Source organism: Marmota flaviventris, chromosome 11 (assembly GCF_047511675.1).
Source record: "Marmota flaviventris isolate mMarFla1 chromosome 11, mMarFla1.hap1, whole genome shotgun sequence".
Lineage (NCBI taxonomy): Eukaryota > Metazoa > Chordata > Mammalia > Rodentia > Sciuridae > Marmota > Marmota flaviventris.
This window is the reverse complement of record NC_092508.1, coordinates 94,661,377-94,787,846: the sequence shown is the minus strand read 5'-3', so window position 1 is coordinate 94,787,846 and position 126,470 is coordinate 94,661,377. Positions and strand designations below refer to the sequence as shown.

General features: G+C 39.8%; 1 protein-coding gene and 1 non-coding gene across 3 annotated transcripts; one reads left to right on the top strand and one right to left on the bottom strand.

The window, feature by feature from the left end:
- The first annotated feature begins 61,365 nt into the window (after window positions 1–61,365).
- On the top strand, window positions 61,366–61,434 carry Trnap-ggg (transfer RNA proline (anticodon GGG)). The gene has a single exon. It is a non-coding gene; the product is annotated as a tRNA-Pro (tRNA).
- A 20,775-nt stretch (window positions 61,435–82,209) lies between these two features.
- Plekhb2 (pleckstrin homology domain containing B2) lies at window positions 82,210–124,812 on the bottom strand. Of its 2 annotated transcripts, none has more exons than XM_027936838.2 (8): window positions 124,722–124,812; window positions 113,661–113,705; window positions 109,705–109,857; window positions 108,812–108,914; window positions 103,045–103,084; window positions 101,528–101,617; window positions 88,370–88,478; window positions 82,210–84,127 (listed from the first exon to the last, which is right to left on the bottom strand). In XM_027936838.2, the coding sequence occupies exons 2-8, from the start codon at window positions 113,695–113,697 to the stop codon at window positions 83,991–83,993; spliced, it is 669 nt and encodes a 222-aa protein (XP_027792639.1). In that variant the 5' UTR covers window positions 113,698–113,705; window positions 124,722–124,812; the 3' UTR covers window positions 82,210–83,990. The 2 variants fall into 2 exon arrangements, with proteins under 2 accessions (XP_027792639.1, XP_027792640.1); XM_027936839.2 differs by having other exon boundaries at window positions 88,370–88,475.
- Between the last annotated feature and the right edge of the window lie 1,658 nt (window positions 124,813–126,470).

Below are 126,470 nucleotides of genomic sequence, written 5' to 3'. Positions count from 1 at the left end.
AAGTGAAAGTATCTTAAAGCAGAAAAAAACATTACCTTGATCCCTGAATCCCTCCTGGTATCCTCTTCTAGTCACCAGCCCCCAGGCAGATCAATTACCCTGACGTCAAACACCACAGATATGTTTTCCAGCTCTTAACTTTAAATAAGATTATGTGGTATGTACTCTTTCTGCTTCTTTCAACATTTTGTGAGATTCATGTTGCATTATCATGCACTTGAGACATTTTCACTTCTGAATAGTATTTTATAAGAAATATATATATGTGTGTGTGTGTGTGTGCGCGCTACAATGTACTGTTCAATTCCACTATTGATATATATGAGTTGTGTTTGATTTTGTGCGATCACAAAGAGCTTTTGTGAACATTTTTTGAGGCACATTGGTATGAAATTCTGTTGAACAGATTGCCTAGATGAGGAATAGTCTTGAGTATTCCAGACCATATGCATCTCCATGCAAATTTTACAAGTTGCTTGTCTGTTTCAAAAAGAAAGGAAGGGCCAGGCTAGGTGGCACACACCTGTAATCCATTGACTCCTGAGGCTGAGACAGGAGAATCCTGAGTTCAAAGCCAGCCTCAGCAAAAAAGCAAGGCGCTAAGCAACTTGGTGAGACCCTACAAAACAGGGCTAGGGATGTGGCTCAGTGGCAGTGTGCCCCTGAATTCAATCCCCAGTACACCCCCAAAAAATAAAAATTAAAATAAAATAAAGGAGAAAGAGGGAAGGAGGGAGAAAGCAAGGAAGAAAAACCACTTGGAATACTAATTGTGATAACATTACATTTCAATTTGTATAGGTTTGATATCTTTAGAGTATTGAATCTCCCAATCAACGAAAATGGTGTATGTCCAATATCTTTACATTTTTAACTTCTTTCAAGAATTTTTTGAAATTTTCTATAAAAATATTTTGTGATTTTTATTTATTCCTAGATTATGATTGTTGTCAGTATTATAAATGGCATCATTTTTAATATCAATGTTTAATTATGTATTGCTGATTCATAAAAATAAAATTAATTTTTATCTTTATTTACATAATAACTATAGTTTATTTTGGATATACTACATACACATCATATCATCTACAAATAATTGTAGTCTTATTTATTCTCCTTCCATCCTAATTTCTTTTACTTTACTTTTTTCATTCCTCATTGAACTGGCTAGAATGTTCAGAACAACTTCAAGCTGAAGTGGTAACATGAAGCATTCCTTTTTTGTTGACAACATCAGGAGGAAAGTTTCAATATTCCACTACTAAGTATGATATTATTGTAATTATTTTTAAAGATATTAAGGAACTTCTTATTTATTTCTGGTTTGCTAAGGACTTTTATCAAGAATGAGTGTTATAGTTTAGATATGAGGTGTCCCCCCAAAAGCTCATGTGTGAGACAATGCAAGAAAGTTTAGAGGTGAAATGATTGAGTTATGAGAGTCCTAACTTAATCAATGCATTAATCTCTATATGAATTAACTGGGTGGTAACCAAAGGCAGATACGGTGTAGCTGGAAGAGGTGGGTCATTGGGTATGCGTCTTTGGGCTATATGTTTTGTCTCTGGGGTGTGTGTGTGTGTGTGTGTGTGTGTGTGTGTGTGTCTGCTTCTTGATTGTCATATTCTGGGCAGCTTTCCCCCTCTATATCTTTCCATCACGATGTGCTGAGAACCTTTGACACAAAGAATGAAGTTGGCCATCTATGGATTGAGACCTGTAAAACTGTGAGCACCAAACTTTTCCTCCTCTAAAATTGTTCTTGTCATGTCTTTTGCTCACAGTGGTGAAAAAGCTGACCAGAACTATGAGTAGTGAAATTTTATCAAATGATTTTTTTCCTGCATCTATTTGGATAATCATATAATTATTCTCCTTTATTCTGATAATGTGGTAAATTACATTGAGTTATGCCAGTCTCACAATCCTGCATTAAAATAACAAAATATTTTTATGATATCTTATCCTTTTTTGAAAATATTGTGTTTAAACCTTTTTGCAACTGTTTATGAGTCAAATTAATTTGACATTTTTTTTCTTTTAATGTTCTTCTCCAGTATTTTCTTTCTCTTTTTTTTTCTTCAGCATTTGCAATTTTTTGACTTTCTTGTAAAAAAAAAAAAAAAAAGTCATTTTAATTGGGATGATATGATAACTCATTGTGGTTTTGACTTGCATTTCTCTGATGACTAATGAATTTATGTACATTTGCATAAATTTATCAGCTATTTGAATTTCTTTTTTATTTATTTATTACGACGGCAGAATGCGATTTATTTCATAGTCTGATCTCATTATAATAATTTAGAGTATTCTCATTTTTTTCTAATCTCCTAAATCCCTTTGTGTAATACCTGTGCTATTTCACCTTAGAATATTATATATAATTCACCAGGTTGACCTTTTGAAACAAAAGTTTGCTTTGTAAGAAAGATTTTAAGTGAAAATCCAATTTTTAACAAATAAAGGAAATATATAATTTATATTTTTTCATGTCACTTTGGGAAGCTGTGTTTTGTCTCTTTGAAATTTATTTTATCTAAATTTTCATATTTATTGGCATAAAGTTGTTCATGACATTTTCTGTGATCTTTTCAATGGCTTTAGAATTTACAGTTATGTTCCATATTTTCATTCCTGATAGTGGTCCAACAAGTCATGTCCATTCCCTGGGTCAAGGCAACTGAGAAAGACAATTGGCCCATCTATATGCCAGAAATAGAGAGAGCAAGGCATCAGGGAACACAGATAGTGTTTGGCTCACTCCATTTCCAAGCCTCCCAGGAGGGTCAATAGCTCTCCCAGTTGAACCTTCTCACTGGCCCCAACCTGCCCACTGGCCTTCCAACCTGCTCAGAAACAAGCACCATGTGCTGGTTCACCCAACGCCCCATAGCCTCACCCTGGCTCAGATAGGAGCAGACTGCTGGACCTTAACACACAACAGCTTCAGAATAGACAGTTCTTAGGATGTGTTACAGCTTTCTTTATCTTGTTCCAAAAGGAGCGATTTTCCCTGGTAAAGTTTTGCACCGAGCAAGTCATTGTTAAACTTATTATAAGAAAATTACCTTTGGTAATGACCTAAACTTTTAAAAATCCATTTCCATTTCTGAAATGAGAACTCAATTTCTCCCACAATTTATTTGTTTCATGGCACAGATTGGAAATAGTATCAATTTTCTGCCAGCATATTAAAACATATTTTTATTAGTTGGTAATTGCAGTGAGATTTAGAATTCAGGAACAAAATGCTTCTGGAGAATTGAAAAATATATTTCTGATTTAGTTAATAAAAATTATAACTCTATAGTCACTGTAGTTTCTTATGTTCATATATCCTGGTATAGCAATGAACCATGGGAATTTTCTCAACCACTTCCCAACACTTCAATATGGAAAAGCTCAGGACATAGGTAACTTGAACAGCACACATTAGTTTTACCATAAGTGCACTAACTTTGGCATCCTTTCAAAGCAGATAGCATAGGATAACACTGGTTTATAGAAATTTAATTAGAACAGCTCAACCTGAAATATACATTGGAAAATTTAAAAGTGCCTAGACTTTGTAATTAGACAAAGCAGATCCAAACACCAGTAGCACAAACATGTGACTTTGGGGAATTTCAGTCTTACCAGGAATAAGTGGTTTTATCTATAGTTAGAAGACTAAAGTCTGACTTGCAAAATTGCTGTGAGAATTAACTGTGAAAAATGTAAGGTGAATGCCTAGCATAGTTTCTGGAACACATGTGGCATCCCATGGAGAAACTGGACAGCACTTTGACCAGGCGATGAAAATTAATATCACCACAGATGGATGCCATATGCCACAATGCCGTAGTAAGAGATGGGTTGCCCTGAGAAGGACACAACGTTGCTTCTCTAGCATTCTAGCCTTAGATGAGCAACCTAAATTTAGCCATAAAGAAACATCAACAAATCCAAAATAAGGAATATTCTTTTTAAAAACTAGGGGCAAGGGAGAGATTGTATTCTTCAAAAATGACAAAGTTGTAAAAGACAAGGAAAGGCTATGGAAATGTTCCAGACTAAAGGAGACCACCTGTGTGCAACATGTTAGAGTGACATCTTCTGGTAAAGTTTAATATTGCAGTTCAGTTCTACTACGCATTGTAAATGCCTGCACAAAAGGGAGGTTACTTCCTGGGCCAGGAAACATGGTTCCACAGAAGCATAGGAGGAGGGCAAGAAGTATGTATGGGGGCTCTGAGCTTCTTCACACCTTCAAACAGAGCAATTCCATCTTCAACGAGGCTTAGCCTAGAAGCTGTGCTAATGAGCCCTTGACAACTCACTGTCAAGTGCAAGTAGATGAGAAAACTATCAAGAGTGAGCAAAAAGTGTTGAAAAGCAAATATGTGGTGAATCATATCATTACTTGCTCGTTCTGAAGAATTTGTTGATTCTTCCAAAATGTTTGATAAATTAATGCTATAAGGGGATGCTTAAACCTCATATGAGTGAAAATTGGCATCAGGAGCTTTAGTAACATCCATTCACTCAGTACTAGCCATGGTGCCGTCTACACATAATATGACAGTGAGCATTTTGTAAATTCCCTTCACAAATAACACATCCTCAAAAGACTGCTGCATATGGATTATGTCACACAGATCTAGCAATAATATTGTCTTAATCTAATGCCTGAAAAAAAAATAAAAAGAAGCATATTTTCATCAAGAGATAATGGGAGAAATGGTGGAGTGGGGCACTTATAGAATCAACCCCTCCATAAGCTGTCAAAGAATAACAGAAACAACTTTTGTAAAATTCTGGAATCTAATTCAAAATGCTTAGCAATCAAGGGGTTTTTTTAATGAAGAAAAGGAAAACTGCGTTAAGGTAAGAGATCATAGTATCGATTTTGCTCATCCACAAGCAGCCACAGCCGTGGAGACAACAGGCTGTATTCCTGATGTGAGTTGTTAGTACCCAGAGCCTGACACAGACCTTGTTCTTAAACTGCTGTGGTTGCATGTATTCATTCATCTGGTGGTTCCCAGAAAGACTGGCATGGAGCTGACCTTTTTTTCTCCCTCCTCCCCAAGTTAAATCAGCTTTCTAGGAGTGATATCTACCAAAAGATTTAAAGACACCTAGAGTACGAACTATGGACAAGGTAAGTGGAAGACAGAACTCAAAAGCCAGAAAGAAGGAGGCTAAAAACAAAGATTATTAGAAGAACAAGAACTTAGGAAGGCTATTGTATATATAGTGGGGAAAATGGAAAATAATGCAGTGCCAGGGACAGGACACATTTGGGAGGGGAGGGGGTGACAACGAAGAGCACTTCAGGCTTACACATCTGGTAAATCTGTGAGCTCCATGCAAGTAGGAGGTGAAAGGTAAGGAACTTGGCTTAGCATGGAAGGAGTGCCCTAGCTCAGAGTCACACTGCAAAAGGAAAAATACTAAAATCTTCTTCCTTACTTGTTTTCTTTTCTTCGTTCTTCCTTGTTCTTCCTTTCACTCTAGAAATTTTAGCAAATCTCTGGAAGGTTACCATTGACCATGAAGACAGTGGAACAAAGACTTACGTGACACAAATGGCAAGTAATCTAATATTCAAAAAAAAATTTATTTGGAGAAATCACTAAACAAATGGATGGATCCAACTATCAAGAGGAAACAATAGCAAACCCAGGTAATGAACAGAATCTAATTTTCCATGTTGTAATTCAAAATGCCTAATTTTTAACAAAAACATAACCCTAAGATATGCAAAGAAACAGGAAAGTATAGCCCACTATTACTATTTTTAAAAATTGATATAAACTTTCCTGAGGAAACTCAAGCATTTGACTTACTAGACAAAGATTTAACTAAACTACCCCAAAATGTTCAAAAAGCTACAGAAAATTATGGAAAATGAACAGGAAAACCATGCATGAGAAAAATTAGATACATATAAAATAAGATATTCTATTTCAAATTTTAAAATCTGACTACCAAAAATCTAGAACTAAAATGAAAATTTCACCAGAAGGCTTAAATGGCAGATTTGAACAAATAAAACAACTCAATAAAATTGATCATAAGACAATTGAAATTATCTGATATGAAGAGAAGGAAAAAAGAATGAAGAAAAGTGAAGAGTCTAAAAGAAGCATGACCTGCCATTATGCAGGACAACATATGCATTTTGGAAGGCCCAGAAGGAGTAAAGGGAATAAAGAATGGTTAAAGAGATAATGGGTGAAAATATCCCAAATTTGATGAAAGATATGAATCTAAACATCCAAAAAGCTTAACAAACTCCAAGTAGGTTCAATTTAGAGATCCACGATGAAACACATTATAATGAAATTATTGAAGGACAAAGAGAATTGCATCAGCTAAAGAGAAACAAAATCCAGTGAATTCTTAATAAGGTTAATTGCTGATTAATCTTAGAACCCATGGAAACCAGCAGGCAGTAGATTGACAAATTTAAACTGCTAAAGAAGAAAGGTTGACAAACAAGAATGTAATATCCAGGGTAACTAATTTTTATTATGTATTTTTTATTTGTTCTTTTTTTAATATTTATTTATTTATTTTAGTTCTCGGCGGACACAACATCTTTGTTTGTATGTGGTGCTGAGGATCGAACCCAGGCCGCACGCATGACAGGAGAGCGCGCTACTGCTTGAGCCACATCCCCAGCCCCTATTTGTTCTTATTATACATGATAGTAGAATGTATTTTGACATTTTAGACATATATGGAATATAACTTCTTATGCTTCTGGTTGTACATAACATAATTACATGGGTCATATAATAACATATGCACATAGGATAGTAATGTCGGATTCATTCTACTACAGTATAACTAATTTTCAAAAACAAAGAAGTTAAAACATTCTCAGATAATCAACCAGAAGCTGGGGGAGGTATCTCAAGTTAGATCTGCCATACAACAAATTCTAAAGGTAATCCTTCAGGTTAAAATGGAAAGACACTAAACAGTAACTTGAACTCACACAAAAGAAGTAAGATTGAGGGGCTGGGATTCTGACTCAGTGGTAGTATCAGTATAACAGTAAGACATAGAAAAAAATAGAAAAATTATAGAATTAGGGGTTTTTTTATTCAATAAATGAAATTTAGAAAAGCACAGACTGCGGGGACAAGTGCATGGAGTACTGCATATGTGACACACATTAAGGGCGTCTGAGTGGCAGGCCACTCCCCTTGTGCTAGGCGCGTGAGCGACAGACCATTACCCCACAGGCACAGCCCTGGCCTTGTGTTGCAGTCCCAGCCCTTGCTCCATAGCCCTCCTCCTCGATTTATCACTGCAAGGACAATTGGCAAGAAATTGCATTGGTGGCTGCCTGTGATCTGCTTAGCTATTGCCTGAGTATATCGTGGTAACTGCGCAATAAAATCAGACCTGCTTCCTGCTTGGTCTCCAGAGGTCTTGAATAGCGACTCCACAGCCACACTCTCCTCTACCCTGTTCCGTGGACCTCTCGCTGGAGAAGAGACAGCCCACACAATAGACAAAAGAGCAATACAAAACATAAGACTTACATAACACCATAAAAATCTAAGAGAAATAAATAGAATATTCCAACCAAACACAGAAGAATCTACATTTTTCTCAAGAGCACAAGGAATATTCTCAGAATAGGTTACATTTTAGACCACAAAACAAGTCTCAATAAATTTTAAAAATTTAAATCATATGAAGTATCTTCTTCAACCATGATAGAATAAAGCTTAAAATCAACATTGCAGGGAAACTGCAAAATTTGTAAATTTCCAAATGTAAGCAACTAATGGTCAATGAAATTACAAAAAAACAAAATTAGAAAATATCTTTACATATTTTAAAAATACAACAACCCAGAACTTATGGTATGCATCAAAAGCAGTAATTAAGAGGAAAGGCATACCTATAAATGCCTACGATAAAAAAGAACCATCTCATATTAAGAACCTAACTCTATATCTTAAAAAACTAGGAAAAAAGAAGGGTAAGCTATACAAAAAACTATTAGAAGAAAGGAACTAATGAAGATTAGATCAGAGATTTATGAAATAAAAAATAGAAAAACAATACGGAGAATGTCAAAACCAAAACTTGGCTGTTTGAAATGGACAACAAACTTAGCAAACATTTAGCTAGACTGACAAAGAAAGAGAATATATACAAAACTAAAATCAAAAATAAAAGTGGGCCTATTACAGACGGCCTTATAAAAATGAAAGGGAATATGAAAATAATATGAATAATATACACCAACAAATTAGATAAACCAGACAAAATGGAAAAATTCTGGGAAACACAAATTACCAAAACTATCTTAGTCTGCTAGGGCTGGCATAGCAAATACTACTACATACTGAATGGCTTAAACAACCAAAATTTACTTCCTCACAATTCCGGAGGCTGGACGTCCAAGATCAAGATATAAGCCAGTTCAGTTTCTCTGAAGCCGCTCTTCCTGGTGTGAAGTGAATTAATCAATTAATTAATTAATCAATCAATCTATCTATTTATTTATTTTATTATCCTCCACTGGTCTTTTCTCGTGCACACCCTACCTCCTACAGTCACCACCCAGTTAATCCTTTCAACTGGATTAAGTCACTGATTAAGTTACAGCTCTCATAATATCATTTCACCTCTGAACATAATGTAATATCATTGTCTCATACATGTGCTTTGGGGGGACATCACATATTCAAAGCATAACAAGTGTATTTATGCCAACCCACTAAACACCTGGTATAGCCTACTATACACCTGGGCTAGGTGGTACATACTGTCTTACATGCAGCCTGTCATTGACTGAAACATTGTTATGCAGTGCATTACTGCATCAGATTTCATGTCTCTGTGGTTCATGTGTTTTCAATTAGTTTCTCTGATCTCACTGAACACTATACAAACAATTCATGTTGTCAAAAATCAATCTGTCTGAAAGTACTGAAGTCACATAAAACCAATGTTTCTCAGAAAGACTATAGTCTTTCCAAGAGAAAAATGGTCATGCTTCCTCAAAAGTCATTTTGTATCTATTAATATCACATCAGTCAGGTAACAGGGTGATCATGTAACATATCATCCAAAAGGGGACACTTTTGACAGTGAATGGTGACCTACTAATGACTCTAGAACAGCTGGCTTAAACTAAATCTGGCAAAGTGGGGCATCTGGTTAAACTGGTCATAGAGAAAGTGAAAAATCCAATCTGTCCCCCAGATGTTTTCCAGATGGACAGTCATTTGCCTTCTTGTGGAATAACACATTTCCTTTAAGAATAGTTTTCAAAGACATGTCTGTGACTTAAAATACTCAGTACCCAACATATTATTATTAGTTTGTACTATTAAGCTGAACAGAAAGTACACAGGCTGTGAAATTTAAATGACCAATGCCCTTCATCCAAAAGAGTCTTTTAATTTTGTATGCAGTTTTCACTTAGGAAGAACTGTATGTTTAATTGCATTTAGTTACAACTTAGGGCAAGTCATACCTATGTTTTTAGAAATAGTAACAAGTCACACTGCCTAAATCACTTTATTTTACCTCAAATAAATGTGGAATTCAAATTAACTGAAATATCAAAAATGGATAAATTCATGTCTATTTTTTACATTCTTAGGTCTATTTATTAGATAAATGAGACTTCACCAATTATTTCTTCAGACAACCTTGTTTTTCCAAACTATGAAATTTTTCTATTGTGATATTCCAATACGTTGCATGATGTTTAAATCAGGATAACCATATCTAGCTCCTTAAACATTTATCATTTAAGTAGGTCACACTGAGGACAGGGGAAGGGGGGAGTCCCTCCACAGAGGGCTGCGTCAGGAGCATCTAGAGTTCAGCCTGAGGATACTGCTGTGAGCCTGGCCTGTAGGGCTGTTAGGAGGAACCATGGTGATTGGGCTCACTCATCTCTGTGAGTTTTGCACAGAGATGATGGGAACAATCAATGGTCATTTGAGGGAATGACACACACTTAAGTCCCTCTTGTCTGAAATCCTACAGTGTCCTTAGTTCTATTGACCTGTGAGTTAAGAGACCTGGGAGTCCCAGGTGGTTCCCTAACTAGCTGTTTGGTCATGACACATTACTTAACCTCCCTGAGCCTACTTTCCTAGATTATAAGCCAAGGGAGTTGGTTAAAACATGCTTCTCAGACTTCAATGTGCAAATGAGATATCGTTAAAATGTAACTCCGCTTTCTAAAGTCTGGGGTAGGCTTAAGATTCTGCATTGCTAACAAGCTCCCAGGTGATACAGATGCTGTTGGTCAGCAAGACCACACTTTTGAATAGCAAGAGGTTGGATCACTTAGGAACCTTCACTGTATGAGTACTATGCAAACTGGTTTTAATAGTGTTTTCATAGTTCTTCATAGTTGTTCAAGGTTATTTTCTCTCTAGGTTAGATTAAGAAGTGTATAGCGCTGGGCTTAGTCTGTAGTGGGGACTCAGTAAACATTAATTTATCAACATGAAGTTTCTCCCTGGAAAAAAATGTGCTTAACTTAGAAATGCAGTCATTTTGATTGTTCAGTCTTACATTTCAAGCATGTAATGTAGTTTCAGCAAATCTAATAAAACTCAAAGAAAAATCCTCCCCCCTCCCCCCCCCCAAAAAAGAACCCATAAGTAGCATTGCTTATGCTTCATCTTCCCTATCTGAAGCTCAATGTCAATGCCAAGGCATCCGGGAGCTTGCCCTTGGGACTGGTAGGGAATCAGTCTGAACCTGGGAAAACTGCACAGAGCAAACTCCACCCATCATCTCCACGGACCAACCTTTATGCAAGCAAGGAATAAAATGCTAAAGTGTAAACCACACCATTAAGAAGTTGAGGTTTATCTGTAATAGCAGCTACTTTTTGTTTTATCTGATAGAAATTGAGCGAAAGTAGGTAGCGCTGAACTAGGGGGTGAAAAGCAACTGTGCTCCTTAAGTACCTGTGACAACCCAGGCGCATCCTGTCTGCATCTTTCCTACCTTATCTCATGCAATATTGCAACCTCCTTACTGGGAAGTGCATTCTGTCCCCATGGCACAACCAAGGAAAACATGGTCCAGAGAGGTTAAGTAATTTGCTTAAGACTTGGCAGCCAGCAAGTGTTAAAGTGGGATTTGAACCCAGGTCCATAGAAGTCCAAAGCTGAGCTGTTTCATAAAGACAGAACCCCTCCGCGGACACTCAGGTGACTGAAGCAATAGGATGGCAAGTTCAAGGCCAGCCAGAGCAACTTAGTGAGATCCTATCTCAAAATAAAAAATAAAAAGGGCTGGGAATATAGCTCAGTAGTAGAGCACCCCTGGGTTCAATTCCCAGTACTGAAAAATAAATAAATAAATAAAGGATATCCCAAGCCTCCCATTGAGCAACTGCATGCATCATGCTGCTTCTCACTCCTCAGACCAAAAGTATGTCTAAAGCCTGATGTAAAGTAGTAATTCCAGCAGGTTTTGGGGGGATGCTCCTGCCCCATACCTCAAACCTCCCTGACCTGAGTCAGGACAGGCTGACACTCTTCACATGAGTGGCAGCAGCTGCATCAGATCCATCACAGTCTATGTATCTCCACAGGATGGCCACTCTGCCCTCCTCACAGCTGTGAACAGGAAGTACTGGGCCTTCATGCCCCTCCAGGGTTGGTTTGTACATTCTCCAGATCCTCAGCCCTGGGACATATGATCCACACCAGCCCAGAGTTTGCATCCTCCTGCTACATTGCTGACTGCCCTTCCTGCCCTCCCCCTCTCCCCACCTGCACCTCCCAAGTAAATTCCTTGCACTGGAAACTTCATCTCAGAGTTTGTTTCTGAGGAAAAAACTAAGGCATGCCACCTGCTGAGGACTGCCCCTGGGCTTGCTCCAGATGCACACCTTCATTCCTCCTCTGTGTAGGTCCTCAGCTGCTCCAAACTGCTCAGAAACACTGCTCAGAAAGACTGTTCAAGAAACACTTCCTGAGATCCTGATGGTGGCCAGCCCTGGAAACAAGAGCGACTTGACCAGGACTCTCCGTGCATTATCACAATCTATAATCAACCTAGTGTGTTGTAGACTACCAGTACTTCTTTTTTATATATATATTTATTTTTTAGTTTTCGGCAGACACAACAATTTTGTTTGTATGTGGTGCTGAGAATTGAACCCAGGCCGCACGCATGCCAGGCGAGGGTGCTACCTCTTGAGCCACATCCTCAGCCCGACTACCAGTACTTCTTATTCCCAACTCTAACTTAGTTAGGGCTTTAGCTCAGTGACAGAGCAATTTCCTAGCGTGTACAAGACCCCAGGTTCAATTCCTAGCACCAAAAAAATAATAATAATTTATTTTAAATTCTAAAAGGAAACTAACTAAAAATCAATAAATGATTAATCAGCCTCTCCATATCCTCCCCTCTCCCCCATTCTCCTCTCATCTCCTGAGCAACTTTCTAAAATTGCACACGTGAATGAAATCATGCAGTGCTTATCATGCTGTGTCTGGCTTGCTTCACATCAGCTCCATTCCATCCTTGTTATAACAAAGGACAGGATTTCATCTTTTTATAGCTGAATAATATTCCATTGTACAAATGTACCATGTTTTCTTTATCCATTCATCTGTTGTTAGGTTGACTCCATATTTTGGCCATTGTGAATAATGCTGCAATAAACACAGGAGTGCAGGTGTCTCTTTGAATACATACACAGCAGTGGAATGGCTGGATCATATGGTGGTTCTATTTTTAATACCTTGAGGAACCTCCGTATTGTTTTTCATAATGGCTATATTAAAATGCATTCCCATCAACAGTGTGCCAGGTTCTCTTTCTCCACATCCTTGCCAACACTTGTCATATTTCATATTTTTTATAGAAGCCACTGTAACTAGAATGAGGTAATATCTCATTGTGGCTTTGATTTGTACTTCCCTGATGGTGAGTGAGGTTGAGCTTTCTCATGTACCTCGTGGCCACTTGTATATCTTCCTTTGAAAAATGTTTATTTAGATCTATTACACATTTTTTTTCATTGGAATTTTTCAGCTTTTTGAAATTGAGTTATTTGAGTTTCTTCTATATTTAGGATAACCTCTTGTCAGATATGTAATTTACAAATATTTTCTCCTATTCCCTATGTTGTCTCTTAACTTTACTGGTTGTTTCTTTTGCTCTACAGAAATCTTTTAGTTTCATGTAACCCATTTGTCTCTTTTTGCGTTTGTTTCTTATACTTTGGGATGTTGTTTTTTTTTTTTTTGCTTTTTTTTTTTTTTTTTTTGGTACTGGGAGTTGAACCCAGGGGTGCTTAATCACTGAGTCACATTCTCCACCCCCCCCCCTTTTTTTTAATTTAGTGTTTTGATACAGACTCTTGCTATGTTGCTTAGGGCTGTACTAAGTTACTGAGGCTGACCTTGAACTTGCAATTCTCCTGTATCAGTATCCCAAGCCACTGAGATTACAGGTGTGTGCCACAACCCTTGGCTACTCTAGGAGTTTTATCTAAAATAGTGTAGCTCATTCCAATATCCTGAAGCATTTTCTCTGTGTTTTCATCTATTAATTTTATAGTTTCAGATCTTCATTATAGGTCTTTTTCATGGCTTGGATCTTAAATGTCCCCCAAAAGTCTCTGTAAGAGGCTTGGTCACCAGTCTTTGGCACTACTGGGAGTTGACAAAACCTTCAGGAGGTGGGGCCTGAAGGAAGATGACATTGGGACCCTGACTCTTCCCCTCTCTCTTTGCTTCCTGGATACCACTGGGTGAGCAGTTTTGCCGCACTATACACCCCTTGCCATGATATGCAGTCTCACCACAGGCCCAAAGGCAACAGGCCAATCAACCAAGGATTGAATCTCGAAAACTGTGAGCCAAAATAATTCTTTCCTGCTTGTAAGTTTATTATCTTAGGTGTTTCGTCACAGTATTAGAAAGCTGACTCACACAGTCTTCAGTCCATTTGAATTGATTTTTATATACGGCAAGAGAAATAGGGACCCAATTTTGTTCTTCTGCCTGAGACATCCAGTTTCCCCCGGAAAAAATGGAAATGCTACTACAATTCTTATATCCCAACTGCTAAGAAAAGTGCAGGAACTGCCAGGCATGGTGGCTCACACCTGTAATCCCAGTGGCTCGGGAGGCTGAGGCAGGAGGATTGCGAGTCAGCAATTTAGCGAGGTCCTAAACAACTCAGTAAGACCCTGTCTTTACATAAAATATAAAAAGGGTCTGGGAATATAGCTCAGTGGTTAAGCACGCCTGGGTTAAATTCCCAGTACCAAAAAAATGCAGGAACTTCCCTATTACAGGCAGGTGGAAGGCTGCCTCTTCCCTTAGATGTGCAATCTGTGATTTTATTTCACCTTTCTCCTTTCTTACTTTACCTCTGTCACAGCAGTTGTAGTAACCATTTCTCTGGGTATCTGAGAGGGTTGAATATCAAATCCTGGTAGAAACATATTAGTCCTTGAAAAATGCTGGTCCTTCCCCCTTTCCCTTTCTCTGTACCGTGTCAGACTTCATCATGCTACTACTAGCTGAAATGTGAGCCCCCAAGACCAACTGTGGTTTGAAGGAGATATCCTCCCTGCAGCACCCTGCCCACATCACCCACTAAACTCATGAACAGGTTGATGCACACATTCTAGGAAACCTAGCACACCGGGCTATTTGTACTCTTCCACAGATGGGTGGGGTGCCCAAGCCTGGAAAGCTGACTGTGACCACCTGAACACCAAAATGATTGCTTACAAGGGTACCATCCTCAGCATCTAGCCCCATGCTGGGCTTAAGGAGGACTGGGGCAAGACAGAGCCCACTCAATGAGGACATCAAGAATGAACAGGACAAACACTCACAGCACACTTGCACAGACCCCAGGCTAAGTGGGTGGCATTTCTAGGTAGCTCCTTCTCCCTCCCCCTCCCCCTCCCCCTCCCCTTCCTGTTTCCCAATGAGATGATGAAGTGGAATCAGAGAGGCCTTTCCTGCAACCCCATTGGAGCATTTCCTAGCCCCCAGATATGTGATGCAGGATCACATTCACCTGCAGGCTATAGAAAACCCAGCCCATGGTGGTGTAAATATATGGGGAGGTAGTTATCTCAAAGGCAGCAAATCCCAAGGGAGGCAATCCTAGGCAGGTACACACCCACCATTTTCCTTCCCATTCCTCTGTCCACAGATGATGAAGGGGCTGATTCTCTACTTCTTGTTTGTCTAACAAGCAAAGAAGGGAAGAAACAGCCCTAGGTCATAAAAGTGAAAGTTTTGCCCAAAACCATCAACTTGTAACTCAGTAGCTTAACTGTATCCTGGCAACTTGCAGAAAAAAATGAAAGGCAGGGAAGGGAGGTTTTTAACTGAGCACGCGCCACCACCAAAAATGTCAGGATTCTGCTACAAAGAAAGAAGGGAGTTGAATATTTGGAGCCAAGTTAGGAATTTAACATTTTTAATAGTGTATCAGAGGAGACCAGGAAAATATCAGACACTACTCCAAATACCCCCAAGAATCGATTGCAGAGGCAGAGGGAAAAGAGATAAATGTGGGGTCTGTTTTATTCTATCAAGTACGACTAGTACCACAGAAGAGATCAACTACAACCATTATAAAGATTTTCCTGAAATAAAATTAAATCATCAGTCTGGAAAACCAGATCCCCAATCCAAGAGATATAACTGAACAGAAACATGAAAGTCTGCCCAATTTAGCCAGACATGGTGGTGCACGCCTATAATCCCAACAGCTCCGGAACCTGAGGCAGGAGCATTATGAAGTCAAAGCCAGCCTCAGCAATTTATCCAGGCCCCTAAGCAACTTAGTGAGACTCTATCTCTAAATAAAATATCTTTTTTTAAAAAGGGATGGGGATATGGCTCAGTGGTTAAGTGCCCCTGGGTTCATTCCTCTGTGCAAAAAAAAAAAAAAAGAAAGAAAGAAACCTACCCAATTTATATTCCTTATGTTTGTTCTTTAATTGTGATTCCCTTCCACAACCTTCAAAAACAGCTTACTCATTTGGATGTGTGTGGGTAGGGAAGGGGAATAACTCCCTTAAAAGGAGAATTTTTTTTCCCCACAATCTCTTTAATGGGAAAACTCTCCCTGAAGGCCTACTTTTCATTACTCACAACAGAGAGAGAAATTCCCCCGTGAAAGATGCCTCTAGGCCATCAGTCACTCAAGTGAATGAACCTACTACCCCATCACCATGTTATCCCCTCAGGAGACACAGGGGAGTTTCCCCCATTCACACTGCTTTTGAAAAATAAAAAGAAAATCACAAAGTTGAACCTGACTTTCTAAATAAACATTCCCTTTGAGAAAATGCAAATCAAAACTAAAGTGAGAGGCTGTGGTTGTGGCTCAGTAATAGAGCACTTGCCTGGCATGTGAAAGGCATTGGTTTCGGTGCTCAGCACCATGTTAAATAAATAAATAAATAAGTGTATTGTGTCCATCTACAACTAAAAGAAATATTTTTATTTATATATGACAGTGGAATGCATTATAATTCTTATTATATATATATATACACAATTTTTCATATCTCTGGTTGTAAACCAAGTATAGTTCACACCAATTTGTGTCTTCATACATGTACTTTGGATAATGATCATCACATTCCACCATCATTTATAACCCCATGTCCCCCCCCTTCCCCTCAATGAGCGTCTATTAGAAGAAAAAGTAGGCCCAAATCTCTATCATGTTTGATTAGGCCCCAACTTCCTTAATAAGACTCCTATAGCACAAGAATTAATATCAAGAATCAATAAGTGGAATGGATTAAAACTAAAAAGCTTCTTCTCAGCAAAAGAAACAATCAGTCAGTTGAATAGAGAGCCTAATAATTGGGAACAAATTCTTACCACATACATCAGATAGAACACTAATCTCTAAGGTATATAAAGAACTCAAAAATTTTAACACCAAAAAAAAAAACAAATAACCCAATCAATAAATGGGCCAAGGAACTAAACAGACACTTCTCAGAAGATATGCAATCAATCAACAAATATATGACAAAACGTTCAATATCTCTAGCAATTAGAGAAATGCAAATCAAAACTACTCTGAGATCTCCTCTCACTCCAGTCAGAATGGCAGCTATCAAGAATACAAACAACAATAAGTGTTAGCAAGGATGTGGGGAAAAAGGCACACTCATACATTGCTAGTGGGACTGAAAATTGGTGCAGCCAATATGGAAAGCAGTATGGAGAATTATTGGAAAACTGGGAATGGAATCACCCTTTGACCCAGCTATCCCTCGCCTCGGTCTAAACCCAAAGGACTTAAAAACAGCCTACTACAGGGAACAGTCATATCAATGTTTATAGCAGTACAATTCACAATAGCTAAACTGTGGAACCAACCTAGGTGCCCTTCAGTAGATGAATGGATAAAGAAAATGTGGCGTATATACACAATGGAATATTATTCAGCATTAAAAGAGAATAAAATAATGGCACTTACAGGTAAATGGATGGAGCTAGAGAATACAATGCTAAGTGAAAGTAGGCAAACCCAAAATCTAAAAGCTGAATGATTTCTCTGATTTAAGGATGCTGATTCATAATATGCTGCAAGGTGTGGAGGGGGAGGATTAAATGAACTCTAGATAGGGCAAAGGGGAAAGGGGGAGGGAGGGGAAGGAAAGAGGCATAGGGGTAGGAAAGTCAGTGGAATGCGATGGTTATCATTACCCTAAGTACATGTATGAAGACACAAAGGATGTGACTCTATTTTGTGTACAACCAGAGATTTGAAAAATTGTGCTCTATATGTGTAATATAAATTGCAATGCATTCTGTTGTCACATATAACAAATTAAAAGTTAAAACAAACTACAGTGAGATTTCATCTCACATCAGGTAGACGCAATAATAAGAATACAAATAACAATAAATGCTAGTGAAGATGAGGGGGAAACAGAACAGTTTTACATTGCTGGCTGGATTGCAATTTAATACAACCAATTTGGAAAGCAGAATGGAGATTCCTCAAAAGACTAGGAATGGAATCTCCATATGACCCAGCTATCCCACTCCCAGTATTTATCCTAAAAAACTAAAATCAGCATACTATAATAATATATGCTTACCCATATCTATATAAGCACCATAGCTAGTTATGGAAGCAGCCTAGGTGTCCCTCAATAGATAATGCAATAAATAAAATATGGTTTATACACACAATGGAATTTTACTCCACCATAAAGAAGACTGAAATCATATCATCTGCTGGTAAGTAGATGGAACATGAAAACATCATGTTAAGTGAAATAAACCAGATTCAGAAACTCAAGGGTCAAATGTATTTGCTCATATGTGGAAGAGGATAAAAAGTAATAAAAAAAGGAGATCTCATTAAAATAACAGGGAGACCAATAAAGTAGAGGAACAGGATCAAAACAGAGGGAGAAGAAGGAGATACGGGAACTACTGGAGAATGAAATCAACCAAATTATGCACTGTCCACGTACAAATACACTACAATGAATCATATATATATATATATATATATATATATATATATATATATATATATCATATATGCAAATTTCAGTAAGATAGTAATAATAATTCCTATTTAGTGGAAAAACTCTCCCTGAAGGCCCATTTTTCATTAATCACAACAGGGAGAGAAATTCCCCAGGGAGAACTGCCTCTAGGCCATCAGTCACTCAAGTGAATGAACCTACTACCCCATCACCAAGTGTATGAACCTAGCTGTATCCCATCACCATGTTCTCCCCTCAAGAGACATATGGGAGTTATGGGAGGAGGGAGATGAGTAGAGTAGACCAAGTAGATCAGGATGAGGCAGGACAGGAGAGAAATGGAAAGTACTGGGGAATGAGATTAGTCAAATTATGTTATATGCATGTATTAATATGACATAAGGAATCCCACTATTATGTATAATTATAATGCTCCAAGAAAAGCAATTCCCTTTGATACCTGCGGTCCCATGGTATGTGCCACTTACCCATCTGTGCAGGGGTCCTGAGCACACAGTAAATACCAGGTGCTTTTGTGTATTATTGCTAACCTGAACAACCACCTTGTAGATCAAGTCCTGCTGTCCCTATTGCAGATGAGAAAACAGTGGCTGGTAAGGATTAGCTTGTCCAAGGTAACCCAGACACCTGATAAGAGGTGACTGACTGCATTCCTTTGACTTCACCACACACTTCTCTACATATTAAATAGTCCCTCATATAAGTTTCTGGAAGAAAATAAGAAAAAAGTTCATCCACTGATGCTAATAAATTCCCAATGTAACACTTCATCTCCACCTCCTGTGTACCCAATTCCCAGTGACAGTTCCAATTTCAACTCCCCATGGGGTCTTATCACTGGTGAAACTAGTGACTTGAAAGTACAGCATCATAATCCCAAAGGTGTAACAGGAAGAAAACTGAACTTTTGTTAATTTTTAGTTATGAGAATTTAAGAAGAGGGAAGAAAAAGAACATGCTTAAGACAGATAGCTGTCAATTCCAGCACTGACCACACACGTGCACATCGCAGCCAGACAACTCACATAATATTTCAAAATTATCAGTGATAGATCATAAAGTGCTATCTATTGATCTGTCAATCTGTTATCGCCGTCATTACATTTTAAACCCCTCCTGTTTCATCTAAACATTAAATATTGTCAGCCTTTTTCCTGCCGTCTCTTTCAGCAAGTAAGTTTAATTCCAGTTGGAAAAAGAAAGGTTACACACATACACACACACACACACACATAAATGCGTGTGCACTGAAAATTTCTCCAAGAATATCATTAAGATTATCTCACCTTGCAAAAGGAGAATGAGAATCCTCAGAAAACTGAAAATGACTTTTAATGTTGGATTTATTTTTTATAGAAAGGGAGAAGTTAAAATCTCATACTAATAAGCAAAACTTCTGTTTATATTTGGTTTGTGTGTTACTAAACTTTATTTAATGAAGATAAAATCAATATAATTAGAAGTTTCCACCTCTGTTCTAGGCACACAGTGGGGCAGTAGATTAGTGAGGAACCAACCCCATGTCTGACCATAGCAGACCTGACCTGGTCTTAGAAGGACAGCTTAGTCCAGGCAAGCTTGGGCACAGATGCCCTCTGCTGGTTCCACAAAGCTGAGGGTTCAGCACATGAGGCCACTTCTCTCAGTGAAGCATGCTGCCCAGGCACCAGTGGTTGGACATTACAGGATAAATGTCTGGTGCTACATTGTCCCCAGGATGCCTAACAGATAGGTTTCTACTTCAAGGATTCAAACCCTAGAAGTCTTAATCCAATCAATCCTCAGGGAAAGCTCAGGAAATACTGGATTAAGACACACTGTTCATACATGACCAGTGTAACTCCATATCATGTACAACCACAAGAATGGGAAGTTATACTCCACATATGTATAATATGTCAAAATACACTCTACTGTCATGTATAGCTAAAAAGAACAAATACAAAATTTTAGAAATTTTTAAAAAATAAAAAATAAAAAGACACTGTTATACCCCAGGGCTGCAAAGTCCCGAGCATACTGTTTTCCAATCCCAAGAAAGAACTTGGAGAAACAAAGAGGTTTTTGGATTTTATTACTTTCTCACCCCTCAGTGGCAGGGAGGTGGGAAACAATGGAGGGTCATGCTGTGCCTACAAATTGGGGAGATATACAGCATAGGTCGCAAGCCCAGTGCACGGGAGGCTTTCTCCAAATGTTTTATGAGTGCATTACTTTACTTTGCAACCAAGGTAAACCTCTTTAGATCCTCTCCCAAGGACTGGATGTGAGGAAAGTGGCCAGCTCCCTATACTCATTTCCCTTGGTACCAGTTTTTATTAGAGACTTTCTTATCTCACTGCAAACTTTCCTAGACACTGATTAGTGTTTAATCCAGCACACACACACACACACACACACACACACACACACACGCATACACATATTCACATACCACAGACATGCACACAATCACACATTACTACAATATTCAGAGTTCTGCTCTTCCTCCTTCTACCATGGATGCTGTAGTTCACCACCTGGTGTGGTTACAATGTGTCCCCCAGAGTTCATGAGCTGGAAAAAAATCCAATGCAAGAATTGAAAGATGGGAACTTCAAGAGGTGGTTAAGAAGCCAAAGTCTCAAGAATGGGCTAATATTATTATTGCAGGAATATGTTCATTATCATGAGAATGGATGTTATAAAAGCAACTTTGGCCTTCTCTTGCTTTCTCTTGAATGCACTGTCTTGTCAGTCTGTCTCTCACCATGGGATGGTGCAAACAAAAGCCTTCAACAGATGCCTGTGCTATGATCCCCAAACTCCAGACCATGAATCCCATAAACTCCTATTCTTTCTCAATTCCAGTGTCAGATAGTTCATTATAAAAACAAGAAGAAGAAGGAAAAAGAAAAAAAAACAGCTAAATGCGGGGGCACATATCTGTAATCCCAGCAACTCGGGAGGCTGAGACAGGATTCCAAGTTTAAAAAACAGCCTCCAGAGAATTGCAGGTTCAAGACCAGCCTTGACAATTTAGCAAGACCCTGCCTCAAAATAAAAAAAATAAAAAGAGCTGGGGATGTCACTCAGTGGTAAAGTGTCCTTGGATTCAATCCCTGTGCAAAAAAAAAAAAGACCACTCTATGCTGACAACGGCTCCAAAGCATCTAAAAAGAAAGTTATCTACTGTCCTCTGCCCAGCGAAGATGATCCACATCCTCCTCCCAGGAGATGGGTCCCGAGGACCCCACCTTGCTGCCTATAGGCCTCTGATGCTCCGATTTGGCTAACTAAATGATTAAATACAAGACCTTTCTTATTTTCTCCTGCAATCAAAGAAACCACAGTGAATGCCTTGTGAGTTAGAGGGCTTTTTGCCTCCAAACTTCACTGGATTTCTGAGAAATCTTGTTTTTCTCACAGGGTTTGTGTTTTGTGACCCAGGCATTTCTAAGACTTTGCAAATATCTGTAGTTTACTGCTCTGTGTCTCTTATTCCCATGTGTATGAATTTCACCTTTAAGCATTCACTTCCCAGCAGCTGGGGCTGGGGCTCAGCGCTCACCTAGCATGTTCGAGGTGCTGGGTTCGATCTTCAGGACCACATAAAAAATTAATGAATGAATTAATTAAAGGTATTGTGTCCAACTACAATTATATATATATATATATATATATATATATATATATATATAATTTTTTAAAAAAATTCACTTTCTAAATGGAGTTTTATTCAGCCATAAAGAAAAGTGAAATTATGTCATTTACAGGAAAATGTAAAGACCATTATGTTAAGTGAAATAAATCAAACTCAAAAGGTCAAGAGTTGGATGTTTTCTCTCATATGTGGAAGCTAGAGAGGAAAGGGGGAAAGAAAGGTGGGAGGATTATCATGAAAAATCAAAGGGAGATCAATAGAGGAAAGGAACCAAGGGGTGGGTCAGGGTAAGTGCTGGGGAATATTATTAGCCAAATTCTACTGTTATATTGCACAAATACATAAAAAAAAAATCAGTCAGTATGTACAACTATAATGAACCAATAAAAAATGTAGAATAAAAAAAAAGAATTCACTTCCCTCACTAACCAACCCGAGCCCAGATTCCACCCTTTCTGAAAAGAGTCCCCAGCCCCAACCTTGGGGAGGGAGTTAATCCCAGAAGGGTGACACCAGTGACTGCTGTCTGGTCCGCTCACCTTGGCGGGGAGCTGAAAGCACTTTAGTCTATTAACAGTACCCACCTCTTGCATCTTTCATTCCACACCACATTCCTCAGGAACAGGGTCGCCCCTGAAGGCTAAGGGTCACCAGCTTTATAACTGAGTTTATAATGCATTGAAACTTGTTCTCATGGAAATAATGCACATAGAAAAGGGCAAGAATGCATGAAACGAGCCTGGCACAGTGGCACACACCTATAATCCCAGCCATTTGGTAGGCTGAGGCTGAAGGATCAAGGTTCGAGGCTTGCCTCAGCAATTTAGGGAGACACTTCTCAAAATAAAAAGGAGCTGGGGATGTAGCTCATTGGTGGAGCACCCCTGGGTTCAATCCATGATACCACAAAAAAATTACAAAGAAAAGTCTATAAAACATTTACAATCACCAAATAATAGTAAAAGGAACACTCAAGAATACCCGGGTAAAGACCCAGAGTTCTGCCAGCCAGCCAGAAGCCCAGGGTCTCTCCCTAAGCCCAGGCTCACCTCCAAAGGTGCCTACTATCTCAACTTTTGTGATAGTCAATTCCTGGGTTGGGTTTTCTTTTTTCCACCTACATATGCATCCCTAAACAATACACCATATTCATAACATCTAGAACCTTATTGATTGTGAAGTGTGCCATTATCTTATGTTCAAATAGGAAAAAAAAATGATGCAATTAAATTGACAAGCACTTCCTTGATGAGAATTTTCATCTTATGCTTATTAAAAAGAATACTTATGACTTGTGTGTGACTAGATTTTGTCATACATCAAAAAGAAAAATTAAGTAAAAAGTAATGGTTAAGGTAGTTTCAAAGCTTCTACTTGGATTTCACAATTCCTGCATTACTTTTTTTTTCCTCATTTTTTTTTAATTTTTTAATTTTAGATTTACATGACAGTAGAGTGTATTTTGAATATTATATATACATGGAGTATGACTTATTCTAATTTGGATCCCATTCTTGTGGTTGTACATGATGTGGTGTTTCACTGATCATGTATTCATCTATGAATGTAGGAAATGTTATGTCCAATTCATTCTACTGTCTTTCTTATTCCCATCTGCCCTCCCTTCCTTCCATTCCCCTTTGTCTAATCCAGTGAACATCTATTCTTCCCTCCCCTCCTCATTGTGTGCCAGCATCCACATATCAAAGAGAATATTCAGCCTTTGGTTTGGGGGAGGATTAGCAAGATAATCTCAGTCCCATCCATTTTTTGGCAAATGCCATAATTTCACTCTTTATAGCTGAGTAATATTCCATTGTGTGTGTGTGTGTGTGTGTGTGTGTGTGTGTGTGTGTATATATATATATATATATATATATATCACATTTTCTTAATCCATTCATCTATTGAAGGGCACCCTTTGCCTTGGGTCATCTGAGTGTGTTTCTCCCACATTGCATCATCCTCTATGAAAAAGAATGTTGGATATGGAGAACTTCTTTTAACAAGATTCCACCATTGTTTCTGGACTTTCTTACAAACTACTCATTCAACAAGTTTTGGTAACTGTCTTTGCTTCACAATGATATTCACAGTCATTACCATATTAGTCATGACCACTTGACCTTTTTAGCCAACAGATGACATCATCTTCAAACTTCTAGAACTTCATTCATCAAAACTCAGAGGAGCTGTTGGAACCCCTGCAGAATATCTGGCCAACTTCAATTGCACACAGTCAGGCCTTTTGGCAGTTTAGGCTGCTTAGGAATTTTTTTAATCTCGGTTTTCTTTTGTGAGGCATCAGTTTTAATTCATTTTCATATGTAACATGACTTGTGGGCCGGGTTCAGGCAGGGTTCAGTGGGGCAATTCTCCTGCTTCAAGTGCCATCATCTGAGGTGACTTGGCAGTAGTCAGAGCTGGCGAACACGCTGGTATGGAAGTTGTGTGAGGGTTCCAGGGTCCCAGAGAGAATGTTCCAGCAACCAACAACTCAAGAGACCTCGACCGAATTTTTAATCTTGGTTATTTCTAGAAGTTTTGTTAGTCTTTTTCCAAACATTTTATATAACTTAATGTACTTTCCAATTCCCTGAAAATATTCTTAAGCCTGTATTTTATTTATTGGACATAGCAGAGTTGTTCTATGTTCTATGTCTGATCATTTCAATATGTGGTATTTTGAGAGTCCATTGTTAATTTCTGGGGATAGTGCGGCTCATTTGCATTCATGGTCTCTTAGTTCATTTGTAACCGACAGTCTTTAACTATCTTGGACTGTCCTATTGCATTTGAGATATTTAAGTCTAACATAAATTTCCTCAGTACACCTAGGAAAATACCTAATGAATCCCACCATCATGCCCACCCACAAGAAAGGGGTCCTAATTAGAATAAGATGTCTTTCACCTCAGGATCAACAGGGGGAGTTGGCTATCTCCTCACTTGTCAGTACAAATTTCCAAACATTTTTTTCTCATCCTATATCAACATTTTTATTAATTCTTTTCAGTTATACATAACATTAGAATTCACTTTGACATGATTATAAAAGCATGGAATGTAATTTGCTCTAATTCATCCCCCAGTACCTCCCCTTTCTCTCCCCTCAACCCTCTCTTTGTTCCCTTTCCCCTATCTACTGGTCTTTCTTAATAGCTTTCTCCTACTCTACTTGATACCTTTCTTTTTTATTATTAATTTATTTATTTATTTTGCATTACAATTCTTAATACACTATTATACAATAATTTATCATATCTCTGATTATATATAAGGTATGTTGACACCAAATTCATATCTTCATACATGTATTTTGTATAATGATGAAGGTCTCCTTGCATAATCTTCTCTAATGCCATCCATTTCCCTGCAAATGCCATGATCTTATTCTTTTTTACTGCTGAGTAATGTTCCATTGTGTATAAATGCCACATTTTTTTTTATCCATTCATCCACTGAAGGACATCTAGGTTGGCTCAATTAGCACCTTGGAATATACATAAATGTGAGACTCACTGTGGTGAATTCATATACGTACACAGGAAAGTGATGTCAGATTCATTCCACTGTTCTTCCCTTATCCTGTGCTTCCTTCTTCCCTCTCCCTCAATCTTCTTTCTATACTCCACTGATCTTTCTTCTATTTTGATGGAATCTCTCCTCCTTTTCTTTTTTCTTTCTTTTTTTTTTAATTTTAGACTAACTTTGGCATATCAGAGAAAACATTCCACCTTTGACTTTTGGGTCTGGCTTATTTCACTTAGTCTCCAGTTCCATTCATTTATGAGCAAATGCCATAATTTCATTCTTTTTTATGGCTGAGTAAAACTCCATTGTGTGTGTGTGTGTGTGTGTGTGTGTGTGTGTGTCACATTTTCTTGATCCATTCATCTGTTGACAGGCACTTAAGTTGGTTCCACAGCTTGGCTATTATGAATTTGGTTGCTATAAGCATTGCTGAGTCCCTATTAGTATACTAGTTAGGTGCAGGGAAGGCTGAACTACATTCTCTGCAGGGCAAGCTGAACGAATGTTAGCTGCAGGATAATCCACGCCCTCAAACTCCCCTCTGTCTGGTCCTTTATCACCTGTTTGTGTCAAGTCTGAACACTCAACCCCACTCAAGGCTGAACACTCAACCCCCACCAGTCTGGTGCAATGGAAATCTACATCTAGCCCCTGCCCCGTCTGCCTGAAGGCAGAAGATGACACTACTGTATGATCCAATCACTGTATGACAACAAGGCAGCTTGCAGACCAGAGACCCCATTAGATTTGGGCTATAAAAAACTCCCTCCTGCCAGGCCCCTCTCTCTTGTGCTCTCTCTCTCTCTCTCTCTCTCTCTCTCTCTTGCTCTCTCTTTCTTCTCTTGCTTTCCCTCTCACTCTCCTCTCCTCTCCTCTCCTCTTCTCTTCTCTTCTCTTCTCTCTCTCTCTCTCTCTCCTCTCCCCCCCTTTCTTCTCTCTTTTCCCGCTCTTTCTTTCTCTCTCTTTTTCTCCTCTTTTGCACTGCTGCAATAAAGATCTCTTGATCGCTCCAAGTGTTGTGGTCACTTACCTTTCAATACTGATTTTAGATCTTTTGGATATATAACAAAGAGTGGGATAGCTGGTTCATATAACAGTTCCATTCCTTGTTTTTGAAGAATCTTCAGACTACTTTCCAGAGTGGTTGCAATCATTTGGAGTCTTACCAAGTATGTATTGGTGTTCATTTTTCTCCACATCCTCACCAACACATGAGCATTTGTATTCTTGATAATTGCCATTCTTACTGGAGTGAAATGAAATCTCAATGTAGTTTTGATTCACATTTCCCTGATTGCTAGAGATGGTGAATATATTTCCATATATTCATTAGTCATTTGTATTTCTTCTTTTGAGAAGTATCTATTTAGTTCTTATGACCATTTATTAATTGGGTTATTTGTGGGGTTTTTCTTAGTTCTTAATATATTCTGGATATTAATGCTCTATCTGTGGAGCAAGGAACAAAGATCTCCCATTCTGTAGGCTCTCTGTTCATGCTCCTGTTTCCTTTGCTATGCAGAAGATTTTTAATATGATGCCATCCCACTTATTGATTTTTGGTTTTATTTCTTGCACTTAAGGAATCTTGTTAAGGAAGTCCATGACTGTGCCAATATGTTGGAGTGTTAGGTTTACGTTTTCTTCTAGCAATCCAACCATTTTTCTTATTTTACACATAAAATTTAGAAATGTTTTATCTGGCATTCAGCTAAACAGTACCTTAAATCTCAGATGCTTTATCCCCTGAGCTACATTGTTATGAGATTTTTGTAACTGATTCACAACACCCCTTTGCATCTAAGTTCTATCATCATCAGAGTGGCATCAACATTTATTTACATACATTCACTTTAAATTCAATGTGACCAAGTACTAGGGATTGATATTAGCCAAAGTATATTGTTACATTGTGTGTGTGTGTGTATGAATATGTAACAACAAATCCCATCATTGTGTACAACTATAATGCACCAAATAGAAATATGTGGAAAGGGAAAAAAAATCAACATGACCAAAAATGAATCCTACACACCTGGCTGTCCCACATTTGACAAACGCACAACTACTCGACCACCTAGTCCAAAACACCAGGCATTTTTCTAGACTCCTCCTTCCTTCTCTTTTACTTTCCAATTAGCACCAAGTACTTCCTTAATATCTCTTCTATCTATCCTTTCCCCATCCCCACTGCCCTGCCTTATGCAGACTCCCTCAGCTCCCCACTGAGCTGGGAATCTGGCAACTGACTTAGGGCCCTGTAAATGGGTTCTCCACGCCTTCCTGCCAGGGTCTCCATGAAGCTGATGTGGACTCCAGAAATCTTTTTTTCTTTTTTTTTTTTTTTTAGTACCGGGGATTGAACTCAGGGACACTCAACCACTGAGCCACATCCCCAGCCCTATTTTATTTATAGACAGTGTATTTTATTTGTATTTGTATTTTATTTTATTTATAGACAGTGTCTCACTGAGTTGCTTAGTGCCTCACAGTTGCTGAGGCTGGTTTTGAACTCATGATCCTCCTGCCTCAGCCTCCTGAGCCACCAGGATCGGATCACAGCATGCGATGGAGCCCAGCTAGAAATCTTTTGAAGAAGTTTCAATGCTTTTATAAATCAGTACTTCTTCTCTCTCTCTCTCTCTCTCGATTTTTCTTTTTTTTTTTTTTTTTTTTTGTTTTGTTTTGTTTTGTTGTTGTTATTTTTAGAAAGCCTTTTTGGACTTTTCCCATAATATTTCAGACTCCAAACACAGATTTACTCTTAGTATACATATTTGCATTTATACCAGAGGCAAGTTGCAAATGCATGTAAGAATGATGAGCTCCAGTGGCTTGGTTGATTTTATGTTTGGGGAAACGTGAGCTGCTAGAATCTTGTGTTAGCTTCCCATCAATGGGACAAATGCCTGAGATAAGCAGCTTATAAGGAAGAAAGGTTCATTTTGGCTCATGGTTTCAGAGGTTTCAATCCCTGGCCAGTTGTCCCATTGCTTTGGGTCCTGTGGCAAGGCAGCACATCACAGTGGAAATACGTGGTGGAGCAGAGCTGTTCATCTCATGGTGGTTGGAGAGCAAAGAGAGAGAGGAAGGGTCTGGGTCCTGGTATCCTCTTTAAGAGCACACACCGAGTGACCTCCTATCAGGTCCCAGACCTTAAAGGTCTCACCACTTCCCAATAGTTCCACAGTCTGGGGACCAAGTCATTAAAATATAGGCCATTGGGGGATATTCCTGATCCATACTATAGCAAATCCCATGAGGACTGCACAAGATGCTTTCACATTTTCCTATGTGTCTGTCACATAAGACCCATCTGTGTAAAACAGGAAGTCAGCATTGGGAATTAAAGACAGTCAGAGGAATCAGACTGAGTCGAGCATCTTTGTCAAGAGCTATGAGATGGACCTGACAACAGACCAGGATTAGACAATTAGGATTAGAGAGTGAGGTTTCTAACACACACAAGTGTTGTGTTATGTTAACTTCTATAAAACAGCAACAGCAAGCTGTGCCTGTAAGTTAAATATCCCAAAGTCAAAGGTCAAGCTTTTGCAAGCCGAAGAATTGCTGTTGTCATGGTCCCTAAACAACCTGGCATCCCCAGAACAACACAATTCAATGGTGCATAAAGGAAACAAAAGTCCTATCATTGGTGGCTAATTATTGAGGAAGCACAGTGACCACTAATATTTCCCTTATTCTCCTGAGAGAAAAGGGGAGACAGTGTATCAAGTAGGAATTTCTAAAACAAGTAAGAAAACAATGGGTGCTTATGAGCTTGAATGTCATCTTTAGCTTCTCTTGATCTTGTAAAAAAAAAAAAAATGCATCTACTGATACTTTGTATAACATCTCAGTGAGCAGCTTAATCTTCTCACAATGGAAAGCGCCCATTGCTTGCAATATGCTACAGTTTAGATATGTTCTGAGCATGTCCCCCAAGTTTTATGTGCTGGAAGTTCATGAATATTGCTAATGTGGTAACACTGAGGTGGTGGGAACTTTAAAATATGGGCTTAGTGAGAGGTAATTAGATTGTAAGGGTACTATCCTTGTGATTTTTGAAGTTCTCCTGAGAGTGGATTGCTACAAAAAGAAAAAGCCTGGCTCCTGAATCTCTCTGAATTTCTGTCTCACCATGTAACGTCTCCCTCCCACACACGTTCCCATGGTGCCATCCACCATGTTGTGATACAGCAAAAGCAGCCCTTTCAAGAACTAAGCAGATGCTAATTCCATGCTATTTTTCTATCTATTTGTGGTACTGAGAATCCAACACATGGCCTCACACATGCTAGGCAAGTGTACCACTGAGCTACAGCCTTAACCTTGGTACCATGCTCTTGAATCTCCAGAATTGTGAGCTAAATAAACTTCTTTTCTTTATAAAGTTCCCAGCCCAGGTATCTTGTTATAGCAACATAAAATAGACTAGGACACCTACCCAACCTCAACAGAATGGAGTTCTTTCTTCACAGTGGGTTGCTTCATTTCTAAAATAGGCTTCTTAGGGAATATAACTATTTTACATCCATCAGCTAATGATAAACATTCCAAATAACAGCAGTATGACAGTATTAAAAATTACCCAGGGTGACTTTACGCCCTTGAAAACTTTTGTAAAGCTCTACAGTGACATAGCCACATCAATGTTTGGAGGAGCACAATTAACAATAACTAAGCTATGCAGCCAACCTAGTTGCCCTTTGACAGATCAATGGATAAAGAAAATGTGGTGTAGGGGCTGGTGGCTCAGGGGGAGAGTGCTCGCCTAGCACGTGCAAGACCCTGGGTTCAATCCTCAGCACCACATAAAAATAAATAACTAAAATAAAGGTATTGTGTCTGACTACAACTAAAAAATAAAATATTAAAGAAAAGAAAGAAAATGTGACATTGCACAATGTAGTATTATTCAGCCATAAATAAGAATGACTTTATGGGTGGATCTAGAGACTATTATGCTAAGTGAAATAAGCCAATCCCCAAAAAACCAAGGGTCAAATATTTTCTATGATATATGAAAACAAATCTACAATACAATAAGGGGAGAGTGCAGTAGACAAAGGAGAATGAAGGGAAGGGGGGTTGAGAAAAGGAAAGACAGTGGGATGGAAATGACATGACTTTCTTACATATATAAATGAATACACCACAGTGAATCTCACCAACATGTGCATCCACAGGAAATTACTTTTTAAAAAATAACTATGAATAAATAGCAGAAGGATCAGTAGAGTATAGGGAAGGGAGCAGGGTAGAGGAAAACAGGGAAAGAGGAGGTACTGGGGACTGAATTAGAACAAGATATATTCCATACTTTTATAATTATGTCAAAATGGATTCTACTGTCATGCATAACTTTAAAAAATCAGTAAAAAAGTTAGTAAAGCTAATGAATCGTCTTTATAAATATATAAGGAGGTAGTTATTAATGAAATAATTCATATGTTGAGTCATCATGGCCCCCTGAGGTGGGGAAAGAAATCTTCAAGTTCTTTGTAAATGCCTAGAGAATATAGTAGGTGAATCCCTGAACCCCTGAGAAGAGCCTTTGCAACATATATTGAAGCCTTTGTAGGTCAACACGAAGAGATACTAACCTCTACTAATGGTATATAAAAGAAAACTAACATGAGCCTATTTTTTAAAATATTTATTTTTTAGTTGTAATTGGACACAATACCTTTATTTTATTTATTTTTATGTGGTGCTGAGGATCGAACCCAGGGCCTCACACATGCTAGGCAAGTGCTCTACCGCTGAGCCACAACCTCAGCCCCCACATAAGGCTATTTCAAAAAATATTTAGCTCACACAGGACAGGGTTGGGAATTACAAGTAGTAGATGAATCATAAACATTTGTTTCTCTCAGCTCCTCTACAAATCTATGAGCAAGTTAAACTTCCTTGTCAAATTTTCTTTCTTTTTTACGGATAATAGAGAGCATTACAAGACCTTTCTTTATTCTGCTTTTCTTGTTCTCTAGTATTTGAGCTGAAGAGAACTTAGTTTTACACATGACAATGATTCTTCTTTGTTGTGAGCTACCATAATGGAATTGAATCCAGTATTAAACAAAGACTTTTAAACAAATGGGGCCTCTTACCTCATCAATGGTGGTCACAAATCATCCAACAATTCACCTTAGTGAGAGGCTTACTCACAAATTTCTGGAGCAAAAAAGAAATCAAGGGACCAAACATGGTGGCACACCTATAATCCCAGTGAATTGGGAGGATCACAAATCAGAGGATGCCTCAAAAATTTGGTGAGGCCTTAAGCAACTTGACAAGACGCTGTCTCAAAATAAAAGATAAAAATGCCTGGGCACATTCTACCATACAGTCAAAAAAAGAATTTAAGCCCAATACTCCTCAAATTATTCCACGAAATAGCAAAGGAGGAAAGCCTTCCAAACTCATTCTATGAAGCTAATACCACCCTGACACCAAAACCAAACAAAGACACATCAAGGAAAGAAATCTTCAGACCAATGTCCCTGATGAAAATACATGCAAAAATTCTTAATAAAATATTGGCAAATTGGATATAAAAACATATTTAAATGATAGTGCACCATGATCAAGCAGGGTTCATCCCAGGGATGCAAGGTTGGTTCAACATACAGAAATAAATAATGAACATAATTCAGCACATCAATAGACTTAAAGACAAGAATCATATAATTATCTCAATAGATACAGAAAAAACATTCATGTCAAAACACTATAAAAACTAGGGGTAATAGGAACATACCTCAATATTATAAAAGCCATCTATGCTAAACCCAAGGCCAACATCATCCTAAATGAAATAAAATAAAAACCATTCCCCCTAAAAACTGGAACAAGGGCTAGGGTTGTAGCTCAGTGGTAGAGCAGTAGTCTAGCATGTGTGAAGTTTTACCCTCAGCACCACATAAAAAAATAAATAAATAAAATAAAGTTATCATGTCCATCTACAGCTAAATTTTTTTTTAATAAATAAAAACTGGAAGAAGAAAGGGATACAATCTTTCACCACTTCTACTCAACATTGTCCTTGAAACCCCAGCCAGAGCAATTAAACAAAAGAAAGAAATTCAAGGGATACAAATAGGAAAAGAAGAACTCAAACTATCCCTATTCATCAATAACAAGATTCTATATTTAGGAGCCCTCAAAAACTCCACCAGAAATCTTCTAGAACTCATAAATGAATTCAAGCAAAGTAGCAGAGTATAAAATTTATACTCACCAATCAATTGTGTTCCTATACACCAATAATGAATCAGCTGAAGGAGAAATTAGGAAACTATCCAATTTACAATAGCCTCAAAATAAAATAAAATACTTGGGAATCAAGCTAACTATAGAGGTGAAAGGCATCTACAATGAAAACTACAGAACACTAAAGAAAGAAATTGAAGAAGAATTTAAAAGATGGAAATATAGGGCTGGGATTGTGGCTCAGCGGTACAGCGCTCGCCTGGCACGGGCAGGACCCAGGTTCGGTCCTCAGCACCACGTAAAAATAAAGGCATTTTGTTGTGTCCATCTACACCTAAAAAATAAATATTAAAATAAAAAGAAATATCTTCCATTAGTAGGATTAGACAGACTCTAGATGAGACATGATGTACTACTCTGTGTACAACCAGAGATATGAAAAATTGTGCTCTATATGTATAATATGAATTGTAATGCATTCTGCTGTCATATGTAACAAATTAGAATTTTAAATAAATAAATAAAAGAAAGAAGTCCTCATTAGAGCACTTGCCTAGCATGTGTGAGGCTGGGTTTGATACTCAGCACCACATATAAATATAAAAACATATATATTAAAAAAAAGAAAAAAAAATATCCCCCATGTGCTTGGATAGACAAAATTAATATTCTCAAAATAGCTATGCTACCAAAAGTGCTATACAGATTTTATGCAATTCCTATTAAGATTCTGATGACACTCTTCATAGAAATAGAAAAGGAGTTACAAAATTCACTTGGAAAAATAAAAGGCCCAAAACAGTCAAAGCAATTCTTAGAAAGAAAAATGAAGAAGGGGCATTGCAATACCAGACCTTAAATTATACTACAGAGCTATAATAACCAAAACAGCATGTATTGGCACAAAAACAGACGTGAAGACCAATGGAACAGAATAGAAAACATACTAGACAAAGTTAGTATGTTTTCTCATACTAGACAAAGGTGCCATAAACTTAAATTGAAGAAAAGATAGCCTCTTCAACAAATGGTGCTGGGAAAACTGGAAATCCACATGTAGCAAAATGAATTCAAGCCTATCTTTCACCATCAACAAAACTCAACCCAAAACGAATCAAGAACCTAGTCATTAGAACAGAGACCCTGTGCTTACTAAAAGAAAAACTGAGCCCAACTTTCCATCATGTCAGCTAAGGAACTGACTTCTTCAACAAAGACTCCTAAAGCACAAGAAGTAAAATCAAGAATCAATAAATGGGGTGGTATCAAACTAAAAAGCTTCTTCACAGCAAAGGAAACCATCAAGAACATGAACACAGAGCCTATAGGATCAGAGAATATCTTTGCCATCTGCACCTCAAATAGAGCGTTAATCTCCAGGATATACAAAGAACTCAACACCAAAATAATAAATAACCCAGTCAATAAATGGGTAAAGAAACTGAACAGGCACTTCACAGAAGAAATAGAAATGGTCAACAATATATATAAAAAGTTCCACAAGAAATCAAGACGCAAAGGAATATATATGTTCATATAGAATTAGCTAACTTTATTGTGTAGAAAAATGATTTTTTTAAAACCTTAATGCATTCAGGTAACCAGCAAGTGTCTACATTGTTATAGTAGATTCTTCAACTCTATTGATAGGGACTGAAAGCCACAGTTATTATCCATCTTAATAAACAGAGATCGTTTTGCCTATATTGATAGTTATATTGAGCTTACTTGATAGCCTGATTTTTTTCTTGTAGTTTCCTTATCAAGCTTACTCTGATGTTCTGTTCTTTATCATTTCTTACCAACAAATGCTCTGAAAATCAATCTACCACATACGGTTAATCACACATTCTTCAACTAACCCCAGTGAGTAAGTTCCGTTTCCATTACTGCCTCTCAACAAACAATATCAGTATGCACCCAGTTACTCTGGCCAAAAATCTCAGGCATTATCCAGTTTCTGTCTCCCCCACCCTATGTCCCCACATCTGATCCATCAGCAAGGACCAAGAACTCTCTCCCTAGGGGTCTTCCACTTGATCTTTACTGCGGTCTAAGACCACTCTCGCCTCTCACCACCACTGGAACCTCCTGTCTCTTCACCCGCCTTGTCTTCCTTACTTATAGTTCAGCCCTTTCTATCTCTAAATTATCAACTTTATAATAAGGATTATAAAATCATTGTACTCTAATAAATATGGCTTCTATCCATTTAACCTAGTGAAACACCATGTTATCTTTAAAGGGGAAATTTTGTTGCCTAAAAAGAAAAACTTTTCAAAGCACTGCCCTAGGCAACCAGCAGTAGTTTTGTTCATTGTTGTCCGTTCCTCAAAGACCCATACATGAAACACAGACATATTTTTAACTTTCAAAATTATTTAAAATACTTTTTTTAGGAAAAAAATAATTTAAATCAAGCTTTTGCAACATTCCTGCGATAACTCTACATAGACATTATCTGTAAGACCCAGCCTGAGAGCTGTTAGCTACAGAAAAAAAAATGATATTCCTTACAAGCTCCTTGCTGATCCACCTCTACCTACTTCCTAGGATTCACCTCTCCATCATATGTCTCATTCCCTAAAGCCAGAATAAAGCACTGGGTATTGTGCATCCAAAATCCCTTGTTCTGAGGATAGCAAATGACCTCAGAGAGGGATATCCTTGCCTCTTTTCAAACTCGGTGAGAGCATATGACAGACTCTGACCAATCAGATGTGAGCAGAAACTCCCCTTCCCCACTCCACAGATGAAGCCAAGTCAGGCATCTGCTGGGCAGAGGCTTAAGGAGGTAGTGGGGCAATTGCCTCAGCCCTGACCAACCAGATGAAGAAAATCTCATCCCTAGACAAGGCTTTTGGTTAAGTTGGCGAAGGCATTCCTCACCATGTGCAAAATGTTTCTCCAAAATGTAATTGTGTTATACTAGAACAACAAGAAGGGATGGTGATCAAATATGTTTGATAAATTGTGTATTACACAAAATGAAGCAGATTTCTTTCCCATGAGCTGTCTTGAATTCTTTCACTGGCTAATAGCAAGCCCATGTCCACAGAAATGCATCCACAAGGGCTGGAGCATCTCCCTGAGATGTCCTGAAAAATAGCTGCTTGGTGACATTTTCCTCAGAGCACACCACAAAGTGCATCCGTTCCAGAGTAACCCAGTTCCAGCATGTGAGAACTGGCCCCAAGGAGCTGTAAGACTGAAGAAAGAGGCAGACAGATTCAGAATGAACTGACTAGGGACTTACTGTCAGAAGTGTGGCTCTGGGAGTCAGCAGGACCAGAGGGATCCCCACGATTTGGGATTAGATGTATATATGGATTAGGACAAAATGACTTCATCCATAATGTACCTAGTTTATCTCAAGCTAATATCAAGCAGTCATCACATCCCTAGCACCAGGTCTGTTATAAAGCTCCACACACTACTCTGATGATTTTATCTATTTACAGTTTGCAGAAAAATCAGCTAGGGTTGCTCTGGAGCAATTGTGGCAGTTACAACTCAAGATGGCTGTGGTAATGTCAGGCTGAACTCATACAGCAGCCAAGTAACTCCTTCCTCCACCTGAAGCTCTGCTCTTTGAGCCCTGCTCTGAGAGCACCTAGCACCATGGACCACTTGGTTAGCAGCTACTCAGGGCTCAACTCTGTATAGCTTTATATTGCATACTCCAGGAAATCTTTTCTTGCCAAAGAAAAGGTTGCTGTCACTGCAGGGACCTTGGGATATGCCCCAGAGAGGTTCTCAGACAGCCCCAACCTCTGGTTCTCCAAGAGTCCCACCATTCAACCCAGACCCTGGCGCTATTACCTCCTATGAATGCTGGGAGAGGCTGAATGGACATTAACAATGATTGGAATCGTGTATGAAATGTAAAATCATGGTCAGACTGTTTGTTAAGCAAGTAATTAAGTATGCAGTGCTAGCTAGAAATAATTCCATCAAGAATAGCACAAGTTTGTAAAGCCACACACAGAATGAAGTAGCATTCACATGGACACCTCATTTCCTGGCAATGCACAGGGAAAGAGCCATATTGCAGAAAGGAACCAAACCCTCCGGACAGGAGGCTTTGGCTCTCAGAAATGTGACAACATTGTTTATTTTTAAGATAAGCTTGGGAAGTAAATTTTTTATATATAGTCACATGTACAATACATATACTATATATAGACACATACCTATGTAAGTATGTGTGTATAGATATATGGGTATGTGCATACTTGTAGTTTTAACTGATAAGCAAGAGACAAATATTTCCTAATGGTCTTGTTCAATGGCTCTAAATTACCTTGTATTTCCTTCATTGAGAAGGTGATTTAACTTTCTCTAGATGGTGAGGCACTATCTGAAAATTGGTTCAAACAACTTATTCATATGGACTTATTTTTTCAGCCTCTTATTAGTCATATTCTAAAAAGAATTTTTAAAAAATTTTAAAAAGTAAAATAAAATTTTTTTTAAAAAAAGAATTTAAAGTTTGCACCTGAAGCTTTTCCAAATTCTTTTCTATGTGGTTTTTAGATATTTGTTTGAAATTACTTGATAGGGTGATCCAAATGGAGATAACTTGCTCTTGTTGAGTACCTAGAGAAGTTGCAAGCGTCCCACTATTGAATTCCTTGAAAAGTTTCAACCTCTTGAGAGAAATTGAACTGGGCCCTGGCTGGTAATCAATTTTAAAAAGCACTAATAATTAAGAAAGTAAAATTGCACTTGTTTGCATATGCCTGTCTTCCAAATATCTATCAAAACTTCATGTTTTATTACCTTTTAAAGAAACTTGGGAATGGGAGCTGGAGAAGCTGACTCAGAAAGTAATTGGTATCCATCACTGTTGATGCATAATTAAAATCCAGTTAACAGCATTCCCATAGGAAGTGGGCCCTGGTCTCTAGAGGACAGAACATTGACCACTGGCCAGGAAGGCTAATACCCCTTCTATGGACCAATCCCAAAGGCTGGACACACCCAGCACTTTCCTGCCAACTGTGATTCCTGTATACTTCCCAGGGTAAGGATGAGCCATGAGTACCCCCAGTGTCACACCAGATGGGCACAAGTCAGAGTGCAGGCATGGTCTCATCTCCGTCACCACCCTCAAGGTGGCAGGGCAGGGACAACATAAGAGGTCTTTTCCTTCAAAGCCCTTAAGAAATTGTTTTCCTTCCTAATCCTTGGATTTCAGAAAGCAAGAGAGCCACACAGAGAAACCACTGTCACCACATGCCTGTTAGAAGAAACAGTGAAGGTTTTCTCTCCACTCCAGAATCCCAGGTTCCATCCAGACCTAGAGAGTCAGCCTCTGCACCTTCATGAGAACCCCAGGCATGAGGTACAGTCAGCCTAATACTACATGAGATGCCCTAACTTGCAAACAGCTCTCCAGATCTCTTGTCCTCTTCACATTCAGAAAAGTTATTTTCTGAAAATCCCACAGCATGCCTACAGAGTCCCTCTCCCAGGGTAACTGTGACCACATACATCCAACCTCCCGTCACCCTCAGATGACCTCTCCTTGGTGCACAACGTCGTAAGAGATGTTTTACGATCCAAAAAAAGATCGGATCTTCAACAACAAAGGCAAGAGGTTGACTTCAAAAGAAAACAGACCTGGCACGTTCAAAGCCCTGGGTTCAACTCCAAGCACAGCAAAAAGAACAGAGAGCAAGAACAGAGGATGTCAACAGCCTAAGTGTCTTCGTTTCAATGCCTTTGAAAACGTATTTCACAAAAGCAGAGGCAACATAAGTGAATCCTCTTTAGGAAATGAGGAATTGCACGGAGACTCAGCCGAGTTTCCACAGGAAGGGCTCTATCCAAACACAGGTTGGTTCCACGGAGAGGTGCTTTTTGGCATTCATTAGACATTTCATTTCAGAGGACTGAATTCTCAAAATTCCCAACTTCAGGATGGCCAGAAATTGAAGGGAAAATGTCTTTTTCAAAAGACCAATGTTCAGAAAGGATATTGATCAATAGAAAGAAAAGAAATGAGGCTTCAGAGAAGCTCTGTAACAACGGGCCACACTCTCGGTTGGCTGCTATCTTCACTTGAGAATAATCAGCTCATCCTTGGAAACCCCGCTGACGTCATTTCTCTGTACTATGAGTGGCAAGTCACTGCAGGCAGAGCATATGGGACCCAAAGGACTTAATTTCACGTTGATCAGCTCCCGTCCAATGTCACCTTCACTATCACCTCACCGTATCATTGGGTGTTCTTCCTTACCCTCATTTTACTTATTTTATTCTTCTTAACACATACTGATGGTGCATATCAGTGTGTGGGATTCGGTGTGATGTTTCCTTACGGGCACACAGCATACATTGATCATATTACATCATTTCATTTTTTAGAATGTCACTGGGCTTTTGGAATCATCAGACGGTACACAGTATTCACAGACTGAAAGAAAATTGCATGTCATGTGAAAACATTCTCCAGAAAAAAGTAAATCTGGTTGTGAGAGCATTCAGTTAGGAAGGGGTTAGGTTAGGTTAGGTTTAGTTAGGTTAGGGTTCTCCAAAAAATATATCCACAAAGAAAAAAATTATATGTGATTTTTAAAACTTTTTATTATAAAACAGCATACTGTTTTATAATAGAGAACCCCAGGGCATGGCGTGCACATTCAGTCTGGTACTATATGAGATGCCCTCACATGCATACTGTTTTATAATAAACTGTTTTTTATAAAATGAGTACACTCTGAATAAGAAGGGGAAAAAAAGTGCAGTATATAGAACAGATATAGCCTGGTAACTCAGTCTTTTGTTATCTTTATCAAGGACATAATTGCCTTTTTAGACTTTTATACAACTGGCTGCACCATAGGGATGTCTCCATCACCATTACTACGAACATACAAGTAATGAATTGCACTATATCCTTACAATGGCTGGGACATCACTGGGCAATAGGAATTTCTTAGCTGCATTATAATTTTAAGGAACCATCATTGCATATTCCATCCATTGTTAATAAAATGGTATGCAGCACAAAGACTGTCACTAATGTTCTTCACAGAGATAGAAAAAGGAGGGCTGGGGATATAGTTTAGTAGGTAGCGTGCTTGCCTTCCATCCACAAAACTCTGAGTTCAATCCCCAGTACCGCAAAAGAAAACAAAAAGGAGTAGAAAAAGCAGTCATGAAATTCATTTGGAAAAATAAAAGGCCCAAAATAGCCAAAGCAATCCTTAGTGAAGCAGGAGGCATCACAATACCAGACCTTAAATTATACTACAGAGCTATAATAACAAAAAATGCATGGTATTGGCACCATAACAGATATGAAGACCAATGGAACAGAATAGAAGACACAGAGACAAACCCACATGTATACAGTTATCTCATACTAGACAAAGGTGCCATAAACTTACATTGGAGAAAAGATGGCCTCCTTCAACAAATGGTGCTGGGAAAACTGGAAATCCAAATATAGTAGAATGAAATTTAATCCCTAGTTCTTATCCTGCAAAAAAATTCAACTTAAAGTGAATCAAGGACCTAGACATTAGAACAGAGACTCTGTGCTTACTAAAAGAAAAACTGGGCCCAACTCCATCATGTCAACTTAGGAACTGACTTCTTCAACAAAGACTCCTAAAGCGCAAGAAGTGAAATCAAGAATCAATAAATGGGATGGTATCAAATTAAAAAGCCTCTTCACAGCAAAGGAAATCATCAAGAACATGAACACAGAGCCAAAGGATGGGAGAAAATCTTTGCACCTCAAATAATCTCCAGGATATACAAAGAACTTAATAATAATTAACAAAATAACAATTAACCCGATTGATAAATGGGCAAAGAAACTGAACATGCACCCCACAGAAGAAGAAATACAAATGATCAACAAATATATTTTAAAATGTTCAACATCTCTATCAACTAGAGAAATGCAAATTAAAACTATACTGAAACTTCATCTCACTCCAGTCAGAATGGCAGTTATCAAGAATACAAGCAATAATAAGTGGAGATAATAAGTGGATGTGGAGAAAAAGGCACACTCATACATTGCTGGTGGGACTGCAAATTGGTGCAACCACTCTGGAAAGCAGTATGGAGATTCCTCAGAAAACTTGGAATGGAGCCACCATTTGACCCAGTTATCCCACTCCTTGGCAATACCTAAAGGACTTAAAATCAGCATGCTATAGTGATGCGGTCACATCAATGTTTATAGCAGCTCAATTCACAATAGCTAAGCTATGGAACCAACTTAGGTACTCTTCAACAGATGATTAGATAAAGAAAATGGGATACATATACACAATGAAATACTAATTACTCAGCCATAAAAAGGAATGAAATTATGGAATTTGCTGGTAAATGGATGGAACTGGGGACTATCATGGTAAGTGAGATAAGCCAACCCCCAAAAACCAAAGATCAAATATTCTTTCTGATATGGGGATGCTAACCCACAATACAGGGGGAGGGGATGGAAGAATAGAAGTTCACTGGATTAGACAAAGGGGAATGGGTAAGGAGAAGGGGAATGGGAATGGGAAAGACAGTAGAACAAAAATGGACATAAATTTCCTAAGTTCATATATGAATACATTACACGTGTAACTCCACATTATGTACAACCACAAAAATGGGAAATTATACTTCATGTATGTATATTATGTCAAAATATACTCTACATAGTCATAAATATCTAAGGAGGACAAATTTTTAAATACTATCATTGGTACACACAAATATGGAAGCTGACAAGTCCCACATTCTGCCATCAGCAAGCTGGAGACCCAAGAGGATTAGTGGCATAAGTTCTAACTCTTGAGAACCGAAAAACAAAGTCCCAGCTTGAAAACTATCAGACAGAAAGAGGGAATTCTTCCTTCTTCCACCTTTTTGTTCTATCCAGACATACAACTGATTGGATGAGGCCCATTCACATTAGGGAGTACAGTCTGCTTTACTCAGGCCACCCATTCAGTTGTTCATCTCATCCAGAAACGCCCTCAGAGACAGACCCAGAATCATGTTTGACCAAATATCTGGGTACCCAGGGGCCCACTCACACGGGCACAAAATGAACCACCCAGAGACTTGATTGTCTCTGCCACTCTAAACTCCAACTGTGACTTACAGGAGGTCTCCAAAATGTCCAGTTCCCCACACACAACTATGGCAGGAGGGATCCTAAATGTGGAATTGTAGGAAAACCACACAGGGATTTGATGGACTGACTGAGCCCGCATTCTGGAATGAAAACTACATATCCCATCAGGAGTGGGATAAACTTAAACCAGTAAGAAACGCCCCATGGAGACCTGGAAGCTTCCTTGTCCTTCCATTTCAGCAGGGAGCTGCATCAGACTCCAACCACAAATACCGCTAATTGTAAAAGGTGAGGGCTTGGATGATCTCCCATCACCAGGATCCCAGGGCTGGCTGAAGTGAAGCCTTCCACTCACCCCCTCTCCCATCCCTGTGTGTTCTTGGCTGTGGGGCCAATAAAGGACAGAAGAGGCTGGACACACAAGGAATTTTCAGGAAGCAGAAAATTCAGGTTACAGGGTCCAAATGGGGATATTACCTAAAAAAAATTCTCTAAACCTCAAGTCTAGAAATTCTTGGAACTTTATATCCTGGGGGCGGGGGGGGGGGGGGGGGTTGAGGTTTGTATTTTTGTAGGAGTCTACGTTATTTATTTTTCTCGAGTTTACAGAAAGTGCTTTTTGTCCCATTTTTTAGATTATTCAGAAATTTAACACCAAAGCATGAGTGACATCAAGTCTACAGCCAAAGTTAGTTTTTGCAAGACAGAGTAACTTAATCCTCACAAGAAATAGGAAGTCTTATCTCACATTGAGTTTTTTTTTTTGTAGAAATTTTTACTGAAATTTTATTCTGTTATAAAGCTCTCTGACAAGAAGAGGAACTTATATGTTCCAGATATGGTAGGGTTACTGCTTACTTATGGTAAGGGTCTTCCAGTGGAGGTCTGCTTCAGGGCTGCCGAATGTGACATTGTCTTCAGGTGGCTCTCCTCTAAGGCATTGAACCAGAGCCCTAGCCTTCAGCCTACAGCCGGAAGTTGCCCATAGTTCCCCTTGGCCTGAGTGGTTTGCAAGCTAGAACCTAAGTCAGCCTGAAGCACAAGGAGCCTTAGGGTGGGGCTGAGACTGGGGAGGGCCTGGAACCTGTGTGAGGAGGTACAGCCCAGCATGGATACTGCAGACGACCAACATTGAGGCCTGCTTTGTGCTTACGTAAAAAGGACCACAGAAGGCGGGAGAGCCAGGCCAGGGCTCTGTAGGGCTGATGAGCAGGAAATGGCCCTAACTGTAGGATCAGTCTGTCACTTAGGCTCACTAGTGTTCTATTTCCTAGTGGGAAAAATGAGGACTCAAAGTGTACTAACTAAGACGATGCAGGAATACTGCTGATTCATGATGAATAGACCATAAGTCATAGTTTCAGGATCCTTATTTACATTTCAATTTGCAACTACCAAAAGACACCGTCAGAGATCATTTTTGTTGTCCTGGTTCCTCAATTATTTCTCTACGTAGCGCTGGCTGAGGTCTGGGATCTCTTTGCCAACAAGCAAAATTTCCCATAGTCTATTGAGCAGGAGGTTGAAAATAGAAATCCCCAGATAGTGACCAATAAATGCCCAGCAGAAGAAGTAATCTGAGTTAATAAGAATAAGGGCCAAAGGCAGTTCTTAGGTAGCCCAGCCCTTCCCCACTCATAGCCTTACTCCTGTGCCAGAAGTGGGTATAGCAAAAGCTTATGTGCATGAACCATTAACTGGGTTGAGACAGAGAAAGGCACAGAGAAAGCAGGGCTCCTGAAATCCTGCGGAAGGATAAGGTGAGTGTATCTGATGACCAGCTTGTGCATGGGGCTGCCTGAGGGACCCTGCCCCTGCCTGGGGCCTTCTATCTCTGAAGATGGACTTGATCTGTCCCCATCCCTCATCCGTAGGGTCCATCAGATATGTATGATGTGTCCACAGCTCAGGGAGACCCTGCCTTTCCCTGAGTCCATCACTGGGAACTTAGCCCTGGGGCCTGATCTGCCTGCCAAGGCCTGTCTCTAGAAACCTAGCTGCTCATTACTGTGGAAGGCAAGTCCCCTGCCATGATTCACACTGAGAACCATGAGGAGGAGCATGTCCCTGACAGCCAGGCAGACTGGGATGAAGTCTACCTCTCCCTAACCAGCCCGTGTCCTGGGCCCCACACGACACCCAAGTCCTCTAAGCCTCAGCTTCTGATTGCAGAATAGAGAGTGTTAGTCTCCTCTGCACAGATTCAGGATGAGATTTACCTGAAATGCCATATCCGTGTGCTGTGATGGGTCCAGGCACCGCACAGGTGTTTGGCACCTGATACTTTCCTCCTCCTTCTCTCCTCTTGGCTCGGGCCAAGCCTGAGACAGTGATGCCCCAGGCTCTCTGGCCATGGTTGCTCCAACTCACCAAGCATCCTCCAATTGCCTGCTGTAGCCTTTGCCTGGAAGGCTGGACTTCTAGGCCAGGCTCCTGGACACCTGGGTACTCATCCTTCTACATCAGGCTGACCAAAAGATAAGCCCCCTTCAAAATCCAAATGGGGATTTCTAACAGGACAGGTTCAGAACACCAAGGGCAGCATTGGCTTCCACAAGCTTATTCCTGAGGAGGGAAAAAGCTCTTTGAGTTTCCAACAATCCAGTGGGAGCAAAGCAACTTTCCCCCCAGGCTTCACAGCTAGGCACATCTTGTGTCTGTTCAGCCATTTCCCAGCTAAGGCTTTCCCTCTGACTCAGCCCGCTTGTTGGCTGAATGAATAAACGAAGAGTAAATACTATTTCAGAGCCAATCTACAGAGTAAACATCTTGCAGTCAAAGTATCAGGAGTGCACTCTGTCTCTGGCCCTCCCAGTGCCATCAGAGCCCTTGGAGGCCAAGGTGGACCTGCACTCATCCTCCTTCAAAGGCCTAGGAGTGCAGTGTGAGCTCACCCTCTTCTTCCCTCGAGAATCAAAGCAGAAAAGCCACACTCTCCAGAGAAATGAAAAGCAAGGCACATCAGGAGACTGGCCCAAAGTCTGCTGCTGCTCGCTGGCCACCACACCAGGATGATTTAGTTCTGCCAGGCGGCAGCAGCAGAGTACCCTAACGGGGCCAACACAAAAATCAATAAACACCAGATCCATTACCGAGACATACGGAGGGAGGTACTTTCATGCCTGCTCTCTGTAAATCAGCATGTAACCTCATATCATTTTTCTAATTATAAATCTATAGCCATTGCAGAAAATTAGGAAAGAAGGGAAATGATGAAGAAGAAATAAAATATGTCCATTATTTTCCTGCACAGAGAAAACCACAGTTGAACAATTCCGTGTGTGTCCATCTGCACCAATTTTTTTTTTCCAGAGGTGGGATATTGTGGGGTTTGTATCTTTTTCTTTCTTTTTTTTTTTTTCAATACTTTGTTTTTTAGTTATAGATGGACACCATGCCTTTATTTTATGTCTTTATTTTTATGTGGTGCTGAAGATCGAACCCAGGGCCTTACACATGCCAGGCAAATGCTCTGCCGCTATACTACAACCCCAGCCCTGTATCTTGCTTTTTCAGTCAATTCTTCATATTGTCATCTTCTTCATTATATAGTCCCCAAAGCATGGCCCCTGGTAGCTATGAAATGTTACACCGAATGAATGTTTTTGCCAAGCTGTTGTTGCTTGGGGAATGGGGCTACTTTCCAGTTTCACCATTATAAATAACAGCATCGTGGAGAATCTTGATCCACCTCTCTAAAGTGTCCTCCGATCAGTGGAGCAGAGAGTGGCTCTTCCTTGTCGCTTCCTTGTCAGCGTGGGCACACACGCTGTATCGCCAACTTCTCTGGAGGTGAGACGGCTGGTCCTCAAAATGTCTCACACATGTTACTTGGAAACCCCATGTTTAAACCACTTCTATCAACCTAGATCTCTCATGCAAAAGAGTCCCCCTGTTGATCTGTTCATCAGCCCAGGAGAGACATGGAAACTTCTGATGTACTAAGTCTACTTGTTACTAACGCCACTCTAACTATTACAGGTACGTTGCTAAAACATGCTACCAAATTTTCACTCTGGCCCCTGTGTGTCAACAGATGGAGGCTGGATGTGGTGGCTCACACTTATAATCCCAGAAACTCAGGAAGCTGAGGCAGGAGGATTGCAAGTTCAAAGCTAGCCTGGGCAACTTAGTGAGACCCTGTATCAATTTTTTGTAAGTGTGGGGAGGAACCCCCTAGGGATGTGCCTCAATGGACAGCACACCTGGGTTCACTTTCCACCTCCCCCCCACAAAAAAAAAGACTGTGTCCAAGGCACTTCTGGACCACACTGGAGGGAGCTACAACCAGATTCTGTGGGAAGTGAAGAACAGCCCTCCAACAAGCTGTGACTTACCTCCACAACACCCCTGTACTACCCCATACTTGGCAAACCTCAGTGCAGACCCCACACACACACTGCATCGCCTTTGTCAGATTCTGAACCTCCCCGGTTCTGAGGATTCTCGAGCTTCTCAACGACCTTTCTCCACGCCCATATTTCACATCTATTCCCCCCTGCTCTCTATTGATATTTAGGCGTCATTTAGACAGTTGTCCACAGAAACAGAGGCTGGATCTAGCAGCTGCTTTTGGTCTGTGACTGGTTTCTGCAGAGTCAATATTCCAGTGATTGCATTAAACTTCAATATACTGACCCACTTTTGTCTTTTCATTCTAGTAACTTCCACCCCTTCCCAATGTCATCTGTGAAAGGGAGGCTTAAGCATCACTATGCTCCTCAGAGAAATTCTATATAACTCCACCTCCTCACAGCAAGGCAGGCAGAGGTTTCAGCCATGTTGTGAGGAAGACCCCAGCCCCAGCAGAGGCTTCATTCAACATCCCACCCCAACAAGCATAAAGGAGGAAACCTTTAAAATGAGTCCTGCAGAAACACCATGTATTAGCAAGGTTCTCCAGAGAAACAGAACCACCAGGATTATATATATAATAAAAAGAGAGATTTGTCATAAGGAATTGGCTCTTAAGATTGGGAGACTGGAAATTCCAAAATCTTCACAGCAGTTTGGCAAGCTAGAGACCAAGGGGAAACTCAAGTGAAGTCTGAAGGTGTTATGATTCGTATATGATGCGTCCCCCAAAAGCTCCTATGTTAATGCAGGAATATTCAAAGGTGAAATGATTGGATTGTGAGGTCTGTGACCTTGTCAGACCATTGTAGATTGAAGGGACTAACTGGATAGTAACTATCCAAGTGGACATGGCTGAAAGAGGCAGGTTACTGGAAGGGTTTAGCTTCCTTGCAGTCTCTTCTCCTTTATCTGTCTGCTTCCTGGCCATCGGGAATGGTACAGTGCTCCACTGATACAGCATTCTGTCATGATTTTCTGCCTCACCTTGGGTCCAGAGCTATGGAGTTGGCCCAACGTGGACTAAATCTCTGAAACTATGAACCCAAAATAAACCTTTCCTCCTCTAAGTTGTTGTTGTCAGATATTCTGGTCACAGTGACAAAAAGCTGTCTAACACAGAGGGTAATCTGGAAGCAGCATCACTTCCTCTTTGGAAAACCTGTCTTTTTCTCCTTAAGGCCTTCAGGTAATTAGATAAGTTCCCCCTGCATTATGAACAGTGATCTGATTTACCCAAAGTCTTCTGGTTTAGATATTAATCACATCTTTAAAAAATATCCTTCCACAGCAACATCTAGACTGGTATTTGACCACCTCGGCTGGGCATCAGAGCTTAGCTGAGATGACACATAAATTAACAGTCACAACTCAGTCTGACTGAAACCACATAGAGACCCTGAGTGGGGACCATCAAGCTGAGCCCATCAAGCTTCAGAATCAACAGAAATAATAATAAGCTGATTGCTGTCATTTTAAGGTACTACATTTGGGGAGGGGGGTTATTTTGCAGGCACAGCTAACCAGAACACAATCCAAACTTTATCCCCAGAACCTGCCTCCCCAGGAGTTTTTCTGCAGGTAAGATGTGCACTGAGTCTGCCTTTGAGCCATGCTCTTCTGGCTTACCCACCTGCGAGGCAGTGCGTCCCACATAAGTCAATTCTTGCTCACCCTTCCTGAAAATGCTGGGTCTTTTTCACATTTATGTTTCCAGCTGCTGCCCCACCCCCAGGTTGCCAATGGACATTTAGTGAATAAATAAACAAGATGCTAGTGTTTCACCAAGAGGCCCCAGGGAGCCAGAAGTGAGCCTGGGATTGCAGGGCTTTGCCACACTGCACTTCCCTCCCCAGGTCTGCCCAAGGAGCAGGTGGTATAGGGAATGAGCTTGGGCAGCATCATCCAGACCCCTTGAGACACCACACGTGTCCAGGGGCCACCAAGGGCTGACCCAGAGGGGACCCACAGGAAACAGTAGGAATTACCCAGGTTACTGAGACTTCCTCACTTCTCATTCATCCATTTGTCTGCCCAGTTGGAAGCTCCTGCAGGGTTCCAGAACCAAAATCCTGCCCTAAAATGTGCCCTTCCTGAGTTCTAGGTCTCTATCCTACTGTCTGTGTCTCCTCCAAGCACCAGCCTGGCCCAGGCACCAGGGATGCAATGATGGGCAGAGTCCATCAGGAAGGGCAGGCTGGCTGGAAAGATGGATGGTATACAAAGAATCATATCATCTCATGTCTGGGGTGGAGAGAGACAAAGGTGTCTGTCTATAGATGGGGCCTCCTTGGCAAGGTGACATTGGCAGAAAACAGTGTGAGAAGGTATAAAAGAATGTGACTGTCTGCAGAAACGAAGAAATAGCAAAGGCGCCAGAGGACAGGGGGTGTGTGCCCACAAACATGAGAGACAAAGAGGAGACCAGAATGGCTGAAGCAGCAAAAAGGGCACACATCTGTAATCCCAGAAACTCAGGAGGCTGAGGCAAGAGGATTACAAGCTCAAAGCCAGCCTCAGCAACTTAGCAAAGCCCTAAGCAACTAAGCAAGACCCTGTCTCAAAATAAATAAAAAGGGCTGGAGATGTGGCTCACTGGCAAAGTACCCCCCGTTTCAATGAAAAAAAAAAAAGGCAGGGGCATTGGGAGATGAGAAGGATCACATCCATTTGGGCCTTTGAGGAGACCCTGAGAGGGTGGGTCTGATTGCAAGGGCTTTCCCACAGGGCTGATTATTGGGCAGCTTTGAGGACATAGGGGAATGACAGCAGAACCAGGGTGATGGCGGGAAAGGGAGGAACAAGATCCATCCTGAAGACAAAGGTCTCTGCTTGAAGGCAGAGGGTTGTGCAGGAAAGAGTGAAAGGGCTGAGGACTTTCCTGGGAGGCCCCTGAGAAAGGATGAGCCAAAAAAGGAGCACTACCTCTTATCCCTGGTGCAGGTGCACTAGGGCCCACGCCTCCCTGGAGGGTGCAGTGGATGCTTGGTTTTCCCCAGCACATGTGTGCCCAAAGTGGTGCTGGTAGGAAGTACTCACAAATCATCACCACTGCTGCATGCTTCCAACAACCCCAGGTTAATATAGACCCATGTGGTGGCGGGGGAGGTATGTGCATGGGGTATGTATTCTCAAGTGCAACATCATGAACCCACACCACATCCCGGACAGAGGCAGGCCACCAAGGAAGATGTGACTAGGTTAATAATCAGCAATAATCACCCTCCTCCTAGTCATGAGGACCCATTCTCTCCAGGAAAGTGTGAGTGAGGGATGGCCCCTTGCAGACCCCCCAAATTAGTCTCTATCACCCAAGGAAAAATCCAAAATAGTACAGTGTACTTATTATGTGTCCTGAGCTTGTCTTTCATTTCACACCTAACAGGCCAGGGAGTCACTGGCATATGACTTTGATATACATTGTACTGTGACCTCCAGCCACATCAACTCAAAAAGGTCCTAAAACTCCTACTATGTGCATACAACACAATACAATATAGCATAATACAATATAGAATAGCACAATATAATGCAGTATAGTATAGCACAGTACAGCCCATCCCTGACTATCATGGTCCAACTTACAGTTTGTTAACTTTACAAAACTGCAAAAATGAGAAACCCTATGTCATTCAGGAGAAATTGTACTTCAAATTTTGAATTTTGATCTCTTCCTGGGATAACTATACCAGAACAATCCTTTCTGAAGATTCTGGACAGTGGCAACAAGTCACCTTCCCAGTCAACCCTAGGATCACAAGGAGAAACCACCAAAACTCGAAAGTGTGCTGCGGTGCTAAAGTAGACGTTCAGTAGATCAGGTACGCTCGATTTTCAGCTTGCAATGGTTTGATCAGGATATAACCCATTGCAAGTGAAGGAGCATCTATAGAGTACCATGAAATACAATACGGTATAATTCAGAACAACACAATACAGTACACAGCACAGTACACTATAAAACAGGATAGCACAGTATAATCAATTATGATACGGTACAATACACAGCACAATATAACATAATAGGGTACAGTACAATGTAATACAGTATAGAACAATACAGTACAGTACAAAAGAGTATGGTATGGTACAGCATGATACAATACATACAATATAGTACAATATAGAAAAATACAATCCAGTACAATATAGAATAATACAGTGTAATATCATTGTTTTAGTCAGTTTTTTCACTGCTGTGACTAAAAACCCAACCAGAACAACTATAGAGGAGAAAGACTCTAATTACGGGCTCATGATTTCAGAGGTTTCAATCCACAGACAGCTCCTAGGGGCTCAAAGTAAGGCTGAACATCATGACAGGAGAGTGTGGCAGAGGGAAGCAGCTCACATGATGATTATGAAGGAGAGAGAAAGAGAGAGAGAGAGAGAGAGAGAGAGATTCCGTTCTCCATATACAAAAGGTAAACCCAAAGCCATGGCCCCAGTGACCCACCTCCACCAGCCACATCCTACACACCTTAAATCTCTATTCAGTTAATCCCATCATGGGATTGATTCAATGGCTGGGTTAAGGTTTTCATAACACAATCATTTCTCCTCTAAACCTTCTTGCATTGTTTCACATATGAGCTTTAGGGGGACACCTCACATCCAAACCATAACTATGGCACAATACAATGAAATATAGTATACAGCACACAGTTGCACAATACAATACAATGCAATATAGTGCAACACAGCACTACAATATAATGCAATAATAATACATCATGGAGGAGAGAAACGACATGCATTCCGATTCTGTGATTCTAGGGAAGATCCTTAATCTCTCAGATCCTTAATCTCTCAGATCCTTAGTTTATTTGTGTGCAAAGTGAGGACACATCAAAGGTTTGTGTAGAAAATTAGGTGCAATGACATATGTAACGCTCCAGTCCCCAGCCCATTCACCACAAGCCTCACCCCATGTAGCCCAGAGGCGGGACTGGGCTCAGTGAGTGAGACCCTGGAGGCAGCCTGTGAGGATGTGAGGACACTGTGAGGAAGAAATCACAGCAGGGTCCACCCACCAACAGCATCAGCAACTGGGGCTGGGCGGGGGAGGTGGGGGGACAGCGCACCCTGCTGGCCATCATTGTCTAGGAGGCATGACGGCTTCCTTCAACCCTTTAGCAACCCCAACTGCAGAGCACACCAGGGGACAGCCACCTGCCACAACTGGGCATTGACACCACCTGACCCTCTTCTCCCCACAGCTCTGCAACCCCACCCAAGGATCTTCCTCTCTGCCAGCTGCAGTGAGCCCCTCCCTCAAACTAAGTCCCTGCACCTCACCTACCTGGGCGACACTCCATCCCTCACGTCCACAGTTGTCTGTGGGAGCCGTTTGCCATGGTGGAAAGAAGTTTTCAGAGGCAAGCCTCCATCCTTCAACAATATTTATGAGGTTGTCACAAGGTGATACAGAAATATTCACAAATATAAAGGGGCCTGCCTCCTGATACCTATATTTTACAGTAAGCTCTGGATGCAGACAGTTTGGGCTGCATAGAAAAATGATCCTGACATGATTATTAAACTCATTAAACAACTTTTTCCACATTTATCCACAGATGGGGTCTCAAAGGTCCTCCAATAAAAGATTCTCTATGATGTTCAAATTCCACCCATGGACTGTCCCTCTTTGTTCCAGGCAACCCACCCCAGGTAGAGCAGCAGGAAAGGAAAGGGAAAGGGAAGACAAAAGAGAGGACAGGGACTCGGGCTTGGACCAACCCAGAATCGTGACATCCTGCACTGCAGGCTCTTACCTTCAGGGCAGGTAAGAGTTGGCTAGGACAAATAATTCATGCCACGTCCAGGCTTCAGTGAAGTCCACAGTGCTCCTGGGTACTTTTGACTTTCCAAATGAAATCTTAAAAGGAAGCACCTTGCTTAAAAGAAGTAATCGTGGCACAAGTCTGAATGAAGTCAAGGAGTGAGGCAGGGCCCAGCCCTGACCACTTTCCCCATTCCAACCTGCCAGTGTGGGGACCTCTCAGACAGAAACTGCTTGTTCTGCAAAGGAGACCTTCTCACTCTGGAGCCCAAGCCCACTGTCAGCAAAGCGCTGCTGAGCTGGAATGTGTTGTTGTTGTTTGGGGCTCTGTGGATCCTTCAGCCTAAGGCCCATCCCAGAAAGCAGGTTCATCTCTCTTACAGTGTGTTGGGGTAGCCTTACCAGGGGACCCATAGACCAAGTGATCAAATTTTACTCCTTGGACACTGGTTGACATCAAGACCCACAAGGCCCTTGGACCCCCAGGGGCCAAACATCTGCTCAGCTCAGGTCCACCAAGCCCACTGGGCCTCTATCTTACCAGCACCATGGGACAGACTGGGGGTCCCCTGACTTACCCAAAGAGGCATGTTTGGCCGAAAAATTTTTAAAGACAGAAATGCGATCTTCCTCTTACAGTATTCCATAATCTCCAAAATTTAGCTTTTTTGCTTTCTGTCTCCCACCCCTCATTATGACAACCCTCCCCATGACAAACAGGGACAGTTGGCCAAGGGGACAATAGAAGTAGGGCTGTCATGGAGCAAGGAAGGCTCAGCAGGCACCACTCACCACCACAGACTTCACCTGAGCTCTGGGGTGCTCCCTACTTGGCCTGATTTCAGTGGTGGCAGACAGACAGGTGAAAACTAACCTCTTCCAAAGATGTAGGAGAAAGAGAATTGAGCAGAAGCCGGAGCCCACGGCCTGGCCAGGAGTATGTGCATATGCCTCAGATGAGGGAATGTGAAAGCATCAGTTGTCAGAGGCCTGGCCCTGCAGGGTCACTCACTTAGGACATTCACCCAGACACCCCACTGAAACAACTCCTCAGACACCAGTGAATCCTATCCCACATTTTTACTCTTTCCTTTGGCTAGAAGGAAGCTCCAGCTCCAAAGGGCAGGACCTACAAGTGAGGTTTGTGTGTGGGTGGATCCCCCACTGCCCACGCTAGGTGTATCTTGCACTCTTTTTGCCCATATTTTGTCTGTGTATCACATTCTGTGGGGTTAGAAGCACTTCTGTGTAAGGAGCTTGAATATTTCTGTTGCATTAAGTGATCCAAACCTTGTGGCTAAGCAAGGGGTGGAAGTTCACAGTGGGAAGAGAAGAGAACTCTGGCTGGTGCCCCGATCCTGTCACAGCTGCTATCTGGGGACATGCCCACATGTGTACTGAGGGGCCTTAGATGGAAACTTGGAAATTCTCTTTGACTACACTGGGTGAGGGGGGTCACTGCAGCTCTGGCCTAAGAAAGTTTTGAAGGGTAGCTAGGAGGAAAGGGACGGGCCAGGACTAGCCCAAACAAGGAAGGCCATATGGGAATCCTGAAGGAAATGGGCCAGCATCCCAGGCAGCAGTGGAGTCCCTGTGAAAGTGTTTGAGCAGATGGTTCTCCTGAAGTGGGATTTGACCTCCCTCTGTAGGTGAGATGGCCAAGAATGCCCAGTTGGGATGTGGCCTGTCCACACTTCACTGTGAGTCACAGTCCCCAGCCAGCAGCCAGCTCTTCTGTGCTAGTCAGCTTTTCATCACTGGGACCAAAATACCTGACAAGAACAACTAAGAAGAGGAAAAGTTTATTTGGGGCTCAGGGTTTCATAGCTCCAATCCACGGTTGGCGGATCATTGCTCTGAGCCTGAGATGAGGCAGAAACATCATGACAGAAGGGCATGGTGGGAAAAAGCCGCACAGTTCATGACCCCCCAAAAACAAAAAGTAAGAAAGGAACAAGATACAGTCCCCAGGGACATGTCTCCAGTGATTTGCTTCTTCCAGCCACATCTTGCCTGCCCACAGTTACCACCCAGTTAGTACCTTCAAATTATCCATCCAATGGATTAATCCACTGATGAGGTTGCAGTCCATAATCTAATCACGTATATTTCTGCATTGCCTAACACATGAGATTTGCGAGAAATATCAAAGATCCAAATTATAACATCTTTCTTCAACAGATGTCCGACATGGACATCCCGATCCCTCTAAGATCCAAGCCTGCCTGCCACCTACTAGACTTCCCCTCTCTGGGCACATTCAGTGTTCACCAGCCAGCCCCACAGGAAACAGAATTTCCCAGTTAGCTCAATTGAAGGACCAAACTCCTAACATGTGTGGTCCCTGGAGGACTGGCCACAGTGGGACCCTTACCATTCTTGGGGCTGAATGAGGAGGCAAAGAAGCAGGCAGAAATATATAAGAGAAAATAAGGAATCAATATCCCACACTCTGTCCTCCCACCCTCACCTCCTGCTGGTGGCTCCTGTCAACCTACCTGGAAGCCATCAGATAAGGGAGTCCAAGAGCTGGTGTGCAGAGGGTCCCCTCCAGACCCTGAGCAAGGCATGAAAGGGGAAGACAAAAACATGCAGCATCCCAACCAAGAGAACCCCTTAACAAGACCTAGAGACTACCATCTATTTATGATTCTCCACATGATTATTCCAGTTCATTTTTCTCAACAGTGTAGAGTCATTAACTCCTTATTACAGTAAGTTCAGTTGAGAAAGAGCAACAGGATGACCCACAGGGCAGCTCAGTAGCCCCACCCTGGCCAGGCCTGTCTACCTTGGAAGAGGGACAACATCATGGAGAAGAGTTCACCATCCCCAAGAGTATGCAGCCTGGCACCAGAACCCGGAGTGGTACACAGAGCATGGGACATACAGAGGTGACTAAAGGAGCAACACAAAAGGCTGTGCCAGGTGAGAAGATGGGAAGGCTCAGTAGTGGAATGTGGGCAGAGGCTTGGGGGGGGGGGGGGGCTCAGTGCAGGAGCCAGAGGCCCTACACTGCATGGCAAGAGGGCCTTGGAATCTCTCCAGGGTAAGGACACCCCCACCTCCTTGCCCAGAGCTCAGCCAAGTTTGACTCAATCAGTCCTTAAATAAAATCAGATTGATTTCCACAGGAAAGAATCAAAAGCAGATACAGGATCCAAATAAGACTATTTCCATACCATCAAAAACACAATAATAATTGCTGGTGAAGATGTGGGTAAAAATGAATACTTATACACTGTTGGCAAGATTATAAATTAATACAACTACTATGAAAATCAGTGTAGAGATTCTCAAAAGACTAAGCATGGACCCACCATATGACCCAGCTATGCCATTCTTCACTATTTTTACAAAAGAATTAAAGTCAGCATACTAGAGGGATACGTGCATAAGCCGTGTTTATAGCAGCACAATTCACAGTAGCCAAGTTATGAAACCAGCCTAGGCATCCATCAATCAATGAATAGATAAAGAAAATGTGATGTACTCTACTGTCATATGTAATAAAAAGAATAAATTTTTTAAAAATAATTCTAAACAAAGAAAAATGTGGTATATATAAACAATGGAGTTATACTTATCCATAAAGAACAGAATTATAGCTGGGCGCAGTGGCACATGCCTATAATCCCAGTGGCTGAACCAGGAGGATAGAGAGCTCAAAGCCAGCCTCAGCAATGGCGAGGCACTAAGCAACTCAGTGAGACCCTGTGTCTAAATAAAATACAAAATAGGGCTGGGGATGTGGCTCAATGGTCAAGTGCCCCTGAGTTCAATCCCCAGTACCAAAAAATAAAGAAGAAACTGATGTCATTTGTAGAAAAATGGATGGAACTTGAGAGCATTATGTTAAGCAAAATAAGTCAACCTCAAAAAGGATTGTATTTTTTTCTCATATGTGGAAGCTAGGAAAGAAAAAGGGAAAGAAAGATGGGAGGGATCTCATGAAAATAGAAGGGAGTCCAGAAGAGTCAAGGAAGAGGACCAAACGGGAAGAAGAGGAGAGAAAGGCGAGGTACTGGGAAATTAAAATGACCAAATTGTATTATGGGAATATATGAATATGTAACAACAAAGTTCACTATTATGTGTAATTGTAATTACACCAATAAGAAATGATCTTTAAAGTGGTCATTTCCAAACAATGCCCCTGTTAGAATTCAGGTGTGGCTTGAGTGACCTTCAAGGGTCATTTGTATTGAAGGCGTTTTCCCGAGAGTGACACTATCTGGATGTGGAGGAATGTTTAGGAGGTGGGAGGTCCTTATGTCACTGGGAGCATTCCTCAAAGAGAACTGTAGGACCTCAATCTTTCTCTCTTTCTCACCCTCTCTCTTTGTCTCTACCTCTGGCTTCAGATGAAATCATCTGCTTGCTCCCTCACACAACAGCGCATCCTCATGAGGAGGGGATGTAGCCAAGGGCTGGTCATGGAACCTATACTATGTCATTTGGACTTCCAGTTTCAAAAATTTTGAGTTAAATAAATCTTTTCTTTTTATTGAGTTAGCTGCCTTGGGTATCCTGTAGTAATGCAAAACTAGCTACTATAACTCCTTTCTCTGTGTGTTTGGTGCTGTGCTCAAAATCTGAGCAAGTGTTTGATTGCAGGGGCATATATGTGTCTCTGGGTTGACACATGTACACACAAATTCATGAATGTGTCTTGTACATTTTTATGGGTTCTCTCCTCCTGCTGAGAGGTTTTCTGCCTCCTTTTATTAACATTTGACCCCCACATCCTAGTAGTGTGTCAAAGCTGGCTGAAACAATGGTGCCAAACTACCAAAGTCCAGTCACAGAAGGGCACATACGACAGCCTCACCTGGACACTGTCTGCAGGGTGGAAGACAGAGAGGAAGATGGCCCCGTGAAGCCACTTAACCTTCCCCAGGTGGCCCTTGGTGAGCCACATACAGCCTCAGAGTGCAAAGTCATAGGCACAGGCACCAGCATGAGTCACAGGCACCAGCATGAGAGATTGAGTAATATGAGAACTGCAGATTCTATGGTCTCCCTGGTCACCACAAAATAGCCGATCCTGAACAGAGGCCACTCACAACAGTGGCCTAAGATCAAACCCTAGGCTGCCAACTCTCAATGTATGAACCTAGGCAAATGGCCTCTTATTGGATCCTCTCCTGAAAAGACAGTCAGACTAAGTAAGAGGGCCTAGAAAGAGTCCCCATCACAGAGCAGACTCAGACACACTGACCACCTGTGAGTTCAGGCCATAGACCTTGCATAGCCTGGACACCTCTGGAGGAGCACAGGTGTGGTATTCAGTGATTCACCTTTGTGGCCAACACAACAAGATCTAGAGGAGTCTAGATAGGATGGCTCAGTAGGACAGGACTTGTTTTGGGAATCAAACCTGGCTTTATATGGGCTACTGAAAGCCACATAATCTTGGACAAATATCCAAGTCTCTGTGCATTATTTCCCTCAACATAAAATATGGTGCCACAAACATGATTTTCCTAAAGTCTTTATCTTGAGAGGGCTCTTTCCAGGTTACTTGGACAAAAAGCTAGATGTGACTAGGTACCCCTAATCTCAGTGGAAGGGGATGAGCCAAGCTCAACTTCCTTTCAGACCAGGAGACTCTAGGGGCAGGTCAGCTGGTGTTCCCAGGCAGCTACTATAAACATACAATACCCCAAACCCAGACCAGCTTGTGCCAACATGTCTACTTAAGCCCTTAAGGAAGGAAGTCACAGAGTGGGGCTCCCTACAGCAGGACACAACAGCACCCTGGCCTTGCAGTGTGAGCAGAGCATGCTCAGCCAGGCACAGTGATGGAGAGGGCAGATCCTCACCAGCCAGAACTAGGGCTCAGTCTTTCAGTCAACAAACATATATGGGGCATTTATAACAGGCCAAGCCTATTCTAGGTTAGGTCTACCAGTAGGGAATGATATAGACAAAAACCTTAGTCCTCATGTAGCTTGTAACCTAATTAACAGATTTAGCATGCTAGATCATCATAAGTTCATAGCAGGGGAAATAAAGGAAGGGATAACTGATACAGGAAGGGGTACAGATGAGGAAATTAATCCACCAGGTCTCTCTACGGACTTACCTATGTGCAACTGTCCAGAACACAGTCCTTCCTAGCTTCAGACAAAAAGAACCGGGAAAAGCAAGACCTGACTTATTCTCCAGACAAACGCCAAAGAATGACTCTTTCTCCTGTGAATCCTCTAATTTGGTACCACATTGAGGCATTCTGATGCCCCAGTCATCTCCCTTCCTATTTGTAAATCAGCATCCTAAACGATGCCGCTTCAGTGAGCTGGTGACAAATGCACTTGAAATGCATTCTCCTGCACGCTCATAAAGTTGATTTAATATTTCAATTAATCTTGCCTCTTCCTCATCCACAATTTATGTGGCTGCTTTTTAAGCAAGTCTTCTTTGGAACTTAAATGAGCACAAGCGTAAACATTGGTTAATTTATCTGTTTTCCAGTAGATAATTTCATTTCCCTGAAGCTCCTCTCCATCCCTTTATGTGCTCCCCCAGCCAGCACATGGGGTGATGGTCTCTAATTGCATCACCAATGAGGGCATCCATCGTTTTTCATCTGGCCCATTTTGAGAGGCCATAAATTCAGAAGCCCAGGTAAAAGAAAAACAGGCATTCTCCGCATGGGAGAGAAGGCTGAGCCTGGGAAGATAGGAAATGGGACTGGAAGAGAACAAGAGAGTTTTCTGGGAAGATGTAAGTGCAGGCAGCCAGTAGCTCTGTCTATGTGACCAGGCACCCTCCAAAATAGAAGGTTGACGTTTAGCAATTAACATTGAACTAAGTTCAGCTCAAGGAATTGTTTTATGTCCTTCAGAGAAAGCATCTGGTGACTTGAGTAAAGGTGGCTTTAGGTAGGTTAATGAGGATAACCCACTGTATTAGTCTGTTTTCCATTGTTGTAACAAAATACCTGAGGTTGGATAATTTGTGAAGAAAAAAAGGATTTATTTAGCTCATAGTTCTATAGTGCAAGACTAGGTAGCCCCTCAATATGACCTCTGGGGAGCGTCCCCTTGATGCATGGCATCATGGCTGAGTGCATGAGAGAGAGAGAGAGAGAGAGAGAGAGAGAGAGAGGAGAGAGAGAGAACCTAACCTACCATGGAGCCAGAGAGGAATCCACAGTAAAGGCAAGAAAGACAAATTCTGGTCTACATCAATGTCAGCTGACTAGGGCTATAGAATAACCCACAGTGGCAGACAGACTCAGCATGTGTATCAGTCTAGCTTGGCACCAGCTCTGGTAGGTAAAAGAGTTCATCCTCATGCAATATCTGCTGCAATGGTTCTAAACTTAGGAGGCCCCCTAGCACTGCAGTGGCTGTAGCAGTCATGAGTTTAGGTATCACAACAGAAAACGTGCCTGGAATTTCTAGGCAGGCTTACAGTTGAAGGCCATTCCTAGATAAAGACAGACATCACAGTCAGGAATAACCATCTACTTCTTCAATTTTCAGACAACAATGAGTGACTGCAAGAATCAAGAATAATCAGAGAAATATAATTTAACCTAAGAGACAAAATAATGTGCTGTGAGACTGACTCCAAAGAAATGGAGATGTACGAACTGTATGAAAAGAACTCAAAATAACTGTTTTAGGGGCTGAGATTGTGGCTCAGTGGTAGAGTACTTGCCTGGCATGTGTGAGGCACTGGTTTTAAGCCTCAGCACCACATCAAAATAAATAAAAAATAAACACATTGTGTCCATCTACAACTAAAATTTTTAAAAAAACTGTTTTGGGAAGCTAGGAAAACTATCAATCTCCAATAAAATGCAGAGAAACAGTTCAAAAATATAGCATAGAAATTTGAGAGATTAAAGTAATTTAAAAAAAAAAAACAACAACAACAGAATCCTTCATCTAAGTTGGGCCTGGTAGTGCATACCTGTAATCCCAGCAACTCAGGAGACTGAGACAGGAGGATCACAAATTCAAAGTCAGCCTCAGCAATTTAGTGAGATCCTATGGAACATAGGGAGACCCTGACTCAAAATAAAAAATACAAGGGATGGGGATATAGCTCAGTTGTTAAATGCTCCTGAGTTCAGTCCCTGGAAACAAAAAGAAAAAAGAAAGAAATTCTGCAACTAAAAAATACAACTAACATAATAAAAATACAAGAGAAAGCACCAACATCAGAATTGATCAAGCAGAAGAATTTGTGAACTTGAAGACAGACTATTTGAAAATACATAGAGGTTAAAAAAAAGGAATGGAAAAGAATAAAGAAAGCTTATGGTATTTATGGGACAACAACAGAAGAGACAATGTATAAGTCATTGACTTTCAGGAGGGAGCAGTAGTAATAAAGGGGTAGACACATTAAAGAAGTAATAGCATAAAACTTTTCCAACCTGAAGAGGAAGGCCAAAGGTCTCCAATCACATGTAATATAAATAAGAATAGCCCATAACATTTTATAATCAAACTGTCCAACAGAGAGGATCCTGAAAGTAGTAAGAGAAAATAAACAAATCACCTATAAGGGAGTTTCAATATGCCTAGCAGCAGAACTCTCAAGGGAAATCTTATAGGCCAGGAGATACTGAGATGATAAATACAAAGTGTTGAAGGGAAAAAAAAAATTGTCAACCAAGAATACTGTACTCAGCAAAGCTGTCCTTCAGAAGTGAAGGACAGATAAACACTTTCTCAATCAAACAAAAGCTGAGGGAGTTCATCATCACCAGACCTATCTTAAAAGAAATGCTGAACGAAATCAGCATCATAAGAAATGTTTAAAGGGGCTGGGGTTTTGGCTCAGTGGTAGAGTGCTCACCTAGCATGTGCGAGGCCCTGGGTTCAATTCTCAGCACCACATAAAAATAAATAAATAAAGGTATTGTGTCCAACTACAGATAAAAAATAAACATTTTTTTAAAAAAAATTTTAAAAAGAAATTCTAAAGGGAGTTAGGATACTAAACCAATATAAAAACATCTGAAAGCTTAAAGTTTGCTAGTAAAATTAAGTACAAATTCAGAATAACTTTATAATGTAATTGTGACATGTAAAGCACTTATAGCTTAGTATGAAGGTTAAAGACAAACTAATAAAAATGATAATAACTACAATAATCTGTTGAGGAACATGCAATATAAAATTATGTAAACTGTGACATCAAAAATTCAGATTGGGGGTGGAGTTAAAAGAGATAGCGTGTGGACTGGGGATGTAGCTCAGTGGTAGGGTGCTTGCCTGGGATGCATGAGGCTCTGGGTTCAATTCCCAGCAGCACCAAAAAATTTAAATATGTATAGTCTGGTTTTCTTGCAATCAAAGTGAAATTGTTATAATTGTTAATATCTTATGGCTCTAAGATTTCTTAAGTCTCATGGTAATCACAAAGCAAATACTTACAAAATGTACACTGAAAAAAACCCAATATCAAAATATACCATTAGGGAAAAGTATTTAACCACAAAGAAAGACAATAAAAGAGGGGGAAAAGGAAGAAAAGATTTACCAAACAACAAGAAAACAGTTAATAAAACAGCAATAGTAAGTTTACCTGTCAATACTATCCTTGAATATAAATGGATTAAATTCCTTAATTAAAAGAGATAGAATGGCTAAATGGATTTTTTTTAAAGATACAAATATATGCTTACTACAAGAGACTTTTTTTCACCTATAAGTACACATATAATAAAAATGAAGGGATGGAAAAGATATTGCCTCCAAATGGAAACCAAAAGAGAGCAGAAATAGCTAGCCTCATATTAGATAAAACAGACTTTGAATCAAAAACCATAAAAAGAGACAAAAAAGGTCATTTTATACTAATAAAAAGGCCAACTCAGCAACAGAATATAACAATTGTAAATATTTAGAGAACAAACATCAGACCACTTAAATATATAAAATAAATGTCAATGGATCTAAAAGTAAAAGAGTTTCAGTAATAGATAATCCAGGCAGGCAATCAACAAAGACCTATCAGATTTAACTTCACTCTTAATAGCACATTCTATCTGGTAAGTACAGAATACAATCACATGTTAAGCCAAGAACAAGTGTTAACAAATTTGAGAAGACTAAAATCACATCATATATATTCTATGACCATAATGTATAAAACTAGAAGGCAACAACAGGAAACGCAACGCTAACTACACTGAGATTTCATCTTACTCCAGTTAGAATGGCAATCATCAAGAATACAAATAATAAATGCTGGGGAAGATATGGAGGGAAAAGGTAGACTCATATATTGTTGGTAGAACTGTAAATTAGTACTTCCACTTTGTAAAACAGTACAGAGATTTCTCAGAAGATAGAAATGAAACCATCATAAGACCCAGATACCCCACTAATTGGGATTTATCCAACTCAAATCAGCATACGATAGTAAAGCCTGCAATCCAATGTTTAAACAGTGCAATTCACAATAACTAGATTATGGAAAAACCTAGGAGCCCATCAATAGACAAATGGATGAAGAAAATGTGGGGTATATTCATAATGGAGTTTTACTCAGTTATAAAGAAGAATGAAATTATGTCATTTACTGGTAAATGGTTGTAACTGAAGAACATCATGCTAAGTGAAAAAAGCCACACTCAGAAACTCAAAGGTCAAAAGTTTTCTCTAATATGCAGAAGCTAGAGAGAAATAAGGAATTTTAAAAAATGATCTCACCAGGCATGTCACTTCCTACCTCCTGTAATCCAATAACTCTAGAGGCTGAGACAGGAGTAAATCACAAGTTCAAGGTCAGCCTTAGCAACTTAGTGAGACCCTGTCTCAAAATAAACAAATAAAAAGGGCCGACTCCACAGCTCCAGACCCTAGGTGAGGTGGAACATCATGGCAGAAGGGCCCGGTGGAGGGAAGCAGCTCAGGACATGGCAATCAGGAAGCAGAGAGAGAGCTCTGCTCACTAGGGACACACTATAAATCTCAAAAGAAAGTCCTGCATGGGCACACTTGAGGTTTGGGGAAACATTCCATATATAAACCAGAACAAAACTTAATAGGTTAACTGCAATCTTCAAGGTAATCACTAAGAATATACTAGTCACGTGTGGCAGCAACTAGAGGAGCTGATGCAGGAGAACTGCAAGTTCTAGGCCAGCCACAGCAATATAGTGAGATCCTATCTGAAAAAATAATAATAACCATAATACACTACAAAAAATAAATTTAAAAAATCAATATAAAAAGACAACAATGGAGAAACTGAAGAACAAAAAAACATATGTTAAACAAACAGAAAACAAATGACTAAACAGAAGTTAATTTTTTCTTATTGGTAATTATTATAAATGTAAGGATATTAAATTCTCCTATTAGAAGACAAAAATTAGGTATGGTGGTGTACACCTGTATTTCCAGTGGCTCTGGAGGCTGAGGCGGGAGGATGGAGAGAGTTCAAAGCCAGCCTCAGCACCTTAGCAAGACCCTATGCAACTCAGCAAGATCCTATATCTAAATAAAATGTTTTTAAAAAAAAGTCAACCTAACAAAAGAGGTGAAAGAACTATGCAACAAAAACTACAGAACACTAAAGAGAGAAATAGAAGAAGACCTTAGAAGATGGAAAGATATACCTTGTTCATGGATAGGCAGAACTAATATCATTAAAATGGCCATATTACCAAAAGTACTCTATAGGTTTAATGCAATGCCAATCAAAATCCCAACGGCATTTCTTGTAGAAATAGAAAAAGCAATCATGAAATTCATCTGGAAAAATAAAAGACCTAGAATAGCAAAAGCAATTCTAAGCAGGAAGAGTGAAACTGGCGGTATAGCGATACCAGATTTTAAACTATACTACAGAGCAATAGTAACAAAAACAGCATGGTACTGGTACCAAAACCAGTGGGTAGACCAATGGTACAGAATAAAGGACACAGAGACAAATCCACAAAATTACAACTACTTAAAATTAGATAAAGGTGCTAAAAACATGCAATGGAGGAAGGATAGCATCTTCAACAAATGGTGCTGGGAGAACTGGAAATCCATATGCAACAAAATGAAATTGAATCCCTTTCTCTCACCTTGCACAAAAGTTAACTCAAAATGGATCAAAGAGCTAGGAATCAAACCAGAAACTCTGCATCTAATAGAAGAAAAAGTTGGCCCTAATCTCCATCTTGTGAGGTCGGGCTCCAAATTCCTTAATACAACACCTATAGCACAAGAGTTAAAATCAAGAATCAACAAATGGGACATATTCAAACTAAAAAGTTTTTTCTCAGCAAGAGAAACAATAAGAGAGGTAAATAGGGAGCCTATATCCTGGGAACAAATATTTACCCCTCACACTTCAGACAGAGCTCTAATCTCCAGAGTATACAAAGAACTCAAAAAATTAAACAACAAGAAAACAAATAACCCAATCAACAAATGGGCCAAGGATCTAAACAGATACTTCTCAGAGGAGGATATAAATCAATCACAAATACACGAAAAAATGCTCACCATCTCTAGCTATCAGAGAAATGGAAATTAAAACCACTCTAAGATACCATCTCACTCCAGTAAGAATGGCAGCCATTATGAAGTCAAACAATAACAAGTGCTGGTGAGGATGTGGGGAAAAGGGTACACTTGTACATTGTTGGTGGGACTGCAAATTGGTGCAGCCAATTTGGAAAGCAGTATGGAGATTCCTTAGAAAGCTGGGAATGGAACCACCATTTGACCCAGCTATTCCCCTTCTCGGACTATACCCAAAAGACCTTAAAAGAGCACAATACAGGGACACAGCTACATCAATGTTCATAGCAGCACAATTCAAAATAGCTAGACTGTGGAACCAACCCAGATGCCCTTCAATAGATGAATGGATAAAAAAAATGTGGCATTTATACACAATGGAATATTTCTCAGCACTAAAAAAATAACAAAATCATGGTATTTGCAGGGAAATGGATGGCATTAGAGCAGATTATGCTAAGTGAAGTTAGCCAATCCCTAAAGAACAAATGCCGAATGTCTTCTTTGATATAAGGGGAGCGACTCAAAACAGAGCAGGGAGGAAGAGCATGAGAAGAAGATTACCATTAAATAGGGACGAGAGGTGCGTGGGAATGGGAGAGAGAAGGGGAATTGCACGGAAGATGGAAGGAGACTCTCATTGTTACGCAAAATTACATATAAGATGGTGTGAGGGGGAAGAAAAAAGAGAGAGAGAGAGAGAAATGTGTCACAGTAGATTGGGTAGAGAGAGGTGATGGGAGGGGAGGGGAGAGGAGAGGGGGATAGAAAAGGTAGCAGTATACAACAGACACCAGTGTGGCTGTATGTATAAACGTGGCTGTATAACCAATGTGATCCTGCAATCTGTACATGTGGAAAAATAAGAATTCATACCCCATTTGAATCAAATGTATGATATGTCGAGATCATTGTATTGTTTTGAGCAACTAATAAAAAAATTTAAAAGGGGGGGGGGGGGGGCTGGGGATATAACTCAGTGGTAAAGTGTTACTAGAGACAACTCCCGGTACCACAAAATAATAATAATAATACAGTGATATATGCATTCCAATGTTTATGGCAGCACAATTCACAATAGCCAAGTTAGGCAACCAGCCTAGGTGTCCCTCAATATATGATTGGATAAAGAAAATGTGACATACATACACAATGGACTTTTACTTAGCCAAAAGGAAGAATGAAATTATGCCATTTGCTGGTAAATAAATGGAACTGGAGAACACCAAGCTAAGTGAAATAATCCAGACACAGAAAGTCAAGGGCTGAATGCTTTTTCTTATAAGTGGATCTAGAAAGAAATAGGTAATTTTAAAAGGGGGAATCTCATGAAAGTAAAAGGGAGAACAGTGGAGTAGAGGAAGTCAACATAGTAAGGGAGGTGGGATGGGGAAGGGGAGGAAGAACAGAATGAAATAAACCAAGCTGTGTCATGTGCATGGACGAACATACCACAACGAATTCCACTTTTCTATACCACTATAATGTACCAATTTTAAAAATAAATTAAAAGTGCATAAAATTTAAAGATAAGTTTTAAAAGAAAACAAAACAAACCAACAGAAAGAGCTAGGTTGCTATATTGTCATTAGGCAAAATAGATTTTTTTTAAGTCAAAGAATTTACTAGAGAAAAAGTCATTATACATTGACTAAAGTTTCAATTCACCAAAAATATATAACAATTATAAACACCTAACAACAGAGCCTCAAATTGTGGGAACCCCAAACACACATTATTGAAAGGATAGTTCTACAATAATAGTTGGAGAGTTCGCTACGGCACTTTAAGTAATGGAAGGAACAATCAGACAGAAGATCAATATAGAAATACAGGATTTGAGCAACACAATTAGAACACTCCACCAACAATAACAGAATACACATTTTTCTCAGGTGCAGAACAGAACAGAAAAATAGACAATTAGTTTTAAAATACTGAAATCAAACAAAGTACCTTACAACTGATTATAGTGGAATCAAACTAAAATCAATTAGAGAAGGAAAATTGAAAATTTCACAAATATATGGAAATTAAACAATACATCCTTAAACAACTAATAAGTCAAGGAAAAACTCCTTCCAGAAATTAGAATGCTGATACTAATGAAAAGGAAAACACTCATACTAAAACATACAAAATGTAATAAAAGTGGAGCTAAGAAGAAAATGTATGGCTGTAAATGTCTACATTAAAAAAGAAAAAAGATAATAAATGAATAATCTAATTATATATTTTAAGGAACTAAAAAAAAGAAATGCAAGTTAAACACAAACACAAGGAAAGAAATAACACAGATAAGAGATAAATAAAACAAAATAAACGAAACCAAATTTTGGTTTTTTGAAAAGGTCAACAAAATTGATAAATCCTTAGCTATATCACTAAGGAAAAGAAAGCAGATTCTAAGTACTAAAATCAGAAAGTGTACAGAAATGGAGAGAATTATTAGAGAATGTGATAAATAAAGACCTACATGATCACAAACTGGATAACTTACAGAAAATGGATAAATTCCTAGACATGCACAAAACCAATGCAAGAGGAATTAGAAAACCAGTGTCACCCCATGAACAGTAAAAAGGTTGAAAGGCTAAAAAAATTTAAAATACATAAATATTATTTTTAAACTCCCAACAAAGAAAAGCCCAGGAGTAAATAGCTTCACTGATGAATTATACCAAATATTTAAATGGACGTTAACACAAAATCTTTCTCAAAATCTTCCCAAAATATCAAGAAGAGGGAATATTTACTAACTTGTTTTATGAGACCAGTGTTGTTCTGATACCAAACTCAGACAAAGACACCACATGAAATGAAATATAGATCAATGTCCCTTTTGAACATTGATGTAAAATCCTCAACAAAATAGTAGCCAATAATCCAGTATCACATTCAAAAAATGATACACTGCTACAGTTAGAATAATACAGTTTGTTTCCTCTAAAACTCTGGTTGAAATATGATTGCCTGGGCTGAGTTGTAGCTCAGTGGTAGAGATTTTACCTTCCATGCGTGAAGTCCTGGGTTCAGTCTCAAGCACCACATAAAAATAATTAAATAAAAACAAAGATATTGTGGGGCTGGGATTGTAGCTCAGTCAGTAATAGAAGGCACTTGCCTGGTATGTGTGAGGCCAGCCCTGGGTTCAATCCTCAGCACCACATAAAATAAATAAACAAAGTATTGTGTCCATCTACAACTAAAAAATATTTTTTAAAAAATAAATAAATAGGACAGGGGATTGTGGCTCAGTGATAGAGTGCTTGCCTAGCATGCACGAGACCCTGGGTTCGATCCTCAGCACCACATAAATGTAAAATAAAGATATTCTGTCCACCTAAAACTAATAAATAAATAAATAAAGATATTGTGTCCATCTACAACTAAAAAAAAGAAAGAAAGAAATATGATTGCCAATGTGGCAGTATTGTGAGGTAGGACCTAGTAGGAAGTAAATTTGGATCACAAAGACAGAGGTATTACAGGAATTTTGCCCCCTTTGGCACATCCTGCTTGCCCTTCCGCTTTCTGCCATAAGTTGAATTAGCTGAGCAAATTTTGGTGTCATGTTCTTGGATTTCTCTGTCTTGAGAACTGTGAGCCAAAATAATCCTTTATTCTTTATAAATCCAGTCTCAGGTATTCTATAAAGGCAAAGGAAAAGGGAGTAAGAGATACACTATGATCAAGTGGAATATATCCCCAGAAGCAAAAGTCGATCTCCAGTGTAATTCTCCATATTAACAGAATGAAGAAAAACACAAACACATGATCAGAATGAAAAAAAAACGGCATTTTAAGTAATCCAATTTCCTTTTGAAATAAAAATATTCAACAAATTAGGACCAGAAGAGAACTTTCTCAACATAATAAGTCCACATATGAAAATACTGAAAACCCTCACCCTACCATCAGGATTAAGAAATCAAATTCTGTTTTTACTACCCTTATTCAACATAGTTCTTCAAGTTCTACTAGCTAATGCAACTAGAAAAGAAAAAGAAATAAAACTGTGCAAACTGGAAAGGAAGAAGCAGAAGATCTCTGTTCAGAGTTGATGTGATCCTATATGTAGAAAACCCTAGAATTACGGAGAGAGAGAGAGAGAGAGAAATATTCAACAAAACCAGCAAAGTTACGGGATATAAAATCAATAGTGATTAATCAGTTATATTTCTTCACACTAACAATGAACAATGAGAGAAAGAAAGTAAGAAAACAATTTCATTTTTATAGTACCAAGGAATAAAACCACTAGGAATATATTTAACCAAGAAGGCAGAAAGCTTACACATAAAAAACTATGAAATATTGCTAAAAGAAAATAGAACCTAAATGAATGGAAATCCAACCCATGTGCATGGAAATTTTCATCTCATTAAGATGGCAATACTGCCCAAAGAAATCTGTAATGTAACCCCTATCAATATCTCATTTTTGTAGAATTAGAAAAAATCCATCCTAAAATTCATCTGGAATTTCAAAGGACCCTAAATAGAAAAACAATCTTGGGGAAAAAAAGTTGGAAAACCATTACATCCTGATTTTGAAACTTACTAAAAAACTATAGGAATCAAAAATAATGTGCTGTCAAAGGTATAAAAATATAGATCAATAGACTAAAATGGAAAGCCCAGTAGTAAACACTCACATTGATTAAAAGGTATCAAAACCATTCAATCTTCAATAGATGGCGCTGGGAAAACTAGATATCCATATGACAAAGAGTGAAATTGGACTTTTACCTTATAAAAATTAAGCCAAATGAATAAAAGACCTAAATTTAAGGCATTTTCTATAAAATTATTAGAGGACTATGGTATATCTGGAATAAGCAAATTAAATCAAGACAAAGTGGAATAGTGGTTACTAAGGGCTGGGGAGAGCAGGGATGGAGAGGCTAATGCTTAATGTGTACAGGGTTCTGTTTTAGATGAAGAAAAAGAAACAGACAATTGCAATAGCTGCACAACATTGTGAATGTAGGGCTGGGGCTGTGGCTCAGTGGTAGAGCCCTTGCCTAGCATGTGTGAGGCACTGGGTTTGATTCTCAGCACCACATAAAATTGAATAAATAAAATAAAGGTATAAAAATGGTAGTGAGATTAAAAAAAAAAACATTGTGAATGTTCCTAATGCCACTAAATTCTGTACTTTAAATGATTAAAATGGTAAATACAGTTATTTTTAACTCAATAGAGAAAAAAAAGAACCAAGGATAGCTAATAGGAAACATAAACAAGCCCTCAATTATACCTGTGGACTTGAAAATCCTACCCTCAGCAACTGATACATTAAAAACTATTAGCAAATCAGCAAGAAATAGAAAATCTGAGCACAAAATCAACCAACAGGATCACTCCACCCAACAAGACCAAACTGCACATTTTTTCCAAGCATCTATGAAACATCCTCCAAGATAGACATTATCCTGGGCCATAAAACAAATCTCAACAAATTTAAAAGTATAGTATACAAATCTTGCAGAGTATATTCTCTGACCGCAGTGGAATAAACTATAAATTCATAACAGGAAGAAAACAAAATCTCCAATCATGTGAAAATTAAACAATACACTTATAAATAATCCATGGGTGAAAGAAGATATCTCACAGGAAAAAAAAAAAAAAACTGAGTGAAAATAAAAATAGAACCTATCAAAACATGTGGCATGCAGTAAAAGCAGTGCCGAGAAAAGATTTTGTATCGCTGAATGCTTACATTAGAAAAGACAAAAGGTGTCAAATCAACAATCTAAGTCCTTACTCAAGAAACTAGAAAAAGGGAAGTGAAATAAATCCATAGCAAGCATAGAAGGAAAATAATAAAGTAGAAATTTTAAAAATTGAATAAAAACAATAAAACAATAAAGAAAAGCAATGAGCCAGGTGCAATGGTGTACACCTGAAATTCTAGTGACTCAGGAGGCTGAGGCAGGAGGATTGCAAGTTCGAGGCCAGCCTCAGCAATTTAGTGGGACAATGTCTCAAAACAAAAAAATAAAAATAAAAAGGTCTGGGGATGTAGCTCAATGGTGGAACACCTCTGGGTTCAATCTCAGTACTGCAAAAAGAAAAAAAAAAAGCAAGCAGGCAGGCAATGAAACAAAAAGCTGTTTGTTAAAAAAAAAAAAAAAAAAAAAAAAGCACTAAAATGAACAAAGCTCTTACAAAAATTAAGAGAGAAGAAACAAAATCTCTATATAAGGAATGAAGCCAAGCTATGAGCGCAGCTCCTATAGCCGTTGAACAAATAATAAAGGAATATCATGAACAATTTGACAACTTGGAAGAAATGGACCAATTTGCCTAAAACCACAAATGACAAAACTCAACCAAGATGAAATAGATAATCTGAAAAATCCTACAACCATTAAAAAACTTCAAACTTGGGCTGGGGATGTGGCTCAAGCGGTAGCGTGCTGGCCTGGCATGCGCGGGGCGCTGGGTTCGATCCTCAGCACCACATAAAAATAAAGATGTTGTGTCCACTGAAAACTAAAAAATAAATATTAAAAAATTCTCTCTCTCTCCCTCTCTCTCTCTCTCTCTCTCTTAAAAAAAAAAAAACTTCAAACTCTTAATGCATCAGTTCACTATCACTACTATAAGACACTGCCTCAAACCTAGTGCCTTAAAACAATGTAACAGCTGGTTGTGGTCAGTCTTCATGAGTTTTCCAGGGTGAAGATCAAGGTGTTGGTGGTGGGGCCTCCAGGTACAAGTTTAGGGCAGCGTTCAGCTCCTTGCCTTTCCAGCTCCTAGAGGTCACCTGTAATCGTTGGCTCTTGGTCCCTTCCTCCACTGCCAAAGTGCGTCAGTCCAACCTCTGCTTCCCGCACCCTACCTCCTCTTTGCCTTTCTTGCCTCTCTTTTAAAAAGACCCTTGTGATGGCATTGGACCTACCTGGATAATTCAGAATAATCTTAACATCCTTAACCGAAGAGCATTTGCAAAGTCCCTTTTACCATACAAGGTAACATTCACAGGTTCCATCTTTGCAGGGGCCACTTAGCATGGTTTTCATACTAATTGACACACAACCTAACCGTCTTTCCTGATTTATTGTTCTTGTTATTGTTGTTTTCACTTGGTTGTTAGGATCTTCATGATCTTTATCTACTTCCAGTCGTTCTGAAATTATTCTTTGTGCTATAATTTATTTAATTCAATTATTGGACAATTAAAATGTTCAACTAACTATGTATGGTGAGTATTTTGATTATGAGACCTTTTCCTGTTTAGGGTTTTTTTTTTTTTTTTAAGGATTCAGACCCAGAAGTCTGGTCAAGGAGTACACACATCTGATGGATTTCAATATACATTGTCAAATTATCCTCCAGAAAAATGGCATCTTTGTGACTTCTCACAGGCAAGTGCACCCTCAAAATTGGCCCAGTAAGCTCTCCAGATTCACATTCCCTCGGCAGGGCAATGCTGGCCTGACCAAATGGAAAGGAAGAGGCACATTCAGGTGGGAGGCTCCAGGCTGCATGATCCAAGAGCGGCATTGCCCAAAGGCTGTCCACAAAGTTCCTGACCAAGAGGCAGAGTGGTGGCCAAGAGGCAGAGTCCACAGACAGCCAAGAGCAAGCACACAGTGTGCTGGTTGGAGGGTGGGGCTTAATCAGGGGCAGGAGTGGGTAAGTGGAGAGGCTGGTGAGAAAAGAGGTAGAAAAAAATGGAACACGGCTGGAGCCAGATGGTGGGACTGGGGGTACCTGTGCATGATGAAGGGGAGTCCCTGAACACAAATTGCAGCAAGGGGGATGGGACAGTTACTGGAAGAGAAGGCACAGAGGGGCCTGACTGCTCATACAGGGAACTACCACTACTTAACAACAGCTGATGCTCTGATGCATTTCCTTCCCCCAGGTACCACCCCAAGTGTCTACCTACAGTTATCTATCATTTCCTAGTGAGCATATAGAGGCCTAGAACTCAAGGTTCTGTAGCCAGGGAGTGGGTAGACAACCCGGGTCCAGGGCCAAGCTCCCATCCCTAAGCTCCAGGCCTTTCAGCGGGAACAAGACCAGTGCCTCCTCTCCTCCAGCAGGAGCAGAAGTCTGGGCCTTTAGGTGCTTAGCTTTTCTAGGCACACTCCGGTGATAGGAAAATATTTGCTTTGGCTTCTTGGGACCTCCAAAGCCTGATGATCCAAGATTTCAGCAGCACCCACCCTATGCCAACGTGACCCAGAAAGAACAGGTCATGCCTCCCAACAATGTGCCCCATAGCAGCCCACAACGCCAAGCAGAGATCTGGATGCTGACAGGCTGATTGACCTTAGACAGTAGTGAGAGAATTCGACTGCAGAGTTGGCAGAGCTGTCTGCCAGGGGCTGACATATGGGGTGAGGAAGTGACATGCCCAAAAATGCCAGCCTAGTCTCCCATGCCCACTCCCAGCTCAGCTCAGCTCCAGAACCCCTGAGATACAGCTGCCCAAGCCCCACAGGAGATCCTCCAGGCAGAGCCTGGAAATTATAGCTGCCCCAACACCCCAGAGAGTTTGATCAGTAATCAGATCAGTAATTTATGGAAAACTTGAGTCTAGCCAGGGACTGGGTACCTGATGGCTGGCACAACTCCTTGACCAGGGTCCTTTCCTGTTATCTGATAACAGGGTTTCTGCTTCCCTCATAGCGTGTTCTGGGAAAATTGGTCAGTATTCACCTTGAGCAAGTCACTGCCATTTCCTCTCAGAAGGCTGGAGGGTTTAAAGGTAGTGATGCACTTTTGATCTGCATCACATTTCTTCCCAGCCCACGGATACCCAACAGGATGTTAGTTCCAGTGCCAGACACTGGGGGGCCTAATCTGAACTGGACCCCTGGAGAAGGGATGGCTGCAGGAGCCCCTACTGTGCTACCCTCCCTGGGTTGCCATGTCCTTACCCAAAAATATAAACTTAAGAGGAGCCCCAGAGCACACACTCTGTGCAGCATACCCTGCTGAGAGCATCTCACATGGGTTAATCATTACCCCTAACACACACCTGGGGCAGATGCTGTCATTGTCTCATTTCACAGATGAGGTTGCTGAGGTTCAGGGAAAAGGTAAACAGGGAGCCCTTCTGTCTCCGGATCTTTCCTCTCAGGACCTCACTGAGTGGGCATCACAGATCCTGGGTTGTACCATGTACTATGTGGGCATCAGAGACAGCCAGGGTGTAGCCACTCATGTAGACCAGGGCTGGACTCGAACTGGCAGTGGAAATGATAATGAGAATAACCAGTGGACAAGTGCATGTTTAGGAGGTCTTGGAGGGGGCAGTGGGAGAATGTGGCCAGTGGCTGCAGGGGTGGGCAAATCTCACTTTTGCAGGCCGGGGTCTACCTCAGGACCAGGGTGGCAGAAATTGACAGGGAAGGGAGACCCCAACTGTGATTACTGGGTGTGGGTGGAGGGTCCTGGAGGTGGATGTCAGGGAGACTGAAGCAAGGAGGATAGAGAAGCCTCAAGGGCCAGAATGAGAGCAATAACTTGGCAGGAGTCAGGAGGAATTGGGCATGAGCCTCACTGCCTTGCATGTCCTACAAGGTATTATAGGGTCACCCAGGTCCCTATCATGCCAGATGCACTTCTTTGGTGCCCAGATATCACCTTGGACAGTCAGAAAAAGGGAAATGCACCCATCCTGACAGAGGCTCCAGTTGACCTCCAGTAAGCCCCTTCTCCTCTCAGGACCTCATCCATCTGGTGCCCCTTTTCACCCAGAAATGCCAGCAGCAGACAGGCTGACTTCCTGGGATAAGGAGCAGGTGCACAGCCCAGGCTAATGACCCTAGAGCAGGAATGCTGTGAGGTGTCTCTGCAGCTCTGAAATCATCAGACCCAAGCCCTGGGCCAAGCACCTGCTTTTCTTATGGACCAAGTCCCAACACTCAGCCCTGGGAGACACAGCAGAGGCCAGGTGGGCCAGGGAGGGGTGTGACAGCAATGACTTTTCCTGAGGCTGTTCTGACACCCAGTGGCTGCTCTCAGAACAGGCTGCTGCACAAGAAATGTGCAGAGAAGGAGCAAGTGTAGGAAGGCAGAAGGAGGGAGGGAGCCCTCTCCAGGCTGGTGGTTCTCAAACTTGAACTTGTACTGGGATCCCCCTGAGAGCTGATTGGATAAAGCAAGTCCAAGTGTGGGGAAAGTCTGCATTTCTGACTAGTTCCAAGGCACTGTTGTGCAGCTTGTCTGGATCACTCAGAAACAAGCACCAGGAAAGCACCGGAAAGGTCAGAAAGAGATAGCCATGCTCCAGTTGGGTACCTAGGAAATGTACTGTCATCGTTATCCTGAAGCCAGGGAAGTGATGGAAATTTAGATTCAGTGCTGTCCCAAAGGCCCCTCTTACTGGTACCTGCCACAGAGACAGCTGAGCAGGGTGTATCCAGCCCTTGTCCTCCGCTGGGTGAGTGAGGCAGTCCTGAGGACTGGGACTGAGGGACCTCCACAGACAGGTAGCCACACAGCACATCTCTCCACAGGGACCCACAGCTCAACCTCCTACTGTGCTGGAAACATACACGGTGATCACTGGCCTCGGACCAGTATATGAGAGAATCAGCCAAGGTGTGAGAGGTCACTCAAGAGCAAGCCTAGCTCACTGTCCAGTGGGGATGACTGAATGATGTCACCCTGATGGCATAGCAACCCAGGACCAGGCTGAGCTGCCAGCTCTCCTGGGGCCTAGGGAGAGCCACCTCTGAACTGATTCCCAATTGCCAGGCAGATAGGCAATGAGAGCCATGCAAAACTAGGTACCTGCTGCCCTCCCACAATCCAGGTGACTGTCCCTGGCCTAGCATTCCAACAGGTGGGAAGAAAAGGGAGGCCCTGACCAGCCAGGCCTCAGGCACACTGTGCTCATCCAGTGTCACTCCTCTCTGGAGCTGGAGAGAAGTCTGGAAAGGCTTCCCAGAGGAAGGGACCCCTCAAAGAATGTCAGCAGGTGAGTGTGGAGGGAATTGTTCCTGGGGAGGGGAAGGCAGAAGTCTGCCCGCCAGAGCAGAGCTTGGGGTATTACAGGTCAGGGGTGGTGGGGAACTTGGGGAGTCTGGGATACATAGAACTACCTGGACGCTGGTGGCCCCACACGCTCCAGCCCAGACTCCCTTAGGACTTTTTGGCCTTAAATATCAGGAACATGTATTTCTGACCAGCTACTAAGGATAACAGTTTAAACCTCAATGTTTCCCATGCCATTGGCAAAGTGGTCAAACCATAACCTCAAAGCACCAAGAACATGAGAGAGAGCAAGGTAGCAAGGTAATCTCTGCCCCAGCCCAGTACCCACTGTCCTCTTCCCTGTGGATCTGGGAGGGCCCAGAGCCAGCAACCAAGCCAGATATGGGCCCAGGTCTTTCCCAGTGTCTGAGGCCTCACCCCCTCATTTGTTATTCTCGGAATTTACAGATACTGGGCACTTTCTATGTGTATCGCATCAGTACTAACTCAGTTAATCACCATCACAATCCTTCAAGGTGCTCTTATCATGACTGTTGCAAAGAGACGGCAAAGCAGAGAAGTCACACCATTCTTAAAGCCATGCCCCTGGTAAGCATCCAGTGGTGACTGAAGCCAGGCCCCAGGATTGACTCTGCAGGGTCTCAGGCAGACCTCTCTGCCCCAGGGCCTCACTATTCCCACATCTACAAGTTTAGAGGTAATGATTAAAGGGAGAGATTCTAAGTGAGGAGCAAAAATGGGGGCTTATATGAAGACCAGAAAGGGGTCTTGGTAATACAGCAATCTTGATATTCAATTTCTACACCTCCCTATAGGGGGGTTGGAGCAAAGGCCTCCCTATGGTGTATCTCCACATCTCAGGAGAGGCTTTCCCTAGCTGTGAGAAACAGGAAGCAGTCTCATCTGAGGGCTGTAGAGTGACCCCAACTTTCACAGTGTTTTATAAATAATGGAAGAGAAATTTAGGAAACCGAAACAAGGAAGGCTTAAGGTCTGTTGAGTACCCACAGCAAGCCAGGCATTGTGGTTGGCCTGATGTCATTTAATCAGCTTTGTGGTGTTGGCATCAACCTCGGTCACTTATGGAGAAGGGTTCAGAGGGTAAGCACCCACTCCAAGTGCCTTGTAAGTGGCAGTGAGATCTGGACCCTGTTATTTTGGTCAAGACCTGGGTCAAGCACCTGCACGAAGCTTCCTCCAAGTAGTCTCACTCACTGCTGTGCCCCATGACCTGGCACACGGCCTGAGAGCCTAGAAGCAGCTCCTCCTGGTCGGCTTTGCTCTATGTACAACAGATACTCCTTTCTGGTTCCTGTGACACAGAGCCCTGAGGGTCCATGGGGTCATCTGAGTCCACTGCTAGCCCAAGAGGGCAGCTATCACAAGAGGATCCTACAGTTTCTAAGTAACTGTTCAAACATAGCACACTGACCCCCATGTGCCACAGGCCAAGGAAAGGTACCATCAATGGGGGCAGGGACATCTGTTCCCATTGTAGATGAGGCAACAGTCATTCAGGAACAGTTGAGAATTTGTAACCCTCTCACGGGGGAGGAGTGGGAATAATCAGACTCAATAATGTGATAATGTTCAGTAAACTGTTGATTGAGTGAAGTTAATGTATTAAAGAACAAATTAATTAAAAGGATGAATTCTTTAAGTCCAAACCAATTGGTAAGTAGGGAAAGGAATAATTTAACAAAATATGTGACCACTGACATTTGTGTCATGAGAACCAGCAATCCACATGTAATTTGCACCCACGTTGTTAATTAATACATATTGTGCACATGAAGATTAGTATAATCACAATTTCCATTGAGAGTTGAGAACAGTTGATGATCATGGTCTACCATTTAGGGTGGTCTGTTGTGTGTATCAGCAGTTGAAGCCAGGGCTACTTCATCAGTGGGCTTAGACTACACCCCCAGGGCCTGTGCTCTGAATCAAGGCCACTGATTCTCTCCACTGGAAGGTGAGTGCCACTTTCAAACTGAGGATGGCTATGTCTTCATCTCCTTCCAGCAGCATACAGAGATCCACATAGAAGACTCCTAAATGACTAACAGAAGAAGCATCAGTGATCTACAGCAGGAGTCTTCTCTCCCTAGTAAATCCATAATTGACTGTAACTTGGACAAGAAATAGAGCTTTTTGGTGTTCAACTCCTGAGAGTTGGGGTAGCTTGTTAAAGCAGTTACCCTTGTGCATACAGGGAGATGTGACTCCCACTTTAGGTCTTGGTGTGATCCGAGTTGCAGACAGATGAAACTTTGGTTATCCACTAGTTCCACACTACATTTAAAAGCCCCCAAGCTGTGAGACCTGTTTTTTATACAAAATATTTTGTTTGAACATTGTTTAAAAAAAGCCACAGTCAAAAGGTAACTAGGGACTGGCACAGTGGCAGACACCTGTGATCCCAGCTACTTGGAAGACAGGCAAGAGGATCACCAAGTTCAAGACCAGTCATAGCAACTTGAGAGACACCCTCAGCAACTTAGCCAGTTTCTCAAAATAAAGACTGGGGATGTAACTCAGTGGTAAAGTGCTTCTGGGCTCAATCTGAGTAATCTCCCATCCCCAAAAAAAGTTTTTGATATACTGACAAGGAAATTCTCAATGTATTAAGTGTAACAGTTTTAAGACGGTGTTGAGAGCCATACATCAGAAGTTTCCAGGGTATGATCTCAGAACCCCAAGGGTGACCAAGTGTCACTAGACAATTAAGTTTTAAAATTTCTCCCTTTAAGATGGTCTGCTAGGCCCACCCTTGAAAATTACATACTGTGTAAGGCCATATTTTCTTCAATAACTCCAACCAAAAAAGACAAATTGTAATGGATAGACTGTAGATATGAGAATCTCCTAGCTACCTCCTATTAAGCTAGACACTAAAGAAAAAAAAAATTTAAACAAAGCCATGTCTCACTTGTTTTGAAAAGTATCTTTGTATAAATTATATTTTTAAATTGTTATGGGCGAGGCTATATGGGCAATGACCAAACAGACTCCATTTTACCCAGACTCTATATCATGGAAGAAATGCTTCTCCCATGGGAAAGCCCTGCCTCTGTACCCATTAATAGTTACCTAGCATAACATACTTGGCAACACAAAATAGCAATTCTTATACAATGTAAAATTGTGCCCTTTGGTTTCCATTTTTCTTGGGCAATGTACTTTGTCAGAGATTGACTGTATAGACATTAGTAACCATTCTCTAACTTGTACTGAACTAGGGTCATTTTGATCCACTTCCCTTCTGCTTGCTTGCTGCTATGCCAACCTGGAAAGTCCAGCGGGAAATACCAATGTCCCCATTGCATTGTCTCGCTGACTGCCCATTTCAGCTTCTGCACCTGCTTGCTTGCAGCTAAGTCAACCCAGATGTGGTTTGTTACCTTTAAATATCCTAAAATACTCAGGCTTGGGCTGTTCCTTGCAGTGACAGTTATAGGTCCCATGGAGCAGTCGCCATGGGGGGCAGTCGCCGGCTGTCTGGCTAAATAAAGGCTCTTCAATTTGGACAAAACTGAGACTTGGTGTGTTTTCTGAGTGACCTGCCCCACAACAAAATGTCACTAGACAATTAAGTTTTAAAATTTCTCAATTTTATTTTCTAATATGAAAAATATTGATAGGTGTAACTTACATTCTTTTAAGGGTATTGAAAGGTTTATTACTCATATACAGACTTTGAAGGGACAAAGAATAGGCTCGCAAGTGGATCCAGAAATGGTTGAACTGGCTTGGCTTTTATTGTTCTTGGGGTCTGAGGCTGGGGTGAAGGTTCCTGCAAGCAGGCTAGGGTTTGGGTGATTTGAACTTTCTACTGGGCTCAGAGGAGGAGGCCCCCCAGGCTGCCATGGGCTTGCCCAGTTGTAGAGCACAGGGGAAAGGGAAATGGTCAAGCTTGAAAGCAGTTAACATCAAAAATGAAGTTGCAGTCTTTATTTTTTTAAAATATTTTTTTAGTTGCAGTTGGACACAATACCTTTATTTATTTATTTTTATGTGGTGCTAAGGATTGAACCCAGGGCCTCGCACATGCTAGGCAAGCACTCTACCTCTGAGATACACCCCAGCCCCAGCCCCCGGAGTTGAAGTCTTTATGATAGTTTGGTGAACTATAATCCTGGCTTGTAAGAGCCTGTTTGTTTAATCACTAAAATAATGTAGGTCTATAAATCTGCACTAGCAGAAAGACGGCTGCCAAAGCTGTAATGCCTCTCAAAAGTTTCAGATGTGATCATAGGAGTTGATTAGCAATACAGGTATAAATCACATTTAATAAGCTACCCGGGTGTGGTAGCACATGCCTGTAATCCCAGTGACTTGAGAGGCTGAGGCAGGAGGATCGTAAATTTCAGGCCAGCCTCAGCAACTTAATGAGTTCCTAAGCAACTTAATACAACCCTGTCTCAAAATAAACAAACAAAAAAATAGAATGGGCTAAGAGCTAAGGATGTGATGTGGCTCAATGGTTAAGTGCCCCTGGGTTCAATTCCTGGTACTCAGCCCCCACCCCCACCAAAAAAAAAAATCCTCTTTGGGGTCCTCAAAACTTTAACAGGTGTAAAGGGTCCTGAGACCAAGGTTTGTGTATGATTTGGTGTTCACAGCATATGACCTCTATATGGAAAAAGAAGAGAAATGAAGATCTATCTTTGCACTAGTTTGTATACACATAAAGAAACTTGAAAAGAATAAAAGAGACCGGTTATTAGTGGAACTGGGCAGATGGAAGACCTTTTACCAAAAATGCACCTTTTCTAAAAAAATATTTTTGAGTTTTATAAAACTTATTCAATATAGTACATTAAAATTTTAAAATCTGTCAACCAACCCTAAGAGCCAGAGGCAGCAGGAGGGTCAGCTCAACAAAAGATGGGCAAAGTCAGGCTGGGAAGCTTGTGTATAGACTACCTCCTCTGCCCCACACCCAGAAATAATGGTTTCCAGGCAAATTATAAGAGGATTCTTCTCCAAAACAAAAATTAAGAGAACCAGAGGTTCTGGCATGGAAATCACCACGAAATCACAGAACACAACAACTGAGACAAGCAAAAAAGCTACTCAGAGGAAATGGAGGTAAATCGGGAACTAAAGGAAATTTAAAATAATTTTTAAAAACAGGAACAACAAAAGCCATGATGTACCCCCATAACACTGGAGAAGTTATTGAGAACATATTGCCAAGGTTGAATTAATTGAAGAAAACAGTTTTCCAATAGCTCTACTAAAAGTGTAATCATACAAGTCACCCATATGTTCTTGTGCAAATCATATTCTCATACACGCACAGCACAGAGAAAAAGGACATTTTAACATCAAATATAAATATAGGCTGCACTTACTACTTGTGTGTTCCTAGGTAAATTATTTAACTTCTGAGCCTCAGTCTCACTGAGTAACTTGGAGTTATAATATAACTAACTCCCTTATGAGTTATTCTAAGAACTCAGTGAGTTATTTTTTTCTGATGTGACAGAATATTCCCTAGTAATTAGTAGATCCTGTAAATGTCATTCCTATTGTCCACGACAGCAGAAAAAGCTGAGGGTGTGTCTCTACAAAAGAAATCACAATGAAACATGCTTTAATGTTAATGATCATTTAATATTTTAACACTTTCACTTATAAACATACAATGTGCATATATAGGGGAAAATAGGCTCTATAGACAAAACAGAACACTAGAGACATGGAAGCAATCACAAAAAAGATTAATTCAGGGAGAAAAATGAAAGTGCATTCTGTGCCTTCTGGTTACATACAAAGGAAAGGAAAAGAAAGATTACATTATACACCATCAAAAACTAATGTAGAAAATAAATTTGGATCATTTTGTCTCAACTGCAGGTTCTTCTTAAAATCCAGATGGCTACCCTGGGTCATTAACAGCCTACATAGACAAAGTCTGGCCTTTTTCATGAATGATGACCTGAGACACTAACCACAGGTGTTCCTTTCTCTTTCCTATCCAAGGCCCAAAGTTAACTCAAGGAATTAAAAGAACACAACTAACAGAACAATCAGATCAGCAATGTACAATATCAACAGCCAATGGATCATTATTTAAAAGTACACATGAAGCAAGAGAGGCTAAGGCAGAAGGATTATAAGTTCAAGGTCAGTCTGGGCAACACAGTGAGACCCCATCTAAAAAAAATCAAACATAAACAAATAAAAGTACTCATACATTTCAGCACTATACATATGCTGTATACATAAAGGATATGGTTGGGAAACTGAAGCTCTCTAAAGTGTGGCATCTACAGGAGCTGGGGCCAAGAAAATAAAAGATCTGAACCCACCTTTACACCCAGTACGCATTTCATATCAGAATCAAGTCACTAGTGATAGGGAATTACTAGGTTCAATTATGGCTGACTAAGGAAACTGGCCTCCCTGGAGGCAGGGATTGGGGAGGAGAGTCACATGCCAAACTTTGGTCCACACCTAACCCTCTTTAGCCAAAGCAGCCAAGGATCACACAACATGTTTTGCTTCAAGAGCATTTCAGTGGCAGAAATTCTCTAGTCTCAGAAATTCCTGTTATCCAATTACTCCAAGTTCAAAATTAACACGCTAATGCAATATTAAAAACTGATTTTAATATTGTATAAGTACAGCATACAGCTTTAATAACGATTACAATCCAAACAGAAGCCATTCTTATGACACAGGATATAAAGTCAACATTCCATGTTAGAACAACACTTTAAGCCATTAATACCATGTTGTCATACATCACATCTACACATAGAGACAAGTACACTTCCTTTCAGCTTGAAACAGACACTCCCATGTCAACAATTCCTCTAGGAATAGGTAGAAAAACAGACTGTTGGCACTACTAAGTCCATTTGGCATCTGGTTTTACATGGAGATCTATTCAAAGATCTGAACAGATCAAGAGTTGGAACCAGCTGATTAGTGAAACAAGAGACCCATGGATGTAACCAGCACAATCACAACAGAATTCGTGCTTCCTGGAGTGTATTTTGAAAAAAACAGGACCATACGAAGTGTGGAGCAGGGACTTCACTGTGCTGACCCACCTTAATGAAAATATACTTAAAGCATGCAGGATAGAAAATTGGAAGAATTAGCAGTGTTTAAGACATGAAGTAACAGAAATATAAATATTTTAAATACATATTTCATAATGTGGAAAATATAAGCATTAGACAAAAAGAGAGGACTGTGGATTTTCTGGAGTTTCATATATTTGGGGGCTCAAAATTAAATGTTTTAAGCTTCTGTACCGTGAGTAGATCAGGAACAAAATCAAGGTTAAGGTCCTGGCCAGGGTGACTGCTATCTTGAGCAGGTCCCTTGGTCCCTAGGCCCCATTTCTCTACAACTCAAGTTTCCCCCAGCCATAGTCCATCTCAGCACTAGGTGAATAGCCATGGTACCCTACTCCTCCAAAGGACAGGACTTCAGAGCATGTGATCCTAGAAGGCCTGAAGCAAGAACTCTTTAACTATGGCTCTCCTTCCATTTTCCTTATCATTCTTTTAATATTATTTTCTCAACAAATAGAAAAATAGGTTGTAAGTCGGCTTAGCGGGCAATAAATATACCTAAAGCAGACACTTAAAATGTATCTCTGAATAATTTAGCTCCATACAATTGTTACTGTTCTGCCTTCTTCAAGTTTTAAAGATATAGCCTTAAAATACTGAGGCTCAAATTAATTTATAATGTAGGATGTTTTCAAAGTATTACAATGAAAAACACACAGGAATAAGAGGAGAATAAGCAGCTCTAGCATTAGGCAGATTTCTGAAGCATAATTTTTAAAGAGACAGTGTCCCTGTCATCCTGAGCAGTCAGTCTTGCTGGGGGCCCACAGCCCAGAGTGCAGCTTGTGGGGCTCTCACACCACTGCCTTTGGAAGCCACCTGGCAGCTTACCAGTCCACAACTCCTAAGGTAACATGCAGCCAGTCTGGTCTGAGGTTTCAAAGTTTGAGGTTAAACCAAAAGAAGCTGCACAGTTTTCCTTGCCACAACCACTCACTCATTCATCACTATATTATTGTACAACATGAAAATAAATTCTCCCTTCAGCACTACACCTGTGTAAAGAAAATGCCTTTCAAGACAGGTATATTCAAATAATTATTCCAAGAGTTCCATAAGGAAAGTCCAAGTATGAGCCAGAGCCCCCAGTGTGTTTAACCAACACAGTTCAAACCTTTCTCTGTGGTTCTTATGCAGATTAGTTACAATTATTAGGTCACTACTTCCAAAAGAACTATTAAAACTATTATTAAAAACATTTGTCACAAACAGAAATGCCCTGCAAATCATATTATTGCACACAGGATTATCAGCAGCTATGCACATTAAGATCTTGAAGATTCTAGAAAACCCAAAACAGAGACCCTAAGGCCATGCCTGTGGCCGCTCCAGCCAACATGCCTAGTGCCAGGTCACTGTCATTGTCATGATACCGTTCACGAATGATGACTTGGTTGGCAGGCTGTTGTCCATAAAGTCCTAAAAGAGAAGGAAAAAACACATCTTTGAGGAGTGGCTTGAGATGGCTTACTTGAATGTGAGTACTCTCCCCTCTCGAATCGATCAGCTGATTTCCCTGTCAGCTGGCTTCCCACCTTCCTCTGGAGAGGTGGGGGCAGATGAGTACAGTTCACCCAGCCTTCCTCTATCTCAGGCTCAGCACATGGCCTGCCAAGGAGGACACCTCCACCCTTCAGATACCACTGAGAGAAAAGTCAACCAGGGCCAAAGTTCTAATCCTGCAAAGAGCAGAGCTGTGATAAAGCTGCAGATTCCTGCTTCGAATTTCCATGTTATTAGGATGAAAGACAAATGTGGCAGGTATGGAGATACACACCCTGCAGACAATGGGAGAGCCAAGAACTCCTGTGAAGGGCCCAAAGGGAAAAAGCCCTTTTAACAGTGAAGCGTCTTAGTATTCATGAAAACAGTTTTTAATTAAACCTTAAATCTGCTAATATAACTTGCTCTTCATTTTTAATCATATCTGTATGTGATTAAATTATAAGAGAAAAATTAAATATTAAAGGTAAAACTTTCTAAAAAAAAGCAAACCTTTAACAAATTTACTATTTAATTTGTATGATTAAAATTTACAAGAGCAACCCTCTATGCTTCACAGCTGTATCACTGCCTCGTAACTAATTTGCTTTCATATTGCTCACATATTTTGGGGGGGCAGGGGGTGCCAGGGATTGAATTCGGAGGCTCTCGACCACTGAGCCACATCCCCAGCCCTATTTTGAATCTTACTAAGAGATAGAGTCTTACTGAGTTTCTTTAGTGCCTCACTGTTGCTGAGGCTGGCTTTGAACTCGCGATCCTCCTGCCTCAGCCTCCTGAGCCGCTAAGATTACAGGTGTGTGCCACCATGTCTGGCTTGCTTACATATTAATAGGGTTAACTTTCCTCCCTGATCCTCTCCTCCTTTAACAGTTCAACCCAGAAGATCTAGAAACCAATACATTAGTAATATCAACATGTAGATGAAGAACAGAAGAAAAACCAAACAAAGGTTGGTATTTCCAAGCTCTGACCAGCTTAAACATTTACAGCATTACAAGCACCGACACCCTTAGTCCTCACAGTGATCCTGTCAGTACACTATCATCCCCAGTTTACACATGGGCAAACTGAGGTACACAGAGGTTAAAGGCAGTAAGGGCATGTGAACCCAGGCAATCTGACCACAGAACACACCCATAACCACTAAAGCCTAAAAACATGCTTGAGGATGGTCAGAGAGAGAAATCAAAGCCACAGAGAATGAGACTATCTTCAATCTAAGGACTGATCAAGCATAAGTAACAACATTATAAGAGAATGATCCTACCAGGCATGAGGCACACTACTGTAATTCCTATTTGGGAGGCGGAGGCAGGAGGATCACCAAGTGAGGGTCAGTCTGGGCATCTTAGACTCAAAATAAAATTCAAATAATTGGGAAGGAGAGCTGGGATGTAGCTCAATGGAAGAGTGCTTGCCTAGCAAAGTGTGAGGTCCTGGATTAAATCCCTAGCACTACAAACAAACAAACAAAAACAAAAACAAAAAAAGTGATTTTTTAATGCAAAATTTAAATTTCAAAACTGGTTAATAAATTTTAAAACGGTTATACAATTCCAGCTAGCAGAATGTAATACACAGAACTTGTAAGCTGATCTTACAAAACGATCCCACTGAAAATCTGAACTGTGTTCCCCGCATGGGTCACACTGACAGTTCCCCTCACTGCAGGAACAGGAGGCCATTTTCATACCTCCTGCCTATCTCTGCTCCTACAGTAAGCCACAGCCTTACCAAAGTCAGCTGTTGGAAAGTTACAAATGGTACTTATTTGTAATTACCTAATATAAATAAGTATTTATTAAATGGCCAAAATGCCAATGGAAAAGAGGCAGATATTATTTCAAAATTTTAGAGATAACAATAGTCAAGTCTTTACAGTACTACAGTAACACGCCTGAAACTTCCCTCAAAATAATCCAAGTTCTTGGGGGAAGGGGAACTGAGGGTTGAACCCAGGGGTGCTTTATACATGAGTTACATCCCCAGACCTTTTTATTTTGAGAAAGGGTCTCACTAAGTTATCAAGGGTCTTGCTAAATTGCTGAGGCTGGCCTCTAACTTGTCATCCTCTCACCTCAGCATCCCAAGTCTCTGGGATTACAGGCAACTCCTACCACACCCAGCTCTTTTTTTAATGTTAATGAAAGAAACAAAAGTCTATGCCCCTTGACATATTAATTTAATATACAGAAATGTATTTTAAGACTTATTGGAATAAAAATAAAAATATTCAAAGACATTCAAAGCATTGTTTCCACAGCAAAATTTAAAAAGGAAAAGAAAAAGGCAAAACTTTTTTTTAAGGTTTAAGTAATAATCTATTACCAAGTATGTCATACAAGCACTAAAAATATATAAGAGTATTATGCAGCACTCTGGGCAATATATAAAATTTAATATTCAGACATAAATACAAAAGGCAATGTATAATTACAAGGATGACATATTTATATGGGGAAAGTAATTCAAATAAAAATAAGTGTGCTAGGATCACAAGATGATGGACATTTAATGTCATAATTACTATTTTACTAGTTTTTAACTTGACATTAAAAAAAAAGTCAATCAAGGCAAATCTTCCAAAATCCACACTTGTTGGGTGAATCTGCATCAGTTTTCAAGCAAAGAGGAGTCAAATGAGCTTTCTGTATTTCTACTTTAAAAACCCTTTCTCTGCTGGGCACAGCTGCACACGCCTGTAACCCCAGTGGCTTGGGAGACTGAGGCAGGAGGATCATGAGTTCAAAACCAGCCTCAGCAACTTAGCAAGGCCCTAAGCAACTCAGCAAGACCCTGTTTCTAAATAAAATATTTTTAAAAAGGATGTGGCTCAGTGATAAAGTGCCCCAGGTTTAATCCCTAGTACAATAATTATTATTATAAACTAAATAGATCAGAAGTCAAGGACACACATCTAAGAGTGGCCTGGCCTACTTGGCTTCCCTTGACAACAGTATCAAATGTTCACAGCTTTCTGGTGGCAGCTCCCCTTCCACTGCTTCTGTGTTAAGATGATGTACTAGTTTTGCTCATGGCTCATGGTCAGCTCCTCTTCTGTAGACCCTCATTATCCCCATCTCTCTGGAGCTCTAGGCTGATTCATCTACCAATCACTGTGTGCTCCTGTGTGTCAATGTGATTTGCACGCTACAAACTACCCAGATTAACCTCATGATAGCCTTGCTCATTTATCCCTTGGTTAAGGGCTTTGCCCTCCAATCCCTCAAGGTAGCCCCATGCAGCCTCACAAAGTGCCCAGCATCCCCTCATACCTCCAACTCTACAGATTCCCCTGCCAGGGAGACCCAGAATTTGATGATACCAGCAAAGGTCCATTATTTAATATTTGCAATTTATTTCATGTAAAACAAAGAATAGAAAGAAGTATATTCAAAGCAGAGTAAGCAGAAGTCCCTTCCAGGCCTCTATTTCACTGTGAAATCTAACATTACTTCAATAGTGTCAAATGTCCAAGGATGTTATCAGCAGAAAAAAAAAAATAGGTCACAGGTCACCTTCCATATTTTAAAATGGGCCTCTTTGGTACTTTTTCTTTTTTTAGTTGCCAATGGACCTTTATTTTATTTATTTATATGCAGTGCTGAGAATTGAACCCAGTGCCTCACACTTGTCAGGCAAGTGATCTACCACTGAGCTACAAATCCAGCCCTTGATTGCTTCTTGATACAGTGAATCCCAATAAGTACAAATTCTATTCTTGAGAATTAGTTTGTATACAATAGTGTAGTTCTACAAATCAAGACTTCTCTAGCTTTGTAAAGCAGTGCAAAAATACAAAAGGCTTATTTTAAAAACACAAAAAGGGCTGGGGTTCTGGCTCAGTGGTCAAGCATTTACCTTGCACGTGTGAGGCACTGGGTTCAATTCTCAGCACAGCATATATATATATATATATATATATATATATATATATATATATATATGAATAAAATAAAGGTCCATCAAAAACTATAAGAAAAAAATTAAAACAAACACACACACACACACACACACACAAAATACAGTAACAGAGTGATTTGTGGTCTCCAGCAGAAAATGTAGTTCACTTAACCTTAAACTGGGAAATAAAAATTCTTATGCACATACCCACTAAATGAAAGTAAGAAGGCATGGGAGACTGATGAGAGTTACCTGCATATGGGTACTGGTAGGGCACAGCATACGCCTGGCCATTGGCAGCATAGACAACCTGAGTTCCTGCTGGGTATGCACCGCCGTATGGACCATAGCCATATACCTGCTAAAAAGAAATAGAGCAATTAAAAATACACTCTTGAAACCCCTGGTAATGTATTAAAATTGAGTCTCCAGGCTATACTCAATAAAATTTAAGTCAATGTTAAAAAAGAAAGAAAACATGTGATGGTATTGTTATACCTTGTTTTTGCTTAAGATTACTAAAAAAATTTTAAAAAAATATTTTCAGGCTACAAATGAAAATGGTAGAAAAAAATACAACAAAAAAGAGAACTGCACTTGCAAGAGATTTTGATTTTAATTCAGCTGTACCATTAACTTGATCTTTAGTAAGTCACCTAATCTCTCTGAACCTTGTTTTTTATTCATCTGAAAATGACCAGGTTGGACCAAGCGGTGAGATTTACTTAAAAATCTGTATTCCGCCAGGTACAGTGGCACATGCCTGTAATCCCAGCGGCTCAGGAGGAGGCTGAGACAAGAGGATCGAGAGTTCAAAGCCAGCCTCAGCAAAAGTGAGGTGCTAAGCAACTCAGTGAAACCCTGCGTCTAAATAAAATTCAAAACAGGGCTGGGGATGTGGCTCAGGGACCAAGTGCTCCTGAGTGCAATACCCAGTACCAAAAAAAAAACCTGTATTCCTCAGGTGAGGCCAATCTAGATGCAGAACCTTTCCCAGCCCAATTCCATCAATTCCTTCCAGTTTGGAGGATAGAGAAGACTGAAGCCTGGGACCAGAACAAGTGACTGTGGTTTTCCAGACATACCTATGAAAGGGCACTACCAGAAGAAACAAGCACTGGGACCCACTTCTGATGACTGAGCCAATGAACAGTGAATGTGCCAAGAAATACAGCGACAAAAGGCCAGCCTTCCTTATGAGCTCACAGGTGAGAGGCAAGCTGACAAGTTTACAGACAATTACTGTCCAATGTGACCAGTGCTCTGATACAAGGGAGAAGAAGGAGCTGTGTATAGATCTAAATCTGTTATCTTACAAAGGCAAGAGAAAGAACTTCCACTTCTGGAGGAAGATGTTCCTGGCCCATTCCTCCTGCTAAGTACACTTAAAATCCCTGCACATTATATGCAAGTAGACTCTGAATGATGGAAAGAAGGCGGCAGACTGGCTAGGACCCTCAGGATCTAAAGGAGGATATGAGGCAAAAGTCCCCTGGGTTTCCTTCTTGCCTCAGACATCCTATCTGGATAATAGAGTAGACAGCAACCTGGAAATGTCAATAAACCCAGACAAAAAAGGCCTGAATAAAACCCTGCTCTCTCTACCCAAAGAACCTAAGAAGGAAAGAGGCAACCTAGCAAGAGAGAACATTTTTTAAATGATTGCTTCTCTATTCTAGGCAAACGCCACAGAAAAATCTAAAACCCCAACCCTATTCCCACTAGCAAAGGTCAAGTGTAGAAACTCTAAACCCCCACATTTGACAGGTTGTAAAAGCACTCCCTGAGCCCTTGGAGTACTAATAGAGAAGGTAGAGCGGGGAGCTGGACATTTTATCCCTACCAGATGATAAGACATTCCCACCGTGTCAGTGAACACCAAATAGGGAACCAGAACTCCTACCCCTCCCCTTACAAACAAGGCAAACCTTCCTGTCCTACTCAGATGAGGTCAGCCTGGTCCTAGTGGGAAAAGAACTCAATCCAGTGGTAATTATGGCATCAGCAGAGGCTATGCAGCAGTGGGGGAGCCCATCCCCTTCCCAGACAAGGTGCTCAGAGAGGACACCCAACTCTAATTCTCCTGCATTGACACAAATCCCAGTACCCTAGGTATCAACTGAGGGCTAGTGGACAGCCTGGACTTCACCCCACATGACAGGAAGATCACAAAAACACAAGATTTAAATGGGATTCAGGGTCTTACAATACTTAAAATGTACAGGTGTTATAAAAAAACACTTGTTTGCCAGGTGTGGTGGTGCATACCTGTAACCCCAGCAGCTTGGGAGGCTGAGGCAGGAGGATTGCAAGTTTAATACCAGCCTCAGCAATTTAGTGAGGCCCTAAGCAACTTAGTGAGAACCTGTCTTAAAAGAAAAAAGGCTAGGGATGTGGCTCAGTGATAAAGCGTCCCTGGGTTAAATCTTCAGTACTCAAAAAAGAAAAGAAAACCACTCGTTCATACCAAGGTTCATCAAGATCTCAAGAATGAGAAAAGGGGGAGGAGTAGGGGGGATAGGAAGGGCAACAGAATAGAATAGACATTATGATTGATGTATGTACATTCCATGTATGTATTATATGTCAAAATACATTCTGCTGTCATGTATGACTAAAAAATAATAATAATAAAAAAAGAATGAGAAAAGGCCACAAAAGATGCCAACACCAAGATGACAAAAGATATCTGAATTAGGACTGGAGTGTAGCTTAGTGGTAGCCTGGCATGCAAGAGGTTCAATCTTGAGCAGTGGAGGAAAAAAAAAGTTAGCATTATCTCAAAAGCACTTTTTCTTTGTATGTGGTGCTAGGAAATGAAATAAAGGACTTGAGTAGGTTAGGCTGGAAAGGATTTAGAACAGCAACCATAAAGATATTTCAATGGGCAATTATGAACACACTTAAAATAAATTTAAAAAATAGCAACTCTCCAGCAAATCAGAAAATCAATAAGGGATATATAAGGATGTGTTCAAAATTATATATATAAAAATATAAAAAATTAACCAAATGAAAATTTTAGAACTAAAAAATTTATTTTTATTGGTTCTTTTTAATTACACATAATAGTAGAATTCATTTTGACATAATTATAAAAGCATGGAATATATCTTGTTCTAATTTAGTCCCCAATACCTCTCCTTCCCCTGCCTCCTTCCACCCTCTGCTGCTCCTTTCCCTCTACTATACTGGTCTTTCGGCCATTTATCCATAGTCATTTTTTAAAATTAATTTCTTATTTATGTACATGAATGATGAGATTCACTGTGGTATATTCATATATGTACATGGAAAAGTAGAACTAAAAAATATCATAAACAAATATAACTAATTCAATGAATGGGCTCAATAACAGAATGGAGAAAACAATCAGTAAACATGAACCCAAAGAATTGACATTACCCAATTAGAACACAGAGAGAAAAAATAGATTGAAGTTAAAAACTAATAATAAATAGAGTCTCCAAAACATGTGTGACTTATCATCAGGTCTATCATTCGTGTCATCAGCATCCCAAAAGAGGAAGAGAAAGGATGGGGCTGAAAAAATATTCAAGGAGTAATAGCTTCAAATTTCCCAGATTTAGCCCAAAGAATCAACCTTTGCATTCAAGAAGATGAACAAGCTGGGTTTATGTGGTACTGAGGATCAAACCCAGAGCCTTCCACATGTGAGGTAAGTAAGTACTCTACCACTAAGCTACAACCCCAGCCCCAAAGTCAAACTGTTGAAAACTAAAGATGATGCCAGAGAGAAGACAAAAGGAAGGAAACAAAAGAGCAGAATCAATGAAACTGAGGAACAGAAAAGTGAATTAAAAAAAAAAAAAAGTTAACTCTTGAAGAGATTAGTAAAACTGATAAACCTCTAAGCAACTATCAAGGAGGAAAACATAAATAACTAGTATCAGGAATAAATGAAACAGAGCTGGGGTTATGGTTCAGTGGTACAACACCTGCCTAGCATGCACAAGGCCTGGAGTTCCATACCCCAATAGCACAAAAAAGAAGGAAAGAAAGAAAGAAAAAGAAAAGAAAAGAAAAAATCCGCAAGAAGTGAATTAAATAAAAAATATGTCACTATAGACCCCGTGGACATCACAAGGGTAAGAAAATACTACAAAGAACTCAACACACATTATACAACTTGTATTAAAATGACCAATTCCTCAAAACGTACAAACTACTACAACCTAATCACAACCTAATCTGTACGAAACAAAGAATTTGACTAGTCCTATAACCATTAATAAAACCGAATCTGTAACTTAAAATTTCTCCCCAAAATCTCCAGATCCAAATAGTTTCACAAATTCAAAACCAATTCTACACAATTTCTTCAGAAAATAGAAGGACAGGAACCTCTTTATGATTTGTTCTATTAAAGCCAATATTATCCATGGGCTGGGGTTGTAGCTCGGTAGAGCGTTCGCCTAGCATGAGCGAGGCCCTGGATTCGATCCTCAGAACCACATTAAAAAAAAAAAAGTAAATAAAATAAAGGCATTGTGTCCAACTACCCTAAAAAATAAAAATAAATATTTTTTAAATGCCAATATTATTCAAATAAGATAAAGTAAAACAAAAAGTATATATCAATATTCATCATTAATGCAGATACAACAATACTCAAAAAAAAACATTAGCAAGGCTGGGGTTGTGGCTCAGTGGTAGAGCACTTGCCTAGCATGTGTGAAGCACTGGGTTTGAGTCTCAGCACCACATATAAGCAAGTAAATAAATAAAGGTCCATCAATAACTAATAAAAATATTTTTAAAAAATTAAAAATTAGCAAAGAGAATTCTGCAAAAATGAATAAACACTATGACCTACTAGGATGTATTCTAGAAAATGAAAGCTGGTTTAGTATTTGAAAATAAATGTAATCCATCAAATGAGTAGGCTAAAAGAATATCATATCGATTGATGTGGGAAAGTATTTAACATCATCTAACTCCTATTCATGATAAAACCTCTCAGAATACTATAAAAGAGTAAAATTCCTCAACTCTGATACATGTACAGCTGGGTACAGATGCACACTTCTGTAATCCCAGTTATTCAGGAGGCTGAAGCAGAAGAATCACAAGCTCAAGGCCAGTCTATAGTACTTAGTGAAATTCTGTCTCAAAATAATTTATTTTAGTTTATTAGAAAGGGTTGGGGGGTGCTGGGGATGTGGCTCAAGTAGTAGCACGCTCGCCTAGCATGCATGAGGCACTGGGTTCGATTCTCAGCACCACATAAAAACAAAATATTGTGTCCACCTAGAACTAAAAAATAAATATTTAAAAAAAAAAAAAGAAAGGGTTGGGGGAAGCTGGGGTTGTAGCTCAGTGGTAGAGTGTCTGTCTCTCATGTGTGAGGCACTGGGTTCAATCCTCAGCACTACATAAAAATAAATAAAGATATTGTTAAAAAAAAAAAGAGTTGGGGATAGGGCTGGGCATATAGCTCAGTTGGTAGAATGTTGCCTCACATGCACAGAACCCTGGAGTTCAATCCCCAGCCCCACCAAAAAAAAAAAAAAAAGGTTGGGGATATAGATCAGAGGCAGAATGCCCCTAGGTTCAATTCCCTAGTTCCTCCTAAAAAATTAAAAAAAAAAAAAAAGAAATGAAACCACAAAAACTCTCCAGGTAACATCATACTAAATGAATATATTAAATACTAAATGAATATATTAAATACAAAATATATTAAATAGTTATAAAGGCAAACTTAAAATTGAATTAAATACTTACTAAATACAATAATAATTACTAAATTAAAACTGATACTAAATGAGTACATATTTAAAATTGAACCTTTCCCCCAAAAAACAGGAATAAGGCACTATGTCCTGTCTCACCACTATTATTCAACATCATTTTGGAAATTCTAGGAAAGGTAGTAAGGCAAGGAAGGAAATAGAAGGCATACAGAGTAGAAAACAATACATAAAACTCTCCTTATCTGCAGATGACATAATTGTCTATGAAGTATAATCCCAAGGAATCTATATGAACTTATGTGTGTTTAGTAAGCTTACATGCTATAATATCAACATATAAAAACATATACTAGCAATAAACATGGGAAAACTAAAAAATACAAAAACATATATGACCATCAAAAAAGAAGAAATATTATAAATCTAAGGAAACAAGATTGTTATACTGAAAACTACAAGTGCTGATGAAAAAAAAAAAAAAAACAGAGGATCTAAATAGAGAGACAGTCTATGTTAATGGATGAGGAGACTCAACACAGTAAAGATGTTATTTTCTCTCTACACAAACATGATATGCATATTTAAAGCACTTTTGTCAATAAACCTTGCAAGATTTTATAATAGACATAAACTGATTCTACTTTATATGGAAAGGTAATGGAAGAAGAATAGCTAAAATGATTTCAGGAGAAGAACAAAGGGGGATGGTCAGTCCACTCAATATCAAGACTCATTACTGTATATAGTTACAATAATTAGAACTGTATAGTATCAGAGGAATATAAACACGTACTTCAAGGGAATGGAATTGAGAACCCAGAAAGACAAACACCTTAACAAAAATTAACTTAAGAGACAAAAGTCCCAACCCAACAAGAAGGACCCAATAAGGAATCCTAGGTCCTACCCCCTACTCATAGATCAAAAAAAAGAAGTTCCAGAACACATAAATAATTATGCACAAAGGAGGGGTGGGGGGGGTAGAGGAATCCATCTCAATTGATATGCAAGTGAGAAACAATTAAGTCACATTTAGAGGCAAACCAGTAAGGCTCACTTCTGATTTCTTGGCTCAGACCCTAAAATCAAGGAGGGCCTAAAAGAAAACAACAGCCAGCCAAGGTTATTATACCTAGCAAAACTCAGTTTCAAATGTGAGGGGGAAATAAAAACTTTCCATGACAAGAATAAACCAAAAGAATTCATGAGCACAACACTAGAACTAATACTTGAAGATGAACTGTACACAGAGGAATGAAAAACTATTCCCAAAGCTCACAAACAGAAGAATTTCAACAGAAGAATGATCCATTAAATGAAAATCAAGACAGGATAAAATATAGCAAAAAAAAAAAAAGAAGGAAAAAAACCCAAAATGGCAGAAAACCACAAAATATATCCATACTAAAAACAGATGTGAATGATCTTAACTCCCCACTTAAAAGACACAGATTAGCAGAATAGATCAAAAAACAAAATCAAACTATATGCTGTTACAAGAGACTCATCAGCAAAGACATGCACAGAGCTGGGCATGGTGGCACACATCTATAATCATAGCAACTGGGGAGGCTTAAGTAAGAGGATCAGAAGTTTGAGACCAACCTCAGCAACTCAGCCAGGCCCTAAGGAAGACACAGTCTCAAAATAAAAAATAAAAAGGATGGAAGAAAATAATATCAAAGTATATGGACCCCCACACACAAAAAAAGCAGGAGTAGCTATTCTCAAATCTGACAATAACAAAACAGACTTCAAGCAAAAATTAATCAGAAGAGACAAATAAGGCCACTATGTCCTGGGAAAGGGAACAATCCAACAAGAAGATATGATAGTAAACATCTATGCCCCAGATGTCAATGTGTCTCATTACATTAAAAAAAAAAAAAAAATACTCCATGACTATAAATACCAGATAGACCCCAACACAATACTACTGGGTGATTTGAACACACCTTTATCAACAATAGACATGTCATCAAAACATAAAATCAATAAAGATATCTCCAACCTAAATAACACTAGAAATCAAATGGACCTAATGGACATCTACAGAATATTCCATTCCCAAACAGCTGAATTTTATCTTCTTCTTGGCAGTGCATGGAACTTTTTCCAAATAAATTATATTCTAGGCCACCAAGAAAATCTTGACAAAAAAAAAAATCAATATAGTCCCATGTATCCTAATAAGACTATAATGAAAAGAAACTAGAAATCAATAGCATGAAAAATAATAAAAACCACATAAACACATGGAAGTTGAACAATACTCTCTTAAATGAAGAGAGGATCAAGGAAGCAATGAGACTAGAAAAAGAAATTCCTAGGAATGAAGAACACAGATACAACAAATCAAAACCTCTGGGACAGTATGAAAGCAGTTCTAAGAGGAAAATTAATAGACTTGAGTGCCTACATTAAAAAATTAGAGATATTCCAAATAAATATGCTTCACGTGAAGGCCTTAGAAAAAGAACAAACTAACCCCCAAACCAGTAGAAAACAGAAAATTAGGATCAGAGCCAAAATCAATGAAATTGAGAATAAGAAAACAATACACAGGATCAATGCAACAAAGAGTTGATTATTTAGAAAGATAAATAAGATTGACAAACCCTTAGCTGAAATAACCAAAAGAAAGAAAACCCAAATCAACAAGATGAAAAAGGAGCTATTACCACAGACCCTTTTGAAATACAGAGGATCATCAGAACCCACTTTGAAAATTTATACTCCAATAAACCAGAAAATTTGAAAGACACTAATAAAGTTTTAGGCATATGTGACCTACCCAAATTGAATTAGGAAGACAGAGAAAACCTAAACAGACCAATATCAAGAAATGAAATTGAAGCAGCAATTAAAAACTTTCCAAAAAAGAAAAGCCTAGAACCAGATGGATTCATAACTGAGTTCTATCAGAACTTTACAGAAGAACACCACTTTTTCAAATTATTCCATAATACTGAAAGGGAGGGAACACTCTAAATACTTTATATGAAGCTGGTATAATCATGATACCAAAACCAGACAAAGTACATCAAGGGAAAAAAAAAAAAAACTATAGACCAATATCCCCGATGAAAATGCAAAAATCTTTAATAAAACATTATCAAAACCAGATTTAAAAAAAAAAAAGATAATACATTATGATCTCAAGGATTTCATTCCAGGAATGCAAGGTTGGTTTAACATATGCAAATCAATAAATATAATTCCCCACTCAAACAGAATTCAGGACAAGAATCACATTATCATCTCAATAGATTCAGAAAAGACTTTTATCCAAGTCCAGCACCCATTCATGTTAAAAACACCGGAAAAGCTAGGAAATCAAAGGAACTTACATCAACATGTTAAAGGCCATTTCTGACAAACCCAAAGTCAACATCATACATCATGATGAAAAACTAAAGGCTTTTCCTTTAAAATCAGGAATAAGACTATCTACTCTTACCACTCCTATTCAATACAGTCAATGAATCATTAGCCAGAATGATCAGGCAAGAAAAGGAAATCAAAGAGATACAAATAGGAAAAGAAGTCATCAAACTATTTCTGTTTGCCAACAATATAATCCTATATATCTAGAAGACCCAAAAAACTCCACCAGACTACTTCTAGGGCTTATAAATGAGTTCAGCAAAGTTGCAGGATATGAGATCAACATGCAAAAATCAATAGCTTTCCTATGCTCCAACAGTAATTCAGCTGAGGAAGAAATTAGGAAAACAATCCCATTCAGAATTAACCTATTTAAAAAAAAAAAAACTTTGGGAATTAATCTAAGCAAGGAGACAAACAAGTTTTACAGTGAAAAATTTTAGAACACTGCAGAAAGAAATTGAAGAAGACCTTAGAAGATGAAATGACAACCCATGTTCTTGGATAGGCAAAATTACTATTGTCAAAATGGCCATACTACCAAAAGCAATATACTATTCAATGCAACCCCCATCAAAATATCAATGACATTCTTCAAGGAATTAGAAAAGAGAATTCTTAAGTTCATTTAGAAGAAAAAGAGACCCAGGGCTGGGTGGCTTAGTGGTAGAGCACTCACCTAGCATGTGCAAGGGCCTGAGTTCAATCCTCAGCACCACACAAAAATAAATAAAATAAAGGTATTATGTCCAACTACAACTAAAAATATATATATTTAAAAAAAAAAAAAAGAAAGAAAAAGAGACCCAGAATAGGTAAAGCAGTATTAAGCAAGCAAGAAAAACAAAGCAGAAGGTATCACAATACCTGGCCTGAAATTAAATTACAGAGCTATAGTTTGAAAAAAAAACAGCATAGTATTGGCATCAAAATAGACATAAAGACCAGTGGAAAAGAATAGAAGATACAGAGACAAATCCACATACCTACAGCCATCTGATATTTGACAGAAGTGCCAAAAATATATTTTGGAGAAAAGACAGCCTTTTAAATGGTGCTGGGAAAACTGAATAGCTATGTGTAGAAAAATTAAATTAGATCCCTATCTCTCACCCTGCACAAAACTCAAATCAAAATGGATCAAAGAGGACTGGGGTTGTAGCTCAGTGGTAGAGTGCTTGCCTAGCAAGTGTGAGGCTCTGGGTTTGATCCTCAGAACCACATAAAAATAAATAAATAAATAAAAGCTACCCATCTACAACTAAAAAAATATATATTAAAAAAAAATGGGCTGGGGTTGTGGCTCAGGGCTGGGGTTGTGGCTCAGCGATAGAGCACTCAACTAGCATGTGCAAGGCCCTGGGTTCGATCCTCAGCACCACATATAAATAAATAAATAAAGTAAAGGTATTGTGTCCAACTACAACTAAAAAATAATTTAAAAAAAAATGGATTAAAGACTTGGGAATTAGATCAGAAACCTTGCAATTAGTAGAAGAAAACATAGGCTTAACACTCCATCTATAGATGCTGGCACTGACTTCCTTAAAAAGACCCCCAAAGAACAAGACCACCAAACCAAGAGTCACTAAGTGGGACCCCATCAAACTGAAAAGCTTCTATATAGCAAAGGAAAGGATTAAACATATGACGAGAGAGCCTACAAATGGGAGAAAATCTTGGTTCTTCCAACAGGGAATTAATCTCCAGAATGAACAAAGAACTCAAAACACTTAACACTAAAAGCAAATAAACTAAGCAATAAGTGAGCAAAAGAACTAAAACAGAAACTTTTCAAAAGAAGAAACACATACAGCCAATAAATCTATGAAAAAATGTTCAGCATCTCTAATAATCAGGGAAGTGCAAATTAAAACTACGCTAAGACTTCATCTCATTTCAGTCAGAATGGCAATGATCAAGAATATGAACAATAACAAATGCTGGCAAGATTGTGGCAAAAAAGGTTACACTTATACATTGTTGGTGGACTGCAGATGAGTACAACCACTCTGGAAAGCAGTATGGAGACACCTTAAAAAACTAGGAATGGAACCACCACATAACCCAGCCGTCCCACTCCTTGGTATGTTCCCCCCAAAGATTTAAAATTGGCATACTATAGTGATACAGCCACCTTGATATTTATAGCAGCACAATTCACGATAGTTAAATTATGGAATCAATCCAGGTATCTGTCAATAGATAAATGAATTAAGAAATTGTGGTACATACATACAAAGGAGTTCTACTCAGCCATAGAAAAGAATGAAAATACGGTATTTGCTGATAAATGGATGGAAATGGAGAACATCGTGAAATAAGCCAAACTCAGAAACTCAAAGGTCAAATGTTTTCTCTCATATGTGGAAGCTAGAGTAAAATAAAGAAAAGGGGGAGGGAAGGAGAGGATATGATAAAGATAAAGGGAAGATCAGTAATGCAGAAGAAGGAAACTGAGAGGCAGAATGTAGGGATGGGTAAAGGAAGGCAATGCAGAATGAATTCTTAAAAACGCATGTTAAGTGCATATATAAATATCCCACAGGGAACTTCACTTTTATGCATAGGTAGAAAGAACCAATCAAATATAAACAGATGAGCGAAAGGAAATCTAGTAGAGTAGAGGAAGGAGAATGGGAGAGAATGGGGATGAGGGGAAGAAGGAGGGGATCAGGAACTGAAATTAAATTCCATGCATGTAGAAGTTTGTTGGGATAAACCCAACTACTATGTGTAACTACAAAGCTCTAATAAAAGAATACCAAAAAAAAAAAAAAGGATTATAAAAAACAAAATGGATCACAGGCTTAAGCTTAAGTGTAAAATCTAAGAATATAAAATTTATAGAGAATAACACAAGAGAATCTTGGGAAACTTGGGCTAGATGAAGTGTTAGCCATGACAACAAAGGATGACTCAGAAAAGAAAAAAACTGATGAACTGGAATGCATCAAAATTAACCTCTGTGAAAGTCCTTACTCAGTAAGAGGATAAAAAGATAAGCTATAGACCACATATCTAACAAAGGGTTCATATCTAAAACACATATATAAAACCTCTTAAAACTCAACTTAAAAATAATAAAACCATGGGGCTGGGGTTGTGGCTCAGAGGTAGAGTACTCGCCTACATGCGTGAGGCACCGGGTTCGATCCTCAGCACCACATAAAAATAAAATATTGTATCCACCTATAACTAATAAATAAATAAATAAATAATGAAACCATTAGAAAAGATAAGAAGAAACATTCAACTTAAGAGGATACTCAGAATGCAAATAAGTAAATGAAAAAGATTAAACATCACTAGCAACTAAGGAAATGCAAATTAAAACCACAATGAGACATCACTACACACATAGAACAGCTAATATAAAAATAATGACATTTTCAATTGCTGGTAAGGATCAGAGAAAATGAATCACTCAGATATTACTGGTAGGAAAGCAAAAATGGCAGTCATTAGAAATAAGTTTGTTAGGATTTTTTATTTTTTTAACTAAACATATACATATGACCCAGAAAATGCACATTTGGGCATTTATCCCAGAGAAATAAAATCTTTTGTTTGCATGGCAACTTGTTCATAAGTGTTCAGGGCAGTTTTACTGGTAAAAGTCAAACACTACAAACAACCAAAATGTCCCACCATAGGTTAACGTCACTCAAACTCAAAAGATTATATGCTGTATGATTCCATTTATATGATATTGTTGAAATAATAAAATTCTAGACAGGGAAATAAACCAGTATTGATAGAGATCAGGAAATGGGGGAGGTGTGACTATAAAAGGATATCACCACAGGAGTATACTGTGAAGAATTTTATGTCTTGGTTGAGATGGCAGTTACATATAAGTCTACTTATATGGTAAAAATTACTTAGGATTGGACATAAATTTTAAATTCCTGGTGCAATCTTACTTAACACACAACATCTAGAGAATATGGCTGAAAATTAGATAAGACTCCATACTATCTTTACAATTTCTTGTGAATCTGTAATTATTTTAAAATTTAAAATTTAAGAATAAAAGCAGACATATTTCACACAACAAAAAATTATATACCCAAGCCAGGTGCAGTGGTATATACCTGTAATCCCAGTGGCTTTGGAGGCTAAGGCAGGAGGATTGCAAGTTCAAAGCCAGCTTCAGCAATTTAGCAAGGCCCTAAGCAACTCAGTGAGACCCTGTCTCAAAAAATAAAAAGGAGTGGGGATGTCGCTCAGTGGTTAAGCCCCTCTGGGTTCAATCCCAAATTTCCAGCATATAAATGATCTCCTGCACAGCTTGGCTCCCTACCTCAGGAGTTGGTGCAGCATAGGCTGTGTATGGAGGGGGTGAAGCAGCCACAACTGTCTCCTCGGAAAGGACTGGTGAGCCAACATAAGCCTGTGTAAGAAAAGACAGTGGGGGATAAGAGCATGATGTTTACTTAGCAAATAAAAAGTTAAAGGACATAAAGTCGCAGCTATCTTGGGCTGGGTTTGTGGTTCAGCAGTAGAGTGCTTGTCTAGCACTTGCGAGGCCCTGGGTTCGATCCTCAGCACCACATAAAAATAAATAAGATAAAGGTAGTGTGTCCAACTACAACTAAAAAATAAATATATATTTTTTTTAAAGTTACAGCTATCTGGAAAGTAGAAAAACTTTCCCTGATCCAGTAGCGACAACTGGCCCATTAAGACGTCCCCTCAATTCAGGAACAAGGTGGTCCCTTACCATCCAGAAAGGCCCCAGAGGCACCATTGTTATCCAACTCCTTTTAAAAGATACCACACCACTTGACAATCCTTATGCTCACAGTCTAAGCCATAGCAGAGACATCTTACACTCAGTCTGTTTTTGCATTAAAACAAAAATTCTCTAAATTACCCGTTAGTAGAAAAGAAAACCATGTTAGCTCTTTAAAAAGACCCATACAGGACAGTGGGTACAGCTTACTTGAAAAAGTGGGTGCCAAACATGCCTAAGACCCTGGTTTTAATCCCCAGAGAGTGCGCATATGCACACGCACAGGTGATACAAAAATTCTATACAAAGAATCGCCCTCAAATTTTTACTATAGGTTCATATTAAAAGTCACCCAAAAAGAGAATTTTCATGGTATGGAGGGTAATGTGACTGAGCTGCAAAGTAGCCTGGCAGAAAGAAAACAATGACATTTAGCTATTAGGTTTTCACTTATTTAAAAAATTCTTTTGTAAGGCTAAGTCTCCTTGGAGAGGACTGCAGAGCCAACGAAAGGCCCGAATTCTTTTGTAAGCCTTATCTATTTTCCTTTTCTTTTTACATAAAGAGATAAGAGAAAAATAAAATTACATCTAGAGAATGAAAACAATGGCCAGAGTGAGTTTCCTTAACTCCCTAACACAAAGGTGGCATTACTAAGCTCTACAAATGGGCTATCTCTGTGACCTCCTGAAAACAGAAACAAGTCTACAGACAAGTCCCCAAAATGCTTTGGTTTTACAAACCTAAGATTCTATGCATAAAAAAATGCAGTAGTTCTTTTTGAGCCTTTTCCATAGCAGAATTCAAGGTATTACAAAGTTTAAAATATACAAACATTTCTGGAAAACAACTGGAACTTTCATGTCTATGTGAAGACAGTTCTTCCTGCCCAAACATTTGGCACAACCCAGCACAATCACTGTTATTAGCAAAAGGTGCTCTGCTCATTCATGGCTAGATGAGCAAGAAAGCCTTATCTTCCCCAATTTCCTTTCCCAAACTCCTATTTCCCAATTTGTTACACAAGATCGAGGATGTTAAAAAAAAAAAAAAAAAATTATTGGCAAATGCCATTAGTAACTTACTGTGTTTGTTCTAGAATCTTGCAGTGCAAATTTCCAGGCCCTGTAGAAAAGAAAAAGGGTATTTTATCTGAGGTTATGCAACATTTCAATGATTCTCAAATCCAGGCTAGGATCAGAATTCCTGAAAAGGCTTAAAAAAGAATAGGTCTTCAGATATTACCCCAAGACCCAATCAATTCATTTAAGACATACACTAGGAATATATAATATACTTATGCACATATATAAAAGATAAGATTATTTTTTACAAATATATCTACGGTAGGTATAAGACTTTAAAATATGCTTACAATTTAATATTTGATCCATTTTTTAATAAATTTAAACTATACTGCAACTTGTTTTGTCAGTTCATGTTATATACAGATCTATTCATTTTGGGAAGGCTACACAATGAGTAAATGTAGACTGTCAGCAACATTTTCTCATTAAAAACAATGCTTTTATTAACATCCTTATTAGCCTCATGTAAACAGTCATACAGGACAAATTCCAAAGAGTGGAACTGCTTAGGTCAAAAGATAAAACATTTATTTCACTGAGTACTGCCAAGTGGTCCTACATAAAGTTTGTAATAATATTCACATCTACCACTCTTCCCTTATATGGTCATGAAAATTAGATATTTGAGTACGAAATCTCAGGTGCTCATCCCTCGCTTTTTGTATTGACTCCATCCCTCTTCTCTCATCTCTATTAATTCCATTCACTTTATTCTAATCTTACCACTTCCTTGAGTTGAAACTTCAGCTCATTTATTTTCAAATGTTCTGGTTTTCTAACAAATATGATTAAGTTGTGAAATTCCCCCAATGGATTTGATATGCAATGTACAAATGTCATTCACATTGCTAACAGGTATCATAATAGATAATCATGTATCGTATATAAATCGTTTTGTTGGGGCTGGAGATGTAACTCAGTGGCTGAGTGCTTGCCTTGCATGCATGAGGCACTGGGTTCTATCATCAGCACCACATTAAATAAATAAATAAACAAACAAACAAACAAAGATATTGTGTCCATCTAAAACGAAAAACCATTTAAAAAATAAGTAAATAAAAAATTGTTTTGTTGTTTTAGGTAGAACAGTCTAATGTGGCTTTAGTCTGCAAATTCAGTTCTACTATTTCAGAATGTTTTTCTTGCAAGTCAGTTTCTAAACATCTCTTTTTGGGTCTAGTACTTTCTGGATATTAATAATCTTTCTGAACTCCTTTATCTAACATAGCTTTGGTCTTTACTCCAAATCCTTGAATCTTTTTCCCTGTTTTCACAGAGATTTCCTCTATACTAGTGGTTCATTTTTCAGATGGCCTGTATACTAGGCAAAGTTATGATACCTGCTACCTCCCCCCCCACCCCCATACCATAATAGTGGCAACCTTCTAGGCTACAGATTGAAGAGAGCACAGAATAAACAAATCCTTACTCTCACAGAGCATACATTCTACCGACAATAGGCAAAGAACACCAGATAACAGTTGGTAGATGATGAAAGAGAGTGTTCACTTACGTGTATACAGGGGTATAAGGCTATACTTTTAAATATGAAAACCAGGACAACACTTTTGGAAACTATGTTCTATTCCTTGATTTTATTTTCCTCTTGTCTAGCTTTTTCTCAGACCTGCATTCTTTCCTCATTTTTCCTTTATGGTGGGTTTACATAGTTGCCAAGCATTACTTGCACACTGCTAATGTTTAACTTGGGAAGTGATACCTAAAACTTCTATTTACTCTGATATGGTATGAGTTATTTCTCCTTTACACCTTTCTACCTGATCTAGTACCAACTGGGAATTCCACCCTACCCCAATCTAGCAACAGTTTGGTAACTAGGTGTGACCCACAGCACTTTTCTATTATCATAGAAGGAAGAGGCAGAAAAGGAAGAAATTTCCTCTGTGATGGAATATGACTTTTCTGAAATACATGGATTGTATACTCTCTTCTGAATATTTCTTTCAAAGTTTTATGCTAGGGCTCATATCACCAGTCAGAGAATTATCCAACTCAGGTAAGCTTCAATGCCTTCAGTGTCCTGGCATGAAACTGACAAACCTTCCAGCCTCTGCTGTGATCCCAAGGATATCTATTCTGAAAGGTTTTTCCTGGGCTTTTCCAAAATGCATTTTATTCTCTTAATCAACATCACTCCAGACTACAGGATTTAATTAATTCTTCTTTTTATTGCTTCTGGGATTTGAGATGGGGTTAAGAACATTGATACACCTCAGACTAACTGTCTGTTTTTCTCTTTGGCTGTTCACAATTTGTGCTTGAAGTTTAACTTCTAATAAATAATCGTTGTTGCTGGTGAAATATTATCCCTCTCATTTCACTAGGTAGTTGGGGAAGATGATTCAGATTCATTTCATCATCTTTACTCAGAGTGTTTATTATGGATTAAACTGTGTCCAAACTGAAGTCCAAATCCCCATAACCTATGAACATGACCTTGTTTGGAAACAGGGTCTTTGCAGATGAAATCAAATTAAAATGAGATCATATTTTAAGATTGGTCCCTAATCCAATGTGGAAATCTGGACATAGACACACAAGAGAAGAATGCACATGTGAAAATAAAGGAAGAGACTGAAGTGGTGCAGCTGGCAAGTCAAGAAACACCAAGAATTCCTGGCAACCACAAGAAGCTAGAAAGAGGCAAGGAAGGATTCTATTATGGTTTGGATGTGAAGTGTCCCCAAAAGCTCATGTATGTGACAATGCAAGAAAGTTTAGAGGAGAAATGACTGGGTTATAGGAGCCTTAATTTAATCAGTAAATTAATCCCTTTAAGGCAGGTAGGGTATGGCTGGAGGAGGTGGGGCATTGGGACATGCCTCTGGGATATACATTTATATCTGATGAATGGAGACTCTCTCTCTCTCTCTGCTTTCAGATCATCATGTGAGTCACTCCCCCTCCACACACATACACTCTTTCACCATGATGTTCTGCCTCACCCTGGGCCCTGACAAATGGAACCAGCTGTCCACAGACTGAGACCTCTGAAACTGTAAGGCCCCAAATAAACTTTTACTCCACTACAATTGTTTTGGTTGGGTCTTTTAGTCATCACAGCAAACTGATCTGACTTCCAGCCTCCAGAACTATCAAATACTCCATTTCTGTTTTTTTAGTTACCAGTTTATGATACTTGGTTTAAGCAGTCCTAGCAAACTAAGTCTCCTATTCTGCTTTTTTAAGCCTTTCTGTGTCAATGTTGTTTCAAGAATATTTCTTATTAACAAAATAAGTAACTGGACTTTGTTTCCTTCCCAATCTCAGATTTTACTATTTTTAAGGGAAATTTAGCCAATTCACATTTATTGAGGTCAACTCTGCCAGTCTAATTAGCCACCAGGTGATTTCCTATCGTGATTTATCAAGTTTTCTTTTAATGAAGAATGTTTCTGTTCATTTTCATTACTCTAATTTAAAAAGCTTTATCCTTTATATTCTAATTTGTGCCCCTAAAATCAGACAGACAGACAGACAGAGACACTGACACACACACACACACACACACACACACACACACACATATATACATACATACATATATACCCTTTGCCATCTAGGTTTAGAACGAATCTTCCCCTCTCTTCCGGGTAAAACATTTTTATTTCATATTTTTATATTTTTTTATTTACATATTTCATATTTTTAACCTCTTCTACAAGAAAAACTCCCATGTTTCATTAAATAACCTAAAATTCTAGTTTGATATATTTCCCACTATTATTTAAAGAAACATTTCACATATGTGACATCTCAGCTCACAATAAAGCAGAGTAGTTAAGGACCAAAGGGCTTAGGAGCCAAATCCTGAGTCCAGTCTACTAATTCTAAAGTCTTTTTTCAGCGGACACGACATCTTTGTATGTGGTACTGAGGATCGAACCCGGTCCGCACGCATGCCAGGTGAGCGCGCTACCGCTTGAGCCACATCCTCAGCCCAAACTCTAAAGTCTTGACAGGCAGAATGATGGCCCCCAAAGATGTCTACTTCCAAACATGGCAAAAGGGACCCTGCATCTATAATTAAGGTTAAAGACCTTGAGATGGATAGATTATCTTAGAAAATCAAGGTAGGACCAAACCAATCAAAACTCCTTAGAGGCATGTAACCTTTCCTATCTGCAAAGTCAGGTGACAGTGTGAGAAGACAGACACATTGCTGCTGACTTTGAGGAGTGAGAAAGAGGTCAGGAGTGAAGGAATGCATGAGACCTCTAGAAGCTAGAAAAGGCAAGGATACAGATTCTCTCCTAAAGCATTCAGCAGAATAAGGTCCTGCAGACACTTTGTGTCTGAATTTGGTGTCAAACATCTTTCTTCCAGAAATGTAATAATACATGTAGATTTGTTTGAAGCTATTAAAATTATGTTAATTTATTAAAGGAGCATATAACAACTAGTTCAGAAGTTACTTAATCTCTCTATGCCTCAACCTTTTATGCCAGGAAAAACAATACCCACTTTATAAAATATGAATAGGATTAAACAACATCTGAAAAGCAGTTAGCTCCATGACAAGTACAAAGTAAGTGTTTAATATATGTTAGCTTAAATTATTAAGAGGTAGTAGTAGAGTTACAGTTTATAAAAGCAGCAAATTAGCCTGACATTAGTCTTCAAGAAAGCCACTCTCTCTCTCTCAGAAGATGCTATTTAAAACTCACTGATACAGGGGCTGGAGACGTAGCTCAATGATAGGGTGCTGCCCTAGCTTGCACAAAGCCCTAGGTTCAATCTCCAGCACCAGGGGGGAAAAAAGACTCACTGATATAAATCAGAGGAACATGGGCTGGGATTGTGGCTCAGCAGTAGAGCGCTCGCCTCACATGGGCGGACCCAGGTTCGATCCTCAGCACCACATAAAAATAAAGGCATTGTGTTGTGTCCATTTACACCTAAAAAATAAATATTAAAAAAAAAATACTTAAAAAAAGAGTTTAAAATAATTAAAAATAAAAATAAATAAATAAATCAGAGGAACATAAAAAAGAAGCTACACAGGGGATTTAAAATAAACCCTACTTGGCATACAATAAATGTTTAAACTGAGGATGAACAAGGATGTGAATAAAGGAATAGGCATTGAAAAAAGTGGTCTGCAAGGCTTTTATGATAATGTCATATATGTACAAGTAATTCAGTAATGTCTGCTAGTGAATTCTCATGTCTAAAGTTAACCCATTGTAGGGTACAAAGTGGAGAGAGTAAATCCATTCTTTCCCCTAAATTTCATTTAGTGTTGGCAAATTTCTGATCCAACACCAACAGCAATGTCAACAGGCAGAGGACTAGTGAGGTTGGGCTTTTCTCTGGCAGTTTAGTTCCCTATCCCTTCTTCAAACATAGCAGATGGGAACAATGACTACCAAAGAAAGCTGCACAATACAGATGTCTGTGCTTATTAAAGACACATTTACATAAAAAGAATAAGACTGAAAAAAACCATTCACCTAAGCCCATTACCCATTATAAATATTAAAAAGAAAACACAAAGCACAAAGTGATTATTAGAAAGCTATTACTTTCTACCATTTCACCAGAATGGGATCCTGCCCAGGCAGTCCTGGAGGGGAAGAAATTAGAATCAGGAAAAACCCTGATAAATTTCTGCCATGCATCTGCAGAGTCCCTTATTCTATTGCCTGAAGGAAAACTCCACTCCCATTATTTTCCCTTCTGGACCACTGGAAATTAAGACAGAAAATAGTTTTTAAATTAAACATAAGAAATCAAAACTCACAAACAATCATCTGTGCTTTCTGCACAAAGACTGATAGTTTTCCCATCTCGGCAAACAATCTGCAGCAGACAGTCTTTTGGCTTCCCATCTGGAGGCTGAATATCTATGAAAAATAAGAATGAAGGAAGATTTACATGGTTATTTTTTTAACAGCTTAGATAAGAAAAAATTAAACAATAACAACGAAAAAATCAAGTGCTATAATTTAAGAAATAACCTGTGGCCTGACCAAGAAGACAGAAAAGAAACAGCCAGACTAACTGGCAAAATCAGCAGCCAAGATGACTTTTATAAAACTATTCTTTTAAAGCAAATATAAAGGATAATTGCAGGAAACCATGACATCACAGATTTTAAGACCTTCAATGGAGCCACCATCAAACAGATGCTAATTTCTAAGTCATAAAATCAATATAGTCTAGGGTGGCTCCATCCTTCTTGGAGTTCCCAGCAATCTAGATCCTTCTCCAAATGATGAAGGCATGCGTGTTGAAGAATAATTCAGATGAGAAAATCTACTTGTTCCAATTTTATAAGTCATGATCTAAGGGTCTGGGCCCCACTTCCACCCCTGCTACGGCTGCACCTCCCAGATAAAGTCCTAAAAAAAGATCATCAGGCAAGGAAAAAGATCCAGCTCCCATCAAGAATGAGGAAGGGGGCCAGGTGTAATCCTAGCGGCTCAGAAGATTAAGGCAGGAGGATTCTGAATTCAAAGCCAGCCTCAGCGAATTAGGAACTCAGGGAGACCCTGTCTCTAAATAAAACATAAAAAAGAGTTGTGGATGTGGCTCAGTGGTCCCCTGGGTTCAATCCCAAGTACCAAAAAAAAAAAAAAAAAAAAGATGAGGAAGAACAGATGACAGAAGTTGGCTAAGGAGGTGGTAGCTTACCCCGACACTCATGCCCTGTGCGAATATTGATGCAATCCACCGGCATATGGACCTTATCCTCAATACTCTGCCGAGTCTGGTCATCATAATAGATCAGGTGACCATCTGACCACAGGTCAAACCAATTCTTCTTCCAGCGCTTCAAAATAGTACCTAAAAAAATACATGGGAAAGGTTGGCTTTGGGCAGAGTAAACTAAAGATTTTGTCCTCTAAGGACAGAACCAAAGGAAACTCTCCTGTGGTCTACTAAACACACCTGCACAGAACTGCCTAAAGCAGTTCATCAAAATGGAAGTAGTAGGGGCTCAGTGATGGAAGTAGTAGATGTGCTCAGTGGTAGAGCAGTTGCCTAGCATGTGTGCGGCACTAGGTTCAATTCTCATCACCACATAAAAATGAATAAGTAAAACAAAGGTATTTTGTCCATCTACAACTAAAAAAATTTTTTAAAAAGGGGGGGGTTAGAAACAAACACCATGGTGGCCTGACCCACCCTTGCTGTAACAGCCTGCAGGCAGCATGTACTGTAGACACTGAGCAGATTGCTAACCAAAGGCCAAGTCCCAAAATAAAAAAGTTAAGGGGGAAAAAAAGTTTGCTTGAGTTAATGAAAAAGAGCTAATATCTAATTTCCCAAGTAGAATTAAGCTAAACTTTAAACGTTTTTGACTTCCTAAACTTTCCCAACACAAGCTAAATTGATCTGAAAATGCTGGCCTGGAAAGTCTCTATATGTAATGAAAATAGTATCTTCCTCTCTGGGAAAAAAATGTTTCTTTTTTTTTTTTTTCCTCAAGAGCTTTCATATATACTCTTTTATAACATTTCCCCTTATAGGAAGCCCACAGCATTGTTGCAGACACACAGGACTGAGACACTGGATAAATGGGTACTCCTATCCTGACACATCCTACTACCTCATGTTTCTGTCAGTTTGAGAGACCATACTTTCATTTGTAACTTGGACTAGACAATTAACTTTATAAAGCTATAATTTCTTCATCTACCAGAGTGAAACCCGAAAGTGGACTCCGCAGCTAACTTTAGCTACAAGCCAACCCTGAATCTTTCTCACATCCGTACACTGCCCACTATACATTCTGTTCCTGCACATCCTAGCCTGTACTTGCCCAATGTGCAAAACTCTTGTTTCCCATACTTCTGTTTATACTCTCCTGCCTGCTACTGATATCAAACGTGATATCCAGCCTTTCCACTACCTGCATCAGGCACCCTTCTCAATGAGAGGAGTAGTGCCACTTGCCAACGCTGTTTGTACTGGCACCCAGCACTGTGATTGGCAGTGCCTGAATATGCAGAAACTACCAGACTTGAGTCATGAAAACAGGTGAAATCATCAGGTTACGGAGTTCTGTCTTAGTATTTCAGAGGCAATCAAAGACCTGACCGCAGACTCCCAGATCAGGCTGCCTCTCAAAGGCCAAGTACTAGGTCCTATGCAGCAATGACAGGAAAATGAATGCTGGGGACTGCCTGGCCTACCCATAAGCACAAGTATATCTCTGCTGTTCTGTAACCAGTAAACGTAATACATCTCACCTCATTTTATGTTACTGAGATTAATACTTCTTCTTTCAGCAAAGGAAAATCAATCACATGTTTGAATTGGCCATAAAGAAAAAGTCTGTTGAATATACATCTCTATAATAGCCATGGGCAAGGATACTGAAAATATCTGAACATCTATTTTGTGTATATATATCACCATGCTGGGCGCTGATGAGGAACACAAAAAATTGTTAAAAGGGTTACTGTTCACTAAAAGTCTACACCATTTACATTCAGCTGTAATGGAAAATGATTGTTCTCAAACAAGAATGTGATAGGGCCTAATGAGAAAAACAGAAGACAGCCAAAGAACCAACAAAGGAGGAGACTTCCTCAAGGTCTAAACAAGGCTCCCATGTCCTTGACCATAGGGGAGACTGGAACCAAAAACCCAAAACAAGCAAACTTCACAAAGATTGGGTCGAGGCTCCAATATATAAGGACTTTCTGTACAAATCCAACATTACAATAACTGTATCTATGCTAAGACTACCAGACTGTCACAGACCTTGAGAGGACATGTGGTTCTGCTCCAGATTTGTTCATACAGAACAAATTAAACAATCATCTCTGGATAGAAAGAGTATTAACGATGAACTCAGTCTTGAGCTTTAATATAAATCTCTAACAGTTCCTTCACCTTCTGAATACAGGCCTTGTTGCTCTGAGGTTTTGTTTTTTGTTTTTTGTTTTTTTTTTTTTTTTTTAAAAACATGTTTTTTTCTCTCTTCTCCCTTCCCTAACAAGATTAGGGATACAGTGTTACCTTTTCTTCCCCTAGTTAACAGTCCTTGAACACATCCACTAGAGGAAGAAGATGTGTACTGAGGATCTGGGAAGTGAATGAATATCTCACAAATCAACAAGCGAATCCTAACAGCCAACAGGGAGCCCTGGGATCTGTACAGAGCACACCTGGAATATAACTCCCCCCCACCCCCACCCTGGTGTCCCTCCAGATGGGGAGAATCACAGCCTTTGGGATAGGAGTCTCCCACATTTCTCCTTTGCTAGAAAAGCAATAATCCTTCCTTTTTCTTTTTCTCAAAACAGTGTCCTTGCTATTGGATTGGCATCAGAGATAAGGACTGAGCTTTCAGCAACAATTCTACCTTCCATAGTTTGTTTATATCCAAATTACCTCATCTCACAAAATCTTAATTTTAAATGGAAACAACAATACCTACTTCATGGAGCTATTGTAAGAATTAAATGAGTATATGAAAAATATTTATAATGGGAACAAAAATAAACTTCATAGACAATTGTTTTTATATAAACCATCCAAGGTATGCAGTTGATTCTTCAATACTAGACTCAATATTAGCTAAGTTCTGCAGGCACCCCTCATGGCTCTGAACAGTAAACCAATTACATGTACCACAGTTTAGAATTATAAATAATGTGGTAGTCATCTTTTCCTTAATCCTGCTCTTTCTAGGGCAACAAAAGAGTCTATTATTTCTTTAATAAACGTAGGTGAGTTTTCTATTTTAAAACAGGATGAATCTTACATGGAGTGGCAGCCTCAGAGGTGAACTACTTATGAAAGAAAGATCCAAGACAAGTCTAGGAGAGTGGATCTCTATCACACTTTCTTAAAAGACATTTAAATTTCTTTTCTGGAGTTCCTTTGGAGATTTATAAAAAAAAAAGTGTGGCTTTTGATAAACTTGTTGCCTCAGGTCCAGTCTTCCTCTACATAATTACAAAGCCCTCCTGTATTTCAGAATCTGAGTCACTGCTCAGTCACCAGGTAAGACAGGCGTTTCCCACACCCAAGATGATCAGTACCTCCATGCTATATATAGTACAGCAGCTAGGTGTAGTCAGATTCAGGCAGTCTCAGGTCAACCATTAACAATAAAGTATGCTACTAAGGAAAGAGAAAACAGTAAGGACTGCCATCATTTCCTGGTTCTTATCAATTCAACAAGTAAGGAGGAGTTCCAGGGGCTGGAGATACAGCTCAGTTGTACAGTGGCTGCTTAGCATGTGTGTATGAAGTCCTAGGTATGATCCCCAGTACTGAAAGAAAAAAAAAAAGAGTTCCACGTGTACAAAAAGGTATTTTATAGTTATGAAAATCCCAAAGAGGAAATTGAGGAAAAAACATAAGACTTGGGGCTGGGGATGTGGCTCGAGCGGTAACACGCTCGCCTGGCATGCGCAGGACACTGAGTTCGATCCTCAGCACCACATAAAAATAAAATTTAAAAAAAGATTTTGTGTCCACTGAAAACTGAAAAATAAATATTAGAAAAATTCTCTCTTCTCTCTTTAAAAAAAAACATAAGACTTTATGATTTATTTTTAAAAGTCATCTGTTTTAGCAAATAGAAATAGACACAGAACCTAAGGCAGACCCACATGTCCTGTACTCACTCTGTCGCAACAACCATCCACTCTTCACAAATGCCATCTCTTCACCTATAAGAGAAGAAAAAGGGAAGTTCAAAATTATACCCCAAAAGACAATGGTTTATCTGTTGTAAGTCTCAATCCTAAACCCCCTTTGATGTCATCTGAGGAAGAGCCCAAAGACAATGGACCCCACTGACCACCTGGCATTTACCAAATATCCTCTTAGTGGGGTTCATACCTGCCCTACCCCACCTTCCATTCTAGGCTTCAGTCTCACCACCCACCCTGATGAGTAAACAGACATGAAGCAGCCTTAAGGGAACTAGGATTCAACACAGATAAGGACTTGGGACTTCTGATAACATTCCTGGGGTCCTAAGGTCTAGTTGTTCCAGCTTTACACCTGATCAGGTTGACATGGCTTAGTCAGATGTGCCACACTGGTGATGGCAGAGTAGCCAAGTAGGAACAGAAAACTAGGAGTCATCATGAAAAAGCTTGACAGTTTAACTCAATAAAAATAAAAGTCTTCTAAATTTTAAAAAGATTTATAACAAATTTGAGAAAAAAAAACACTACAACCAAATGGCAGCAGTGAGTTTATTTCCTTCACCTACAAAGCTCCTATATATTATAAAGAAAAGGCAATCACTTGAGAGTTTACAAAAAAAAAAAAAATTTGAATAACACAAAAATAAATTCCGAAGAATGTACCCAATTTCTCTCTCAATTCAAAGACAAAATTCAAAATGTAAAGTCAAAAATTTTACCTATCATCAGATAGGCACAAAAAAATTCCATGACATCAGCCAAAAGAAAAAGCAAACAAGAGGACAGAGAATGAATATTGCTGCAACCCTTCTGGAGGGGAATTTGACAGAATCTGCCACAATTTAAAAACTGTACCAGGCACAGTGGTGCACACCTGTAATCCCAGCAATTTAGGAAGCTGATGCAGGAGGATCACAAGTTCAAGATCAGCCTCAGCAACTTAGTGAGGCTGTAAGAACTTAACGAGGCTCTAAGCAACAAGCAAGACCCTGTCTCAAAACAAAAAATAAAAAGAGCTGAGGATGAAGCTCAGTGGTAAAGCATCCCTGAGTTAAATCCCAGTACCCCCAAAAAAAATGTTCATATACTTTGACCCAGAAATCCATTACTAGCAATTTGCCTCGTTGATAATATGTGTCAAGATTCAATAAGGTTTTTATATACAAGGATATTCACAGTAACATCACTTATACCACAAAATACTAGACACATCCAGCATGGCCCACAGCAGATGAGCACCTCTATCCAGGGCAGAAAATCAGGCAACAAAAGAGAATGAAGAAATGAGGTAGAAGAACGTATGTAACAAGCACACACATCTCTCTCCTGCTCCACTATGTTCTGAAAGGACTCATGTAATCTATTGAGAACGTATGTCTCCAGGGGAGAAAGGAGGCAAAACTATAACAGACATGAGGGTGACCAGCCACATTATACCTTTTTCTGTATTCACACTTGTTTTCAATAATGTGCATGTATTATTATTATTTTTAAGTCAACAGATAGTTTTGGCAACTCAGATCATGGACTACTTCTGTTTTCAACTTTAATTTAGAGGTACTAATTTGAACTAAGGTTTGGAAAGTTAGCATCCTGCAGCAAAAGCTGGTGAAAGCCAAAATGCAAATAAGTTTCCTTCATACAACTCCATGTACTAAGCATGGGTGAATTCTCACCTTTCTCCAAATATTTAGGAAAAAAGCTCTACATTGTCATCCTATACTCCAGCATCTCAAAACTTCTTTATTCTGAAGGTACTAGCTCTCCTTACAACTTTTGCCAACTCATCTAATTCATGCTGTCTGCCCCGTCAAGAAAGGAAGTAAGATATTCATTCATCTTTCCCATACTATCTTTTTCTCATTTAGGTTCTTGAACAAATAAACTGTATCCAGAAAAGCTATTCTCCCACTTTCTCCGAGTGGGAGTGAACAGACGGCTGCTGGCAGCCACCTTATAAACAGGATGGGCCAGCCCACAGGTAACTGACCCTTGAGACAGCAGAACTCATTCTGCTGAGCCACCACCTCAACTAACTCTGGAAAACACCCTAATCCAGGGCTTTCTACTAAGCAAAATTATAGGTCTCTCCTCCAAGCTGGGCTGAATCTAGAACTGCTAACAGTCTAAAACAATCATTCTTCCATTAAGATTTGAAACAGAGAAATAATGCTATCATATTTTCATTCAACAAATAATATTTATTTTTATTAATTTTTGTGGTGATGGGGAGTGAATCTAGGTGCTCACACATGTTAGGCAAATGATCTACCAATGATCTGTAGCCTTGCCCCAAAGACTTTTACAGAAGCTACTATGTGTTTAGCTTCATAATAGACACTAAGGATACACCTGTGACCAAGTCAAAGCAGGTATATTCATGTAGCTCGCCCTCTAGCGGAACAGGTGAAACATAAAAGACAGAATGGAATGCTGTTGACAGTATATCTCTACAGTAATTTATTATCTCAGAACACAAAAGTGAAAGGGATTATTCATATATGCTAAATCATAGATATTTATATCACAACTTCCTATCCCTGTAATATCATATAAAAAAGAAAATTACCTAGCTGGGCCCAGTGGCACATGCCTGTAATCCCAGCAGCTCAGGAGCCTGAGGCAGGAGGATCACAAGTTCAAAATCAGCCTCAGCAACTTAGTGAGGCCCTAAGCAACTCAGTGAGACCCTGTCTCTAGATAAAATATAATAAAGGGTCAGCGATGTGGCTCAGTGGTTAAGTGCTTCTGGGTTCAATCCCAGTACCAAAAAAAGAAAATTACCTAGAAAATAAGGGTTGAAAGACAATTTTAGATAAAGTCTAAAAGATCTAAAGGTTTCCTACTATCTCTGATTATAATCCACTATTTGTATAAGTCAACATCTGATTTTCCAGATATTGTGCCTGTTTTCTTTGGTGTTTTCTTAATATGAGGGATGGGTTTCTTTTCATATACATAGGGCTCAAAGGATGTCAACAAGGAGAAACTAAACAACTGACTTCAGAATCAAATTCCAGTCCATTTGAGTCAAGATTCAAAAAGAAGGGACTGGGATTGTGGCTCAGCAGTAGAGCATTTGCCTGTGTGAGGCACTGGGTTCAATCCTCAGCACCATATAAAAATAAATGTTATTTAAAAAAAGATTCAAAAAGGAGACTAATAAAAACATCCACATCTAAGGGACATTATAAACATATCTTTGGTATGCCTCTATAAAATAGTTCAACACTATTAGAAAAAAGGAAACTGAGATTATTACAAGGAAGAAACTGGAATTGCAATAGAAACTTATGACTTTTGAAAAAGAGAAATTCGGTTAACTCAAGTAGCTTCTTATCTGGTATCATCCTATCTACCTTTAGTCATTACACGGAAAATCTCATGGATCCCTCAGTACCTAGTTTTTTATCTCTAACACTACTTTCCTCTAAAAGGAGCCAGTGATCCTTGAAAATGAGACGGTTAATTTAAAGACAGGATACTCAAGATGTACCTAAGTTGTTTCTTTGCTGGAAAAACAAATGCACTGGGTATAGTGGCATGCTCCTATAATCTCAGCTCCTTGGGAAGCTGAGGAGGATACCTTGAGCCCAGGAATTCAAAGACAGCCTGGGCCACACAGTATGACCTTGTCTCTTAATAAAATAAATTGCTTTCACACACAGCTGCAAAGCCAGCAACTTGGGAGGCTGAAGCAGGGAGATTGCCAAGTTTAAGGCCAGCCTCAGCTATTTAGCAAGACACTGTTTCAAAAATTTTAAATTTTTAAAAAGGTTGGGGGAATGGAGGCTGGGGATGTGGCTTGGTGGTTAAGTGTCCCTGGGTTCAATCCCTGGTAACAACAACAACCTGCTTTCAGAAATGCCTTTAAAAATGACACAGATAATCAGGCTGGGGTTGTGGCTCAGTGATAGAGAATTTGCCTGGCATGTGTGAGGCACTGGGTTGGATTCTCAGCACCACATATAAATAAATGAATAAAATAAAGGTCCGTCAACAACTAAAAAATACATATTTTTAAGGGTTTTTTTTTAATTTTTTTTTTTAGTTGTTGATAGACCTTTATCTATTTATACATTGTGCTGAGAATCAAACCCAGTGCCTCACACATGCCAGGCAAGTGTGCTACTACTGAGCCATAGCCTTAGCCCTAAAAAATACATATTAAAAAAAAAAAAAGAAAGAAAGGATAAAGATAATCCCAGTGGCTTGGGAACTTGAGACAGGAGGATCACTAGTTCAAAATCAGCCTTGGCAAAAGCAAGGTACTAAGTAGCTCAGTAAGACCCGGACTCTAAATAAAATACAAAATAGGGCTGGGGATGTGGCTCAGTGATGTATTACCCTGGAGTTCAATTCCCGGTACGTACCACCCACCCCCACCAAAAAAGAAGAAACTCGCTAAATTAAGGGCATCTAGTGGCCAAATCATCTAGTGGCATGTCAATTTCAAATAATTACTGTTCTTAGAACCAACAGAGACTGAATGGCATCCTGAATATAAAAGGATTAAAACTAGGCTGGACAGTGTGGCACACACCTGTAGTCCCAGCAGCTCAAGAGGCTGAGATAAGAGGATCACAAGTTCAAAACCAGTCTCAGCAACTTAGCAAGGCCCTAAGCAACTAATCCAGACCCTGTGTCTAAATAAACTATAAAAAGGGCTGGGGATGTGGCTCAGTAGTTAAGCAGCCTTGTGCTCAATCCCTGGTACTTTAAAATTAAAAAAAAAAAAAGATTAAAATAAGATACATGGGGGGGGGGGCGGTGCTGGGCTTGTGGCTCAGCAGTAGAGTGCTTGCCTAGCACGTGCAAGGACCTGGGTTCAATCCTCAGCACCACATAGAAATAAATAAATGAAATAAAGATATTGTGTCCGACTATAACTAAAAACTAAATATTAATAAAAAATAAGACACATTAATATAAAATGTATTGGAAAAAAGACAACTCTTCCAGTATGGAAGTATGATTTGATTTCCCCCAGTTGAGGGCCTAGGGGTTAATTTAAAAAATATATATTGACACATTTTTATTTTGTATAATATCCTCTCAGTGGATAAGTCTAATGGTTGTTGTGCTTATAATGAGGGATATGTGCAGCTTTTACTGTTTTAGATATTAGGATTTCCTTTTCAAGACAAAGAGACAACAAACTTCTAAGGTGAGGGTTCAAGCATACTAAAACTTAGGTATATGAGAAGATATAGGTACAAACTTGAAACCAACCTAAACTTCAGCTACTGGGGAGAATGGCCCTGGAGAAAGGAACCGTGGATTCACACACTAAATTATGTAATAAGGGATGTGAGGGCAAACTGGTTGTGACATACGTAATCCCACTGATCACCAGGGAAGACTCAGCTGATCTGGCTAGCTAAAATCTCTAGATGCCCCTTTCTCCTTTACTGCTTCATGTGTTTTCCTCCCAAAGCTGTGTGCCTGGACGATCTTCCCAGATAGAAGACCATTCTTCAGTCAAGTGTATACAAACAATTGCACTCCACTCCTAGAACCTACAAACCAACACTCAAGGAATGCATTGAGTGGGGTTACTTGCACTTGCTGCGCAGGCACTCCAGAAAAGCCCAAGGAATCCAAAAGAACATAAAAGTCCCATGATAATGGGAGCTTCCTAAACCACCTTATGGAATCTTTATCCAGATCACAAAGCATTAGACACAGATCTTGGGGCAATGAAGCTAGGGCATAAAACATCTGACAAGGACAGAAAAGTGGCAGCCATCTGAGTGCAGGAGTAAGCACTTTATACTAACGAGATGCACATCCTTTGTGTGTATCTACTGCGTTGGCCTCCACATTGGTATCACTACCACCTGGGCACTACTTGCCTCATTAGCTTCCATTAATGGCAGCAACTCATCCTGGCCTCAGCATCCAACCCATAAGCAATATGTGACACAAACCAGACCCTCCACACCAGACAGGATAAATAACACACACCAAAGACAAGTCCTTAAATAAGCAGCTACACAGGGTGTGGTGACAGATGCCTGTAATCCAAGCTACTCAGGAGGCAGAGGCAGGAGGATTACAAGTTCAAGGGTAGCCTGAGCAATTTAGCAAGACTGTCTCAAAATAAAATAAAAAAAGGTCTAGAGATGTAGTCAAGTGGATGCAAGAGGCCCTGGGTTCAATTCCCTGTATCATAAAAAGAAAAAGACAAAAAACATTTTGAAAGTTCCAAAGCAATTGAACAAGTGGTAACTAAATTAAAATTTGACCTTCTTTGCTTTATCATTGTTAACAGAAGCAAAATACACAGCAAGCCAAGCCAACTCCTGTCAGAGTATACTGGAAAGATTCAGAAAATAGAAGTATAAGATAATTCTAAAGGTGAAAGACATAGCAGGAGAATTTACTGAAAGACTTAAGAGTCAAAGAAGTCTGGGGTGGGGTTGTGGCCCAGTGGTAGTACGCTTGCCTAGCATGTGTGAGGCAATGGGTCAATGCCCAACACCACATTAGAAAAAAAAATTAAATAAACAAAATAAAGGTACTATGTCCATCCATTAAAAAAAAAAAAAAAAAGTCATTGAGGCCTTCTACCCATCCAGGTACCAGCCTTCCCTGATCCTGAGGATGCCCCAACATAGCTGAGAGTTCAACACATGCCACTTTTAGAAGAAGAATATAGGACAGATAGGTCCTAAACTCTCAGCCCTCTTCCTTTACTTACTTACTAGATGCTAACTCTGGGCCAGGGACACAGCCCAAGAGGAAAGATTTACAGATACTGATTCATATGGATGCTCCTCAATTTAAAAAAAAAAAAAAAGTTCAGTCTCTATGAACACCCTACAGGGAAGCACATCAGATGATAAATTATAAGCAAACAAGACTTTCAAAGTTTTATAGTAACACTCTCTTAAATATTTACAGAAAGCAAGCACTGTAAAACACGAGAGAAAAGGCCCAGCACAGTGGTGCACACCTGTAATCCCAGCTGGGGGGGGGCCTGAGCAGGATGATCAGCCTCAGCAACTTCAAGGCACTAAGCAACTCAGTGAGACCCTCTCTCTAAATAAAATACAAAATATTGTATTGTCATGTGTAACTAATTAAAACAAATAAAAAAAATAGATATAGTAATAAAAATAAATAAATAAAATACAAAATAGGTCTGGGAGGTGGCTCAATCATACACGTAAAGAAAGTCTACCATAAAAGATAAAGATTAAAAAGAGGTAAGGGGCTGGGGATGCGGCTCAAGCGGTAACGCGCTCGCCTGGCCTGTGCGGGGAGCTGGGTTCAATCCTCAGCACCACATAAAAATAAAATAAAGATGTTGTGTCCACCAAAACTGAAAAATATTTTTAAAAAAAAAAATTCTCTCTTTTTTCTCTCTCTCTCTTTAAAAAAAAAAAAGAGGTGAGGACAATCTCACAAAAATCACAGAGACAATGCAGGAAGCAAAAACAAACTTCAAACTCACAAAAACAATTATCATAAAACAAATGATGTTGCATCCAAAAAAAAAAAAAAAACCACACAGAATGTTCCAAAATAGATACATTCAAAGCTCTCAGTTAAAGATGATTACCACAACTCAATAGAGCTGGGGATGTAACTCAATGGTTGCACATAGATACATGCCAGGCATTAGCTCAATCCCCAGCAAAGCCAAATACAGACAAAAAAATAAATTCAATATAAGAATTTTTCTCAGAAAAAAAGGGAGGAAAAAAGTCAAAAGAGAGAGGGTGGAGTAAGGAATAGAGGATGAGTTTGTAATATAAAACACTCTGCTTAGGATTGAAGACATAGCTCTACTGTAGAGTCATGTGCTTAGCATGAGCAAGGATTACAGGAAAGTTTCAGAAATAAATCACGAGAGAAAAGAGCAGAGGAGAAATACCAGACAATACAGTTCTAGACTCAAAAGCACCACCAAGCAGTCAAGCAGGAAGAACTTTAAAAGAGCCTCAGTAAGGTAGATTACTGGGAAATTTCAGAATGCTAAGGACAAAAAATAGAAACCTAAAAACTTCTCAAAGAAAAAGAGGAGTCAGATTAAGGACCAGCAGTCAGCCAGGTGAATAGCATCTTTATGGACAATGATAGAAGACAATGGAACAAGAGAAAAAATGACTTCCACATCAGAATTCCAAATTAGGTCAAATCAGTAACCAAGTAAAGACATTTATGCAAATGCTAAAAGTCTGAAGATTTTACTACAGTGACATAGCCATATCAACCTTTACAGCAACTCAATTCACAACAGCAACTATAGAACCAACCTAGATGCCCTTCAACAGATGAACGGATAAAGAAAATGTGGTACATATATACAATGGAATATTACTAATTTTGACATTTACAGGAACTAGAAAAATATCAAGCTAAGTGAAATAAGCAATCCTCCAAACCAAAGGGCAAATGTTTTCTCTGATAAACAGTTGCTAATCCCTAGTAGGAGGGGTGTTTAGGGAAGAATGAAGGAACTTTGGATTGGGGGGGGGGGGGGGGGACGGGACAGTGGGAATGGGAAGGACAGTAGAATGAGACAAACATTACCCTATATACATGTATGATTGGTGTGATTCATAACCACTTAAGGCCAAAGGAATGAGAACTTATGCTCCACTTGTGTACAATGTTTCAAAATGCATTCTACTGTCATGTATAACTAATTAGACCACCACCACAAAAAAATTCCTGTTAATGGAGGGGAAAAGTTCCCTTTTTGTCACATTTTTAAGTTTGTTCTTTGTAGTTTTTTGGTAGGTACTGCCACTAATAAAGTGATTCTTTAATTTCTTTGACATCCAGAAGACAGAAGAAAGAAAAAAGGAGAAAGAAACCAAATATTAAGGCAAGCTTAGAAGCACAGCAAAACTTTCTGAATAAGTTAAGAAACCTCCATCTTCCCAAGGAAGACTAATACTCCAAGTGTGGCATCTGGCCTGGAGTGGCAGTGCACGCCTTTAATCTAAGCTACTTTGGAGCTGGCAAGAAGATTCTAAATTTGAGGTCAGCCCAGACAACTCAGCAAGACCCTGCTTCAACCTTTTTTAAAAAATAAGTAAATTGGGCTGGGGATATGGCTCAAGTGGTAGTGCGCTCGCCTGGCATGCGTGTGGCCCGGGTTCGATCCTCAGCACCACATACAAACGAAGATGTTGTGTCCGCCGAAAACTAAAAAATAAATATATATTTTAAAAAAACCCATTGGTTTAAATAAATAAATAAATAAATAAAACAGCACCCTTTAGGTTCAGTCTCCAGTACAAAAAAACAAATAAACAAACAAACCTTTCTGCTGTGTATATTTCACAAATTCACAATCCTTGAGATTATAAGGAAACTTACTTACAAACTGTGCTAACATCCTGAAATTATAACACTAGTAAAAAACCTACCTTAAATTCTGAGTTGTTTTCTGCAGTCTACCTCAAAATGCAATGTACCACCGACATTATGCCAGACACAATGTTGTCCTGTCAGGAAGATCCTAGAGCATAAATTTGATTCCTGCCCTCACCAAGATCAGTGTGAAGGGGAAGACAGTCAAGGAAAGAGATCCCTGCAACACAAGGTAAACAACAGACACAAAGGAAGCCCAGGCAGGCACCTGCCAGACCAGAGTTTCTTCCCAAAATACCTGTCCTACCAGCCAAGGATTAGGAACTTCCTGGCCCTAGAAACTCTCCTGAGTGCCACTGGCTTTGAACCACTGGCTGCAGTATTCCCAAGCACATGCAGGTCCTTAAGCATATACACCCACTGCAAAGGTAAATACACAGATGTGTTTGTGCATGCATGTTTTGGTCATTGATTTGTCCAACCAATATCAAGGGCAATAAGTAAATAAACAAGTAACAGTCCCACCTTGGATACTAATTCCCGGAGTGACTTCAGATAAGTCATTTACTACAAGAGCACTGGTTCCCTTTGAGGCCACAGGAGGCCATGGAATATTCCTCTCTCTTCCTTCAGGCGGAGACTCCTCCCTTTCATAGTCAAATGGTAGGCACCCAAAAAAGTCAATGATTTTCTAGAGCCAGGAATCAGTAACATTTTGAATTGGCCATGTTCTCTAGATGTTTTAATAATCCACACCATTCCTTTTGTCTACCCATCCTGAAACACTAGGAATTTTATTCGCTCATTTATGAAGGTTCTTTTACGTGAACAAAACAACTAACCTATTCCAATACAAAATAAAAATCCCTGTCCTCCAGCGTTCTCAACCGAAATGAGCAACAGAATCAAATGTGAAAATAAATAAATAAAAGATAATGCACACTAAGCACCTAAAACTAAAAACAGTGCAAGGATAAGAGCAAGTGAAAGGAAGCAGAGGCGGGCCCCACCCCGCGTGCTAAGCCCCAGGGTTACTCCGGACTCCGAAGAGCGGTAGACCACCGGGCGGGAGCAGAACCGAAAAGGCCGCAAGCTGCCCCTCCATGCTGAGGCCAGGCATGGGAAGACCGGAGGCGCAGGATCCGCGGAGGCAGCTGCAGGAGGAAGGGCAGTAGCAGGCCACTGAGGTTGGACGTGTCACACCGCCAGGCAGGGGCAGGGCGGTGGCCGCACCCTGATGGTTGCTGTCTCCAGGCTGACTTGGAAAAAGGAGACGCTTCGGGCGACCTTGAGAGAGGGGAGTCCCTTCGGAGGGGCTTTGGGCTGGGTGACTCTAAGGGTCACCAGGGAGGAGGAACTCAAGGAAAGGGAGGAAGAAAAGTAATTCGAGGGGTGGGTAGTGGGGGTGTCCCCCAAGAAGAGCGCGGGGCTGGGTGGCTGCAGAGAATAGAAAGAGGAGGGACGCCAGCAAAGGGAGTACGGAGAGAAGTGCGGGGAGGGAGAGGCAGAGGCATCCTGGGGCTCCGCAGCGCTGGCGAGCCTGGGACGCCGGAAAGGGCTAAAGGGCCCCAACGGAGAGGCGGGGGTCCGTCCGGAGGAGCAGGAGAGAGCTCGGGAAGCATGGGGCGGCCCGGGAAAAGAGAAAGCCCGCGGGCCTGATGCGGGGTTGCTGGGTAGCCCCGACCGAACGGGCACAGTCACCTGTGAACACTTGGGCCGCGGGCGAGAAGCGGGCGGGAAGCGCAAGGACGCCGCTGGACTCTAGGCTCCGACCGCCGCACGTCCGGCGTCGTGACGTCACGGCCCTGGCGTGGGTGCGCCGGCGCACAGGGCTCGCCGCCTCCGGGGCTCGCCGGAAGCTGGAGGTCAGAGGCTTGGGGTGATCCACTAGCGGGAGGAGGCGTTGACCTCAGAGTGTGGACGGCTCCTGGGGAGTTTCCCCACCACAAGAAGTAGTTAGCATATAAATACCACTTTCTAAGGAAAAGGGCCAGTGCTCCGTAGAGAAACGGACAACTGTAGGCACCAGGCACACCCAAGTGCCAGCCAAGCCTGGAACTTTAGGTAGGCCAGAAATAGGGAAGTGGTTAAAAAAAAAAAAAGAAACAATGATGGGGCATAGATAAAGGACATGAACCAACATAAATTGCCCAAAGGCCAAACCCAGAAGAATTTTAGTAATAAATCACATAAGATTAAGTAATAACCTAGAGTATAAAATAGATTGTAGTGCTATAAATGATTAAAGAAATAACTGGAGAAGGGATAAATCTTCCCTACAATGGAATTGTAATTATTAACACCAAGATGGGTGTATTGATCCCCACAGACCCCTGAGTGGGCTGTTCAAAGAATATAGTGTGGAAAGGGATTGGGGAAAATGACCTTCCAGTAAGAAACCTGACACATACTACCTCAGTCAAGTGATGAAAGGTAAATAACAGCCAGGCCTGGAAGTTCACACCTATAATCCCAACAGCTCAGGAGGCTGAGGCAGGAGGATCACAAGATCAAAGCCAGCCTCAGCAACTTAGGCCCTAAGCAATTCAGTGAGACCCTGTCTCTAAATGAAATATAAAAAAGGACAGGGGATGTGGCTCAGTGGTTAAGGGCCTGTGAGTTCAATCCCCAGTTTTTAAAAAAAGGGGGAGGAGGGTGTAAATAACAATGATTACCAGAGAAATGCAAATCAAAACTACTTTAAGATATCATCTCACTCCAGTCAGAATGGCTGCTATTATGAAGACAAACAACAATAAATGTTGGAGAGGATGTGGGGAAAAAGGTACACTCATACATTGCTGGTGGGACTTAAAATCAGTACAGTCAATATGGAAAGCAGTATGAGATTCCTTGGAAATCTGGGAATGGAACCACCATTTGACCCAGCTATTCCTCTCCTTGATCTATACCCAAAGAACTTAAAAACAGCATACTACAGGGACACAGCCACATCAATGTTTATAGCGCACAATTCACAGTAGCTAAACTGTGGAGCCAACCTAGATGCCCTTTAATGGATGAATGGATAAAAAAAGAAAGTGGCATATATATACACAATGGAATTTTACTCAGCATTAAAAAAGAATAAAATCATGGCATTTGCAAGTAAATGGATGGCATTGGAGAAGATAATGCTAAGTGAAGTTAGCCAATCCCAAAAAAACAAATGCAGAATGTTTTCTCTGATATAAGGAGGGCTGATTCATAGTGGGGTGGGGGGGGGGGCAAGCATGGGAGGATTAGATAAATTCTAGATAGGGAAGAGGAATGGGAAGGAAAAGGAGGGTGCAGGGGATTAGCAATGATGGTGGAATGTGATGGACATCATTATCCAAAGTACATGTATGAAGACTTGAATTGGGTGTCAACATACTTTATATTTAAACAGGTATGAAAAATTGTGGTATATATGTGTAATAAGAATTGTAATGCAAAAAAAAAAAAAAG

Coding starts and splice junctions, on each gene's coding strand:
- Plekhb2 (XM_027936838.2), bottom strand. CDS start 113,697: ATGGCATTTGTGAAGAGTGGATGGTTGTTGCGACAGA. Junction 103,085..108,811: donor GAAAGCACAGATGATTGTTT/GTGAGTTTTGAT, acceptor TCTTTTCTACAG/GGCCTGGAAATTTGCACTGC. Junction 101,618..103,044: donor AAGATTCTAGAACAAACACA/GTAAGTTACTAA, acceptor TTTCTTACACAG/GCTTATGTTGGCTCACCAGT.